General features: G+C 42.1%; 3 protein-coding genes across 3 annotated transcripts; 1 reads left to right on the top strand and 2 right to left on the bottom strand.

Moving 5' to 3' along the window:
* The first annotated feature begins 21,411 nt into the window (after nt 1–21,411).
* On the top strand, nt 21,412–26,508 carry rpe (ribulose-5-phosphate-3-epimerase). Its single transcript, XM_022203748.2, has 6 exons — nt 21,412–21,606; nt 21,942–22,021; nt 22,121–22,260; nt 23,132–23,266; nt 25,577–25,663; nt 25,759–26,508. The coding sequence occupies exons 1-6, from the start codon at nt 21,419–21,421 to the stop codon at nt 25,879–25,881; spliced, it is 753 nt and encodes a 250-aa protein (XP_022059440.1). The 5' UTR covers nt 21,412–21,418; the 3' UTR covers nt 25,882–26,508.
* Nucleotides 26,509–40,382: 13,874 nt separating this feature from the next.
* Nucleotides 40,383–113,299, bottom strand: igsf3 (immunoglobulin superfamily, member 3). Its single transcript, XM_022203750.2, has 9 exons — nt 112,261–113,299; nt 93,719–94,099; nt 70,637–71,056; nt 66,147–66,533; nt 60,682–61,089; nt 57,629–58,054; nt 46,603–47,013; nt 44,229–44,675; nt 40,383–42,983 (listed from the first exon to the last, which is right to left on the bottom strand). The coding sequence occupies exons 1-9, from the start codon at nt 112,298–112,300 to the stop codon at nt 42,733–42,735; spliced, it is 3,171 nt and encodes a 1,056-aa protein (XP_022059442.2). The 5' UTR covers nt 112,301–113,299; the 3' UTR covers nt 40,383–42,732.
* A 20,427-nt stretch (nt 113,300–133,726) lies between these two features.
* LOC110957628 (immunoglobulin superfamily member 3-like) lies at nt 133,727–142,820 on the bottom strand. The gene is made up of 10 exons (XM_022203749.2): nt 142,540–142,820; nt 141,475–141,849; nt 140,928–141,344; nt 140,356–140,760; nt 139,782–140,153; nt 138,228–138,602; nt 137,740–138,132; nt 137,142–137,552; nt 135,430–135,822; nt 133,727–135,335 (listed from the first exon to the last, which is right to left on the bottom strand). The coding sequence occupies exons 1-10, from the start codon at nt 142,607–142,609 to the stop codon at nt 135,133–135,135; spliced, it is 3,414 nt and encodes a 1,137-aa protein (XP_022059441.2). The 5' UTR covers nt 142,610–142,820; the 3' UTR covers nt 133,727–135,132.
* Nucleotides 142,821–144,179: the final 1,359 nt, after the last annotated feature.

The following is a 144,179-nucleotide window of genomic DNA, read 5'->3' as shown; positions in this document are numbered from 1 at the left end:
CATGAAATGGAACAGTAGTCTAGATTCTGCTCAAACACTTTAAAACTACTCTCACAATGGCGAGTTTTAAAACTTGAGTAATTCAGTCAAACAAATTCAAACTGGAAGCTGATGCTAAATAATAATAATGATTTGGAAAGTCTCCCCTTTCAAGCTGACAGGATCGGTTTCACAGATTTCTTACATGTGAAACTCCAAAAGTCTGAATCCATGTTTTTGAGGCTGTCTTTGGTACACTGCAGCTTCAAGCAGCCATTGCAATGACTGCTTATTTAGCATCAGATGCGTTTTCTAACATATAAGAACAAAACACCCTTTGGACATAGAAACCGTGATTTTCTCCGGAAGGGTCGCATTCAATTCTCCAAATACATCGGACTGCCACAAAGTAACTGTCACACAATGAGTCTCGAGTGTTTTGGCCTCCAGAATCAGGGGCCCTTTGGGCAGCTGCCCACTTTGCCTTTTTGGTAGTCCAGACTCGGACAAAGCTCATTAATCTGATTATTTACTCTATCGGTGTGTATTATGCCCAATGATATTGATCTATCAAGCTGAACCTCGGCTTAAAGGCAAGCGACAGTGTTAGCTCAACATGACAAGAACATACAGACTGAAGACATACAGTCACATAGTGTAAGTAAGTATAAGTAAGATAAGGTACCATAATGATTTTCAGACTAACTGCTCCAGTCCAGTTGAAAACATAATTGTTTGGCTAACTTCCAATTTTTAACAATAATGTAGTGCTACATTTATGCTTTAAATTGGTAAGTAGGAGGCTGTGTGATGTATGGAAGGAGGCTGGGCTTCACGTGCACACCATTTTGTGTGTGGTTAGGCAACAACAGCAGGTTGGTTGTAGTAAAACATTGTGGTTATGGTTCAGTATAGACGAATACATCTCAAACCAGTGCAAACTTTTCATGCACTAAACGAGACCACAATCTTCCTACAACCGTAATGAGTGGTGTGTACATTTAAACAAAACCACAATAAAGTTTAGTAGCACGTTTGGATATTTTGGTTGAGGAAAATGCTGACATTTCACTGATTTGTTACCCTCATGTTTTTAAATTACCAAGCACTCATTTCCTCATTATATTAACAGAAAATGTAATCCATCCCAATAAAGTTTCCTTCAATCATATTTGCTATTTCATATTAGTTGGATGAATGTAATTTCTGGGAGATGGGGGTTGCTTAGGGTGAACGGATTGTAACACACACTTCTGCTGTTCCACAACTGAGCGGCCTGTATTTTCCTTGGAATGAGCTTACGCTGTGAACTGCTGCGCTGCCTCGTACAGTTTGTCAGTTAGGATTTGCTTCTGATTCTTGTCTGATACTATTACAAGTTGCTTTTTCAGGATGTGTCAAACAGTCGTGCTCCGCAGAAACCCAAACACTCTGCGGGAGTAAAAAGCAGCTACACTGAAGGATTCCCTTCACTTCTAAGATACAGTGTCACTGTTTGCAGATTTCTGTTGTCACTATGAGGAACACTCAGAAAAGCGTAGTTTCCAAAACGAAGGAAAGATTTTACAGCAACAGTTTTGAGGTGCAAAGAGGTCAGTACAATGCAAGCTATTCAGACTGGTACCATCTGATATCCAGCTCAGCCTTTGTTTTACTTACAGCAGGTTGAGTTACAGCACACTCTAAATGGAGGCTATAAGCTTTTGTTTGATTTAATAAGCACAGGTAATGGACCTAAGATGAAGTCTATTAATGGGGAGGATTTTTTTTGTACAGCGCAATGATAGTCTCTAGAAGAGATAACTTAAATGAATTAGGAAACAGAGAGGAGGTGCAGAGGTGGAGAGTAATTTAGAGCAACTGGATCTTCTCCTGCTGTCTGCAGTAGGAGCAGTTGCAAATGTGCTGCGAATTTTGCATATTATTTTCACACAAACACTAAAGGCGTACTGTGAAACTGTAAAATTATTGCTGGAACGTTTCCAGGCATTTAGAATATTTCAAAACAAGTCTCGGCTTGCTCGGTTCAGTGTGGCAGGAATTTCACATGAGGACTTATGGTGAATAAAGGGTCTTGAATTATTAATGAAGCAGAAGAGGAGAGCAGCAGCTGCTGGCGCTCAGAGGGGTTTTTTGGTGCCGATATAAAGAAAGTCGAAGCGCAGGGTTAGTTTAGTATTTAATGACTCCTCTACCGTCAGGAGAGGAGGACAAGCGCTGTGCCCAGATGTTGGGCAGATGTTCAGTTAAAAGGGAAAGAAGGAAATAAAGTTTAAAGACCACTGAACTTGATTGTGGATCAAGCAACACCAATGGTTCGAGTAAATTTACAAAGTCGTGGCTGATTTAACCTTCCCTGATAACACTAACTGGAGGGCAGTTTCTGTGTGTGAGCTGGAATGCATCAAAAGAAACTGAGGACCAACCAAAGCTGGAGTTTATGCTGCTCTGTTGAAGATTAATGATGTTATTATGATACTGTAAGGGTCTTTAAGAGCCAGTGGTTGGTGGTCCAACATTTTCTGCTTCAGACAAGAAGAGATTGATTAAGAAGTCCTCCAGCTCCTGCAATGTGTTTTAGTCAGCTCAGTCAACATGACAAAACCACTGACCTTTATTGGTATCTACCCATGCAATGTTTGGGGTTTATTTGTCCAGAGTTTGAGATATCCAACACAAAGTTTTCTGCCTCCACCCAAACACAATGAAAGTGAATCATATTTCATTGTGGATACAAAGAGCTCTAGGGCTTATCATAGCTAACTGGGACACTGTCTTTGGAAAGGGCAGCCATTGTATTATATGTTTTAGATGTCATTTCCATTTCAGACCCTCAAACCTAAAAAAAAACCCCTCTTTTTAAAGCATATCTCAATGGGCAGGAGACCGTTTTTTTGTAATCTGGGTGAATAACTTTCCATAATATTGAAGAGAGCGTCTTTTAGCAGCTGTACAAAATGATGGAAAAACATTTCTTTTAGCTCTGTTTTAGTCTCCTTCAGGCCCTGAGGGAAGTATGTGGCTGCTGCACAGCTAAACGTTACACTGTGTTTGTTCTTCAGCTAGTCGTCTGTCTGTCTGCTGTTTGATGGTGGGCTGCTAGCGTACAGTGGGTTTTTAGAAGTCTTTTTTGTTGTTGAAAACAGCTGCATGCTACTGTTTATACCAGCACTGAGACTGAATAAAACCAGTGAAGCTGGAAAACCAAATCAATGAACTGAAAGATGCAGCAAACCTAAAGGCAGCTGTTGCGTTTCTTTATAATTCTCTAAAATGTTGAGTAGTGTAGCTTTAAGAGTGTTATGGCTGTTAAACTGTGATTTCAAAAGGAAGTTTTGGTACATTCTTATCTTATAAAGTATAGACAGAAGGTAAGCCAAGCAAAGAAACGCTAGCTCCTGATCGCTATAAACCCAGGTTGCTTGGCTTAAACCCTGACTCTAATTTATGGCCCAAAACACAGAGTGTTCCAAAATAAGCTTCACACGCACCCTAAATAATGGGATGTGATGTTCTCTCCTGTTGCCTACCACTCTGTGCCTGATGCTGATAAACCATAAACCATCCTGTGGCTTATTGTTAGTGTGAAAGCTCTAATCTCTTCCAGATCCACAAATGTAACTGTATAGGCAGGACACATATGGCCGATATTTGGGGGGAGACTGATTTATGCCACACTCCGTGCCCAAACTATGGATCCGGTGTTTAGACATCACCTCATTCATCCGCCACCCTGTCGCTTTTAAGAGCTCAGCCTGATGTGCAACTTAAAGTTCACCCTCCACCCCATCATCTGAGCCGCATGCTCGTGTCAGAGCCGATAATGAAACTTCAGAGACCTGCCAGAGAAGAGAAGTCAGCTGCTTTATGGCTTAAAGAGGCACACAGACCATTTGGCTGCATTAGTATACACAAATCTGTCATGTTTTATAAGAACCCAGTAATGTGCTTGGACAATTAGAACTTCATTTGAAACTATCATGTTACTTATACTGTTACACTGTTTATTGGACTAATCTGTCCTCCTACCATTTAAAGACTAAATGTTTTAGGTCTCTGGTGTGTAGATAACGACAATGGATTAGAACATTAAGAATTCATGCTACACCCAATATTACTAAGCTCAAATTCCAAGCTTTAGAACACAGTTTGGTCATGTTTATCGTAGCGTGTCACTCTGTCAAATCACCCCTTTTTCCTCGATGGATAATGAATGACTTACCTACAGCACTTTGAGTCTGACTGCAGATAATGAAGGCTTATTTTGGTTCCAGGGTGAGAATGACAGAATGAAGGTGCCGACGTACCTTTTTTCTCGACTGACAGGGTGTGTCAACGGTGACAGCCCAAATCAAAAGTAGGATTTATGTGCCTCTCTGAAGCGACAGAAACGCTGCAGACTTCAGGCTGCGTGTGATGTTTTGTCTGTGGTGATGTTTGAGCAGGCAAATGTCCTCCTTTGGTTCCTGTCTGGGGTCAGACTCTGGCATTCCACTAAATAAACACGCCTGTTTTTTCAGACAAAAGCAGGGCGTCCCAGTCGAGTCAACATAACATCACTGCACCAGAACCCAGTTTAATAAGCTTCATAAACTCAGAGTTTCCTCTTCTTTCTTTCTGCTTTACAAAACACGCCACATTCATCAGAATTTCCCTCGAAAACAGGATTTGTGAGGCCGTAAAACTCTGCATCACACCCCAAATTGTTATCATTTCTCAAGGATAATAGTTCATTTTGGCTTTGAAAAGCATATAAATCGAAGATCTGTGTCATTCGTCTGCATGAGATTGGTGCGTGACATTTTACAGCCAAGGCGCAAATATGGAAATCCCCTGAAAGTATAGCTTCCAGCCTTTGCCCTTCCAAATTAATGCAGCTCACACAATAGCAATTCTGTTTTTCTGAATTCTCATGTTCTCATTACAGCATTCTAACCTGGGATGAAATGTATTACTTGAGCGTGCGCCAATACCCACCCTTTCACCGCAGAACTCAAACCTACTCGGAGTGCGCTGTGTGTGTTGCCAAAGATGTGATTCGACTTATTTCAGGTTTGCCTGGGAATTATTAAATGTCATTAGAACACCTGAATTCTGAAACATTCCCCATGTAAAACAATATTCCCAAATCGGTGGAGGATGAGGATGATGGCAGGAATTAGTAATTGCGATTTAACTGTATAGACTCAATCGCTAAACCTGCTTATTCCATTAAAGGGTCATGCGGTGAACATGCTCGTTCTTGGAAAATGCTGTGTGAAAGGAACTGACAATGTTTCACTTGAGACAAAGAGAATAAATATCTAGAATCAAACTTCCCGCTGAGAGTCTCCTAGAAACTATGCTACTTCTATATTCTATTCATTTGTTTTCTCAGTTAAGAATCATAGTAGCTCCCTGGATTATATTCCCTGCATATGTTTTTGCTATAGCAGTAGTTGCGGTTAAATTATTTCTCCGTCTTTCCTGATTCACATGCTTCGTGCCATTGTATATAAGGAATGTTAGCTCAACAATTATTCTCACTGATGATGTGTTTATTTCTGTCTGTCACCAAAAAGGAAAGAAAAATATTCCTGTCTCTTTCCCTATCTGCTCCCTTTTTCTTCATGTCTGGATAGCAGGACTGATAGGCTCGCCGCGGTGTCGACTTACAGGGATTTTCTCCCACCAGCGTCGACTCACACACAAAATTTACACCCCGAGGTGGAAACGAATGTCTGTGTCATTCAGCAACCACCTCTGAGCGTCTTGGCTGAAGTGAGAGGTACTCGTCATCCTCCATAACACCCCAGTTACTGCCCCCGCAGGAGGGAAACTTTCTCCGCTGTCCTGGAACTCACTCAACTCTTCCTTTATCATGTTGTTTTGGTTGCAGGTTTCTTGTAACTCAGGCGAACCTGTGATTTATTTCATGCGGCCTGCTGCGATAAGAAGGAATTCATAATGAGCATACATGTACACACCCACACAAACAAGATGAACTACATTTGGCTGCTTTCAATGCGGAGCTACACTGATTCAGAAACTGACATTTCAGTATTGTGGCTGAGGCTTGCGGCTGGTGGTCTCAGTACAATAACCTGGATACCCAGCTGATTGCTGTTTCTGTAATTCTTCTCTTTGAATAAAGCGGAGGGTTTCCTCGCCACTGTTTTCCTAAGCTTGACTTCACAGGGCTCAATAAACTTTTATGTGGCTTGACAAATGACTTTGTAAAACAGCTCCTGAGAAATAAAACAAAATCAGAGTGAGATGAATGGGGGAGGAAGTTGTAGTTTCCGGGTGGAGTTGAGGGTGGGGAAGCTGAGAGCTGACACGCCCAGTGTGACACCAAATCTCAGCATTCAGCCACACAATTGACCAAGTGAAAACATGCAATGGATTGTATTTCGCTTTTGGCATTCAGTTATGAATAGGAGATTTTGAGAAGCTGAACTCAGGGCTTGTCCTCTTTTGGCCCCTTTTTTAACCCCTGCGGTGGTTTTGATGTATCAATTGCTAGTTTTATTTGCCTCAGGTTGTGACTTGTACTCACAGCTGCTGCTAATTTGTTACTCAAAAACAAAGATTTTTGCAAAGGATGGCTGCAGGAGAAACATATAAGGGCTAATGCAGCAAATTAGCACCACCGAGCATCAAGGCCAAGAAGCTGCAGCAACTATGAGGTAAATCTTTTTATTTTACAATGTTGTTCCTGAGCTGATGCACTAAATCAACAATTTATTATAGCTGAGAGATAAGATCCCATGTTGGCATCCATACAGAGAATAGAGATTAATTCAGCATGACCTTGCTGCTTTCTTTTTGCAGCATTTCATCTCACTGATTCAAAACTTATGATCTTGGTAATTCGGAACGTTGTCCAATTAAGTAACTATAGCAACACAAGGCATCAGAGGATCACAGTCTACGGCTCAGAGCCAAAAATGTCAGATAGATGACAGGAAAGATAGAGGAAACGAGCAAGATTTTAGTAGAAAGCCATGAGGACCCTTTTTAGAAAATAGAGAAAAATGTGAAGGACAGAAAATTACTGCAATTGATTTGAGTGAAGTTTCATCTTGAGGTTCTTTGATTTAATTCTCTTTCTCCTTGCTTTATGTCTTTCACCTTGTCGAAATGCCGATTTGCCCAATACTTGGATTTATGACCACTACCTCCAAAGCTAATGACATTTTCTTCAGTTCAATTCAATTGAACAGCCACGAGAGGTTTCCTATGAGACACCTCTCTCCATTGTCGTCATTAAAGCACCAAATGAGGTGATATCTTCTGGAGAAATGGTGCTCCATCCCTCCAGTAGAGCTCCAGAGATGTGCAGAATCGATGCCGAGGCACACTGAAGTGTTTGTAGCAGCACATGTTGGCCCAACACCTTACAGAGACACTTTGTTGTTTTTTTTCCTTTAATTCATCACCTTTCTTTGGCTCAAAGCATCACTGTGCTATAATTTAAAACAGGTTTACAGAGCTGCACGGCTGTAGATGTGTTCAAGTCTTGTTTTAACACTGATCTCATGAAGGTTTACAGCTGAACGTTAAGAATATTCTTCATTAGGAACCAAATACCTAATGCAGGGGGCTATGTAAGGAAGTGAATGTAAGTAAAAAATGATGTCAAGATTTGCACTTCACAATTTTATGCAGGTTTTGGTTGGTTTTGTCAAGATTCACATTGCTGCATTACACATTTCATCCCATATATACAAGCTGTGAGGAGTTTTTTGGCCAAGTCTGTAAACTTATCCCTGTCTGTGTTGCAGATTGATGGATGAACATTTTCATCTAGGTCGAAATGTCACCACTAAAGACTGCAACCCAAACTGGGCTTTCCATCGCGCCCTTGCACTTGGTATATGGTTTGTAATTCTATAGGAGAAGTGGGGGGTTTGAACAAACACAAGCTATAGGGAGGAGGCTGTGTAGGTGTGTGTTTCCCCAACCGCTCTCTGCTACAGTATTAAATAGCTTTCCTTCACATGCCTGTCACCTTGTAATCAATAATGTTAGAAAAACACCTGAACACAGCAGCCATCAGTAACCTGTCACTGGTTTGCACCCAGACTTACCCACACATGCATACAAACTCCAAAGCATCCATCACCCAAAACTGTCTGGTAGCAGCTCAGACGGCACTCAGATGCACACACGGAGCTTCCAGGCGTCATCCATCACCTCGGCCCACCAGAGGGGTTCTGTGGACGGGACACACAAGCCGCTAACCAGACCCACAAGAGGCCACAGACTGGACACACACAGACTTACCTCTGGGGGCTGGACAAATACAAACACATGTAAAACACAGGTCACCCACAGCCACACACAGGTGCCCTTATGTCTTGCTCCAAAGCTTCAAAACTAGGTCACCGCCCTCTCCGTCCTCATACAGTGTAATTATTTCACTCTTTAATCCACATTTTTAATTAAATGTTCGCACATTCTTCCGTTACTTTCCACCCATTCTCTCCAGACTCTTTCCCTCCCTCCTGCTTCTCCCGCTATGCGGATTATGTTTGCAGTACAGTCAGTGTATAAATAGTGCTGAGTAGGTGGCCTTGTAATGGAAACACAGATATACAAATATCAAAGCCTCAGCCCCCTTTTTTTCAAACTCTACACGCATTAATCAGGACCTGTGTGTTGCACAGATGTGTCTGAGCACATGTGTGTTTGCGTATTTGAGGCTGTAAATGTGCGACGGGCACCCGTGCGTGACTTTCTGGAAATGTGCGTGTGTGTCGTGCGGCAGGTGAGAACACATGGGAGCACAGTCTACATTCTCCCACAGGCTCGGTAAAGGTTTTTAAGCTGGGATTCGGGAAGTTTCAACGAATGGCTGAACTCACAGATGTGTGCAACAGGTTCGCCCGTTTCATTCACAAGGTGAGGGAGTTATAATGACAGAAAGAAATGAGAATGAAATACAATACTGAGGTAAAGGTGTATGTGACAGAAAGTTGGACGAAACATTATCAACTCTGCTTTTCCATTAGCATCACTCATAAGACAGTGTACTTCAGTGTACATTTGGTCCCTCTTCTCCCATCCCATTCCCATGACCTGTTTCTTCTCAAACAGCAGAGTGCATAATCTTATCTTAATGAGAGAACAATCTATATGCTCTCAATATCGTCATTAAAATGGATTTTTTGGAAGGAGAAACACAGTCCGCTTTTATTGCTTTGTTGGAAGAAATCCAAATGAGTTTGAAAGATAACTCAGTCCTCATTACACATCTCGGAAGGAATAGGTCTGGTGAGAAGAGCTGATCTATTTTCATTTGAATTTTAAACATAATTTCATATTTGCTTTCTAAATTTTATAGAAAGAACAACAGCTGGGCTCAAAGAAAACTATATGAAGTGCATTTCAGCCCAAAGCAAGAGTAAAACCTGACAGAAAATCACATTCAGCTCTCACGTCGCCCCCCCAACATCACTGTGCTGTAGGGATCTTACCTCCAGGCCTTGGGAAAGACTCTTAACATTCGGTGTAAAATGACTGATGCCTCTGCTGCACTGTCAGCCCGATGAAGGGGAGATAAATTTGACAGTTCAGGTTCGAAAATGAGGCACCGCTGTGGCAGCATTACCTCATTTCTTTCGGTGTCAGCCAGACAGTCGAGTCCTGACAGAGCTGCCGTGTGCTGCCTGAAGAAAAGTCGGTTCCCTGAGTAAAGAAAGTAGCAGGAGTGCTGACTGTCATGATTCAACAAAGAAGAACTAATCACATAAATGTCACCGTTTGTGACGTGTGAACTTTCAACTGGTTACATCATAGTTTGTGATTTGTTAATGTCTCGTTTTCCTGCATGAGCCCGGAGTTAAATCAGGGAGTGGCAACTGCAGCGATAAATGTCTCGAATGTTGTGGTGATGAAAGTGGTGTCATGGTGCGGCGGCTCTGCTGGGACGCACAAGTGACTTATAAACCAGAGGCAGAAGTGTGCAAATACCCCAAATAAGCCTCTGGAGCAGGATAAAGTCAAAATTTAAGAAGTGAAGGAGACCAATGCAGTCCAAGGAGACTCATAACATTGCTCACACACATGCAGGCCTCACAGAGGACTTTATATGTGATTTTTTTTTTTTTTTTTTTTAGCCACCTGGGGGCAGCGATAGTGACGATGCGGTGAGCGTATTAGCAAACACTTGGCTATACACATCCAGCTCTATGTTGGTTTCCATCAACCCCTGAGATAAATATTTGGATCTTTAGCAGCTGAATGCTCAGCTTTATTCACCAGGCAGTCATTAACTTTGTGCTGTCAGTCTTTCTGTGCTTGACGTTCAGTTTTGAAGAGCGTTTCTTCTGAAAACAGTTTCCTCCTGTGGCCAAGAACAACACTATGAAAGGGTGAGAGTGAATAAAAGCAGTAATAGTAGCTGTTAAACTGTAATTTCTATGACTGTGTTTAATATTTCTGATTGTTGTGTTGCTATCCCCCAGACTAAAAGTTCTTCTTTGACTTCAGCGGTGCAAGGCGATGAGCAACACAGTGTGCAGATGAAGAACACCACTTGGACTTGTCAGAAAGACATACCATGCTGTAATTATCTGTGTAAGTGTAGCCTGGGTTGCCATGGATATGTAAAGAAACAGTATTTAGTTCTGTAAGATCCCTTCATTTTTTTCATATCAGCAGAGTTTCATGCATTGCTTAACATGCCTAAATATTTACCTTCACTTTTTGGTCTTGAAAGTCAAGTCTAGTCAAGAAAAGCAGACTATACTTTTCATGCCTTTGTACCTCTTTTATGATCCCACCTAACAACAAAAATACTGACATCCAGCAGACAGAGAACTATATTCATTTGAAGTTGTGTCTCTGGCCACCTAATTAAGACCAGTGTTCTGTTAACTCGCCATCTATGGAATATAAACTCTTTACATTAGACTCTAAATCTGCTAAAAGCTCCACTATGTCCACTAGTTTGATGTTAACTTTGCTTCTCTGTCATTTGGCGCTGAGCAGTTATTGTTCATGGAGTTTATTTTCTTAGTTTTATTGTGGAATTTGCATGGTGCAGCCGAAAACAAACCTAAGTTTCGGGGTGAAAATAAACTGAGAGAAACTGCTTGAGTGTTAGTCATCATGAGCAACACCTTTCGTATAACACACAGTAATTTGAATCTTTGACTGTTCCTTTCATAGAGTAGATTTTCCATAAAGTGAAGACTCATGTCAGTTTTTTTTTCTTTGTCTAGCACTTCACACAAAAATAGAGTGTGACACTAAGTTCTTCATGGAACAGGTTTTCAGTTTCCTTTTCTGCTGCCATTAGTCTTTTCAAAGTATCCTGTGCAGCACATACAGCAGGAAAGATGTGAGGGAAGATATCACAGTGTCCACTCTAACCCTCTAAAACATCTGGACGTGATATCTACCACTGCTTCTCGGGAATGACGCAGAAGGAAATGATACCTAGTTCCACCCTCACAACCCAGTGTCTCCACTGTACTGATCTTTGCCATCAGTGAAACTGTAAAACCCTTATGGAAGATTTCACACAACCTCACTGAGTCAAGGTGATATCGATTATAGTCTACTTTTGCTCATAAATCACTCGGGGAACACGGCTTAGAGACAGCTCTGGACAGAACGATGAAAACTGGCCCCTGATGGTGACGAGATGTTCTTCTCTTATAAAAAAAAAACTTCCACTAAAGGAACGTAGAGATGCTGCCAAGGATGTGACATGAATCACTTCTTGTTTTTCTAGTATTTTATGAATACGTTATTCACAGGTTTCTCTTATCCTTTGTCTGTATCCGTAAACTGATACTCCCACTGGTCACTACCATGGCACAGTTGTCCTATTCTTTTATGTATTCATGGGTTTATCGTGCACTGTGTTGTGAAACACCTTACACATATGCCAGTTTTTGTTAGAAATTCATAAAGATGCCTTAAATTTGCAAAATCCGTGAGTAAAAAGTCTTTCTTGCCCAGTTTGAAAATCCTTGAGAAAGATGTAGGGAAAAAAATGACTGTAACAAATATTCCCCTTTAGATTCCAGATTTTGTGTGGCTGAACTTTCCCTCACCTCCACAGGCAGGGCAGGGACACTGCAGAAAAAACAAAAGAGAAGGCCAGGGGAAATTCCTGCCAGGGATCCATGAGTGTCTTAATACCACAGGAATGCACAAACTGAAATTTACTCGACTGTCATGACAACTACAGATATGGAGCCAGATAAAACCGGGTTCTCCTTAGTGGCGTTGCGGTCGTTGCTGCTGCTGTTTGTGCTTGTTCTGATTTGTTGGCGAACAGCGGATGGTATCGTCTTTATCACGCTGTTACACAAAGAGTTACATTTGTGAAAGCATGTTGTTTGTTTACAGCGATCAAGAATGCACCACAGAATGCGTGTGGTCTCGTAACAAGGCTCGCATTATGCTGATAGATGATGAAAAAACTAAAAACAAATTCAAATACTATCAATCTCCTAATCATCTAATCACCTGAAAGATAATAAACAAGTATTTTTCCAAAAACAAAAGACTGTTTCTTTAGACAACAAATTTAATTCTATGAAAAAGTTCCAGTTCAAATAAAGATTCGATGTGTTGTATTTTGTATATTCACAATTTTGGCATGGCTGTTATTATTTTATATTAGATTGGAGAAATTCAACACTTTGGGAAACAAGATTACTTGCTTTCGTGCTGAAATTTAGATAAGATGACAGACAGGCTACCACAGTCATGTGTGTGGCAAATATGTGGTTAGCTTAGCATAAAAACTGTCACTGTGCTTGCTCATATATCATACCTGGAATGATTAATCTGCGTAAAAACAACAACTTGCTGTTAGAGTCTTATGTGTCAGACTGTTTCCTGACATGCCATCTGCAGATTGTCCAGGAATTTATTGACATTTTTATATGTGGATTTTTGAAAAGATTAAAATATTAAAACAAGACATACAGTGTTGATATTGACTTTTCCAGGTGCTGCGTGGCAGATTTTCCATCTAATTAAGCTAAGCTATTTGCCTGCTGGCTGCAGGATTCCCATTTAGCATAGAGACATGTAGGTCTGATTGGTATCAATCTTCTCACTGCTCAGTAAAATGCATGATTTCCAAAATGCAAATGGCAATTGCATTCACATTTACGTGATGTATTCAACAAAATGATGCACTGCAGTGTTGTTTGTGGTTCACAGTTTAAAATATTGCACTGGAAATTAGCTGTAATGACTCAAGCAGTTGAGGTATAATTAAAAGAGCAACTTTCCTAATTAATTGGTTACAACCAGAACTGGTTATTTTACTCAAGGGAAATCCACCCTAACAAACCTAGTTTTCACTCTCCGGGGCCAGGCCTTATATAACCCAGTAAGGGAACACCCTGTCACAGCCTGAAAAACAACAGTGATTTGTTAGGTTACTAAACTTTACGGCTGGGTGGATCTTCTCCAAAACTGCCAATGTTTCTATTTTGTCTCTAAGATTGTTTGTGCATTAGCTAGAAGAAGAAGAAAAAAGATCTGTCAAGGCTCGTGTGGATTTGTGGAGCTCCCTTTCATGGCTCCATTTCTGTTGATGGAGTAGCTCATGAAATCTGCTGGCATGGCGCCCATTGATCCTTGCTCCTCAATTGTGATCCATATTTTTTCCCCCCTCCTTTCTTCTCCCTCTGTGCCATGGGGTGTTTCCTGGCAAACAAAAAAAGATGTGAAGCCGGTCTCCAGTGTTTCTTTGCTCAGGGCAGACCTCAGGAAACCAAGCAGAAACCAGGTTAAACGCCCCATTAATCTGTGAAATGTGCAAAATGATTTTATTTGCCTTTCGCAGACAGCTCAGTGTATAGAGCTGCTCTTTAAATGCAGTGCTGTACATATACACAAATCCAAATTACAGTTACTCATCCTGTACCAACATAGCCGCTTCTTTCTCCTCCGTCTGCTCTCATCTGATGAGCAGAGCACTATAGCAGAGTCCATCATTAGCTACTATACATGTTGGCTCTCTTCCAGGCCCCTCTGGTAACCCACTCAAAGAGGCCAGCACCAGCCAAAGCCTCAAGCGTTCCCATGCCAAACAAAAACACATCAGCAAAGTCAATATTGGCCCCTTACACTGCCAACCAGCAGCAGGAAAAAGAGAATAAAAGAGGAAAATACCTAGAAAGGATATCTAAAGGCTGAATGAAAACACTTAGATTGTAGGAAGGTTGAAGATATGTGCTCTCGGACGTCCGAGCGTCTCCGGGGGGCTGTAACCCATCACACTGCTGCTCCTTCTTCCGTCCGTTCTCTGTGTGAGGTTAATTGGACAGTGGGACAACGCTGTGTCAGGATGTGTGCGAGTCTTTAGAGTCACCCACACACCCCCCACCTTTGACGTTTTTAGTGGAACAAACTATTTCCCCTGATAACGGTGCGCTCACTGCCAGGGCTGGATTCAAAAAGGAGTTCAACAGAAATCCAAGGTGTGGCGACACTCTCCCAGTGACGAGCATCATGAATATGTTGTTGAGTGCATTTCAAGGGATGTTCTCCTAAATTTTCCTCTGCGTGCTAAATGTAAAGAGAGACTTCATGGCTTGGGATTAAAGTCTCATTTTTTTTCCTGGTTAAAAGCATACCTTGTTGTGTCATGTCACATGGTTCAGTTGCCACGTGAAATATTAAGACTGGAGGATTTGAGGAAGGGTTGGCCTGTTCTTTGCTAAAAACCAGGACTTCTCCTTCAAAAGAGAGCCTGATCTCGATGAGATTACCTGCCTAAGTAAAGGTTTAAATGGGGAATCTGGAGAGAAAGCCGCCACCCATCTATAGTGAAAACCTGATGACTGAAGTGGCTGAGCATCACGAGTACCCTCCCATTAAGTAACATTTTTCTGTCCATCTAGGAAAAATACACCAAGATTAGAAGCCGTAAAGCATATTATCGTTAGTGTATTAGTGACAAGGCGATTTACTGGCACCCGGCGAGGGCTTTCCCTGTAGTTCCCTCATTGTTTTTCCTTTCATTTGTAACACCAAAACAAGTTAGAGTATGAGTTCATATTGGCAGTAATGGAAAGCCCAAAAAATTACTCAGCCAATGCACTCAAGGGAAATTTTGAGGTTCTTGTACTTAACTTGGGCTTTTTACGCTCATCTGACTTCTACTCTACAACAACTCTGGAGGATATGTTGTTGTCACTTTTCCTCTACATTGGTTTTGGATCTACAGTTTCTAGCTATTTTATAAATTATTGTTTTTATACCAGCTTTTCAATTGACAATCACAGTAAAATGATTCCTAAAACTCAATCACTAACTGCTTTTCTTCCAGTGCGTATGTCTACTTTTGATTTTTAGCACATTTTCTACTTGTAAAGATGCTTCACTCACATGATTTGAAAACTTTTTTCACCTTTAAACTCATGCAACTTACAAATTATTGTTTTAGGCAGTCTGACAAGGTTCACTTGCTGCTCTGCTCCCCAGAGAGTCATCCTCGTCAAATCCTGTCAGGGGACCGTTTGACCTCAGAGACAGGAAGAGAGAATGTCATGCAGAGTTAATGTTTGCGTCTGTTCAAGATGTGAACAAGTGCATATCTTTCAGCCTGTATTTACGTAGCTGCATCTGTGTTGGTTTCTTATCTTTCACTGCGCCAGAGATGAAATCCCTGAATGGCTCCTCACTGAGTACAAGGATTTTCGAGAATTTGTTGAAACTGCTTGAGTCCTTAGCGCTCTCCACAGTGGGTCCGGCAGCTGCTGGAAAGACCAGATGGGGTCAGGATCAGTACTCCCACTTAGAGCATGTGATAGTGAAAGTTCTCGCCATTTTTCACAACAAATTTATTTTCTCCAAAGGAGATAGATGCTCAGTGCCAAAGAATTTCCAACATGATGTTTTGTTTTTTTATTTGCTCCAGCTGAGTAATGCTCAGCAGCTGATGTTCCTGTAGTATTCTTAGCTATACAAGCATTTAATACTCTTCCCAGCAGAGGAGAGGCTTGTCATGATTCATAGTTCAGGCTGAATATGGATACTGACCAGGCTGTTCTATGAAGAATTGGCAAAAACACCTTCCTCACTCCCAGATTGTTGGCAGATTTGGTCTAACTTTGAAAGTGAAAGCATGTGCTGGAATATATCAGTGCAAAACAAGGTTTGGTTCGATTTAAAACCAGCATCACAAGATTCCAAGTACAGGATAAAACACCCTATTAAAGAAAAAAGGAAAACATGTATAAGATATGTAAAAAAAATCTTTCAATCTGATCTTAGAAAGCAGCTTTATTAAAAGTGGATTTCCAGCTTTAATAAACCAAACCCCGACACTCTGGAAGCACATGTTGTGAGAACATATTAAAGTAGGCAGTGTTTTTCAGCAGCATCTACAATCTTCAAATATTAAAGATTAAATCGGGGGATTAGATGTTTTATGAAGTTGGGAGGTAATCTTTGCTCACACCAAACACTCGGTGGGCCACTGGTATTAAATCGCAAAGAAACATGCTCCTTAAACCTGCGTTTTTATTCATTCAGAACTCATTGCTATCATTTTGAAATGTCACCAGTGGCCCTCTGCTCCCATTTCTGGCCTTTTGAAGTGATGTGCTGTCCTCCACAAAGGGCTAAATTATGACTAGCGGAAGAGTCCGTTTCTCCCTAGAGGGGGTTTTCACAGGCGATTAGTGTTACGTGTTGACCACTGGTGCTCAGAAGTGTGCTGTAGTCAGGGTGCATAAGCTGAGGTCATGTCAAGGAATACAGACCCTAACATAAAGTGATCGATGCCGTTTAAATAACCAAGAGGAAGCCAGTTAACCTGATGACATCAGCATCTAAACGCATTGATCTGTGAAGATTAAAGGACCATATCATTGATTTCATGTATTTTTTAAGTACTTGTAATGATGTGACAACCTGTGTGATATACAGAATGTGCAAGCATCACAAATGAAGACTCCCACTTAAGCTTTACTGGTTGCAAAGTCTTGAGTTTTATATGGTTAATGATTGCTTTTCTAGGGACCACAATGACTCCTTATGGCTACTGTTCTACCTCTGAGAGCCTCTCTTCAATGTTCAGCAAACAAAGACAAGTGTAATGTGCAAGGGTGAACACTTTCCAAAAAGGAAACATCAGAGTTGAATGTTAAATTGATTAGATCTAAAGTGATTTCTTACATTTCCTCCTTTACATACCTACCTGACTGGATCATTACTTTGTAGCAGGTTACAGGATGTAGACACAATCCTGCTGCGCTCGCTCCTAATCCTACTCTAACATCTTCACGGATTTCCCACATCACACACCTAATGAAAGTTTCCTCGTAGAGCGTCACTACTAAAGATACACAAAACACAAAGAAGCTCCTCCTGACCCCCACCGGCAGGAAAACAGACTTGATCAGTAGCGTTAAGGTAGCACCCACCCCACCCTTCCCTTTCCACTTACCACAATGACATAAAGCCTTGGAAGGGAGAGGCTAGAAGGACCTTCTGACCATCACAAGGTCTGGCTTATCGTTGTTTGTTTGCTCAGGCATCAGGCAGAAGAAGGAGGAAGGTTTCAATCAAGATAATACATGAAAGTTTTGGAGCTGCACCAAGTTCTTAGTTATCAACCACTGCACAGAAGAAACAAAAAGAGCAGGACCGTCACCATTTGAGTTCCTGCCTTTTATTGTTGAGGTGAAGGGTGACATAAACCCAGTTTATCCAAGGTTACAGCTCACATACTGCAAATGTACACATCTTGAAGAGCACTTAAAGCGCACAGGAATTCCTCCTTATATGGATTCAACATACAGTTTCCTCTTGCAGATTGGCAGCTGTTGTGTGAAAGGTTGATTTGAGTATGTTGCGTTTCCAGGATGTTCTTTATTGGTGTTAAGCTCGCCACTGATTTACTAGATAATTAATTCATAACAGATAAATGCACTTCATAAAACTGCTGTTGACAAACCTTAAAAATGGCAACAACTAGTAATGCAATGGACACACTAATTTAGCAGACCAGCAAATGGAATTGATTAGTCTTCAGCTTTTCTCCACATCAGCGCATAATTGTCCTTGATGTGCTGAAGAAAAGACATTTTTAACTGTGTTCACAGACGACTGAGATGCAGGAACGCGTGTAACGAGAAAACTTTCATCCACAAGCTCATTAGGATCACAGAGTATGTTTCACACGGCGTGAAAAAGCAGAAAATGTAAAGTACATTAGCACATTCTAAAACCTTTTAAAACTGCGAAACGCCCACCTTTGTCACCACAGCGTGTAAGTAAGATGGCACAGCTCTAGAGAGTGGGAAAATTTAGGATATGATCAGTGATGAAAGGTTGCTAAATCAGCTTTACACTACAAATGACTTTGTTTGTGCTTTCGTTTAAATCGGAAAATCTATAAAAGCATATTTTTCGGGGGTTTTTATTGCCCATTTTATATCCCATAGTGATTTTTGAGGGATGTTTGGGATCATTTCAATTGGAAACTTAGTGAACACATGTGACAGTACATCACTGGTACAGTACCGGTTGTTGAAGTGGTTTTAAATTTACAAAATGTCAACAATGAGCAATAGAGAACAGCTTGACAGCCTCCAAAAAGTGGGTCCAAGTCACATTCCTGAGCTGCTCCTCCTCCGCTAAACCAAAAAAGGTGTCTTTAATGGGGACCTCCAGTAAGCAGAAGCCTGTGACTGCCTGAACTGACGTGCATGTGTGCCATAGCTGTTTACAGTGAAGGTGAGGAATGTGTCTTAGTGTCAGCTGCAGAGAAAGAATGACCCCTCTTAAAGCAGAAACACAAATGCATCAGCCAGCACAGGCAATGCGTCAACCTTGAGCGTGACCCAAGTGAAAACACGTGATTTAAGCACTCAGAATCACTTAATTATCTGCACTGAATCATCCTCCATCAGCCCTGCTCTTAACCCTCCTGTTGTCCTCATTTACGGGCACCAAAAGATATTGTGTCTTTGTCTGAAAAAAATCCAAACGTTCAGCAAAAAAAATCCCCAAAATTTCAGAAAATTTGCAAAACTTTCAGGAAGAAAATTCCAATAAATCCTTATTATTTTTAAATCCCCCAAATTTGGCAAGAAAATTCTTGTAAATATTTTCAAAAAATGAGTAAAAATCTCTCAAAAAATCCTAAAAAATATTTAAAGTGATTACATATATATTAGTAAAACTTCTAATATCTTCTTGAAGAACATTCACAAAAAAATCAGCCAAAATCCAGCGTTTTTTTTGTGAATGTTTTTAAGAAACATTTTTAACATTTCTTTTTTTCCACCAAAAAATGTTCAAAAATTTGCCAAAAATGTTGAAAACGTGAACATTAGATGCTTTATTGTGAAAATGTATTTTTTTTCCCCCACATTTTCAAACTTTAAAGCAGGTCAGTTTTGGCCTGCATGCAGGACAACACGAGGGTTAAGCATCACAGAGACACTTTCTTCATAGAGTTTACTATGAAGGACTTTTGTATGGACAGACCAATAAAACAGCCCTTGCAGCTATGGCACCGGTCCACAATATGGGTGTCAAAGCTTTTTCTTTCTTTTTTTTCTTTTACTACCTTCCTCAGAGTCCCTTGAGGCCCCAACTCTTTGTGGCGCCAACTTACTCTGCTCAAAAATGACATATATCATGTCTACCAGGGTGCGCCATGCCACCAGTGTTTCCATCTTTGCTGCGGTAATACAAGACGTGGGCAAAACTCATAAATGTCAGATTCTGTTTAAGCAATCTGGTTATATGAGTGTTGCTCTTTGTGGGCTGAGCCCCAGCAGAGAGCTCCAACGAGGCTTTTTAAAACCCAGCAGCTTTCTGCTGCTTATAAATCACAGCGACTTTACACAATCATGTGGAAAATCATCCAAACTATTTCAGTGGATTTTGTCCAAGATGGTGAACAAACTAATCAAACAACAACAAAAAGAGCTACAAGGACACTAAACTATAGTAGATAAAATACCATAATATAGGAGTGGAAGAGCACTGGGACTAATTAAAACTCACATATTTTCCAAACTGACAGCTGTCCATACAAACATGTGCCAAATGAACAGAAGTTTGCCATCACAGTCGTGTCATTGAATAGAGTGAAGCAGGGAGACAATGATAAATGTAATAAGCACCTGTGTTTATCAGGAAATAAGTAAATAACAACTTTACCATTGTTCTTTTTCAGGAAAGTCATCAGAACCGTAATATTTCGCACCTAATTCTTGCACGCAGAGGACATAAAGGCCTCATATTATGAACGTTTCTTAAGTCTGCGTAGTGAGATTTGGACTTTACAGCTCAAAAATGCTACAAAAATGATTCATTTTGCCAAGACTAAGTATAACAAACTATTCTGGTCGTGGTGTTTTATTGTCTTCAGCTCTGAGAACCACTGAACTGCTGCTGTTCTGGGAATGAGGAATGACAGAAGTGCACGCTGTCATATCTTTAAAGCTTTTATTTCATGCCTCTAAGTTAGCAAAAAGAACAAAACTCAATAAAAAGCGTCTTTTCATTACATCTACATCTTTGAAGTTGGATCCAATGTGACAGAGTGAGATGAAAGCTCATTAACATATGATTTATGCGCCATCTAGTGTAAAAATGCAAGGATTGTCTCATTATAAAGGCGGAAGTGTGAGCCTCGAACATGGACCAGAGGAAAGTTGTCAAGCTACAGTCGACGCACAGAGTAAAATCAAAGATTTGGAATTTTACTGTAAAAATAAAACTACTAAAGACCGTAGACTACGGGGGAAAGGGTACTTGGCAAATAGAACACACGTTAGGCCAGAATAATGGTAAATAAAATGAGATGCAAAATATTAAATTTGTCAGTGTAGGTTCTTCTATAATCACAATAATCACAAATGTAAGGACATCATACAAAGACAGTCACATATATGTTTTCATTCCTACAGAAGTTATAGCTAGCTAGCTAGCTAGCTAGCTAGCTAGATAGATAGATAGATAGATAGATAGATAGATAGATAGATAGATAGATAGATAGATAGATAGATACTTTCCCCTTGGCTGCTGTAATTTTGCCAGTTCCCCCACTGATATTAACCCTGCAACCCCCAAATATCTTAAAAAAGCAAAATAACATATATATAATTAAAAACTAGTAATAAAAAATATTAAAATTATTTTATACACACATACACATATCTATTTATTTAGATATAAATTGTAAAATAATTACATATGTGTGTTTGTGTTTGTGTGTGATAGAAATAAAATAGAAAAAGTAATATATATTTTCAAATAAAAATAATAAAAACTAACAATAATAGAAAATAAAGCTGATGTTGTATTTTTTGCAACAGTGGGTTTTACATTGTTAATAAAGGTTCGTCTTATCATTCCGGAACCCGTTCCTCTGAAAGTGGCTGCAAAGTTTGATGTCGCTCTTGTCTTTATGACAACTTATTTTGAAGGCTACCAGCGGAAGTCACGTCTCATGATGCGGCTAACTTTACGTGTTTTAGCTGCCAGGCTGCATGCTCACAGCACCAGCAGTACCAGCATGGCTTACAGCGCGAAGATCGGTCCGTCCATCCTGAGCAGCGACCTGTCCTGTCTGGGCAGCGAGTGTGTCCGGATGATGGAGTGCGGGGCGGATTATCTGCACCTGGACGTCATGGACGGGTCAGTGTGTCAGCAGCTACATTAGCTAGCATGCTAACGCCTAGCAAGCCAATTATGAGCTCAGTGCTGGAGAGCCAAAGTTGGCTAACATCAACAAGCTAAGCTAGCCGGCCAAAAGTTAAGCTGTGGAGCTCATATTTATATAACTGGAGTTTATGCTTTAATTATTGGAGGCTTTTAAAATCTCCGAGCGTCAAACACTAGACTTTATTTCAAGACTTAATGCCTCTTCAGTCTGTCGAGGTGTTTAGACATAGCTTAAGCAAGACGTTACTTACAGCTGTTTATGCAAGATGGGGGATTTTCACAACAGGCTGCTTTGCTTCCCTTTAAAGGCACTTTGTCCCCAATCTCACATTTGGTCATCCCATGGTGGAGTGTTTGAGGAAGTCAGTAGGCCAGGACCCTTTCTTTGGTGAGGAAATAACACACTTCCTTTACTTCATAAACCATAAGTATGTTGAATCATGCCCTGCTGTGTTGGAGTCCAGCTTTCTGAATGTAAATGTTGCAGACATGCACATGATGGTGTCTCGGCCGGAGCAGTGGGTGAAGCCAATGGCAGCAGCAGGAGCTAACCAGTACACCTTCCACCTAGAGGCCACCACCAACCCCGGAAACCTCATCAAGGAGATTAGAGAGAGCGGCATGAAGGTGAGGTGGAGCCGCAATCACATCTGAGCTCTTATACAAACATAATGCCACAAGCTAGAAGAATAAATGTGTGATGGATCTTGAGATGCAGTTACAAAACTATGTAATGCTGAGGCTTTTCTGGCAAAAAAAATCCTTACTAAGATGCAGATTTGTACCAGATGACATTGATAGAAATATATGAAGTATAAGCATCACCTTGTGGGACTTTTTCTAACATATTTGACAGGTATCATCGTTGACATTTTTGCTGTTTTCAGGCCTAAAATTAACATAGCTGCCTATAAACAAACACCATTTTTAGAGAAAGATTTTTCTGAATATTACATGTCCAACTGACTCACACACTACTTTATATTAAATAACTCAGAAAGCCTTGAAGTCTTTCCAGTCTTTTCTTCAGGAGGAAATGACATCATGTGGAGCAGGTCATGTGATCTGGAATTAACACACTTCCTTGAGAGGTGTTTTTGTAATGGGTAACTTAATTGGAAGTGATACAATTTTTTATTTTCCATATAATATTTGATATATTGCCAAAAAAGAAATATCTGTGATTATTATCTCAACTTAATAAAAAGAGCACAATCAAAATAATTTTTGAATAAGCTCATTTTATTACTATTTAGCTAATTTTGGAAGGTTATTTAGTAGACATTTTAGTGATATCCAGTCATTTTTTATTAATAAGTGATTGTTTCCATCATAAATAATATTAGCATTTGTAGAGACATGATCAGAATGAACATAAAAACATATATGTTTTTTACTTTTAAATAAATCCCATGGACTTCAAAGTCCCTCAATTACATATTGACCCACCTACAAACAGGAGTGCTAAGGTGACTGAATGATGTGACTCCCCCTGTAGGTGGGTTTGGCCATAAAGCCGGGCACCACAGTTGAAGAGCTCGCCCCCTGGGCAAACCAGATCGACATGGCTCTGGTCATGACTGTTGAACCTGGCTTTGGAGGACAGAAGTTCATGGAGGACATGATGCCAAAGGTAAAGACAAACTGCAGGCTAACTGCAATGCACACAACAACACACACTAAGCTTTAAAGCTTGCCCCACAGCAAATCCACAAGAAGAAATACCAGCAAATATTGAACACAGCTAGTTATGCAGTACAGTTGGTGTGTGTTCTGGGTCCAAGCTACCCCATGTTTGTAGAGAACATGCAGCCTACTGATTGACATCATGCTGCGGGAGGAGAGAAGAGAAAAAGCTGGAGAAGCATACATTATTAAAATCACCAGTGTAGAAATATTTCTGTTTCTGTAAAATGTACAATACTCCAAAATTTGAGAGAGCACATCCTAAATGTGCAGCACCTTGGAAACTGTTTGTACATTTTCTTGCGCATTTGTACCGTGGTAACATCACAAGGACTGCATCACAGTTCTGGAGAAAACATGAACAAGTTGACCTTTGTGACAAAAAGAAACAAACTCCACACCCATTGTACACAGAGTTTAGACACCAGAGGGTTGTGCCACGAAGCAGGTTTGACATAGCCGGGCTTTCTTTGTGTAAGTCGATTCAACAAAAACTGAGAGATAACAGGTTTAACAAAGGTGGTTATCAACTTTATTTGTTAACTGAAGTTTTCTTCTTCAGAATCTGTGCACATAAAGGGGGATTTAATGGGTTGTGTGACTCTTTTTCTGCACAAAATGAACAATGGTGTGCTGCAGCTTCAGTCAACAGGTTGTTTTAACAGAGCACAATAAGAAAAATCCAAAATTCTGATGGTAAAAAAGTCTTGCAGGACAGGAATGCTGGTAGAAAACGGTTACAAATGCACACTATATTTCTTTTACCGATCAATTCAGCTGCTTTTTTTTTTTTAATAACTGACAGCTGCACATTGAAGCTGTTAAACTTCATATATTTGAACATATAGTATTGAAGTGCATTTAGTTCTGAGCTGTCCCATAATGCAGGATATCACTTTGATTTATTGCCAAATCAAAGTGAAACAAATTTGCGTTATTCATTGAATAATACCAATAGAATGATCAATTTTCTAAACTGTTCAATCAGCAGGACCTGATATCAAATCAGGATTAACATGAAAACATATTTCTGTGTCACCAGCTGAATACTTGACAGGTTCCTATGGCAACGTGTTGTTTTTATTGTCTGATACTGCACCTGCTCTGCTTCATTCAGTGTTTTTTTTTTTTTTTTAATATAGACACTACTGTTCAAAAGTTTGGGGTCACTTAGAAATGTCCTTATTTTTGAAATAAAAGATTTTTTTTTCCATGAGGATAACATTAAATTAATCAGAAATACAGTCTAGACATTGTTAGTGTGGTAAATGACTATTCTAGCTGGAAATGGCTGATTTTTTTTCTTTTTTTATGGAATATCTACATAGGGGTACAGAGGAACATTTCCAGCAACCATCACTCCTGTGTTCTAATGCTACATTGTGTTAGCTAATGGTGTTGAAACGCTCATTGATGATTAGAAAACCCTTGTGCAGTTATGTTAGCGCATGAATAAAAGTGTGAGTTTTCATGGAGATCATGAAATTGCCTGAGTGACCCCAAACTTTTGAACGGTAGTGTATATATTATAAAACATTTTCCCCCAGCTGAGAATCTGTATCGCTCATAAAAAATCGTCAGGAAGTGATTTGGCTAAAGGGAGATGCAAAATCACAAAAAAAATTAGACAAATGACACAAAAAGGAGACAAAAAAACTTGACAAAAGAGTTACAAGGCAACAAAAAAGTGGACAAACGAGACTAATAATGACAAAACATGAAACAAAACAATGAATAAAGTAAATCACAAAATGACAAAAATGATACAAAAAACACAAGCAAGACAAAAAGGACACACAAAATGATAGAAACAAGAAACAAAACGACAAAAACAGACAAACGATAAGTCAGATTAAAAAAACAAACAAACAACAAAAACAAGACACAAAACGACAAAAGAACAATGAGCAATCTACTATTTTACTTGATGATCAAAACAACTTGTCATGGTCTAGAAAGTGTTTTCAATTCATAGTTTTACAAATTTTAAATTTCCAGTTAATGTCTTCTCTGTAATTTTTACTCTTTACAAAGTCGTCCTGCGGGCCGCATGTGTGACAGCCCTGCTCTAAAGATTGTGAAGTTGGTTCGATGTTATTTAGATGTTCACAACCTTGACCGAAGCACCTGTTTGTAGTAGTTTTGTCTGGTTGAGCCTTCATGTGATTACTTCCCCATGGTTGTGTCTACTAATTTAACAAAATTAAGATTGTGTCATGCAGGTTTTGAGCTGAGTTTGTTTGATTTCTGAGCATAGGTGAGCTGGTTGCGGAGTCAGTTCCCGTCGTTAGACATTGAGGTAGACGGAGGAGTCGGTCCGGACACCATTCATAAGTGTGCAGAGGTGAGAGATATAAATAAAAGCAGTTTACTCAAGTAAACTCCTATACAGCCATGGAGTTTTTCCTTACATTGTGTGTCTGCCCACACTTCCTCCAGGCCGGGGCCAACATGATTGTGTCGGGCAGCGCTGTGATAGGCAGCGACGACCCTCGCTCTGTCATCGCCCTCTTGCGCACCGTGGTGGCCGAAGCGATCCAGAAACGCTCGCTGGACCGCTGACGTGTCCCATCGATGGAAGACCCGACAGCGACGCTCTACCTGCCCGTCCCAGCAACGCACCACAGCAGCAGCAGCAGCCGGAGGAAACGACTCAGTACAGACATTTCTGGGGTTAGAGGTCGAGGGTCACCGTCAGAGTTGGGACAGCTTCGGTGGAGGTGTGAGCTGACGGCCAAATTCAAATCACTTTGACGCGAGTGAAGCTGCGTTGTGCCTCTACGACACTGAACTTCATCCTCTGCTGCCACTGTCTCCTTTCTGAACAGTTTACTTCTAATGAGTCTCATCTCAGCATGGGAACGGTAATTCCCATCAGGACCGGGGCTACGGTCACCCTGATGAACTCTGTAAACATTCCTAAATATTACTTTGACTGTACGTGTGGATCTATAAATCATTTCTGAAAATACAGTGACCCAAGAAGCAGTTCGATCAGCATATCTTCAGTTTTGCAAGTTATTTTTGGACTTCTGTGTGAAATCATGTTTCATAGATCAAGAAACTATTTTGGTTCAGTTGCTGTTTTGTTGAATCCCCAAGCTAATCACCGTACTACTGAGTAAAGATACTGTACACTACTAAATTCCACAAGATTTGGTTTGGCAGATTAAAAAATCTCAAATGAAATGAAGTGTGTGTTCTTTGCAGTTTGACCTTGAATGTGGTCCGTATCGGTAAACAAAAAAAACCCTTTGTAAGCATGTGAAAATAGCTGCATGGCTTGAACAGACAAAATACTGTTCGAGGTGAAGATGTTGATATGTGAACTTCACAGCTAAACATGCTGCTTACTTCAGAGGCTTCATGCATCGCCATGGTAACATCGCTAACAGTTTGGCTTGCTGACCAAAAGAGAAATGTTCCAGCCTTAAAACCGTGGAAGTGGATGTGTCTTTCTCATAGCTGAAGTAAAACAAATGTCCACACATCAGCATCCAGAGATCAACAGTTAAAACGCAGCAAGAGTTAGTTGTGTGGATTGTTTTTACTGGCCGGAAAAAAACAGAATTGCTTGCAGACTCCATCATTTCCCCTGTTATTGCTGGAGCCAGCACCCGTGGTGACCTGCTGTTGTGGTTGAATCTCAGTCTGTGACCATGAGCGAAGAAACGAAGCCCCATGGTGTCCAAACTATCCGGAGCCCAGAAACTGCTATTCGGGCCAGCCCTAATAGTTAGACCATTCAGAAAGTTCCCCTCCTTGAGTTTATCTAAGTCAGTCTCTGAGCTGTATCATTTTTAATAAAACCTTTTAAATCTGTCATTTATCTGGCAATTATTCATTTGGCGATGACCATTCTCATCCTGTACAACTGAGATAAAAGATTTAGTGGGGGCTTTGCTTGCTAGACGTGCCAGTAACTTATTTGGTTTATTGCCAAATTCAAAAAGTCTTTGTTTAGCAAATAAGATATCTTTTTCAGCTTTCCTTGTTATTAAATCGTTTAGCACTGCTCTGGAAGATTTCAGTTCCGTTAAGACGTCCTCTGATTTAACTGCATAATACTCTTCTAATTTTTTTAATTTTCTTTTCCATTTCAGATTGTTCAGCTGCTCGTTCTTTTTTCTTCTGACTTGCATATGAGATGATAATGCCTCATATAGGCTTCATAGGCCTCCCATACAATCCTTGAAGGAATTGTATTTTTAAAATTTGCATTCTGGATTTGAAATGAAATCTTGAAATCAAATGCTTTGAATTGTCTGCCATAGGAACACATTTGACAGATGCAGAAGCAACAACACAGACAGCAGTCAGAGTGTGGAATTCAGAGGCTTCACCACAAACGTGAGTCAACAGGAACTGAACAGATGGAGAACAGGTGCAGGAGTCATGTGTCAGTTCAAACTCCTGGTTTCAGTTTATTTAATATATTTTTCTTGTAGTTTCCATCTTTAGCATGTTTCTGTCTTGAAATTATTGTAGGAGTGGCTGTTGGACTCACCGAGCTGTCCTCACAACCAATGACAAAATACTGCCAACTCTGGTCTTTTGAAAGGAATAAAAAATGAAAATAAACCAAAAGTATTTGTTCCAGGATGGCTTTGTACTTGGCTTTCCACTGTTCTTTGCAGTCCCTCGTTTTGAGTTAGCCTGTCTCTTATTCACTGCGGCAGTGGTTGGTTGTCTGGAGCTTTGTGAATTCTTTGATGTAGAGCTGCCTTGGCCTTGGGTCACTCGGGCGGGAGTTTGAAGAGCAGTTTCCATGGTGTGTCTTTCCCTCGCCTTTGCTTCGTCCAGTGGGGGTTATGTCAAGCCTATAGTCAGACCAAAAAGTAACTTTCTACTTTCTTTTTCGCCGTGTTATGCTCTGAGTGGTATGCCCCTGTCAAATTTGTATTGTTGGTCGAGACCACAATGGGCTCCACTCCAGCCATCTCCATTCGCTGACGTGCTCTCGCCAAATACGCACGGTCAGAGGTGTCACCAGACAAATGCGTCATTGTTGTGAACAGATGGCTCAGAGCTGTGTCTGGGGTGATCATGTTTTCTGGACCAATGTGCAGCATCAACATGACTAGATGATTCAATATCCATTTTCTCTGTGGGGTTGTCGGATTTTTCGTGCTTTCCAGATTCAACGGTGCGTTTGCCACCAAACAAATCTACCAAGACTTTACCAAGATCCAGCATGTCTGGATGAACCGATACTTTGTCACTAGCACAGCCAAAATCAATTAATTTTACTCTAAAGGGCTGGGATTTGTGATTGACAAGCATTATATTTGAAAGACCGATGTCGTTATGAAACACACCAATGCTATATAGCGCTTTGAGAGCAACCAACATTTGATAAGCGATGGGTCTGATCTCAGCTCAGTTGAGGCTTGGGTGGTGGGTGGGTCCTCTTGCCTCAGCTGCCTGGGTCGGTTCTGGCGTGTTGGGGTTGTCGGTAGCTGCTCCCTCTTGTCCTCGGGGTCCGTGTGGTTCACGGTGGCCCCGGTTGCTCTCTGGGGGTGCCGCCCCGTGGCTCCTTCGGCCCATGGGGCGGGGGTGGGGCACCCTGTCGGCTTGGCCCTGCATTGCCGTGACAGCTGTTCTGGTCTTCGGGGTCCTTCACACTTGCATGTTGCATGTTTGATCAGGTCTCACCAGCTCCTGTCGAGTTCCACTGTTGAGCGATGATGGGACCCACCAGAATGTGCTGAGACTCTCTCCAGAGTCTAAACTCACACTAAACCCACTCTCCTTTTCTCTAGTATCTTCTTCTGGCCTATTCCACTCTATACTGTCATGACACCCACAACTATGGCGTTTACGACGTCCTCTACGTCATTGCGTCAGAATTGGTTACGTGGAGCTAGTTGACGAGCGGAGATGTCTTTGTTTACATTCTAGGAGAGACAAAACCTGTCAACCGACTGATAATAACACTGCAACATGGCTTAAGGAGCATGTGTAGGTGCTGACAACTCCCTCACACTGAATTGCCTCCCTTTCTTTTTGAGGCGGCAGTCACACTGGCATACAAAACGCCTGTCATCATCTATTAGAACAAAAATTGGTCACAGGAGTATGAATGCATGTATCGAACACAAACATGTCTTGTCAGATGCGTCCACCCTTCACGAGCCTCTGCATGCACATAAACAATGATCCAGGGAGAAAAGGTGATGGCATTATCTGCTATCATATATGACGGTGTAATGAAAATACAGATTTTAGGCATCAATATTTCAGCGGGCCTGCGAATTGCCTCTAAGACATGTGCTGCATTATTGAGAGCGAACTGCTTGCAGTTGAAGTATGTCATGGGTGATTCTCATTGACAGCAGGGATTCTTTCAGCAACAGAGAGATAAGAGATACAGCAGACGTGTCTTTGGTCTTTCTGGGTGTCCCCCAGAAAAAGGGCTCTGCATTCAAGTCTGATTCAACAAATGCAATATTTCATTGTAATTCTTGAAAACGCATCCCACTCTCAGCCTCCTTATTCCGAGTAAATGGTCAGCGGTACTGCTACTGCATGCAATATACTGGACGAGCAACAACACAGCTCCATGAATGTATTGATTTAAACTGACATAGTGGTGAGAAGTTTCTAAGAGAAGGAGTCAGAGGTTAACGTAAGGCACACAGAGGTGTCGAGTAGTTTTGGCCAACATGTTTTCTCTGCTGAACTCTTAGTGTTCACATGCTGAATGCATTACAGATTACAGGTCTGTGTTTTCTAATTCAGATCCATGCAAAATATTTGTTCATATTTACAAATTAATAATATGCTCTAAAAAATTTAATCATGATTTTCTTCTATTGACCAACTGTTATTGTTTTTCTTGTCCAAACTCGCCACCTAGTGAGCGAAGAATGAAACAGCAGTGAAAGTCAGTCACGCTGCTTAGCTCAAGTACTGTATATTTGATCAGTGGAAGAGCATTATTCTCTTTTACTTTAGTAAAAGTAGCAAAAAAAAACAACAAAACAAAACACTGTGATGAAGTCTAACTTCCAAAATCTGAGCACAGATTAGCAAACCAGAGTTAGTATTACAAGTAAAAGTAGTCCTCATGCAGAGAACTGTTATTACAGGAGAGAATATTATTACTGCAAAATCGATGTTTAAGCCAAGACACTCCAGGCTAAAAATAGTTTTTAATGCACTGGCCAATTTTGAGATTTCAGATTTGTGGAAAGAAAACATCCAATTTATTTTACAACACTTTAACTATTTGCAACTGTGGTTTCCAGTTACAATATATATGTAAAAGAGCTGTTTTCTCTAGTTGGGTTTCTTCTTCTACACTGATTTAGAAATGTCACATATACAGCAACCTTTCCAGTTGTATTTCTATGTCCTCAAGGTTTTTTACTGAGAGGTTTGTTCATACTTCACTCACAGCCTGACTTATAGAACATTTTCTTCTTCGTAATTTTTTTTTTCTGTCTGGCAGCATTTTCTCATTTCTGGAGTAACTAAAAACTACTAATTTTCCAGAAAATCCAGCGAAATTTGCTGGATTTTGGTTGATTTTGTTGTGAATGTTCTTCAGAAACATTTATTTTTTCCACCAAAAAATGTTCAAAGATTTCCCAAAAATGTTGAAAATGTGGACATCAGAAGTTTCACTGTGAATATATACGTATTTATTCCACATTTTCATGCTTTAAAATGGGTCAATTTTGACCCGCAGGATTACACGAGGGTTAAGTAATGGGCACATTGCAGGCCTTGTGTTTACATGTGTCGTAGCTCATTTACCACACACAGCTGTTAAGTTAATTACTAAGGATCATGTTTGTGTGAAGTCGTCTTTGTAACTAATTGTAAAGCGGTAAGTGTGTTAGCTTGTGGATTTATTTGGATTGTTAGGTTAGACTACAGAGCAGTTTCAGCAAGAGTATGACATATCATGTCACTGCCTGTTCTGACCAGCAGAGGGCAGTATCGATTCCATTATGGTAAAGCGTCCACATTTAAAGCAGTGAGAAGGTTTCATGTTTTTGAAGTTATCCTAACATGGGTGCAGTTGTTATTTCACAGATGTTGTTATATGCAGATAAATGAAGATTATTACTGTGGTTTATAATCTGGTATGTTTCTTCTTGGAGAACCACACATTACAAATTCAACTAAAGGTGTTATTTGTGAGGCAGTGCTTAATGAAGACGGCAAACTGCAGTGACATCGCCTCGTGTTTCTGACTGAACATAATGCAGTGAAACATCTCAACTTTGGATAGTGATAAGATCCTAAAATCACTCTAACAATACTGCTTGCATTATTGTAAGTGGCTGTGTTTAACCATCCATCCATCTATTATCTATACACTGCTTCAGTCTCATTAGGGTCATGAGGGGCTGGAGTCTATCCCAGCTGACATAGGGTGAAGGCAGGGGACACCCGGACAGGTAGCAGTCTATCAAATGGCTACATATATTTACATTCACACCTACAGACAATTTAGAATCACCATTTAACCTCAGTATGTTTTTGGACTGTGGGAGGAAGCTGGAGAACCTGAAGAAAACCCACACATGCACAGGGAGAGCATGCAAACTCCACGCAGAAAGGCCAGGACGCGAACCGGGGATCTTCTAGCTGCAAGGTGAAAGTGCTAACCACCAAACCACCGTGCAGCCCCAACCGAATTTATGTGTACATTAAATAATCCTGTGAAAACTGCAACCCACCGGAGACCCACATAAGGCAACAAAGCCGGAAGTGCATGCCCTCTCTTCGTCTGCACTAGAAACCAAGGTCACACTGAGCTAAGCAGAAATAATGCTAGTCTAACAGAAATAAAATAGAGGTGGTTAAACTTTTTATACGATTACATCATATACATCCAGATTGGGTCTTAAGACGATGGGTTGTAGCTTTCCTGAACAGATGAGGAATGTTTACGAGAAGTTTGCATAGGTATATGTAGATGATGCAACTCTTTGTGTAGTCAGTTAAAATCTTGAGATTTTGCTCATGTTTGTTCTGACAGCCTCTGTGTTGAATAAACATTATTCACATCGCTTCAAAAACACTAGTAAATATGTACACACCAAGTAATATAAGTTGGAAGGACTCCGGGGGTGAATTTAACTATTTTTCTGATTAGAAATGGACATTTACAGAGCAGAAGGTGCACTGGTAAAAGCACAATGTAAAAAATATCAGAAAACTCACCTCCTCTGTGTTTCTGGTGTCAGTTGCTGTGGAGCATCAGAGTGGTAGGATAATTTCTGTGGTCCACTTCTGTGCTTCACCGGATCACTGTGCTGGACTCCTTCCAGACTGCCCTGCTCTGTTTACGCACTGTTGGATGATCTGTTATGAAATTAGAAATGTGACCAGCAGCCTCGCTGACACTGTGATGGAGTTAGAGCACAGAGGAGGCTCATAAATTAACACACACATGCTTAACTCACATGCTGGCCTCTAACTTATACATCAAAGTCCCTCATGAGAGGCTTTTCTGCTCTGATTCCATGACAACTACATCCGCAGGTGCTGTCATTTGTGCTTAAGAGCAGTAATAGAGGGGGGATGACTGGCTGTTCTTTCTTGTCACGTGTGAGTCGCCTATGTCTTTCACAGCACGCCACCCAGCGAATAAACCACACACACACTGAAAGTTGGAAAGAGAGAGCGAGAGAAAGAGAGCAGACACTGAAAGTCTATAAAAGATTTTACACCAAAAATGAGTCAGACAGCCATCATGTAGCGCCTTTGATCTTTCACAGAAGTGCCGCGAGGGAACGTCTGAGTCCCTGGCAAAGGTGCGTGCCAACTTCAATACCACGGGGTGAACAACCACACAGTGAAGGTGGTCAGATCACCAAGCTGCAGGTCCCCTCCAAAGCCTGCCTTTGACGGCCTGCAGGGGCCACCCTTCTCTCCATAGAAGCACTTCACTGCTGCAGGGAGCTAGCCTAGCCGCGCTAGACAACCCACGGCAACGAATTTAATTCTCTGCCAGGGTGGGTCTAGTTACCCTCCATAAGGCTCGAGGTTGGATGCTCCTAAAACTGGCCGGACGAATCACCATGAAGTGTAGAGTCAGAAGGCGGGCGTAACGAAGTGACGACAGAGGCGCAACGATTCTGACAGAAACAACCGGAAACAACTAGCCTAGCCGTGCTAGACAACCCACGGCAACGAATTTAATTCTCTGCCAGGGTCGACAACAAAAACGACAACAGTCGTTGAGCTCCATTAGCATCGACTCCGAATAATCTTTCTGTTAACATGTCTGTAATATACTTGAGCTTCACCCATTGACTGTATAAATAAGGCTTCACCAAACTCCCGCATCCTCTGATTTCCGGCGCTCTAGGAGCCTATTCATTGCGCTGATTGGTTGTATACCTACCCAATTGCTGCAGAGTGATTTGATAGACAACCTTTTAGCCCGCCTCCCTCCCTGTCGAGCGTGCCTAGACCCTTGCGTTTTCAGAGCATGGGTCTAGCACGGCTAGGCTAGCAGGGAGCTGCTTTACGCCTGGTTTGTGCACGAGTAAAAATCCACATCTGGAAATTTCCCCCCAGGGTGTCGCATTCTGATACCAGTATCTCCAGCCATATTCATGAAGACAAATGAAAACCTGGATAGGAAACCTTTCTCTATTACATTCTGTCAAATATTCAACTGGCTCATCCAGAGATACTGTTTGAAGTAGTTGCTTGTCATGGGGGAATATGTTTTTTTACATTTCCTTTCCTCCCCCCCCTCTTCTCCTGCACTTTCTGCTGCCATTTATTTTGTTCCATCTATTCCCTGCTGCATTCTCTTTGCCTCTGTGACTCACCCTTCCCCCTTTCTGAGATCATTATATAGTAGAATTATATCTTTCTGCTTCTCTCCTCATCTTCAGCACTAAAGGCACATTAGTGAACTCGCTTTGCCGGCTCCTGCTCATTCATAATTACTTGGCGTCCCACAGGAGGACAAGATGCACACCGCTGATTAGCTCGCTGTTGTTACCAACTTTACTTATGCAAAAAGGCCTCAGTCTGATTGAATGTGCACGGTCTTATTAACAATTAAAAACAGCTTGCTTAAGATAACATTACAAAAAAGATCTCATTGCTTTGCCCTACAGCAAGGCGTGCTTCTGTATAGTGCATAGCTACTGTATATATGATGGATAGCTGAGCATCTGACTCATTGGAGGGGGTGAAGCATGCCTAAAGGCATACCACTGTGCTGGCTATATTATGAGCTCATCTTTTTTTGAACATGGTAAATTGCTTGCATAGAACTCTTTATAAAGGCTCAGCATTCTCCGTCTGGCCAGTCTGGGATGGATTAACACAAATGAAAGTCAGAACTCCATCTTTTTAATATATCAAAGCCAGGTTTTTAACCATCCTAGTATTATTGCTGTAGGGATGGTAATGTGATTTAGTTGGTCCAACACCTTGGGCCTGAAATATGTTGACTTTAAAGATCCCCATCAAATGCCTTGACAACTACTGGATTGAGTGGTATGATTTTTTTGTCATTATATCCACTGAAAAGCTCAGAAAATGAGCCCTAAAGACCTACGTGAGTGATACCCTGACTTTTCCTCCTGCACCACCATAAGGTGGAAAATCAAGGTTTTTTTCTTACCTTGTTAACATGTCCATATGGTGTTTTTATATGCTAGAAGACATAGCATGAACAGAATAGGCAGTCAGTGCCATGGTTGAGCAGTTCCATCTCGAAATTGAAGCGTACCAATGTCTCAGAAACATGGATTCAGACTTGTAGGGTTGTAACGAATCTGAAGAACTAACCCTGTCTACATGCTGGATAAGGCTCATTGTTTGTATTCAGAATTGGTTTCCAGTTGGTGAAGTGGAGAGGGGTGTAGAAAGAAGGCCGGTTTTCATGGATCTGAACATGCTAAAGGTGCAATGGAGAGTTTAATGTAAGTCATTTTAAATAAAGAAGAGATTATTTTCATGGTTCAATAGACATGTAACTTTGAAGCACAGATGCAACTATCAGCATTTTGCTGATGTAAATGGTGACATTCTAAACCAATGTGATACATATAGTAAAGTTTTTACCTGCTAACTATCAGCATATTGATAAATTTGTTGCATGATTCATAGAATTGCTAACATGAGTGTAAGCTGGTCTCAGGACTGGTCTCTTCCCTCCACTCTGTCCATGTTCACCAAAGCTATAAGTTAAAAAGTTAAACTGCTTCTGGTAAACACCCACAGATAGTCAAACGCTCTACATACTTTGTAGAGCTCAAGAGATTTAGGGGGGCTCAAGACGACTTGACCTTTGCTATATTTACCCTAAAACTTATGTTTTGCCCGATCATTCCATCCATTCCATCCAAGGTATTAAATGTTCATCTAAATTCTCACTAAAATGAATAAATGAATGAGCAGAACAATCAAATAGCTCTACATCTGAGTCTCCAGGCGATGAATTGAGAAACAGAATGCAGAGCCCCCAGGGGAACTTGGCACCAATCTCAGCATCAGTGTACTCCGTCTTAGGTAGAGCCAAAAGAAGTATACAAGATTTTAGCGCTCATCCATTATGAATGAGATGAGAAATATTTCAGTGTGTATGTTTGTAAAGTTGAGCATGTTTTTAATCCATAATGAATGATGTGGGACCACAAGTGTTTTTATTGTTGGTGTGTCAGTAGATGTCTTATGTGTATTGTGCAGTTCGCCTGGAGTGTCCATGATAAGCATCAGCAAACTCTTGACATTTTTTCCAATGAACAACCTTTAACTAACAAGCCCTTAATACAACTATTGATTCTTGTTTCCAGCAGAATTTACACAGATCCCACAGCCCGGGAGATTACTGACTGCTGCTGATACATCAGTAGCAAATTGTAGTGCCATTTTCAGCAAGTGCAGGTGGTGCATCTGCTCTCCTGCTTTTATTACTCACTCGCATTTCTCCTCTACTTTAAATCATCTGGAGAGACACCAAGGTATCACTTAAAACATGAAAGTTACTGCTGGTGTATTACCAGTGTTTCTTTTTGTTCGTTTTGACTCACCCCTGCTTCAGTGAATGAGTCACACCGCACAAAGCAATGTGGTATCACACAACAGTGAATGCAACAAGCTGTGCTCAGGCTACCAGTGACACTCTACAAGATGTTAAATTTGTAGCTCTGCTTCCCTTATGCCTCGTCTCTAAGAACAGAACAACCTGTCAGTCCTCATTTTATATATATATAGCAGATACTGAGCATTGTAAGTCAACATGTTCTTCTATACAAGGAAATATTCCCTGCTGAAATCCACATTTGATCTCTACCCATCTTTATGGATTTTTTTGGTTTCTGTCCTTGTTGTGATGCATCGAAAGTCTCCGCAGTGTAAGCAGGAGAGGACACGTCCTGTCTTTACACTGTCATCAGCTCTTTCTTTCTCATTGGCAATAAATCATAATCTATTTGCCCGCCGCTCTAGATCGTTAAGTACTGTCTGCCCAAGTGTGCCCTCTGGTGAGTCTCCTCCACAAGAACTATGGATTTCTGAGCGTTGCTTACTTTTATGCAAAAGGCATCTTTCCTCATAGGGGTGCGCTCGAAAAAAATGGAGACGGGAGAACAAAAATGAGGGAGAAAGTGGGACAGGGAGATAGTGCTCAAAGGGGGAGGATTTGGTGTTTTTCTGTCCTGTGAAGTTGTGACAGAGCTTGCTGACAAAAACATCAGCAATATGTTAGCTGTGTGCTCTGCTATTGGCGCTAGCAGCATCAACAGATCTTTGAGTGTGGGGATTCTTTTCTGTCACGACAGTGTGTTGAGTCGACCAAAAGCACTTGCAGGGGAACCTGCGTGGCATCACAGAACCCAGAAAAAGATCCACTAGCTCCATGATGCAAAAACTAAGCTCTGATTTTCCTGCGGTGAATGCTGCTTTCCCTTTGTGTCACCGTGATTTATGGAACGGGTGGCAGCATTTGTTCTTGGCCTCATTGGGTATGTGTGCATCAATATGAGCTAATATGAATTCATGGGAGAAGGAGCCAGAAAGAAAGTACAAATGGCACAAACCAGTGGAGGACTGCAGTTTACTGTTTAGGAGTTGTGTGCATGTGTGTGTGAGAAGGGTTAGCAAGTCCATCTGCACTGGATTGTGAAATGCACTGTGTTGTGAATGGTGAGATGTGATTGCTGAGGCTGTCTAAAAAAAATCCTTTTTAATGTGCAGGAGGCCCCTCTAAACATCATTTATCCTTTGGCATGCTGACCCAAACCTCTCCCCAACTCAGAAACACACACATCCACACACAGACCCAACTGAACATGCGGGGTAAATAAACCTTCGCATTGTTTGGGGTCAAAATCCCAGACCGACCAAACAAGACCCCACTGCCTGCAGAGCATTAACCTTCATTTTACGCTTAAACCAGAACTGCATGGTTGGGAAAGGTGCTGGAAGTACCTTTGTAAATCACAGCCATTGTGACAAAACTGGATCTATATGCTGTTTTAATAACCTATTTCCAGATACTGCACAATAGATGCGGTTAGAAGGGAAACAGGAAAGTGCACTGAGTTTATTTTATTGCAATAAACTGACAATCGCTACGTGCCCTTTTTAATGGTCACGATGGTAACTATTCAACTGAACAATAAAATAAATAAATCATGATCATATAAAAATACATTAGTGAAAATAAAACATCACTGGCTCCACACACTATTTTACACTTAAATCTGGAGCCAACACATGCAGCTTCAACACTGTCAGAATGCGTGGAGGAATCTTAGGAGCTATGGATGGTATCAATATTATTACTACAAAAACCGCAGACTTTGACTGTGCAGCGCCAGTGACGGTGGTAGCGCTGTGACATTACACACCACAACCACGTCCTCCACTTCCTGGCTCAAGTCTGGAAAGATAAAATGAATTTTGCATGAATTAAGTCTAGGATTATGTGATTTACACACTGAAGCCAAAAGCAGCCGTTCCGTGGCACCATTTACCCAACCTGCATCTCGAGGAATGTTTAAGATTTATAAAAGGGAATCATTCAACCAGAAATTAAGGTCGTGCAGTTCTTTTTGCTTGTGAAAACTGACATTAAGATTTATAGTATTTACTCTCTATGCAAATGCAAGTCAGTAAGACTTGTAACCGTTTGTCAAACCACTTTTGGAACAGTTCCATCAATTATTCCTGCTGATGTTTTTTCAGTCTCACACAAAAACACACTGAATATTGCATTTTAACCCTCATCCTACAGACCCAAGATTGATGCATATTGTCATATTTCAAACATAAAGATTGTCCAGTTTTTGCTGCAATTTTGAGATATTTAAATACAACTAAATTAATGTTTACTTGAAATGAATGAAAATGAAATAAGAAAATGATTTTTAAAAAAGGCTTTCAAGTACTAATTTGGATTGTACTCGGGGTTTCTTAAAATCCTAAAATAACAATATATTTATTTAGAAAGGCATTAATTATATCACAAATTATATTTCGAGAGAAAATTACTAAGTATTTTTCTATGATTTTTGTTTCTCTTAGTAATTTTAGTATTTTATTTTTGGGGTTTCCTGTGGGCACCTCAAACATGGCAACAGGATGAGGGCTAATAAGGTGATAATTTTTAAATGTTTAGGGGAAACATCATGTGAGAGAAAGAACATATGCTGTTTAAACAGAAATATAGGACAACCAGAAGATCACACAACACCAAAAACTATTCAAAGACCATTCTCAAATGATTTTTTTCCCTGCAAAATTCAAATTTTTCATAGATTTCTTATATATATATATATATGAATGTATGCAATACTATGTAAATGGAGCTTGCCATATTTAATTAAATTTCATTCCTTCTAACTCAGGGGAATAAATATTTGTTGATCGAACACACGGCAGCTCTACAACAGAATGGACGTCATGCACTATAATGAAAATGATAATGGGCAGATGGAGAGTGGGATCATGGACCAGAAATTACAAGTCAATAACAAATCACACATCTGCGATGCATGGACTTAATGAGATTGCAAATGCTGGCTCGTGAAAGGTTGTCCCACTCTTCCTGAAGGGCCTGGCAAAGTTGGTAGACATTTTGTGGGGCAAAAATCACATAACATTACATCCATACACGCCTCCATCTAGAGCATCGTGTGGCAGATTCTCATACCGTGCTGTTCGAAACGATCTCTTAGGCGACAAACGGTGGAGTTATGGACGTTTGAGTGCCTGGCTACGGCGCTAACTGACATACCAGCAACCAGCATACCAACAACCCACTCTTGTCATCTGTGGCACCGTGTCATTTGAATAAAGCTGCATTTCAGGGTGATATTTTATACTCAGTGGACAAAGACGTAGCTGTGTAATGGGTGTGGATCCACTCTGTGGTCGAGAATTAGTCACCAGTTAAAAAGCTCTAAAACATTTGGTGCACAGTTGGCTAACTAGAACAACAGAAATGACATTTTCTAACTTTTTCTCAAAGTCAGCAAAGACTTTGAGTCATGTGGCAAACAATATAGGGCATTAACAACTTTTTCATATGCAGTGCATGATGTTTTGGCTTCTACAAGTTTTTGTTATCTAATGTTTTCCTCATTGTAGATTGATTTGTTAGTGTTTTTTGTTTTTCTTCTCTGTGTCTGCCTGACAAAGACTTTGAAAAATGAAAATGTTGCCTCATCAAATTGTTACAACCTTGCAACATTTAATGTGTGAACTGCCTCTCTTTTTCCATTGTAAGCTGCTTGTATCCAACTGAGGCAGAATGTGTGCTGCACACCAACTACATTCTCAGCTAAAAAAAAAAGATTTATCCACGTCAATATTTCTTTTGCAAAAAACGCTTGTAAACACCTAGTTAATAATGAGTCTACGGCAGTTAGATGGGCTTTTTCCTTTGATGGTTCTGATCAATTTAGCTGTGTTCGCTCCACATGCATCACATTTCTAATTCCTATGACTAAACAGCACCACTCCTAATCAGCCTGGAATGGTGCAGTCTATCTGAAATGGATAACTTAAAAAGGGAGGCTGAAATCGCACAACTTAGTGGCTTATGCGAGTATCAGCAAAATACTTTTAGCTCTTTTTTTTGACATAAATCTGTTTAATGAAGTGCTGCATAAAAGCAAAGCATTAAAAAGACAAATATGAGCAATAATATCAAACACAATCTCCACAACACCCATTCTTGAAATTAACTACTTCACAGGTTCATAGGGCATCGGGAGCTGGCAGTCAGATATTGGAAATGAGGAGGAACGGGGGAGCTTTGTGTTGACTCTTGGCTCAGCAGGTCGGGGGTGGGGGTGTGAGAGTGGTTTGGGGGGGGGGGGATCTCTGCTCCATCACACGAACACAATGCTCAAAGAGTTCAAAGTTTACAAAACATCAAAATTCCTCCCGCAATATTGTCATGCAATATACATGTCGACACGACTGAGACAACACCGTCGAAGTTTTTTCAAGAGTTCTCATGTCCAGTCTGGCAGTGAAAGGGTTAGGCCCACGTCAAACAGATGATTTCACACCTCCGCTGGCTGTTGCATTCCAGAGAAGGTGACACGGGTTTTCAACCCTTCTGCCTTGCATCAGGGGAGCTGAGGAGGACGCCTTCAGCCAGAATCCGTGATTTGAAGACATTTGAACAGTTCAGTTTCAGTCGTCTTTGATCATACATCCTACCTAGGTGTTACATCACATTTCACTAAATAAACGCGACTCAAGCAAAAAGCATTAAGTGAATCAATTTTTGTGACTTGTCTGTTCAACTATTGTACATTTAAAGCCACAGGAGATTTCATTATAAGTATAGATATACAGTGTTTTGACACTGACCAAACCTGACAACCTGGTATGAAATGCTACAGACTGCAGTGCGCAGGACAAATCTAGCATTTCTACTTCTACCACACTGTCAACACACAGGCTATTGACATAATGTGCTTGGTGCAGTTGCCTGGCAACACAAGCAGCACAGTTTTTAGAGAATTTCAAAGCAAAAACAAAATCTTACAAAGCTATGCAAAATAGTATAAAACAATAAATAGAAAACCTTTTAAAATAAACACAAAAGTCACACGTCGGTCCTCATCAGTTGGTTGTCTTATAATGTGCAGATAACATTATTAGTGTTTATGATATACATCTACACATGAATAATGTTCAGTGTCGCTCCTACATCAAAAGCCTTTTTTTTAAAAACTAGTATGCATCTGATATCTTTTAAAGACAGGACGGAGTGATCATACTGGGCAACATAAAGAAATGTGCAAGGATTTGTTTTCAGTCAGTAACTCGGGGTGAGTAATTTAACCAGGACAATTCCACTGATTTAACGTAAGTGTAGAAACTGCCCTTTTTTTGCCAACAAAGCCCATAAATCCACAGCAGGAGGTAAGAAGACATATTTACAAAGTGCCTTCGAACCAATCTGCTCCCCCCCTCCCTTTAAAACTTCAACATTAGCTGGAAATAAGGAGGACTTGGCACTGGAAGGAACCACTTGTGTTAAAGTACATATATCCTCAGCAGGAGAGAGCTGTTCATTTATTCTCCATAATTTCAGGCCTCCCTCTCTTTCTCCCGCAGTCTCTCTCAGAGAGGAGGAGGATAGAAGAGAAGAGCAGGACAGTCTCTCACTAAGGCCAGAGTGTCTGGCAGTGTTTAAGTGGCACACCAGGACCTGTTTCTGTCTGCCAAGGCAAATTCATTGTGAAGGCAGGTGGGCCAACACACATACACACATCCTCACTTAGGACACAGACTTGTGTGTCCTAGCCTTTGTCTCCATGCAGCCTGGCAACCAAGTCAGCAGCTACAAAGTCCGTGGGCACAGAGCATCACTATGGCAACCAACATAGTGGGCAAGGCTGTGGCTGCTCTTGGATCAGTGCGGAGACTTTTTTTTTTTTGGCATCCACTTAGTGCCAGAGTTGATTATAGAGTTCCTTCTCTTAAATGTTCTTCCCAGGTTGGCCAGTGATCTCATGTGTACAGGTTTGTTTTCCTCTTTTGAAAAATAGACAAATATTTAGAGTAATAAAAATCAGAATGCAGCTATGAGATAAAGTTTCACAGAAAACAAACACAAGAGAGACTCGTGATGCTCTCTTGCCCTTCCGTTCGCACTCGGACAAATAACCGCGCCAACATAGTACACCCATTCTCGTCCAAACACCCACCCACACATACACACACATACACACACATACATACACACACACACACACACACACACACACACACACACACAGTTGCTAACATAAAACAGACAGCCACCAGGGTAGGAATTATTAAACTGATCAACTGATTGACTAATTCAACACAGCAGTGAATGACAGTAAGGTCTGAAGGTGGAGTCCAGATCTGCTCCCTGGCATTGTGTTGGCTGAATCCATGAAGTGCGCGAGGCAGGAGGTGAGCACCCCTCGCTTAGTCAACAGAGCCGGGGTGCAGGCTGAGCGCTGGCGGGTCCAGACAGGTGGGCGAGTAGCTGAGGTGAGGCTCTTTAATCCACAGGAGGGGGGCGCCATTCTTGCCTTCTTGGCTCTTGCTGTTGTTGCGGCTCTTGTAGCGCACCAGCAGCACGGCGATGAGGAGGATGCCGAAGATGGGGAAGGGGTAAAAGAAGACAAAGTAGAAGAGGGAGTCATTGGAGCACACCACCGACTGGAGCGTAGACACTGTTGACAGAGAAGAAGGGAAAAAAAACAACCAAAGTTACATCAAAGTTTTTCAAAATGTCAGTCTTTGTATGGTCCTAATGAAGAAAAATGGAGCTGTCTAAAGAAATTTTAGCCTGGTTTTTACATCTCTTACAGCAGGCACAATGCACTTCTTACATCTTCATCTTTCTGTTGACACTTGAAAATGAATCAATTTGACTATTTTAGATCCCAGCACAGCTTTTGACACTATTAATAGGCTTGTTCGAGATGAACCGCGTCTCCCCTGTAAAGCAGACGATAGCAGGCGGCAGCAGCAGGGGGCGGATAAAAAAAGATGCAGTACAGTCGGACAGTTTCCAGCAGCCTCAGTCTGCGCAGGAAGTCACAGGATCATTCATATCATGTAAGATCTGATTCTGAATTCATAAAATGTTATCAGAGTCACATCAGTTCGTATGCAGTCTCCAATTGCTTTAACTATGATTTGATAGCCTGTTAAAACTCTACAGGAGATGGTCGATGTGATCCCTGTTCATGGTTTTAATCTCCATTTACATAAACTCTCATGTAGTCAAATCAATTTATGGCTGTATATAAATCAGCCGACCTGACCAGCTTGTCTCAAACTACAGAAATAAATGGAAAACATTGATTAATAGCCAAATACAATCCAAAGAACTACAAGACAATAGCTATGTCAAATATTTACACTTCAGGGCTTCACACTACAGATGATATTTTAAGGGAGACTTATTATGCTAATTTCCAGCTCACTGTTTTTATTCTGGGACTCCACTAGAGTAATGATTCACAGTTAAAAAAAAATCCATTTTTATCTTATACAGTCAATTTATGCAGCCTCTCAATTCATCCTCTGTCTGAAACAGGGTGTTTTAGAAGTCCCTCTTTAAAAAAAAAAGGAAAAAAAAGCCAAATTTCTTCTGATTGGTCAAATTCTGGAAGCCAATGGAGGTGTTGCACATGCTGCTTCTGAGCTGTGCTGGCTGTGCATTGTAGAGAAGATGACTATATAAAGAAACCCTTGATAAGCTAAAGTCAACCAAGGAAATACAGCACATATCAGGAGGTGAGATTTCCACATAAGAAGCAGTTTATTCCATCCTGTGAAGAACCTTGGTGGTTTCAAATTGCCGGTATACAATTAGAAGGCCGCCATTAATTCAAATGTAGTTTTGTCACTGTGCTTAATGGTATCTACAATCATAGAAGGTTCAAGGTTTTAGTCTATTCAGGATTTACCTTGTTGCAGTACGTTGACAATAGTGAACCCAGAATTGTTTGTGGCCAGGCGATACCATGCGTTGCGGGGGTTGAGCAGCCACTCCTCCACATGGCAGTAGTACCGGCCTGCGTCTGTTGGCCGGGCTCCCTGGATCGTCAGACTGTACTGGTCAGAGGTCATCCTCTCAAACTGTAAACGGGAATTAGGCCCCGCTTCTTCTCTGGGGCTGCAGTTTCCGTTTCCAAAAACTGCATCATGGCCGATGGAGAAGACACACTCCCGCTCTCTCTCCTCGTCCCCGGGCTGCTCCTCATTGTCCTCGTCTTCAGAGCGCTCCACGTACCAGGACACGGAGAAGCGAGAGTCTCGGGAAGACTGTGAAGGGATGCTGCAGCCCAGTCGGATTGAACTGGATTCTTCCACAGTCACATTCGACTCCAGTTCTTCTACTTGCAGTCGAACTTCTGCAGAGGTTCAGGAAGATAAGAGAAAGAAAAAGATTGAGGCAAAGAAAGTCAATATGTATTAAAATATACAATATTTCTTGAGGCTTTTCAATGGAAAAGATGTCACAACATTCATTCCAATTTACATTAACAGTGTTTTTTTTTCAAGAACACCAATCATTTCAGCTTTAATTCAAAAGCACACAGATTAGTCATTTCGTATATTAATCTGCAGCTATTTTTCACATTGATTTGGCCTTTGTTATTCTATAAACAAACATGGACAATAAAACTTCTCAAATGAGGGTTTGCTTTTTTTCATTGTCTTATATGAGAATAAAGTCATTATTTTTATTTATTATCATCTTGGCATTTGGACTGTTGGTCCCTAATAGTAAAAATTAAAATAATAAACTTTCCATTTGCAAAGTTGGGGGAGAAATATTTCATTATATCCAGGTATTTTACCCTCAAAATAGTTGAGAAAATAATCAGCAGATTATTAGATAATCAAAATAAAAGGAATAGAACAAATTAACACCTAATAAACAGGAAATGGCTCTGCAAATGGGACACCAAACTTTCAAAATGTACAAACCAAAGACAAAAATAAATAAATCCCACAGTGGAGCCTCACGGCTATTGCCACTCTTTCAGCTTCCCAGCAGGGTTAGATCCTACCTCAAGGCGACTGTGTCTGTCTGTATGGGTGCGCTACAACCCTTCAGGGGTGGTACAATGACCCACTTCCACTGCAGCAAAAAAATAAAAAAATAAAAGTGGCACCAAAGACTTGGCTTGCTTGGGCTCCTCTCCCTCACAGTTTGGAACGGTGTTCTTGTTAAAGCAAAAATGAGAAGCAGAAAGCACAGCAGGAGAGCCAGAAAAAAAAAGGTGAGTTTTGGCACATATCCCCCCTCATCTTTCCTCTCGACAGGCAGATTCCTGGATGACTTCCTAGGTGAGTGTTTTAACACCTTTATGAAAATCTATGTTTATACAGCATTATATATTTATCTAATTAAGACATTTACACGTCTTCAGAAGGAAAAAAATCTATGGTTATGAGTCATAAATGTTATGTCTGTGTTTTATAATCCAGCCCCAGAATGAGCTTCCATATAAAATATGCTAATTATTTGAAGGTGAAACTGAATCAAAGCATTAAAGAGCCTGTGCAGTCCCAAAGAAAAGTCAAAAGCAAGGTGCCCATATTCTCAGATCTCTTCACATTAATTAAGACATCAATCATATTTCTACATAAGTGGGTTTTTTTTTTTTTTTTTTTGCCCAACGGGCTTCTGATCACATGATTTTATCCTCACTTTCTAGTTGGACAGATGCCATATCAAAGATTTCACTCTCAATAGTAAACAGGACACTTGGCAAAGGAGCACTGCTCTCAGAGATGTCTAGAAAGTCACCTTCAGCAGGATTGGTGAGTTATTATTTATTTACATTTTGAGGCATGGAGTTTCATTGTCAAAGAAAAATAGCGGCACTAAAAAAGAGCGAGAGAATTCAGTCATGGAGAAAAAGAGATACGAGTTGGAGCGTACTTAAAATAACTGTCATGAGGTGGGATGTCAGGGTGTGGGTGTCAGCAGGTACATCACGGCTCTAAGCGGAAGTTTTTTGCATAGTGGACAAGAGGATTAGGCTCTCTGTTAGCTGGCATGACTTCAATCCATTTTCTTCCACCTGAGCTCTCCCTGTGGCAGCTGTAAGGTCATCAGAGTGAGACGGCCTTGAAGCGGTGAGCAGAGCATGTGGTGGTAGGAGGCGAGATGGGGCAAAGCAATTTGGAGGAAAGTTTGGGTTCACAATGTTCAGCTGGACTAAAGCGTGACAACATGTGGGGGTAAAGTGGCAGCTGATGCACCTGAGCAGTGGGAATAAACACGCATTTTGTTAAAGGGAGAAGTCTTTTTGACTGCTTGCTTACCTGGCTGTCGGACCAGAACCTGCGTGAATCCTGAAGACTCCCGGGAGATTCGATACCAGGCCCCATCCGGGTCACTCAGCCACTCCTCCACCAAGCAGTAGTAGGTTCCAGAATCGCTGCTCTCTGCCCTGTTCAGCGTCAGCACGTAGAGACGGGGTGACAACCTCTCGGCCTGCACACGCCGTCTCAGTCTCTCTTCGTCTGCATAGGCACCGTACTCAAAGGCCCCCGAGCGTTCGATCCTCAGCAGAAGCTCATCAGCTTCTGACCCCGTTGCATGTCTCACGTACCAAAGCACTGCATGCTGGGAGTCCACGCTGGTCTGGGAGGCGATGGAGCAATTGATCCTGACACGGCTGTCCTCCAGGTACACATGAGATTGGTTGTTCTTTTGCATTTTGAGCTTACTCTCTGCAGAGAATTAAAGGAGAGGGGGTTCGGGAAAGAAAAGGAGAAAGCAGACAGTTATTCCTATGGGTGTAGGAAAATGCGAGCGTTGGTGACAGATACACAATGCAATTTCTGTTTTGTGACAGACGACTTGTAGCTGGGTTTATTTCTGGTGGCAGCAGGGCAGGAAAAGATAGTGGTGTGTGGGTGGGTACAGCGGTTGACAAAGAGAAATAAAGAAAGAAAGAAGAGGGAATGGGAAAGGAGGAGGAAATGTCAAACAAATCAAAGCTGAAGGAATGGGAGGTCTGTTGATATCAAGGTAGAAATGCAAGATAAGATGTAGAAGAGGAAAAGAGACGGGGGTGAACGTAAACGGGGTGAATTGCAAAGCAGGGCTTCGGATATTATTAGGTGAGATTTAAGACAAAAGCGGGGCAGGGGGTCTTGTCAGTCTGCCAGAAAGAAAGCTAGAAAGGAATGCATTTATAAAGTCAAGCAAGGAAGGAAGAGGGCAGACGGGAGAGGAAGGAGACGGCAGAGAGGTGTGACTGAGATGTCAGGAAGGAGCTGAGGCTGCCCTGAGTGCTGTGACAGGATTGGTTACAGTGACATCGGTTGTGGGATAGGATTAGCTGCAGGTACATCAGGTGTGACCGCAACCAGAGCCCTACTGTCAAACGCTTGGGGGGAGGATTAGTTCAGCACAAAGCATGTAGAAAACACACAAACGCGCACACACAGACATCCTTGACACAAGACGTACAAAAAACACAGGGACACACAGCAAATAAAGAGTTTTCACCTCGCAATTTTCAACCAAAATGCACGAGAACAACAGATTTTCTCTTAACATAAGACCTGCTGTAATTTCCATTTGACATTAATTATAAAACCTATTCAGCAGATCTTCAGCATATTGAGAATTTCACAAAGTCATGAAGATTAGTCTCCAAAAATTAGAATCACAAAGGTATTCAATTGCACTCAAACAAATATCTCACAGCCTGAATGAAGTCAAATAGGTCTGCATTATTCTGAATTTCTAAAATGTATCTTCTGACCTTTTTCATTAGAACTGACAGACCCAACAAAGACCACCTCTACCACCAGGAATTAGCTTCTTTAATTGTGTGATTGGTAGCACCAGTGTTCTAGTGTTGGCACACAAACAGCATACAAAGAGTTGCTTTTGGCTGAGCCCAATTTGGGGAAACAAACTCACTCACTTGATCTCAGCTGCAGACAACTTCAGGATATGTCATCTTTTCACCTCTTCCCACCCGGATGAGTGTGTAACACTTATTTTTGGATCAGAGAACTGATTTTTCTGGCAGAATAACTCAAATAACAAAAGCGATTTGTGTTTGCACAAGTAGCAACAGGTGAACAGCTAAACAAATGTTGCTTTTATGTAAAGTTCTACAATAAACAGCAGAAATTGTACACACACACACACACACACACACACACACACACACACACACACACACACACACACACACACACACACACACACACACACACACACACACACACACACACACACACACACACACACACACACACACACACACACACACACACACACACACACACACACACACACACACACACGATTGATGCTTCTTTAAGTAAGGCATTTTATACACGTGATCACAATTGCTTTGAGTACCAAATCTGCTTTTTGGCACTGGCTGCAATGCGTCTGTTTCACTGAATATCAAAAACTGTTGAGCACTTAAAGCTCACACCACATGCTGGCTCAGATTCAGGCTCTTTTTTGACTATGATCAGACTCTTTCTGGTCGATTCTTTTGGTCATTTGTCATTTTTTAGGTACGCTTCTTATATCGTTTCTGTTGAGACAACATTTGACATTGGCTTTGTTTTGGTTTTGTAGAAAAATACAATATTATGCAAAGTAGGGCATTAAAAAATAAGTAATTTTGGTGCTGGTATCAAAAGTCACATATTGTACAGGCACAAAATATCAAACAATAACCAGACTATCAGTAATATACATTACATTTTTAATAATTAGTGTTTTTCAATAGGTTGTATAAAGAAATCCTGTCTGATCCCATAGAAAACTCTTCATTTCCTTGACCTCTCCCTGTTTGTCCTTAGTTAAACAGCTCATCTTCAGTTTCATGCACTCTCGTCGCTCCTGCTAGGCTTCGCTATGACTGAGTGAGTGACTGACTGCCTAGGGTCACGGCCATCTGCCCAGAAAACCTCATCCTTAGCCACAGATTGGCGAGCATGCTCAAATGATCGCTGGTTATGATTCGCCATACTTGCATCGTACATTCAGAATGCGTGCATTTGGATGCATTTAAAAGATGCATCACCAGACCACCCTGTTGTGCAGGAGTACTTCAAGCCAGCATCTCAAATTAGTCTTCATCATTGCCTCTGTACCAACTAGACTTGGGAGGAAGCTTGACAATGTCCCTATTCGGAATTACTGCAGAGCCCTGTGGAATCCTGGCAATCTCTCTCTCCCTTTTTTTTTTTTTTTGCAGGAGAATTACCTCCGAACCTCCTGAAGTGGAACCATGCAGAATTGGATTGGCAGAGGACAAAGCAATTCTCTGCCGTTCCCATTTGAAGTTTGTATCGGCAGCCAGGAGAAAAAACTGGGGGCTGAAAGCCTGTTGCCGTACATCGGTGTTTACAGAGATGCCTTTTCAAATCTAAAATAGGCTAATTATTCAAGCCTTATTAGGTAGCATCATAAGCTATTACAAGTTATTATTAGTAAAGACGCACTTGAGACCGAAGGGACAAATGAAATGGGGGAACAATGGGCAAAAAGCAGACGAAAAAGAAAAGGGAGAGAAATACTGTCATTTTATGTCCCAAAAAACTTTAAAGTCTCCACTCCCTGCAGAATCCTCTTGCTGTGAAAGCGACTTCACAGAGCAGCCTGTCACATCTTCTGACATGTGTCCATTCCCACAGAGAGCAAGGTTTCATCTGTCAGCTACAGTATGGCCATGCTACCAGATACATCAATGTGTCTGCTGACGCAAGCAGTAAACTAGCAAAAAAAATTCAATAAGATGTACATACAGTATGCAGTGTTTTTGTATATGTGGCATTGATGAAGGAACATTCATTACGTTGTGCAGAGAAAAGCAGCGGAAGGAGCTAGTTCAATCATACATTGTTAACAAGGCTGCTCATCATGTGTGTGCATTCCCTAAACAGCAAGAGCAGTTCTGTGTTCTTCTGTGTCAGCAAGGCTGTCAATACCTATTCTCAACATTGCCACATGCTCTTTGTTTCAGCCTTTCTTTAATAAGCCTCAAGGGTTTGTCCACAAAGTAAGAAAAATCCGTAATTGGAAACACTTGTTCTCACTGCTCTGCATTAGTTCATGTGCCAGTCCAGCTGCCCGTCAACTGTGAAAACAATTTATGCCATTTCACATACATCAGCCCTTAACTCCTCATCTCTCAACTCACAAAAAAAAAAAAATTCTTATTTAACCTTGTGCATAAATGTTGACAGCCTATCAAACTGTTCACCTGACTGTGTGGTTTCCAGGGCAACCCTGTCTCCATGATCAACGTGGTGTCGCTAAGATGTTGCCACGTCACGGATATTAACTCCAGTAAAAAAACAAAAAAAAAACAACACACAGACATCTCAGTTAAACAAGGCCAGAGCCTTTTGTTTACATCAACAGTGAGGATTAGATAACATTTGATCAAAAGGCCTGAAAAATATTTCAGTGGATGGAATACATATGGACGTGAAAATATCCAGACAGAGTCCATCTTACCCCACAACTGTCTCAGCTCCACTGGAAGTGTTTGTGTTTCAGCAGTTTGCTGGGCATGTACCGCAGTTTGAGCACACGCAAACAAGCACAAATCCACACGGTACTGTCACTAATTGGCTCATTGAACCCTTGTCTCACCCCTTTTGCATGTGTGCCTAATTTGTCTGGTTTAATAGCTACAGGAAACTGCAGAGTTGAGACAAAGCTGTCTTTATTCCTTTTATTTATCAGCGGAGCTAAGTATACAAAGGCTACAAACAACAGCCCAGTTTTGATACAAGAGAAAGATAGCAAAGTGTGTCCCAAACCCCAAAAGCAGCACCACACAATTGTTGTTTATGAAGCATAGCAGATGAAAACAAGTTTGAGTCCAGGGGGAGGAGAAGTATACAGCTAAGGATGCTACTGTGGCACATCAGAGCACACTAACCACAGCTCTCACTCACACACACACACACACACACACACACACACACACACACACACACACGTAACAAAATTTTAGGATAACTTCAAAGGAGCTACAAAACTGCCTGGCCGAGTGTTCAGAAGAAGAGAATAAAGCTGGAGATGGTGAATCAAAGAATGTTATCCTTTATTCTTTGTCTAGGGAGGAAATTCAATTCATTTTCCATTTCTGTTTTGTGCTGCAGCTCCAGGTGAATTCTTTTAATACAGGACAGACTGTAGGGTTGAACTGTCTGACTCAACCCTTCCATCCTATCCTTTAATCACAGTCTTCATTCTGACCAATCATCACCACTCTCTTCCGTTCTCCTTTATCTGTGTCACTCCTGTCTCATCACCTGATGCTCGCATGAATATTCAGTACACTGACCTGTGGGTTTATGAATAATAATGAGGCCTAAATGAAGAGCGAACACCAAAGGTGCTTGTGGGGTCTCAGCCTAACATTGCAGCTTATTTTAAAGCTATCCACTAGGCCACCAATGTAATGCCTCCACTAAAAAGGAGGGAAAAATGGGAAAGGCACAAGGAGAAAGAGATACAGACAAGAGAGGAATGAACAAAAGCAAAAAGCAAAAAAAGCCAATGCAGAGAGAGAGAGACGGGATTTTTTTGAAGGAAGACAGGAGGAGTAAAAAGTAGGAAAGTTAAGGGATGTATCATCAAACTGAACTGATATTCATAAGACGAGTGAGTGTGCAGAGGGAGGGAGAGAGCCTGCAAAAGATGAGAGAGATGTAAAAGACAGAAAGTGAGAACATGCTCCTGGGGGGATTTCGGAAAGCAGCAGGCAGCCTCTCCAGCTGCACTCCAGAGGACTTATAGTCTTAATGGCTGCCTGCTCCGCCTTTAGCATTAGCCTTAGCACAGCCCCGGGCTTATCCGCAGCCAGGACACCAGGCATGTCAGGACTGAAGGGCTTTAGACACACCCTGATCCCCTGCAGGACAGCTCACTTTGGACTGCTGCTACTTGCCAATCCCTGACACAAGACACAACAAGAGATGCTGGAAGCTTCATCCTGCCTGGACTTCTTACACAAGGGGCATGGATCAGAGCGGGCAGCCGCTCTGAGAGATGGGGTTCCCCTGATGGAAAACCGACTCTTCTGCTGAACTGGGAGCCTAATTTCTATGCCAATGCCTGTGATGTATCTATGATCCCATTGTGTCAGAGGGATATTACCACTTCTCATCTCCCCCTTGGAACTACCCCCACAAGATCATTAAGACTCTCTTGATTGTAGGGATCTGTGCACATAATGGCAGGCCTTGAACACACCCATATGGAGGCCACACACCCAACAACGTCCACCCATATTATTTCTACTTCCTCCAAACGGTGCAAACACACAGATGAACTGAATGCCCTTTCCCTCTTCCTGTCTGAATGACTCGGAATGAGGCTAGACATCCGGAGCACGGATGCACAAGAGGTGGGTGAGACGGGAGGTCAAGGGAAGGGGAACTCTGGGAGATTAATGACCCCAAAAGAAGCTGGCACACAGGGGAGCGCATAAAGACGTATCAGTCTGAGCCATGTGCCTGCGTGCGTGCCTGTGCCTGTTTGAAAGGGGTCTGCCAATAAGCATAAAACACATTATGCTCATTAAACCACAGAGAACAGTGGTCATTCAGTAAGTGCAGGCTGGAGAATGGGGAGTGTGTGTATGTGTGTGCGTTCAGGAGGCAGCACTGCCGAGTCTCTTCGGCTGGCTCCCACTATTAGCCGCTGATTTACATGGGGAGCAGCAGCACTGTATCTAGCCTTGAGTTACGACTTCAATTACAGCAGCAGCAGGACACACAAGCGCTGTTGTGCACATGTGCCGGCACGCACACACACAAAGATACACACAGAGACACAGATACACAGACACACACACACACACGCACACACACACAGGTGCTTAAGAGAGATGGAGAGACACAATACACAGAATCTCATTGTGTCTGCAGATTGGGCCGAATAAGGAAATGAGCCCGAGATTGTATTGGGTTTGACAGAAAAATGTGCCTGTGTAAGAGTATAAGAGAAAGTGTCAGGGTTTGTTCTTCTGAGGAAGAAGACATGCAGGGGAGGAACCTGACCTTGAATGTCTGAAACAGATGTGATTAATCAAAAACCTTTTATGAAATTATTTTCTGTTTCAGTGCACCCCTCAAAGTCTCTTTATTTATCACACATTATGACCCTGTGTGTTGAAGCGAGTGTGCAACAGACGGATAGACTGCGAGTGCACTCTGATTATTTGCATATGCAGTATATAAATTGAACATAAAGGAGGAAGGTGGTGTGGGGCAGATACGCATGTAGTCCCATCGGCTCCAAACATTTAGCCCTGTCTCAGGTGAGCTTGGGGCAATCCCAAACTATTCCCACTGCTGCCAAAGATTTACAACCCTGTCACCAACAATAACACCGTGCTGAAGCCGCGACTGCGCACAATTAAGTACGGCTGCCATATCGCTATTTTTCATGAAATACTGACAATGGCGAAGAAGCTATTTGAACAAAAATGTAAACATAATGGAGAGAATTATGAAGAGGACGAGGAGGGAAGCAGGGAATTATAAAATATTGAAAAATCACAAGAGTGAGAAAGAAGCTGGGGGCGCGTGTGGAGGGAAACATGCAGCTAAGTGAGAGTGAAGGGGAAAGAAGACATTAGTGACTTATGGGTAGAGTGAGAACAAAATATAGAAAGACAGAGATGGAGAGCCAGCAAGAAAGGAGGACATGAGGGTGATAGGCCGGGCCTTAATGAAGATAGACAGCTCCTAACCATGCCCCGATAAGCAGGAATCTCCAATCACTGCAGCAATGCCAACACTATCAATAAATGCTGGGTGGCAACTACTTCAGTGGCATGAAAGGAGAGCATATGCAGCATCTGTTAGTGTCAGCCCATATTAAATGGGAAGACACCCTGAGCAGCATACATGGCAGGACAAGATAGTAGGAGGAATACATCTTCTAACTCAAAGTGCAACCACAAGAGAGCAAAACAAGAAAGGAGAAAAACAATGAGCAAAAAACAGGAGTCCATTCCTGCGTCGTGATGTTTGATGAAGTGAGCGAAAGCTCGCCAGGCAAGCGTAGGTGTGCGAGGAGAGCTGAGGAGAAACTCTAACTGGGACACCCCCCACCCCCTCATCATCACTATCATCATTCTAACTCATCCAATAACCAGGCGGTCTTAATATCCCCCTCCTCATGCCAGATACGCATGCACAACTGTGCACATGCACACACTCAAATGATGAGAAAAACGTATTGATCTCCCCAAATCATCATTAATCTAAACTCCGGTTCCATTAGGGAAGATTCGGCATAATTAGTTTTGCGCGTTTTCTGTGTGTGTGTGTGTGTGTGTGTGTGTGTGTGTGTGTGTGTGTGTGTGTGTGTGTGTGTGTGTGTGTGTGTGTGTGTGTTCTTTGAGTTATGAGTAGCTGATATTAGATTGTGTTGTAGACACTGAGGCTTCCCCGGCGATCTGCCATGCTGAACATGTGTTTGCCATTATTGCATTTTGGAGAGAGACAAAAAGAAAACTCAATCAGGTGAAATCTAATATTACTGCTATTGTATGTGAAGCTGCATACCATGTGTTTATGTTCTTTTTGTGTGTTTGCGGGGGATTTTTTTTTTTCTCCAGCGAGGACCAATATTGAATCATGCTCCATCATGAGATAATTACACTTTGGAGCTGGGAGGTAACCCCCTGGTGTGTATACACATAGTGCATGTTTGTGTAGGATGATGATATTTGTGCTCCCGTGTATGCAATGGTTTTTCTCAATGTAGCCTTTGGTGGATAATTCAAGGCAAAGTAGTGCACAGGGTTGCCCTCACACTGAACATAAAACACCGCATGTGTGTGTAGATACGGTGGTGAACTCCTCTGATATGACCCCTGGGACTTGGGCGCAGGCGGCACGCTGCTAATGCAATCTGGAACGAGAAGTAGGCCTGGGCTGGGCCACAGGCGCAACGCTAGTTTGATGAAACATTACGCTGACCAGCTGACTGCTTCCGAGTGGGTTTGGTGCAGCTTTTATCTACATCCAACTTTTCTCCTTTGCTGATCTAAGATGCATGGATGTTGAATCAAGGATGCCATTTCCAATGCTTGTTTTCACCCTCTGCTTTGAATTTCTACAATAATTTGATGAGGAGCCTCATTCCGCATTTGAAGACCTTGTTATGTTCGGAACACGCGTGTCTTTCTTCTGAATACAAGATGGTGGTGCACTGGACCATCAGAGAGCCGAGAGAAGCAGTTCGGCTGTTGTGTTTCTGGGTGTCAGGGTGAGGTGGGCTTCTGTATGTATGCATAGTAAGCATATGTAAGCTCTCAGAGACGCATCACAAGGGGCAGGAGCATTCATGCAATATGTTTGACATGCACACAAGTACGTATGTGCACACACAATGCTGGTGAGGCAGCTCATTCATATTGAGAAAGTACCTAAGCATGACTTAGAGTCTCAATTACGTATCTGGTCAGATGCTGTGTTTGTTCACACCTCATTACACACACTCCCCTTTATCCCACTTCTTTGAGAAAGGAACAGAAAATGCCAACCGCTGATTTCGCCAGGAGTGGTTAACATTTAGGAAAACAGTAAGGAAAAAGCAGATGGGAAGGAGAGGCGTGAGGCAGAGAGAGATGTCCTACATTCTGACAAATGAATCATCAGTCTAAATGAAGGTCTGACTGCACAACCAAAAAAAGAAGAAGCGGAAGGAGAAAAAAAAAAAAAAGAAACATAGGAGGCAGAGCAGATGAACACGGCATGACCAGGACTGAGTCGGGCCTCAGCAACCACTGAGATAAAGGAATTACTCACTCGTCCTCCCCTATGAGATAGTGCCCTTACACACAGAATGATCGCACTGTTACGGTTACTGATTGGATTTCAGTCGGCAACTGATCACATCGTCACGGTTACTGATGGCATTACCAAGGTAACTGATCACTTTGTCCTGGAGACAGACACTGCTGGAAAGGAGAGTGGGAGGAGAACCCAGTCCCTTACAAAAAAAAAAAAATCTGTCTGTGTCCTTAAGATATTTCTGGTTAAGCATAAACTGCACATGGGGGGTGGGGGGTGGGGTGGGGTGCGGGAGGCAAATGAGCATTCAGGTTGATAAGTTGTTTTCCAAATAAGTCCTGAAGGACCCGGGGATGCCGTGTGCTGTGCATCAACGGTTAAGGTCAGAGCACAGCCAATCAAGCCTTCTCTGTGCTGTGGTGCTTCTGTATGCGTGCATGCAAGTCTGTTTACATCCCTTTGCATACATGTGTGCATTTAAATCAATACCGGCACAGAATTAGAGTTTATCTCCACTGTACCTGTGACTACATGCCACTGGCTCACTCTGAAAGGGCTATTGATCATCGAAGTCTTCCTATAAACTCAATACAGCATTTTATTTATCCTCACCTGGACATGGACGAAGCCTGCAGGCACACATTGCTCATGGTTACAAATATAACATTGCAGGGCAACACTGGGTATTTCAGGAGATATTCCATGATCGCTGGTATTGTTCAAAAGTTCAAAAACCCAGTTCTCATCTCACCCACACACACCTCGAGAATATTTCTCCTGCTAAATCCAACAAATCTGAACCCCACCAGTGCTGCAGGTACCACAGTGTTTTGTTTTAAGAATGGTGGTTTTTTTTTTTTTTTATCAGCAGGCTGAATATTTGTCTGTGGCACATTCACCTAAATAAATGAAGTATCATACTGTTGAGGCAGACCAGACTGGTCTAAATTGGGCCAACGCGAGTTTGTGCTTCTGTGTGTGTTTGTTGTTCGTGTTCTTCCAATAATTGGCCTGTGTCTGAACGGGTTTTTATGTGCGCGTGTGCATGTGTGAAGCACAGAGGGCCAATGAGGACGTTGTAGACAGTTTAATGCCTCCGCCGAGGAAAAAGGTTCAAGGACAGATCGCTCACTCTCTTTAAAAGACTTTCTCACTCTCTTTGTCTCCATCCTTTGCTTCCCTCTCTTCTACCTCTTTCACTCAGTTTTCTCTTCCAGTGGGATATTTAGCAATCCATTCACTGCGCTCCATTAGGAGACTCCACCCTGCCCTGCACACACACACACACACACACACACACACACACACACACATATACACACATCCACAGACACTCCAATTAGTGGCTAAACCAGAGACTAAGAGCAATTAGAGCAGGCAGAAATCCTCTAAGCTCTGGTGAATTCGCCCTATGTGTAAGTGTGTAAGTGTGTGTGTGTGACTGTGTCTGAATCTGTGTTTATCCCTGTTTGTGTGCTGGTCTGTGTCCCTTCCAATTAGGTGTGTGTCTGTCTGGCAAGAGGCCATGAAGCTTTACCTGGCTGCAGGACGCTGATGCCGAGCAGGTTGGAAGTGCGATTGGCCACTCTGCTCCAGCTGTTGTCATAGTTCCTCCTCCACAGGACAGCGGTGCACTGGTACTTGCCCGCCTCACGCCGCCCTGCCCGGGTCACCGACAGACGGAAGTTTGTGTTGGAGTGTGAGCGGTCCACTGTGGTGCGGGTTCCCAGCCCCAACAACTGCTCCCCCCACTGCAGCGTTCCTTCTCGGGTGAAGGTCACCAGGTCTCTGAACTCTCCTTGATCCTCGTCGCCGACCTCTTTGCCAGCCGGCATGAAGCGCCAAGTGACAGAAGTGGGAACACGAGGGTTGTGACGAGGCTTGACCAGGCACAGGAGGTCGAAGGAGTCTCCGAAGGTTATTGACGGTGTCCGCGATGAGGCCGACACCATGAAGGAGGATTCTGGACGATGGAAGAAGATGGGAGAGGAGGTTAAGATGAAGCTATTTCAAACACCCTTTTTATTTGACTGGTGATTTATATTAGACTATTCTAAGATCAAACTTTTCATTCACACAATACCGCTGATTGCCTGTAATCGTACAACACTACATTGAGTGTGTAATTAAGTCTATTCTCTCGAAGTGTAAAGCTCAGCAAATCATGTAGGGGCTTTTCCTGGAAAAAAAAAAAAACTTTCCTTTTAAGCCTGGCTACTAAGAGAAGCAAAGCTTATCGCTGGAACAAACACAGACAGGAATTACTTAAAGTACATTGACCTACAGGTAGAGCTGTCTCCACCAGTATTTTCCTTCATTATTTTGGCCTAAGTGACTATAGATGTCTGTGTGTGTGTGAAAGCACGAGTTTGTGTGGCTAACTGTGAAAGTGTGCCTCAAAATTAATGGTGATGCAGCCATGAAATCCCCGGGGAGAGATTTTCTATAAGCGCCGATGTTCGATCCACGCCCAACTCCTTGCCAAGTCTAAACTATCCTCATTAAGCTAAAAACATTCACCCAACTCCATATGTTATTGCCAAGACACACCTGCACTGGAAAGGAGGGGAGACAAAGAGACAGAGAGGAAGGATGAAGAAAAATCTCTTTTCCCAGGGCCCTTCAGTAATCTGGCCCTCATGCACATCTTTCAAGGCATTTCAATGAATGGGATTTATTCAGCTTGAATATGAGAAAGATAAAGTGGGTACACAGATAAAGAAAAGAAAATGGGAGGTGGAGTGGAGACATGCTGATGAAGTCTGATTTTCCCCATATTGGTCCATTCATTTCCTTGAAACTTTGCACATTCTCCATTATGCTCTTGTCAACAGCTCTGTTGCTCTCTCTCTGTCCCTCACCCTCCGTCGTCCTCTGACAGCCTCCATCCCCAGTGTCCTTCAGAGTGTGTAATCAATGGCTTTCTGTCCAGGCTTGGCTACTGCTGGGACAGCTGCCTGGGGCCATAATTCTCTAACAGACAATAACTCTCTCCTTTCACTCTATCTCTCATCTCCTGGCATCCCTCTTCCGCCCATCCATTTCCCCAACACTGTCCGCCTGCCTCTGTGACAGAAAGAAAGGATTTCGTGTCGATCCATTTTTTCTATACAACTCTGTCTTTTTGTTAGTGACTGTGGAAGACAGTGTCTAGGAGTATCTTCTGAACATCGGCTGGTGTGCGGGGGTGCGTGAGTATATCTGAGCCTCTCACTCCCACCCCTGACACTCTAAGTGCCCCTTAAGCCAATCAGCTGGAAAGAAGACTCTACCAAGGACCTTTGTCTTTGCTGTGGCAACAAATACACAAGACTCCCGGCGGACATCCCTCTCCTGTTCCCTCCGGGTCTTGTCAGCAAGTAAAGGGAGTCCATCAAGGAGGAGGCTACAAGCTAAATTAAGGTACAGTGGCCACATATAATATACTGAACTACAGCCTCTCGATTGGTTCACTCAGAGGACAGGCCAATGTGAAAGGAAACTGGAGCACAAGTTTTGCTTCTTTTTTATGAAAACCACAAGGACTAAAGAAACAATGCAAGAATTTGAAAAAAAAAAAAAAGGGAAGAAAGCGGCAACAAAAAGCTAGAAAAAAATTGCTTTCATTGTATGGCAAGTTTAGGCCCAATAAAAACTGCAGCTGGAAGCTAAAGTGAGAAAAATGAGGGTCAGAATAAATCTTGGAGAAAGTAAAACACACACACACTGACCGTCACACAACAGTAAACATTTAGAAAATCCTTTGATATACAAGTATGAAGGAGAGGAATAGGCAATGTCGAGGAGTGTAACCGAAGAAAGATGAGTAGCTTTGGACTTCTTGTCCCTGATTTGCATAATGTGTCCCTTGTTCCTCAAACTAATGTTTCTGTTGTTGCCCGAACTTAACAAATGGCCACTTAAAAACTGACATCTCTTCTCTGCAGCACCACTGTGTGCTGCTGCAGGGAGCTAATCCGTTAGTTGTGTGTGTGTGTGTGTGTGTGTGTGTGTGTGTGTGTGTGTGTGTGTGCATTTGCACCCAGCGCTCTTGGCCTGCCAGCTCCTCGTTGCTCCGCTCCAGTGGCTTCCTCAGCCTGTACCAAGGATGTTCAGCTTAACTCAGCAATGACAGAGGAGACCCACAGACTGTGAAACACATTGCTGCTGCATTTCCATTCTAATAATTCTGCTTAATCCATATGGGTGTGTGAGTGTGTGTGTGGGTCTATCATGGGTGTCATGGAAGCACTGCTCCTGACATGAGGCAGGTGGTGTTACTGTGTGTGTGTGTGTGTGTGTGTGTGTGTGTGTGTGTGTGTGTGTGTGTGTGTGTGTGTGTGTGTGTGTGTGTGTGTGTGTGTGTGTGTGTGTGCCGTAATAGCTCTTTCCCTTGAGCGATGCATGAATAAACCATGGTATATTCTGTTTTGTGGACTGCATGTTTTGCCTGAGCCATTCATCAGTCTTTAGCAAATCACAAGCCGTACGCATGTCTTTGATTTGGTGTGCAAGTGCGCAAACCCGCTGTCAGAACATTTACACGCTCGACTGACTTGAAGATGTTAGAATACAGATTTTACTGGGTTACATTAGGATGAAATAACTTACCAACAGTCTTGACGGTGACTGTCTTGGTGGCTGACTTCTCTCCTATCTTCTCCCAGTTTAGCTCCGGTTCAGTGCCAGTCTGAAGCCACTCAGTGGCGATGCAGCGGTACTGGCCCTCATCCCCGGGTAAAGCATTGTACACGGACAGAGAAAACGCGTCGGCTCGCAGCTTCTCCACACGGATCTCCCCATAACTGGCGCGCTCTCTGTAGGTGGGGCTGTGCCACACAGTGCCGTCCCGATCCACAGAAGCCACTTCCTGGATTGTTACGGCTGCTTCCTTGTCTACCCACTGCCAGACAACAGACAGGGGGCCTGTGACGGAGTGGACCGAGCAGGTCAACTGGATCACGTCACCCTCCAGGACCTCTGAGGAGTTACTGGTCAGTGACACTGTAATGTTGCTCTCTGAGTCAGAAGAGAAAACAAAAAAAGGGCAGAAGTCAGTCATTAGAACTGTAGGCACACTGAATTTGGAAAAAATTCAGATCCCGTTCACTTTTTTGCAATTTGTTTTTTTTATTATTTATTGTGCAGTATATTTGATTTTCAGTTAATTTTAAGTAAAGATGTGCTCTCAGGAATATTTACAAATTCATTAAAAGAAAAACTAAAATCTCTCATCTCCAAAAGTGATTATTCAATACTTTGTGGAGGATTATTTAGAAGCACTTGCAGTTTAAAGTCTTCTTTGATAAGCTTCTAGGTCAGATTGGATGGGAAGCATCTGTGAGCTGCCATCTTTAGGTCTCTTCACAGACTGTTTTTTTTTGTTTTTTTTAACAGAGTTTAAGTCCAGGCTTTGGCTGAGCAAGTCAAGGACAGTCAGAGTCTTGTATCTAAGCCACTCTAGTGCTGTCTTAGCTGGAAATTTGCACTGAAAGGTGAACCATCGCTCCAGGTCTCACACACTTTGGAGCAGATTTTCCTCAAGGACCTGTCTGCATTTGGCTGCATTCATCCTTCCCTCCGTTCTGACATTTTTGGCTCCATTTGCCTATGGCTCTCAAGAGTCCACTAAATACTGTTTAGCTAAGTGTAAGCAGGCTTTCATGTGACTTTTACTCAAGAGTGACGTCTCTCTAGCCACTCAGGCATAGAGGTTGATTGATGAGGTGCTGAGACAGTAGTCCTTCCTGCATGTTCTTCCATTTCTACAAATAATTTCTGAATCTCAGCTACAGTGACAATTGGTTCCTTGTTCTCCTCAGTGACCTAGATCTCTCTTTTTCCTTTGGCTGGGTGACCAATACTAGAGTCCTGATAGTATTTCTTCCACTAACACTAAACAATTATTGAGTCCACTGTGCTCTTGGGAACTCTCACAGCTTTGCAGTTGGTTTTATACCCTTGCCACAGTTTTACAGTGAAGGTCTTCAGAGAGTTTTTTTTTTTTACTTTATTGGTTGGTTTTTGCTCTGACATGCATTAAGAGTTGTGGGACCTTACACACACAAACACACACTGTTCCTGTGTGGGTTTCTAAACTATATCGAATCAATTCAATTTACCACAGGTGAATCCAATCAGGTTTGAGACACGTTTCAAGGATAATTAAAGCAAACAGGATGCATCAGACCACAATCTGGAACACCACAGTGTAAGGTCTCAATAAACCCTTTCCTATGGAAGACATTTGACTTGTCACAGAAGAAAATTAATCAAAATTCATTAAGTCTCTCAACAAGTGAGCCAGACTGCACACAAAAAGAATCCTGGTGTGTTTTCAGTACCGGTACTTAAGGCTACTTTGAGATTAGCTGTGCTTCATCTTTAAAGGCAGCAGCAGGGGTTTGGTGTGAAAAGTCAGCAGTCAAGGCGGACAGTTTCCAGCAGCATTCGGTATGTACAGGAACCTTGACAAACACACTAATTTAATAAAATGTAATCAGATGTATCGGCTTGTAAACAGTCTCCCTTAGCTTTAAATAAGACAGGGTAGCCTATCAAAAGTGTTATACAGGCATCTGTGATCTCTGTTCATGGTTCAACTTTAATTTTCCCATTAATTCTCATGTAAATCAGCATCAGATCAGTTTGCTTCTGTTTACCACTCAGTTGAGCAGACCTGCCCCTGTCAAACTGCATGAATAATTTAAAACAATGATAAATAATCAAATGCAGCAGAAAAAAATACAAGACTGAGACTTTCATTACTGATCTGTCAAATATTCAGACTGTCAGGGCTGAAACCTCTGATGAAATGTTATTTTAAGAATCCTCACATCTCTGATTAGAAGTTTTTTGTTGTTAAATATTTAAAGATTAAATCAGTTCACTGCTAATACACAACCCACTTGAACTGTGATGTACATTATGTAGGTTATGTTCAATAATCTGAATCTATTTAGCCTCTTTGATTCAAAAGCATCACCACTAACCACACAGCATGTCTTCCGTTACCAAAATAAACCTTGGAAATCAGACAAAAAAAAAAATCTCTTCAATGCACAAAAAAAGATGGCTTTCTATTAAATGTCACAGTGTTGACAGAACATCTAAACCAATCGGCTGTCAGATCAGGTGAGATGCCAGGTGTTTCCCATCATGCCCTGAGGCTGTGCAGTCACTAGACAACAGCTGGGGTGCCTGGCTTCAAAAGCCGTTCCCGCCTTGATCTCATGATGTCATCGTGACGTCAGAACATGTCGAGATCAAGTCAGACAGCAATGTGATCACCCTGAGTCGAGTCTATGCAGGTCTGGCTCACCTCAAATGACTGTTTTGTCTGCCTGTCAGCAGGATTATGTAAAAATATCCTGTTGAATTTCATGAAACTTGGACAGTTGGAACATGTGCAAGGGAAGAACCTCATAAATTTTAGAGCAAATCTGGATCACTTTATTTAAAATTTCAAGATAGGGCATCAGCTTTGGTGGAGAACTGTGCTCTCCAAGTGCATTTCCAGTTTTTAAAGTTATGAGTGGCACTTGAAATGTCTGCGGTCAAAAAGGTTTTTCACTTTTGAAAAAGAGATTTCAAAACATGTTTTCTCTTTGGCATTATGAGTTATTGAGTGTAGAGAGAAAAAAGGTGCAAATTGGCAGCTATATCCATTTAAATTTAAACCTACAACAGTACAAAAAATATATATAAAAGGATCTAGATGCTTTTTTGTTGTCGTTTTTTAAATCCTCTGTATATTTGAGATACAACACGAGAAGACAGGTGGGGAAGGAGTCACAAAAAGTTCCCAAAAACCTCAGCTCCTTCTCATGCTAAATCCAAGAGACAACAAGGATTACACTTTCTGTGTCAAAACATTCAGAGAGTAGAGGAGGCCAGGGGCAATAAAACAAATCGCTGAGCCTTCTCCCGGGAGTATAACACAGTCCTGTACAAAGGCTGTGCATGTGTGTTTGCATGCTTGCAGTTGTGCAGAGAAGAATGTGAGTGAAAAGTAGTGCAGTTTTGTAACTGGCCTTGGGCACATCAGAGTGACAGCCAGAGAAGAGACACTGGTGAGTTTGTGTGTGTTGGAAGAAGACTGTCTTTCTGAACCCCGTGAAGCTTGTTCACAGTCCACATACGCACAGAAAAGAAGGCTCAAATCACAGGGCTCCGCGGCACTTCAGAAGGGAAGGATAAAAGTCTTTACCGACTCTTTGGTTCTGTTTTTCTGCTTTATCTAGACTCACATCACTTCAGTGCCCATCACACATCATGAAGCTTTGGTTGACCCTTAAGCTCTCTTCCCCTTGTGGGGTCAGTGCTGCTGTTCTCTTGGGGGGTGTGGCTTAAGATTTCTCACTTTTTTTTTGTTAAACTCCCCTCAGGCCAAGCTCTGCTGCTTCTCTCTCAGCTCACCGGCCCTCATAATAAGCATGAGCTCTCTGTGAATATGGAATAAGCTCGCTTCTTTCCTTACATCACACTCAAACGAACAAAGGGGAAAATCCTTCATTCTTTTCCCTTCCTTTGTCTTTAATGGCAACAGTTCCGTGGCTTTTCCACAGCTAGGAAAATATCATATTCTGTCACTTTTCACACTAAGACTTCAAGAGAGGATTGTTAGACAGTTATACATGTACATACATCCATCTTCTCTTGAAATTGCACAGCTTCTGACCAACTTTTCCTTGAACTTTTTAAAAAATTGCCTCTATATTTTTCACACACCCTCTTCTTTCCTCCCTACCTTTGCTCTGTCCTTTCTGTCTGTATGATAAAGACTCAGTTTGGCAAGTAAGGTCTCTCTCTTTCTCATTGCAAAGGTAAACTCATCCATCAACACTTATTTGTCAGAAGTGTTTACCCCCGTTTTTCATTCGCTGTCACCTCTGTCTGCCTCTGACTCAACAACTCCAACCCCTGTCGCAACCTATTACTAATTCTTACCCAATTCCACCAATTAGATGAAGCACACCTCCAAATCTTGTGTGTGTGTGTGTGTAGGATAGAGAAAGCAGGGATTAGAGGACAGTTTGTGCATGAAACATATGCTGCGTGACCACTACTGCTGTGTTTCGCGGAAGTTCTCCCCCAATAACCATGGCTATTATCTTGTGTAAACCCTATAAACATCCTTTATAGGGCATTAAGGTCTTTTGTTGGAAAAACAAAACCTCCCATACAGAGTTATTCCCTTGAGACTGCTGCAGGCTCTGGGCCATTGTTTGAGCTGATTTAGCAGGGGGGTGCAGAGCGGTCAGAATAAGGTAGCATTGGCTGCTTGAGAGGAGATACTGCTCAGTGGTTATTATGCTTTATTATGCTGGGAGCAGCTGGCTCCATACACTGTTTCAGTCTAGAGAGACCTGGAAGTACAGAGCAGAGAGACGAGGGAGAGCAGCATGTGACCCAAATGCTATGACTGAGAGGAAGAAAAGTCTCAGTGACAGATTAAGGAATTGTGAACAAGGTTTTGAAGGTTTCACTGTATATTTCTATCAGTCTGTGGAAAGCCTGACACAGCCCCTACTGGCCAGCCCTGCTGAACCCAGATGAAGAGGTCGGCCCCAGCAGAGCACATTAATTTAGCCTGGGGAACCACTTAGAGGGCCCAGGAGAGCTGGACGCCATTCTCTGCTCCTTTTCTTTCTCCACACTTTCATTTCATGGCTGTTAGCTCAGCCTCCTTCAGTTTGGACTCCTCTGCTCTCCATTATCCTACTATAGTGTTACCCCCCCCTCCAAACCAAGGAAACGGGAAGGGCCATAATGCTGCATTACCAATCCTTAGCAATCCACTCAAACAGAAAATACATCAGGAATACGAGCTGCATTATACGCTCCCCTCTTACTCACAGCTAACAATAGAGGCTGTGCTGCTATCTGTTATAGGCCACTCTGGGAGAGATAGAGGGGAGGGAGACAGAAAGGCTGGAGAGGAACACAGCATGACATTCCACATGGCCTTATGAAGATAAAACTGCCATTATGAAAAGCTCATCATTCTTAGTGTAATTGACAACTAAGGACAGGACAACTATGGCTAGCGGCCTCGTGAACAGATTATTACTCACTGAGTGACTGGACTGTGATTTGGACATTGCGCGACCTCTTGCTGCGGTCTATGAAGTCTCCCGTGGGTGTCTTCTCCCGCTCCGTGACGCGACAGATATACTTCCCGGCATCTTCGGCGCGCAAGTGCTGCAGTTTGAGCAGGTGCACGTTGGCGCTCTCCTTGCGCACGGTCATGTGGCCAGCCGCTTCACGGGCAATATAATCGGGGCCCAGGACAGGCACGGCACTGGGGCCCACCACGGCCACCGGTGAGCTGCTGAAGACCCACGACACCGAGAAGAAACGCTCGGGGACATTCTGCGCCTCAATGGTGCAGCGAAGCTCCAGCGGCTCACCGGCCGTGAAGGACCGTCGCTCCGTGCTCACCTGGATGCTGAAGTCCCGGTCTGAACAAAAGGAAAACAAAGGGAACATCAGGGTTAAAGACAAGTATTCTATCACAGCAGAGAACACACAAAACCACTGTATACTTCATGAGATTTTTAAATAAAGCAGCACAGTAGATAAGTGTGTAGGTGTTTGAGGTGAAGGTGATGTTTTTAACATTCCTAAACAACGTCCCTCTGATGTCTAAAACAAGACAAATGTCTAAATGTGGGCTACAACTGAAATGCAAAACACTGCTGCATTTTCTTAATACAGTTTGGTATGCTGAGCCTGCATGCTGAGAGGGAGGAAGAGCGTGAGGGGGGTGGTAGATGTGGGGTCTGAGATGGCAAGAGATGGGTGGGGGCAATAAAATAGCATCAACTGAGGCTTAGGAGAGAGCAGAAACTAGAAAAGGTCGAGGTCACACGGTGCACCACTCCAGTAAAACGGTGATCTTTCAGACAGCCTTGCTCTCTCTCCCCCCTTGGTTTCACCTCTGCAATAAAAAAAAAAAACACATCTAATTAAAATTCTCTTCAGCTGTCTCAGATGGAGTCAGGCGCTCTCTCCTTCTACCGCACAGTCTGAGACAACAGAAAGAGTAAACACTGCAAGCGCTGGTGCTTTTTGGCCAAATTACGCTTGTCGTGTGCACGTGTTGTCGTGCTTGAATGCGCGTGTGTGTCCGGTTTTTATTTGTTATATTAACTTGCAGATGATGAGCGGGGATATGTGTCGGAGACAGCTGCTTTGTAGCTCTGTGAGGTAGTAGCCCCCAGCTGTAATTACAAAGACTTTAAACGGGATTCCTGAGAAACACACTCATGTGGAAAGTTCAAAGCCTGCCTCTGGTGTGGGGCTCATTATGCAGGGGAGCATTATGACGGGAGGGCAGGGAATCATTGGTTACACATACACAAACGCTTAAATGCACCCCACATACAGTAGCATACCGATATGTGAAATGGAATTCTAAATGCCTTTATTAAAAAACTGGAGCCTTTCCCAGCTAACCTCAGGTTAACACACACATACAGGAAGTTATTCACACTCACATTTACACCTGCAGCCAAATAATATCCACCAATTAACTGAACAATGCCTGTCTTTGGACTGTAGGTGGAAGATTGAGCATCCAGAGAAACACTACACAAGCACAGGGAGAGCATGCAAACCCGACAGTAAAGACCCCAACCAGCCAGCAGGTTTGAATCCAGAGGTGTACCACCCTGCATAATTTAAATGATTGTACATATGTTGTATATATTGTGTTTTTCTCTAAAAGTGAAACATCCTTAAATAAAAAATACAATTTTTTTTCACATTTATTGCCATGCAGCATAAACAAGATAAAACAGTCAAGCTCAGACAATGTTTTATGTGGTACATCTAATACTACACCTGCTGCACCAAAATACACAAAAGTAACAAAAGACAAGACTAAAGGCTGCAGTTAAGATCCTGTAGTGTTATTTAGAATAGAATAGAATATGCTTTATTGCCATTATACAGTGTATACCAACATTTAAGGTGTGATTATACAGGAATAATTTACATATCATGGATTACACCCTACAAAAATTACATACAATCCTAATTCACTTGACTATAAAACATATTAAAGCTGAGACTCTACTGTGGTTCAAACCTTTTGGTGTTTTGAAGTTTAACTGGACTAATTTAGAGCTATGTTTTACTGTATCTAATGCATTTCATTGTTGTATTTTAAGTGCAACAGTGGAGAGGAGCGACCTCAAGCAGAACCAGGCACAGGGAGGGCGGCCATCTGCCCCGACTGGTTGGGGTCAGGGAGAAACAGCAGAAACAAACAGACAACAAACAAGAGAACATCAACACGACAAATACACTGCAGATCAGATCCGTCATGATTCCTTGCAGAAGTAAACACATGCACATGACAGCGCAATCGTGAAAAGAATAGCCTACAGGTGCCAAAATGAATGACATATTGCTTGCCGTGAGTACAACATCACAGCAGGACCGCGAGGCATTGTGCTGTGACATTTGAATGTGATCAGCTGTGGAGGGAAAAAAGTGGCATGAGCCGATTAGATGAGCTTTGGTCACCAGTCAGCACAGTGCTCTATTATTAAGAGCATTTTTACAGGCATATAATTCAACATAGGGGTATACCAGTTTGAATGGAGTTGCTTATCCAACATGTGTTAATGGATAGGTGTAATTAGAAGGAAAATGCAATTAGCACGAGTAGGAAAAGAGGTAGCAGAAAGAAAGAATGCAGTGATGAGACGTGGTTGGTGAAAATGAGAGGTGATGTGAGAGCAGGAAACAAGGGAGCAGGTGAGAGAAAGGAGAAATAAAGAGAAATATGGTACAAAACAGAGTGAGAGGTACATTAGGATTCTGTCTGTTGCTCCTCTCTCTCTGATGCCGGCTGTGGGTAATTAGCTAGTGATGGGGCTGTCTTGAGATCCACTCCATCTTTTATAATAGGAGTCTAATGGAGAGGATTCGCCCTCTCCCTTCTAAATTCTTCCTCTGCGCTCTCTGTCAAATATGCACTTGGACAGGTAGAATGTCAGATACAGCAGCTCAGCCTAAAGGCATGCATGGTGAGCTCTCATTATGTAACAAGTACACAAAAAACAAATCAAAATGAATTTGCACACATACTGGAGTATGAGCATTCACACCCACAGATGCACTGTGCAGCACAACTGCTTTTTATTCTCTTTGTCACGCAACAATACCTCCATCCATTATAGATTACAGCGAAGACAGAGAGTGACAAAGGGTGTTGAGAGGGGAGCTCTTGGTGTCTTTTGTCTCCTCCCTGAAGTCGCAGGAACTCATCTGACAAACCTGCTTCAGATCTGAGTTCCCACTCTCCTCCTCATCCATGCAACGCTATCTGGAGAACCATCAAGTCGCTTTGGTCCAGAGCGGATCTGATGCTTAATGGAGAAAGGCAAAACGATTTCACTTTGAAGTGATTTACTGGCATGAGACACTCGCCACTGTGTGCTTCCTTGGTAATTGAGCTAATGTCAAAGCAGTTTATCACCCATCTCCGAGGCCCTTTCTTGGAAGCATACAAAGAGATTCTTTATGCATGTGGAACACAGCACAGTGGACGTGGATGTGATGGGGTCGAGTCGGGTGGGAAGCTATAAGTACATGTGAGGAATCGTAAAGCTGCCTTTGTTTCTGGTCCATCTGGTCTGTAGGTTGACGGCTTATTAGATCATTATCATATGAGACACAGTCCTTTGCCCCGACGCACTCTTGTTTTCTCCCACACACTTCCATCATGCAGCTCTTGTTACTCACTCTCATCCCGAAGCCACCCCCCACTTCCCTTTACTCACCGTCCCTCAGGTGGTAGCTCCCTTCCTCCCTTCCATTAGGGAATCTTTTCCTTCAGACTTGGCATTTAACCAGCATGAATTCTCTTGCTAATGCACTCTAGCGCAATGTACGCCGGCGTGACTGTGGGTGAGAAGAGACTGAAAAACCCATTTCTGGCTTCTGAACCCTGGGCCACTTGTTGCCTGGGGAAGTTGTTTATGCAGAAGCCATAGGTCTCTCTTGTCGAGCACCCATGCTATTTTGTTGCTGGTTAAATGTATTCTTGGATGTGCTTGTAATGTTGCCCATCAAACAGACACAAATACAAAAGTAGGGAGTCTGTGGAGATTTAGTTAAGCCCTTTTTAGTAAGCTAATGAGCTTAGCGTGTGATACTGATCAGCAATCAGAGGAACCCGGCCCACATGCAGGCGTGTGTGCCTGTCAAAAGGACAGCAGGGATCCAGACCAACGTCTTTACCCTCCCTATCCCTCCCTCTTCTTCTTTCCCACAGACTCTCTTCCTTTCACTCTGTGGCTGTGGCTCAGAAGGCCACACTAATTATAGGGTTGGGGTCCAACTCTTTGCATCCACGTGTCTAGGTTTCCTTGTGCAAGGCCATGAACCCCAAGTTGCTCCCTAAGTGCAGCGCCTTGCATAGTAGGTCCATTCATGCACATGCACTCACAAAGCGCTGAATGAATGCCAAATGAGAGGCTAATTGTAAAGCGCTTTGTCTGTTACGGTAAAAAAGCGCTACATAAGTGCAGTCCATTTACCATTCACTCACCAGTAGGCTGAATACGGAGCTGAGTCTTGTCGCTCTGCTTGCGGGTCATGGCGAACCAGCTTCCGTCTGGGTCCTGAATCCACTCAGCAGCCTGGCAGTAGAGCAGTCCCTGGTCGACTGGCTGCAGCTTGTGAATGGTTAGCCTGTAGGCTGTAGCGCTGGTTTTGTCCAGCCTGAGGTCCCCCGCTGCCATCCTCTGCCGATATGGTCCCCCAGAGCGCAAAACAAAGTCCCTTGACAAAGTGACCAACTCCTGAGGTGCAGCGGTCGCATCCTCTGGGGACCGCAGGTACCAACCGACCGACAGGTGAGTGTGGTGAATCGTGGTCCGAGACACCTCGCAGGTAAGCTGTAACGTGTCGCCCTCCACTTTGGACAGAGTCTGAGCTGGAGCTGTCACCGTCAACGAGTCAGCGATGACTGCGGAAATAAACAGAAGAAGAAGAACAAGGAAGATTATTATTCAGAGTCTGGATATGTGCAGATTTATATGTTAGAATGACTCATTCCAGAAAAGTGATATCGTGTTCCTAAAATAGCAAATGAATTTTCTACTGCTCTAAAAAAACTTCAATATCATGTAATGTGAAATATGAAGCGACAGTCACAGCTAAACAGACTTTTGCATCATGTTCCTCTTCTGGACGTGAAAATAAACAAGCTTTTTGCTGTAAAGGGTTAATAATCTGATTTGCTCCCAGGAAATAGCGTGAGGAAAAAGTGTTAATGAAACCAAGCTTTTGTCGTGAGGTCACTGCCCTCTATTTCCTCTTCCATACATGACATTCACATGTCACTATGTGTTGATGGCATTTCATCTATCTCGTGCAGCCAGATGCCTCCAGAGACCCCTCTGGCACTTCTGTCAGACTCATTATATCCCATATGGTTTGCTATAGCAAACACAACACAATGTCGTCTAATGGCAACACTCCATCTCACTAAACTTTTCAACCATTTTTTGATCACGCATACTAAATATACAGACAGCAAGATAAAATTACTGTAATAAATTCAGCCCAATCCTTCTATCTACAATACAGCTGAGAATAAAGGACTTAATTTAAGCCAGATGGTTGAAAACAACAGAGATGAGAGAGGGGGACAGCCAAGTGCAAGGAAGCAAAACAGACATCAAGTTGTGATTATTTCAGACAGCAGACTAGAAACAGTAAACACAATGACAGAAATAAACATGTATAGCTTTTATTAGGAACCTGTATTTGCCACAGGAGTATTTTTGGATGTGCATCAGGACATCACTCTATATGCATGTGTGTGTGGGAGAGAGAGAGAAAAAGTGAGGAGTGGATTTAAAATCCAAAGAGTTAATGCATTTCTGATAACCAAATGGAAGAAAAGTCATGAGGTCGGGATGCCACACAGGGCTGCACTACTGTAAAGGTTAAGAGCCACTGATTTAAGCTAGGCTGGGATAAAATTAATTTAGCAAATAACGCAGATAGAAGCTTTCTTGAATTGCAATGTGTTGACTGCGAGCGTTCTTTAAAGCCAGAAAATTACAGCGCATTGTGTGAGTTTATGCTGGTGGAGTGCTTTGTCAAGAAGTTTGGCTATTGAGACTCATAACGGGGACGTATTACGCTCATTTCCCGCTCTATATTTTTATTTCGGGACTCCCCTACAGTAGATTCACTGTTTAAAAAAACCCTTTATTTGTCTCATTCTGCCCATTGTGCAGCCTCTCGGTTGAGCCTCTGCGTGAAAACAGGCAATATTAGCTGCCTTTTGCTGTGAAGCCCTCCTTCCTAAAAAATTGACTCTCCTCTGATTAGCCAATTTCCGGAAGCCGGCTGAGGACAATTTCTAGTGTTTATAACCAACGCTCATGCTGATGTGGAGGTTCCTAAGAAAATTATAAACCAACAAATCCATTCGTGATTGAAAAAGGCAATTTCTAAAATCCTCCCGTACATGTTTGAGCGAACACAGAAACAGAGATTACATCAGAACAGGTCTATCAGATAAATATTCCCTTTTCTGTCTATTGAGTCACATAATGGTGGGTCAACTATTTCAATTGTAAGTTGAATATGGATAAAAATTCTACACACACCTCTGTTAATGGGTGCATGTGTGGAAACAGTAACATGTAAGGAAACGGGTCACACAGGAAACAACCGGACTGTTTCTTTATTTGGAAGAACATGAAATGCCAAAAATAACACTCCTGGATTATTTTGAAGGTATGCAAGTACCTGCTTACATGCATGAACAGACACCAAACTTGTGTCTTTCTTGTGTGCGCCCATGTGCCCGTACGAAAACATGAGCAAAATTTCAATATGGATGGGAAAAGAGAAACAGACATCACTAATGAAACAAACGGGGGAACAAAGACGGAGAGATCAGAGAAAAAATATTGAGGAGGCGGAGAGAAGAGGCTTGACATCTGGTTATGGGAGTTTAACAAGGCACTCAAAGGGAGAAACAACGATAAAACAAAAGTGGCAGGAAAAGACGGCAACTAATCAGGTGGGTCAGACTCAGTGGCACTTTAATAAGAAGCTACATTTTTGGAGGTATATGAACTAAATTCAGGCAGAAATAAACAGCTTTCTGCAATAGTTTGCAGCTTTCTTGAAAACAAAACTGACAAGGTCTGATTGAATATGACCTCTAATGCACTTCTCAATTACCTTGAGTGCTTGAAAAACTGTCTAGTGGCAAGAGATGCAAATGGTAGTCATGGGCAGCAATAAAACCATCCTGCTGATATATTTGTTTGTGGGTTGCATGATAAAACGACTAACATGGGAATCTTACTGAGCCTGGTGTTTATTATCAAATGCTTTATTTATAACAGATTTAGGCCGAGCGCTTGGCTGTACCGGTTGAAAGTGCTGGACTGTAATTTCTCAACGTTAACATTTACTAACTTTCAGATTCGCTCGAAGACTGTTCTAAGATTTGGGTTATATGAATGAATAATTCTGAATGATTAAATAAAGAAACTAAATTCTTAACTGAATTTATGTTTTACAGATATGAGGAGTATTTTTTATGTTAAGTTCACTGCTTTGAAAATCAGTGTGAGATTTCGGATACACATCCCATGCTGATATATCCTCACTAGTCACTGATTTTACCTATATTACCAAGCCCTTTGTGGCAAATGCAACTTACTCTCAGCCTAATGTCTTGTACAATTAGGTGTTCCCCCTAAAAAAACCCCAAAAAACACTCATTATTTTCAGTACATGTGCCAAAGTCCAATTCTGCCCTTCGTGAACCTGTTGTTACCAAGTCCTCTCCCTCTCACACTCAACAATGACTGAACAGCAGCCCCGCATAGGCATGCTGTTACCACAACAACACACCTACGCTACAACCTGCCGTTGCCACAGCAACCCTCCCACATGATGCTGAGGGCCCTTTGAGAACAGTCAGGAGTTACTATAACAACCGCACCCACCAACACCAACCCGATTCTGAAACTGACTCACGTTCCCTCTGTAGACACACCTATCGAGGGGGAACACAGCGAGCTGCTTCTCCGTGTCAACTTCGCCTGCTTCTTACAGAGATATTTAACACTTTGACTCCATCTCGAGTCCCCCGGCCCAATCGGATCCCTGCACAAACATACTGTACGTCGGGAGGACATAACCAATCAGATAACACCAGCCAATCTCAGCCTTTCCAAGGGTTCGGGCGGAGGTTGTAAACACACTGAGATCCTCCAATAGCCCCAGTGACCTCAATCTGGGAAGGATTAAGAACAGCATGAGATGGCATTCTCTGGCACACACACAAACACACACTCATGTTCATCACTTGTGAGGACACTGTACTGAATCATTTCTTCTGCTGCGGGCCTAATTACAACCACTACAGTCTATTTGCTTTGTTTTTTCTTGCAGTCAACAAAAATCACAGAAAAAGACCAAAGCCAACAATGGACTTATCCTCCGACTAAGTGTAGCCAAAGTGTGGTCAGGCTTGAGCAAGTATCTTATGTTGTAAACAGAAGCATATTTACTTCTTTTCACTTCAAACTGAGATAAGAGCCTCAGCTGTTGTCCAGAGACTATTAAAAACACATCAGTGTACTTGACGGCACGTTTCTTAATGACAATGAACACAGGCACTGTAATTTATTTTAATTGACTCTGAGACCTGCAAAGATAACAAGAAAAACACTCAGAGAGTGCGGTACTCCACCAAGGCTGCTCAGTCGTACAATTTATGACGGATAAGTCTCGATAAGTCCGCAGTGGTCAACTTGTAGTAGGATCGCAATCATATCATCATCAGCAGGCAGATGATGTAGCATTCACTTGTTGTCATAGCTACAGTGACACTATCGCACAATGACATAGAAATCTTTAACAAATCCATGGATCCAGACTATAAGACACATCACTGCCAAAATCTAGTCAGTTGGTCCTTGTGTCATTTCTGATCTTCCCTGAAAATTTCAACCAAATCCGTTATTCCATTTTTGAGTAATGTTGCACACAAACACACAAACGTATGCTGATCATCACACAACTGATAACTTAGAAACTCACAGAGGGAAGATTTCACAAAGAAACACCAATTATAGCTTAGACCTAAATAATACTCAGACTTCAGACAGATGTTTATGTGTAACTGGTTCTTGACTATCTAGAGCCACTATACTGTGAATTATGGGCAAAACAGAACTCCTTATGGATCAGGTATAAAGGATAATAAAATTTCAAATTGAGCAAAAAATGGCATATTGATAAAAACCTATTAAAGACCTGATTTGGAAAGCAGTGTTATTACCACTGTCTAATGTAAAGACATAGTATTAGTTAGAATAAAAGCAGTTTTTAAAAAAATGATAAAAGAAGGACTATATTAAAAGCTTGGAGACACCATGGAAATGACCCTGATGATAAAAAGGGACATAATCGACCATTCAGAATGTCTCATTGTGAATCTGTTTCAAATTATGTATCAATGCACTGCTGAAAGTAGTGCCTCATACAAATACTACTTACACAGATTTGAATAATATTTAGAAAGTACCTACAGTACCAAGATGTTTTTTTAAAAGTACATTTTACATTTGTGTTACGATTTCTGTCTTCATTAAGAATGAATGGACTTATAGCTGGGTGACAGAATAAGAGGGCAGTGAAGGACAGAAAAAGACACTTCATGGGATTTTTCGACAAGAAAAAGGATAAAGTCTTGACTTTTAACCCTTACCTAATCTAAAAACTATGGTTTAACTGTAACAGAAGTTGTAAAAATAACATTAGTGCCACAAATTAACAGAATGTTGTTCCTATATTATGATTAATACAAACAAATACACAAGCAAACAAGCACATTAAAATAAGCTAATGGCAAATGTCAGTATCTCCGGAGATTTTAATGAACTTATTTAGCTTCCTTCACTAATCCTGGCAAAGCTTCCAGAGCGCTGAAGTTGAAAATATCTCCTCTCATTGCATTTTTTGTCTAGAAAATATCTTTAAAACATGTAACATCATAGCTACCGGTAGTGATTTTACTTTACTGCAAAAAACTCTGCATGTTTTCACTGCAACTCAGTCTTCATTATCATAAAAAATCAACTACTGAAGATCTTTATGAAAGATTTCAGATGATTCTCCTCATTTTGTATAACATTTACAGAGACTGCAATCTCAAAATGCTAGCGATTAAAGCATTTTTCTCCAGTGAATAAGGTAATCTTTCACATTTCCAGATCGGGCTTCTCATGTGTGGATGTGAAGAAAAGCATTCCTGTGTTATTCTGCTTTTTTTTTTGACTGACACAGGAGCCGTCAATCCTCTATAAATCTTTAAAACTACTCTCTTCCTGCTCTACCTCATCTGCAATTTTTGCTTTCATCTCCCTCCATTCCTGATCTTCCCCTACTCTTTCAGCCCTGTGAAGTGAGTGACGGTTGTCATCCCTCAAGCTGGCCTTTTAAGTCCAGTCGCACAGGGATAGAAGTGTGGGGGACACAAGGACACGACAACGGAGGAAAAGGGATTTTTGGAAAGATGACACGAGGAGAAGATGATAATTTATTAAGTCTGATCTGTACACTTTGCATGAATCCAAACTTTTCATTTTTTATTTTTTTTTTACATCCATCTCTGGTGTGTGAGATAGATGTTAGAGGTACAGAAGCAGCACAGATTCCTTTCAGGGAAAAAGAAGCAACAGAACATCAAATAGTGCTGTTTGTTTGTAGCTTCAGCAGTTTCACGTATGAGTGATTTTGGATTTGTTTTTTTTTTTTAAAAGATGGAACAAATACAGCAGATAGTAAAGATCCAACACTCCAACACTTTCTGCTCTCTGAAGTTTGTTTTTTTCATGGGAGAGGATGACTACTGGACAAATTGCAGTGATTCACATTGCCCTCTGGATGTTACCACTGCTACAAACGTTCAGGCTAACAAAAGCATCCTCTCTCTGTCAGCATGAATGTACACACACAGACGTCAGTCGCTGGACATCTCACTCTAAACCACAGGCATTAATAAGCAACTGTGACATCTTCAGCTTTTTCCGGGAAAGCTGTCCACATGAGGCTAAGATTAGAGAATTGACATTTTGACCGGAAGGTGGCCAGTTAAGGCCCTGAACCCGCAGGATAAAAATCACACTGGGGTTGTACTGGGAAGCTCCCATTCAACATTGAATTAGTGATGCTGGGTGATAAGGCCTGGCTCACTGTTGTCATTACAGTTCATGTTGGACGGGGTTGAATCAGGGCTGCATGCCAGTCACGTTGTCCCACATCAGACCTGTAAATCCTTACTTCTGGGCCCCACTTTCTATGCGAGAGCATTGCCACGAATAACCCCCATAACACCAATTCCAAAACTTGGAAGCACATTATTGTTGAAAATGTCACCGCATGCTGCAAGATAATTGAAGCCAGCGGCCTAAGCCCCGAGCAAGAAGACAAGTAAAGCAAACAAAGTAAGGACAAGCATGTCCACAAACTTTTGGCCTCATACTGTATGCCATTCGCAGTACTACTGCCAAGCACTGCAGATGTTGAGCCACAGCTGAAGTGGTTACCATTTTTCAGCGGCTAATGGCCTTAAGTGTCTGTTTGTGTGTGTGTGTTGCTGCAAAGCAAATGGACATTTGGCAGAGCCAGCAGGGTAATTATTGTTAATTACTCTGTGAAACTAAGAATACTGCTGAGAGGAAAACAGAGTGAGTGGGCGATCTTCAGCTCCACTTCATGCGAGTCCAGTCTCATCACTGAGCAGACGTCACTTGCTGACCCAGGATGCCTCCAACACATGCAGGCATACTGGGTGAGGAAGCAACACAAAGATAAATACAGAAACTGTGCCTACACCTGTCTTTCGCACTCTTATTATCCAATATCGTGCCGATTCACATCCTCCACTCCTTTGTTCTTCTCTGCGTGAGCTGTTGATGAGTCAGAATGAGGGATGAAGTGGTTCAACTGGGAAACTGGGAGAGAGGAGAGAGGAGGGGAAAGCGGGAGGAAGAGGAAAGATGGTGAGGATGAAGAGGAAATAGAAGAAAGGACCAAAGATGAACAAAGGGGCAGTGCTCTTTCGTAGCAGCCACACGTACCCAAAAGTACACCAACTCCTTCTGATTCCAAGCCAGGATGTAAAAAAACAAAAAAAAAACGCCCTCTTTCAGATAGATTATTATTATTCCGTTTGTAGCCTATATATAGATAGTGTACTTGTCAGTCTTTATTCAGCACCCTAAATTCATGCACACACTAACACAAATCTGCCAGACAACACACAGAGCGAACACTTTCTCAAGAGACCGGGAAATCAAGCGGGTTTACAAACCACTGTGAGCAACTAGTAAAGCAAACTGTGATGACTCAGGTTTACACACTATTCCCAAGAGGCAGCGCCGATAACAAGGACACGATACGGAGTAAAACGGGGGGAAAAAAAAGGGCAAACCAAGGACTGTGACTTAGAGCCAGAGAAGAGAGACATGTGGGAGCTAACAGACACGAACGAGGTGAGTGGGGGAAAAAAAGAAGGCGGCAAGAGATGAAGGCTGCCGTTTGGGGATCTGGATCCACAGCAGGGGGTACATCCATAATACAACACACGCAGATGATCAGATAAGCCCTGCACCTAATTGAATCTAAGCTACAGAACACAACGCCTTCTGCCCAATCTGTTTTCTGAGTTTCGCCGTTTTTTTGCATATGTTATGCAATAAAGGCGTAAAAATCATCTCAGAACATTTGTTAATATAGCATTTATGTGCTAAGATGGTTTTAATAGGAGGACCTGCTGGGTCTTTTTGTTGTTTTTTTCCCCTAAACCCACGACATACAGAATGCAGAGATCGTGTGTTTCTATTTACTGAAATGAAATGCTGCTGTGCTCACTGTCAGAGGAGGCATTGGTGCATCAGTATTGCTAGCAGTAATTCACCATAAATTAGGTCCCGTGTTGACCACAGCCTTGAAAAAGTTAAAGGAACAGAAAGTATGGAGAAGAAACGGGCGGAAAACAGCAAAAATATAAAATGATTATGAGCTCTGCACAGCTGCTACAACGGCAGAATTCTTATCAAGAATTAACCCCACAAAAATAATCCTGAAACCAATGAGTCCTTGATTTCAGAACAAGGATGACAAACTCATACATGAACATTTCCAGCCAGCAACTGTCAACCTGCCTGATAAAATGGCAACTGATGCCTGCAGATCTTATCAGCGGCAGTCAAGCAGCAACGACCACAGCTTCAGGCTTGCTCTTTATGTGCAAAGCTCGATGCTGGCTCAAAAAAAAAAAAAAAAAAAAAAAAGCACCCGTTTGATGATTACCTAGCTATAGTTCGTCAATCCAGCATTTATCCAATGCTCAAAATAAACACCAACTAATTGAGTGACATTTTTAAAAGACACAATTGAATTAACACAATAATCCAAAACTAATTACTAAAGGTTCTGACTGTAGCCTTTTTGGTGATAGTAGGGGTGCTGTTGATGCCGTAGGACACATGGAGAAAACCAACGAGAAACAAAAACGCCATGTTCAATAGTCTGCAGTTGGATGGTTCTGTGGATTCAGAGCTATTTGTAACCAGCCAACAACTCTCGCTTTGGAAACCACTCAAATATTTGACAAAATTAATTTCCTGGTCAGAGGCATGGATGGTTTTCACTTCATCAAATAAGCACATAATGAGTAAATATTTCATTAACAAAGCATTCATGCAAGGCAGCAAAGAAACAGAACTCATGACTTTATTTTACTAACACATAATTTCTGTATCGAATTCTCAGCACAGAATTTCTTTGAATAATCAAATAATAGTCATAAAAATATGCCAATCTCTTTTCTAAAATATTAGTTTCCCTTTGCAGATGAATGCAACCATGCAGAGTCAAAACCCTATTAGTCTTGATTTTACTGTATCTCTGCGTTGAATGCTAGCCTCTGCCGTCACGTTTCTTGTGTGTGTTCACCATCAGCTGTCTGTCAAATAAAAGCAAAAATGCAAAAAAGGTACCAGAGAGGATTAAAGTCATGCCAGAGGTGTCACTCTCTTTTACAGTAAAAACTAAGAACTCAGTCCCCAAGGACCATTGTGAAGTCATCGCCATGCAAATAAGGAAAACCAAACTTTAATTTTTTTTTTGCATTAACTGAAATCTGTAAGTAAACAGAATTAAGTGAGAACAGGCTTAATGTAAAGTTTTCCTGTCATAGCCGAGTATGTGCAGAGCAAACACAATTAGCGCAAACAAACCAGTACTGTAAACTGGCAAATTTCATAAAAGCAAGCTAAAGCAAATTAGTCAATAATTAGGTATTTTAAATGAGGCACTGCGAGCTGAATGTCTCGCTCTATCTCGACCGATCAAAGACTTCCACACTGTCTTATTATATCACACCACATCCAATCTTCTAAAAATGTGAAGCGAGATGAAACAGATATGGGTTTGGGGGGGAGAGAAGAGGCTGAAAAGGGTGAGAGGATATGAGAGATCTTACAGATGCTGTTATGAGATTTTCAGTGAGGAGCTGTGAGGTCTCCTGCCAACGGAACATCACTTTCGGTGGGTGTGCGAGAGTAGGTGTGTGCTGTAGCAGAGGTCGCAATGACTGAAAGGAAAAGGTCTCTTCATTTAATAAAGAGGTCTCTCAAGCATTCTTTTCTATCTCCTTACACTGTCGTTCGTACTCAGGCTCTGTCCCATTTTTCTCCTCAGGAGTCTCTCCTCACTCGAGTCTTTTTTCCATCTATGCAGCGCCGCCTCCCATCCATGTCCTCTCTCTCTCACACTATCTGGCGAGTTTCATTTTTGTCAGACGAGCTGCTTGTCAGCTCCTAATTATCACTTATTCTGTTGTTATCAGCATCTCTTCTCTCCCAGCTTGTCCTTTTTATGATTAGAATACAGGAAGGCACAGTTTTTAGAATACCGATCCCTCTTTAACTCTACATATCAGTCAGACAGTGACCTTGTTGCAACTTTTTTTGGTATACTAGAGTTCTAGTAGTGACTTAAGGAGCAGTATGTTCTTAGTGTGAATATAAGTGTGTGTCAGAGGCCCAGAGAGAAACAGAGACAGACCCCTGTGGCCATTATGACTCATTATACCTGAAGGTAGAAGGAGTTGGGCAGTCTCTCTTTCTCTCCTCTCCAAACCCACTGATAGTCAAGCTTGAGGGAGCAGCTGCTCTCTGACACACAGAGATGAGTATAAGTGACTGAGGTATTCCCCTCTGCTCACCCAAACATCTCCTCCAGAGCTGTGACTCAGCTGCACTGGGTCACTGAATCACACAGAGTCCGGAGGGGTGAGCTGCTTATTAACACAAAATTTCAGAAAAAAAACATACAGTAGCTTAATAACAGAGTTTAGTGGCACAGGATATCATTTAACTCCCATGTGCCGGATTGCAAAACACACGAATGTAGCTAACTGTGTCGCAGTATCTGACTTTAATGCATGTTTTGAAACCGTTTCATCCTAATGAACCCTTATTTTTGAGCTTCCACTGAGGGTGGCAAAAGAAGTTCAAGAAGAAAAACAAGACGTCAGAGTCCTTTTCATCTATAAATTCAATAAGGAGTAAACGGAACATTGAGCCTGTGCGTGATAACATCTAATCGCTGAAGTTTAGCAAATTATTTTCCTAAAACAGGCCTAAAGATCTTCAAATTAACAATTGATTGCATCACAATATACAATCCCAATAAGTGTCCCCGAAAAAAAAATTGCACTCCCATCATCTCTAAAGGACATTCTAGCTTTATTTTTATATACCGGTATATATTCACAGCTATAGTCTTTTAGACGTTCACTCTCTGCAGTGGACCATTTTTCTATTCTTTTTTCAGTTCCTTGCTTTCCACAGCTTCCTTTGCAGCAGCAGTATGCAGCCACTTTCTGCTAAAAGCTCAGCTACTACATTACCTACCAAGCACTAGCCAGCAGAAAAAAAACATAATTGGTGACAAGCTGGGGAATACAAGTGAACAAGGGTTTGAAGGACGGTAAAATAGAGCTAAAAGGAGAATGAAAACTGGGAGGAACGCCTACCAATTTGACACTTTATGTTGTTGCTTTCTTCACAAATTACATAGTTTTTGTCATTAATGCCAACTCTTTCCCAGAAAATCACATTTCCAACAAGAAAACTAAGGGATAGAGAAAATACAGCAATGAAAATAATGATGACAAATATATTTAAAAATGTGTATTCACCACTGTGTTTCACCACTTTGTTTGTATGGGTTTTTTAAGCGTGCGTCCACACATTTCTCAGTGAGAAGGAGCGCTATAACAAAAGCAAAAAAGTGGGAGAAGAAAAGAAAAGAAAGATGGGCAGTGAGTGAAGGAGTGGGCTTTGTTATTGTAGCAGGAGAATGGTGACGTGGAGTTAAAAGGCTGAATGTTGCGATAAGAGAGGGATCCGCGGTGAGAAGAAGCTTTCAAATATGAGACGCTGTTTACACAAAGGCAGAAGAGAGGGATTTAACACTAACTAAGAGGTGCAAACATACATGGGCACGCGAGCACGTACGTATACACACTGTGACACTACCTCTCACTGAGGTGCAGCCAGGAAATGAGCCTGAGTGAGTGTGTTGGGAAGATGGAGAGTAAGCGAGAGATTAAAAGGCAAGGCGTGAGAGGAGGGGTAGTCTGAAGAGAGGTGGGAGTATGAAAGACAAATCTTCCTAAGAGCATTTTGAGAAGAGCTGTGTGCAAAGCTATCGTTGACTGAAATCCGTTAGAGCATCAAAGATTTGCTCATCATGCCTAAACACATGAAATATTCCTTCCACTGCCCCCTCCCACCCACCCACCCAATCCACTATCACCATCCCCATTCTTTCTCTTTCTAATATTTCTCTTCATCTTTCCACATCTAAACTATCCATCTTTCCATCTGCCACATGCTTCCTTTGGTATCTTCCATCTGCTCGTGTATCTAAATAACACGAATTAAAGCAAACGCTCTGTGTGAAGACAGAAACACATACAGACTTCGCTCCTGTGTGGGTTTGTTTGTCTTCTCCGTTGGTACTGTCCTGGAGGTTGTTAGCACATGTGCAGGGTTTCGCTCCGACTGCCAACATCAGCACAAAAACACATCCCAGACTCATTACTGCTTCTACACACACACACAAACACACACACACACACACACACACAAACACGCAGACGCTGCCATGCAATATCCCCATCTACCTACAGGCACACATGATTGCACGCAAGCACAGGGACACACCGAGTGCAATCACTCACACACACCTTCCCACTTGTGCACTATAAACAGCATTTATCAAGTATATTATGATTGTAATATTACTGGAGGTGCAAGTATTAAAACTAATAAGCTCTATCCCTGTGCTGCACTTACTGTCTCTCCAGCACTTTTTCCCCCCTCTCTCTATAACCCTTACAGGAGCTCCCACCATCTCCATTCATCTCTCCCTCCATCGTCGTTCCAGCCCCAGATGGTAAAGCACTGTGACCAATTAAAGACTTCCCTGAGGATAGAACCAGTTATAGCCCCAGCCATCTGACCATTTCTGCGGGCTAGCGAGTGTGTGCGTGCGTGCGTATAAACCTTACAGAACATATCAATGTGTTTTAATCAGAGTACAAAGGCTCGCTTTCTGGCCCTAAAAAAAAAAAGAAAAAAAGGTGCATTGGCATTCAAACCCGGGAATAGTTATCTGAAAAAAAACACACACAAACAGTGACCAGATCTGGAGTATCACTTCATCAAAGCGAGCAGAAAGCAGAGGTTGAGTGTGAGGCGGACCAGAGGTGTGGAGCCTTAGCAACTGTACATGTGTTGTGCTGGTGTATGACAAACAAGAGTGTCTGAGGGGGAGGAGAGCAGAGTGTGGCTGAGGGAGGTGGACAGTGCTCAATCACCAGGCATCCATCCAGCAGGGCAGCAGATGAGGGAGCAACTGTCTGTCTGAGCTGCCAACACTGAAGGGAATTAGGCATATGCCAACCCCACCCCAGCCCCCTCGCTTTCTCTCTCCCTCCCTCACACACACACTCGTACAAACACACTTCTCTCTACCCACATCCCAAGGTGGACGCCCTGGCACCCGGGCACAGGTGGCAGCATATGTCGGACGTCTGCCTCCCAGTCAACTGAGAGGGGAGAAACCGGTCATGGCTCTGTCCGTTTGTCTGTGTACAACATTACACAAAGGGAGTCCTTACCAAAGCTTTTAGATATTTGCCAGTGTGTGTGTTTGTGTGTGTGTGTAGTGTTGGAATCTCGACAGTAGATTTTAGATAGTGGCGAGTCCCTGAGATGGATCTTGAGGGCCATCAGCTTGCTTGTCTTGAGTTTAGCCTCCCAGGCGTCTCCACTTATACTTTCCAATTCTACACCAGCACTCAAAAACAGCCTGCAGCTGGCTCTACAGCTCTGCAGCCCACACTCAAATCCATTACATCAGACGTTTTAACTAAATCTCAGTTTCCCATTGCAAATAATGAAGCTGTGATTAGCATGCTAATGAGGTGGGTGTGATGCTAATCTTTAAACTGGTATCGGAGAAAGACACCTACTTGTTACATGCGTTGCACAAGATGTCAATAAGGACGGACTGGAGCAACTCTCCCGTCTTGAAATGAGGGAAAGTATTGCTGCACCTAACAACTGTACTCTGTGGAATAGTGCCTCAGGCCACACCAGTGATTACAGTTGGGGGTGGTCTGTGGAGACACTCCAAAACACTACCTGTATGATGTTAGTTCGTTTCCACTACATTCCAGTTTGGACACAGAACTTGTGCAAGCAAATAAAACACCATACAGCACTGTAAACTATACTTACAGTATTACTGTACTATCCCTGCTGACTTGAAGAAGCTGTAAGGAGATCATATTGACGTTTACTACAACATGTTCATGACGCACTGCCATTTGATTAACTTGACAGATATCAAACATCATCTGCTGCCTCGTATGCCGCCTGCTCGTCCTTCCCCGCTCTTGATGCTACGTAACAATCATCATGCTGGCACGGCCAAATGGAGTGCAGCTTATGTGCTTGAGTCCATAGCCAGCTGTGTTGCACAAACGAATGCATCACTGCCAACCACCAGTTGGCACTGCGTGAAGAATCATTTGAATGGATGCATTTACTCCCCAACAATGCCAGTACTCCACCTCTCCAAGTGCAGGATGTATATCTCTGAAAAGGGCGCATGTCTCAGCATCGCTAATGTGTCTGTAAATACCTTAATAACCTGCTATGAGTGAGGACATGAGTGCTGGTGTCCTCATACATATGAATGGGTGCAAATGGATTCGGATGGCTGTCTGTGTCCGTGTCAGAAAAGGTTATCAGATGTCGAGCTTAAACCAGGGGAAAAAAAACCCCAAAAAACTCCTGCCCCCCTTGTGCTCAGATAAGGCTTCAAAGCAACCACAAACATCAAACAATGCGGCAGTCGACCAAGTGTCCTGGACCACACTCACAACCATATGACCGCTCGAGGCTATTACACTGCAAGTTCCAGTCTTTACCAACACACATTTTAACATTTTGAATACAAACACTCTTTAGCACATCCATTCACATCCATATTCATGCCGAATTCATATTCAAACTGTGGCTGTGCTCTGTTAATCTCGCAGAGACGAGGCAGCAGGCCCCCGAGGGTTAGCACGCAGCTAAGCTAATCAAATCACCCAGAGGAGCAGTGGCACATCTTTAGTCCATTATATAAACAATAATAAACATATACGCTCAACACACAGCGGCATATGCGCACACACGTCGATGTGCATTTTGTTATTTGTAGTTTGTTAACACATTAAATCCTTTCTCATTAGCCTAACTCTGTAGCGTGGGTGATGAGCTAAATGCAGAGCATCTCTGATACCATTTATATTTTCATAAGGGTAACAGACAAAATTTGCAAGGCAGTATGTATGCTTGAAAGTCTGTCTTTAAGCTACGAGAGCATTTAGGTTTATGTTTAACACTAATAGCTTCATAATTGGCTCATTACACTCTTTAGCAGTAGTAGCAGGCAGGGAATAAATGTTGTCCAGAGGTCATAACAGGTAGGGTGGGTCCCCCGTATCCAAGACTTGATCCAGGGCCTTAGTTAGACCAGGTAGATACCAGTGATTATAATCACTGCAGGACAAAAATGTGGTTTTGAATTTGAATTGAGAGCGCGAGAAAATGATGCACAAGAGGACTCTTGATTGAGGCTGCTCGTCCACCAAATGGATTTCATGCTGCTGCCAACATCAGTGTTTATTCTTTGAAAAAATAACTTTGGATTAGGTTTGAAAGTGTATCTATGGCTGAGAGGTATCTACAGGTTACTTTTTAACTTTGGTCTAAACATTTGGACCTGTGAAGATCTGTTGTCTTACGAATTTGGCCCTCTGACTCCCAATTTGTCCAAACTGACTGTCTGTTCAGTGTCTCAGAGTCACTGTAAGTTTCAGTCCATAACATCCACACTGATACATCTTACTCTTGTGTTACAGTAATTCCCAGCATTCACACTACTCTAGCATTTTGGGACATCTAAAATGAGACTTTTGAAACTGCTGCTGACCCCGTTTTAATTAGAAAACTCCAGGATTACATTTTTACCAGCCTGGGCATAAACGATGATGCAGACACGGACATTCATTTCCTGTCTTATCAGTCAGTACATATCTTTGTCTGATTTGTCACATCCCTATCACATGACCTTTTTCTGGAGAAAAACAAAGCTATCAGATTGACTATAAGTGGTAATTTCAACATGGATAAAAAATTACAGGCATTACTTTAACATTTCATCGCGCTACTACTATCTACATGCACAGGGACAAGCTATTATTTGAGCAATTCATGTTATCAGCCCTGCATGGAGCCGCGGTTTTGAATAAAGCTGGGAAAAACCACTGCCTTGTGGGTCAATTTTATCAACGAAGCTGTGATTTCTAAGAAACGGCTAGAAAATATTCAAATATCCCAATTGGCCCTGATACGTGTCCTCAGGTGGACAAAGAATAATTCTGACACAGTGCTTAAACACCTGCCTAGAGAGAGATCATTTTCATTTTTAAGAGCATTTAAATATATCAGGGAGCCAGGTGTGATTTTTTGATGAGACTTCACATCTCCAAATCTAAGTTGAGTGTTGACCATGAGATTGATGTAAGAGTATCACATTTGGAATAGATTTTATTCTACCCAGCTACTGACTACACTTAATTTACACATGTGTATAGAGTACAGTGCAGCTTGTCCTTGAGGACTACAGAGCACCAAGGTGTCTGTTCTGCCCTGTTCAGTGCCATTTTATTCACAGTGCTACATGTTCTAATCAGCAGTTGTATTGTCTAACACAGTGATCTGCAGGGTTGTTAAAGTCCTCTAAGTGATGTTCAGTAGAAAACGTGTGCTCCAATGGGAACACTACAGCACCGTCCCTCTCAGACTCAATTATGGGTGCGACATCTGTCCTGACTGACAGCTCACTACAGTGTGTGACTGTGACTGTGTTTGTGTTTCCAGAGTGTGTACATGCACGCCTCTGTGTATGGTGGCTCAGAGTGGTAGTAATGTTATTGAGCAGGAATCCCTGTCTGCTAAAGTAGATGAGATGTGCAAGGAAATGGCAAGCCAGACACAGCGATAAAATCTCTTTCCATTTGGAGTCCTGCCTGGTCCGCAGCTTAGAGCGCGTTTGTGTATACGCACACACACACACACATCTTTCTCTATTTGTGAGGACACTCATAAACATAATGTACTGCCTAGTCCCTTCCTCTAAGTTACCAACTAAATGCCTGACACAACCTTTTTGCTCTCCTCAACTTTATCATAACCTTACCCTAGAACCATGTTCGACCCTTAGAAGCCCTCTGACGCTATGACGACTTGATGCTGTTTAACTCAAATTTGCCCAACCAAAGATAGGAAGATGCCTATACATCCACACACACAAACTGCAGAAAAGAAAATTAAATTATAACAGACACAGAGGTGATTGTAAGGCCAGACAGAGCGAAGGCAGAAAAATATAAGTGTTGCTGCATCGAAAGACGTAAGAGAAAAAAAATGCTCCAGCCACAATCAGTCCTGTGCTTCCAATCAATACCAAGAGACACCAAGATACAACTTTGCTTGTCTATTCATCTACACTTTCTCTACTTTTCTCACGATACATTTCTTTGTCAACACAAAGCTTCATCCTTAAATTTTCGTTTAAAAAGATCCCTATCTTTTACATTTTGCTTCCCATTCCTCCTTCCCTGTCTTCATTCAGTCACTGGTTTCCTCCACAATCTTGCGCTTCAATCGCTCTCGTGCATTTCTCCTGTGATAAAGTTCAATGAACAGCTGTATTGACAAAACCATATACCTGCAAGACCGACATCGGGCCGAGGAGGGGGAAGAGGAATCGAATCTGGAGTGAGCAGGATTCAGATGGAGAGACAGCATGAAGAAGAGGAAAATGGAGGGGCGGGGTCTCCGTGTCACCCAGTGTAAGAGATAGAATGTGAGATGACATCTCTCCATTCGGTCTATCTCATTAAGTGAAGTAGAGGAGTGCAGCTTGGCAGCGTCAACTCCCTCATGAAAAGAAAGGCAGGGGAGACACACAAATCAGACACAATCGCGATGCTGAGCTCAGCAGAAGCGTGATTCAGCTGCTCTGACTGGGTATGTATGTTTAGCAGTGCACCGTCTGAGCCGTGCAAAGAAAAACCAACACCACTGTTCCCTGCCCCTTTTCATGAACACTTACACATGAAGGTTGCACGTGTGCAGAAAGACACAGATAGAAAAGATAACTGCATTTTGACCTTGCTAGGCATTGTGTTGCTGCGTAAACAGATTCTAGCTTACAGTTGGGCCAAATTTTCATCTGGTGAATGCAGAAAGAATAGAAAATATAGGCTATAAATATCATGCAAATCAATAGTGTGACTGGAGAAATGTGGTATTTTGCCGTGGCTTGTTCTAAAAACGACTTGCCCAACAGTTTCCTTTTTCCTTAATTGAAATTCCTGGGTCTCATCTCTAGCCTTTTTCCTCTTCCTTTCTTTCTCAGTCTCCTCAATTTGTGCTGGCTAATTGCATTTAGAACTTGTATGGCGGTTAGTAACTGTATTAACCTTAGGAGTCACATCAGGCAGGGACTATTTAAAATGCACCCCTATAGCGCCAGTTGTATTGTGGGTAATGCCTCGGGGAGGTGTAACCAATCACATTGGAGTGAGAGGAAGAGCTCATCATTTATTGGTCACACACTCTATTCAGCATCGCTCCACTACCCATTTCCAATACTGCCGCTTCTGTCCCCATTCCTCTCTTTTCCAATTTCCTCATCTCTGCCTGTTCACACCATCCATCTCACTTTCTTTTATTCAACACCACTTGCTACCAAACTTCTTTTTTTCCCCTAGTGTCACACATCTGAAGACGGACATTTTCGTCCTCTCATCCAGGGGCAGCAAATAACAGAGAGGAGGGAGAATGTATTTGTTTCAAAATTTAACAAGGCTTTGGCTCTCCAGCTTTATTACTGTATTACTACAGGACAGGGAATAGAGGACTGCTGCCAAATGCGGAGGCTAGATTCTGTGTTTCTGCCAGAAGAATGACTCCTATGGTGTTTTCTGTGACAGTGAGGGTATATGGGGGCTTCATAAGTAAGAGCAGTGTGTCTCAGTGAGGGCTTGTTGTTCCGCTAGCTGTTGGCCACGCTCGCACACAGGCTGGTGCGTAGGATACGGACGGCCATGATGGCCATGTTGGGCTGTTGTCCTTTTCTTCTGCAATCTGATGTGTAGGAGGAAGTCAAACACGCACATGCACACACACACGGGCTGAGCAGAGCCCCGTGGAGCGCAACAGACTGAGCTTAGTCAATCTCTAACTCAAGAGAATGGAGGTGTGCACAGAGGAACTACAAATGATCTATGACTTCAGAGTGCGTCACAACACCCAAGTAAAATTTATGACTTGTGTAACAGTAAACCACAAACAGTGCCGCGTACCACAGTAACTATTCCAAAGAAGAAGAAACATTGCCATATATTAACACAATGACAGTTTTTCATATTAGTATTCATTTGCTGTTGGTTTTGGCATTTTAAGGGCCAGTTTATGCTAAAAGTACAAAATAAACTGCAATTCCCTCCTGGCTGTGATTTTCTTCCACCAAACAGACTTGACCTTTGATTTCACTTCATCATTTTATCCTATTTGTTTGAAAATTTGTCATAATCAGCCCTGAATTCTTGAGTTATGACCAGAACGGTGTTGTCTGAGGTGTCAAAATTGAAGAAATTGCTTTCAGTTACATAATAAATAATGTATTGATAAGAACTGAATGGATGTACACATGGATGCACAACCCAAAAACCCTATATTATTGATTTTTTTTTCCATTTGGGGGAAACAAATTGTAAACACAACGATACCTTATGGCAAATGTTCTAGAAAACGGTTTTCTCGTTTGCACGTTCAGCTAACATTAACATTCATATGAAGCCGTATTTCTGGTTACCTGATAAATGAAAGTGTAACAATCACCCTGCTTCCCGGCTCCCTTTTTCGTCTCTACATCTCCTGTGGGAAATGAGTAGCGCTTGAACAGCTAAATGCTCCCCCCATGTTCACTAACTAGTTACTAAATTTGCCTCTTTGCTGTTTACTCACGAAGCGTAAAGTGTGATTTTAGAGCTTTTTTCACCGAAAACAACAGCCTGCTGCAGCTGGAAACAAGCCAGTTATTAGGCTTTTGTGCCTTCCCATTGAAAATCCTGAGAGGAAAATAACAAAAATTCACATCTAACCTTTCTCTGCATTGCATAATAATGATGTTCCTGCGTCTTGGTGCGACTCCATGATTCAGTGGACAAAATCCAGAATTTGTGCTGTGATGGCCAATTATTCTTTTCACATGTGAAGTATTACAGCATTGCCTAAGGCTTTATTGGCGCTCAGGGGCTGAGCAGAGCTACAGTTTCATTTGATTTAGCTTCACAGAATAGAGGGTATAAAAGACACATGCTTTCTGACTGTGCAGTCCCTTTAAAAAGGCATCTTGGACATACAAGGGGAAGCAGGTAGCAGCCCAAGTGTCCAATTCTATGTGACAGAAAATGCGAGACATGAAAACAGAGTCATAGTATCGGCCAGAACGGTGGCCAGGTGCATCCCTGAAACTGTTCCCCTCCTCAGGCAGCGGGTATTAAGTTCCAAGTTAAAGCCCTCCCCTGCTCTGTGTGCAGAAAGGTGACAGTGGACGAAACGCATCACTGTGAGCAAGACTTAATGCAGTGCTCAGGGCACAGATTACTGCAAAGCCTTCTACCCCTTACAATTAACCCAACCACCCCACAGCCACACACTCAGACATATCCTTTCTATCTCACATCCTTATTCCCCACATTTCCTTCATAATACTCCCTGCTTATGGCTGTCCTTTGACATTACCCTTGAAACATGTATCCTCAAAGGCAGCATCAGCAAAGGGCCTTTTTTTAATACATCAGAGTGAGAGCAAATTAGAGAAAGAGGTCAGAGCTGATGAATAGAGACAGACACATGACAGTATGAAAGACGGGGGAATGGGGAGAAGATGGGAAATGGACGGAGGGAGGAGGGAGGACAAGGTATTGTTTGCTCACAGCAGTCCAGAGAGGCGAGCAGCTGCCAGAAGATCACAGAGTGACTCAAGAGCAAAGCAGGGGGAAAAAATGAGAGAGACCCTAATGTGTACCTCTGACCTTTGAAACTGGGTTAAGAGGTTAGAGACACAGAAAGAGGCTCAGATAACAGTCCCTCAACACCTCTGCCCATATACTCTGTCTCGCTCCCTCTCTCACACACAGATCTATAAATACTGCGTGCTATCAGCAGTACTGTTTCACAGTGCCCTGCAACTGAGCCCTGCCCCACATTCACAGCGCACCACTCATGCTAGAAAATACAGCCACCGAGGTCCTAATAACAACACTTATTCAAGGAAAAACCAACCTTATTGATCCACCAGGCACACAATTTATTTTGCTCCTGGGAAACTAGTCCAGCAGCTGGTGCCTGATGTGATGCTGACCCAAAAGAAAGCGAACAAATATTTGTGTTTCTCAGCTCCCGCGGCCACACACTGTGGCTCGAATACCCTGGGACACAAATAAGTGCAACTCTAAATTTCAGTCAGGAAGAATTCGGTTTGAGCTGTGACCTTAAAGGAAGGTCAGCCATGTGAGGGATAAAGGCACGAAGCTATGGAGGGAATGGAATCCCCCAACTATGACAGCTGTGTCTTCAGCGCTGCCTTTTGGGGAGATCTGTATATAACTCAGAAAAAGAAGCAAACTTGTGCTACCGTTTGAAACAGTCACACATCCTGCCTACAGAGCGGGATTGTTGTTGAAACAGCTCAAGGCAAAGAATGAATAGGTAGGGAAGGGAGCACATTTGTTTATGTGAGTGGGTGTGTGTGAGATTATGAGCTTGGTTTTTTCCGCGGTCAGAACAGGAGGGATAGTGTGACACTTCCTCTGACACTCTTCTCAGATAATGTTTTAGGCAGTTTCTAGTTCATTATTTAGTTCATATTTGTGATCATCCTGACTCTCACTGATCTGCCTGTTATTCAAATGACACCTTGGAGTTACTTGAGCCCCTGCAATTAGAGGTTTCATTCCAGTTCACAGAACAAATAAGCAGGGAAACTCCCCAATGCCTCAGTCATGAAGAACCCTGAAGTCCCCAGCTCAAAAAAGGCACTGTAAATTTGTTTGAAAATACGCATACTGTCACTTATACACAAGATAAAAGGAACAATATGTACTGAAATTACAGGTCCTGTATTGTTATGTCATCAGAAGTCTTTTATACCCTTTTAATTTTACAAAAATTATGCTTATATGGCAGATACAGCAAAATTAATGAACCTACTACAAATGAACACACACAATAAAAATATGGGGCAGGGCAGTGGTGCATTCTGGGGGGCTTCTGACAAAATATAACGAAGTTGCCATATGTCTACGAGCAAAATAATGTAAACACCACAAGCAATCCGGCTTAAGTCTATGAACTGGTACAATAACAACCCCGCAACAAATGTAACATTACTGCTTCCACTTTTAATTACCCCTGTGTTTGAAGGATGCTTCAGTATGCAAATTAATGTGCTTATGCCTTGGCTGGGTGCCAATCTAATATATAGAATTCCAATTATAAGTGTCTATGTGGGTCACATATTAGCAGCATGCTCATGTGAAACGTGTAGGCCAGTAGTAATAACACATACAAGTACAAACAAAACAAGAGCCCGGTTATCAAAATTGGTTCTCCAGCACGGCAATCGTAAGGAAACTCCAACTTCCATTGAGCGACGTTTTGTGTAGTTATTACCATAGACCACTTAAGAATAATGTATTTATGAATGTATTTAGGTATCTGGAGAGGTAATTAACAGGCAATCATCTGTTCAGAGTGTTTCTGGGCTGATTATGACTGTTGTATTTGCATCTGTGGCAACAACATGCGGTTTGTATGACATTATATGCGTGTGTGTGTGTGTGCGTGCGTGGGCACACGTAGAGACTCACCAGTGAGGTTGGTGCGTGCACTGTAGGATCCCAGGTACCGTCCATCAGTGTTTGGCGTGTAACACTCAAACAGACCCTGGTCCTTGGCCTGCACTTTGGTGATGTGGAGCACAGCTGAGTCACGGCTCAGCCTCTCCACAAAGATCTCTTTACTATTCACTCTCTGGGCATAGACAGCGTAGGCATAGTTTGACTCAGCCGTGCTCACAATGCGGATCTCCCGATCCGGTGCTGATGGCAGGTACATGGACCACTCAAAGTCCTGCTCCACGCCTTCCTTGTAGCCCGTCACGTTGCACCAGATGGTCACATGGGAGCCCTCAGTCCGAATCAGCGGTCCACTCTGCACCATTACCACTCTCTGAGCCACAGCCACACCGGCTACAGATGGAGATGGGGAGAGAGAAGAAAGAGCGTGGACGGGGTGAAGGCAGGGAGAGAGGAAAGAGAGAGCATGGGTTACAAAACTGCACTTTAAATATTTAGCATCGGCAGAGCTTATGCACCTCACATCTCCCAGGAAATACAGAAACAGCATGACATGTGCAACTAACCGTTCAGGGGAGTGCTTACTGGGGTTGAGGTGTGCGCACACACACACTCACACAGGCATGCAGGCTTTGAACACTGCTAACCACTTGAAAAATTCACGGTAACTCTTTTTAACAGCTGCGATCTAATCACGTTCACTGCTATTACACCCACTCACATGTTAACCCTTCACCACAAGGACAACACTGCAGGTACACTACACTGAGGTGAGAGGCAGCCATCTGGGAGATAGGAGAAAGGTCAGCATGAGCTGGTAAAACACAAGCCTGTGGGGCATATTAAGTGTGTCAAGCTGAACAGAGTACAGGTGCTTTTGAAATGGAGAATAAATACTGTTTTGCCTGCTGCGTCACTAATCTTTAGTCCTCATCAGGATTCCCGGGGAAAGGATGTGCACAGACTGCTGATTAGAGTCAAATGGGCAAATCAGCTGGACTGATATAATTGAGTAATATTTGTTTATCATTATAATATTGGTATGAGTGTATATGATGGCTGAAATGCAGCACAGAAAAGCCAAACATACTAAATGTTTGTGCCCATTGAGAGGGGTTCAAAGGGCACTGACAAGTTCATTTATCAACTGGATTTTTGGCATTTTCCTGTCGGAGTATTTGTTTAAGTTATAGGTTTATGTACAAAATGATTATAAATTAACAACTAGTATGCTACCAAGCTCATTAGCTGAAAAATCTCTGCCGTCATTCATTATAAAATCTTAGATTTGTGTACTAAATGGACACCCATTATTGTCAGTTACATAAATTAAATCCCAGACGGTGCAGTTTAATTACACACATTAACACTGTACTGTGGTCAAAACTGCTACCAGTTCAGCATGCACACTAATTTATCCAGTAACGGCACTCTATAGCATGCTGTTCATCATCCGGCAGTGTGGAATTCGCATTTTGAAAATAAAACCGAAGACTATAAGAATCTAAGATGGGTGAAATTGTATTTTCACGTTAAACTTTGTTTTTAAGAGGAATAAAAAAGAAATCATCTACGGCCATATGCTAGTGTCATGAAAACAAAACAATAAGCAGACAGAGCCATGAACTCTGTGTTGCAACTAACAGCAGTGTAAAAGCCAGAGCGAAGAAAGATTATTACCTCTCTTTGTTGCCTATATTTAGGCATACAGTATGCGTGACTCTTGTCTCAGCACACACCAAACACACACACCAAACACACACAGTACATCCACCATTCAGGGAACAACTACAAACATCCCTCTCATTGGGACCGGAGACAACAGAGCATTTACACATACCCCAAATCCAGACAGAGTGACAAGCACACTGTTTCCTGTCTGCACAAGCAACTGGGGATTGCAGCTGTGTTTGTGTGTGTGTGCGTGTGAGTGTGTGTGTGAGAGAGAAAGTCTGTAAGAGACCGTGTCTGTGGGCACAATGCTTGGCATTAATAATTCACCAGAACAGCTTTTTAACTTTAACATCCTCGCTGCTCTCATAGTAACTTTCGCTCACACTTTCCTCACACCCCTCTTCTTTCATTCATTGTTATCACGGTGGGTCCATTTACACTCATGCGTGCATGTCTGTGCGAGAACATGCGCAAGTCTTGTGCGTGTGTGATGGGATAAAAGGTTATCTTGTTGAATTCCGAAGACGTTTTTGCAGATTGTATTCACTGAGGCTGTAACACAGACGGATATGGCAGGAAGAGACACAATTATGTCATTGTATGTGCATACAATTAGGAGTGTGGGTGTTGCGTTAAACACGTATAGATCATAGGTCATCTTGTTTCCTTCCTGCACTTACTGAACTTCAGGTCTTTTGTGTATTGATTTCCTGTTTTCTCTCATGAACAAATAAAATATATACAAATCTACAGTATCCTTCAGAGCCCCACGCCTGAACACGATTTAAATTCAGTCAGAATGGTATATCAAAGTGAAAACTGATTAAAGCAATCATTCCTTATGGCTGGATTCCTCCTAAAGATACTCCGCAGGACAAATCAGACTGTGAATTACGCAGTGATGAATGCAGCAACTCTAGATGAAACCTCGTCCTTAAAGAAAAGAAAAAGATGAAATGTCGTATTTGGTTAAATTGCACAATTATCTGCATATCAGCCTTCTAAGTTCCTGTAGGGATTCCATAAAATACCTTTGTGATAATATTATGTTATGATAGAAAAACATGAACGAATATATACTACACTGCGCTCACTGCAATGCTACCAAACCCTACCAGACATATCCCTATAGGACTATTATAGGAATACTATATGAGGCTTGAAATGATAAATGAGTCAACTTGTGCTTTCAATGTATTTTTAATAATTCTGTACTTGGTAATATAATCGCCCACACGCACATTGCTTATATATTTCATGAAGCCTTGAGCTATGTTTAATGCTCAATACCATAAAACAACTCCTAATGTTTTCTTTATACAAATAGAATCAATAACACACCATCAGTTTAGTCAAGTTGTTTTTCGTTTGCACATAAAGACGGAAACGGCACAAAATATATCGCCATGGATGGCTAATTAGCCCCTTGGGAATTATGTGGTAGCAGAAAAATATTTGGTTGATGATCTGTAGGAACAAATTAATAAACTGTGCACACCACACATTTTGGCATTTCAACACTTTCATTTATTATTTAATATTTTGAGGATAAATTTGCATGCGTGTCGGTTTATCAATCTTATCACTAATCCACCGACTTCGTGCAAAGTGCTGCTGTAAAACTAGAAGACAGAACCAGCTAAACATTTGGTCACTGACATTCAAAAAGTCAGGTAACAAAGGAAATCCTTTCACACACTTCACACTTTAAAAAAAAACAACTGACACAAAGTCAGTGGTGAAGGGTGCTAACAAAATCCAACTGTCCATGTTATGGGATACGGAAGCTAAGAAAAGCAACCATCAATACTGACTCAGACCTTGGTTCTTCATTTTTCTTCACGGTGATGTCAGTGTGCTAATCTGGCGGCGCCCAGTCTACCCACATCCAACTCAAATCAGCTCAAAGCCATACCGCTGCATCACTGCTTCTCGTGTTGCAACTTCTCATCTAGAACTGCTGGAAACGCATTACTCATACATCCAAAAAAGCCTGCACTACTCAAACTGTGCTGGTGCACTAAGAGCTTTCCTCCACTTGCCTGTCTCCTGTCATCCTCCTGAAACAAGCCTCCTTACTCCTGATTACTTTCACTCCCTTCCTCCACGTTTCACCCATCATCAATCCTTCCTGTCGTCCTGCCCCTCCAGTCTCCCTTTCTCTCGCTGTGTATTCCTGTCTCTTCTCTGTGCCTCGCGGCTCCCTGCATCTTTTCAGGCAGGATTTAAGCAGCTCTGTGAAACTTCAAAGTGCCCATCGCTCTGCAGGCTGTTTAGAAAGGATGACAATGACATACCAAACCCTGCAGACCTTCAACTGATCGCTCAATTCCGCCATCCTTCCACAATAATCCTGCGCCCGCAACCTCTCCCCCCCTACTTTTTCACCTCTGGATGCGTTGCCTCGATCTCCAAGCGCCCATATTTGCTCAACAAGGCCTCATATTTTCTATTATTAACGCTCATCTCCATCTCGGCATGCCGCAGATGTCTTGCTTTGCTACCCCTCTCTCCCTCCCGCCCTCACTCTCTCTGATTTTTCCACTCCTGTGTCTCATCTCTCATCTTAGCTGCCAGTTGCTTCCCACACAACTTCACTGGATACAGGAAACATGTGCCCCACGTCAGACGGTGGCGAATGACCACGAGCAAGCTGACCTCTCCATCAGATGGAGCATATAGGGCAACGGGAGGAAATGATTCCAAAGTAACACACACATTACAGTACAGTACATACATACAAACAAACACACACATACACACACACGTGCGCACACAAAGCTGCAAAGAGGATTAAGCTAAGTGGAAGGGGGGGTTAAACACTAATCCAATCATTTGTGGCCAGTGTCTTATTCTCAGTGGAAACAGCAGCGAGGCCACTCGCATTCATGCCTACCCCTCACATCATCACTCTTCTGTGACACATGATAATTATACACCTAGAAAGGTGTATAATAAAAAACACTGCAGGGTGTAAGTATTATAGAGGACATTCACTGCAGTGCGGAGATGTGCTAATGTGGCAAATCAAGCTGTCCATCAACTCTTTTCACACCCCTTTCTAATTACATACACACAATATATATACAGAAACCCACACATAACAGAGACAGCCTAGGAATGTTCAACACCTTTATGCAAGCAGATTCCTTATCTTATTAAAAAAAAAAAAAAAAGGTATCTCAAGACTGACAAACCGTGAGACTGAATAACTAAAGAAAAGCTTCATGTTTAGCACTTTGTTTTGTGGTAATGACCTCACACCAAAGGGAACAAATAATTGTGAATTTATATCATAAATCATGATACAGAGCTCTCCAACACACAGTGGGAGACATGCCACTTTTTACAGACTAATAACTTATTTTCTCAGTCATCTTAGTGTGAGCAATTGGGTTCTATGGAAGTGACGGCCGGTTTCAATGTTTCATGTGAGATATTCTAATCTCTTTTTGTCTGGGTTCACCTCACTGGTTTGAACTGACCAATAAGGATTTAGCAGCACAATCGAATGGCCGCTGATGGACGATGCTTGCTTTAGTTATTCATTGACAAAAACAACAAAGCTGCTTTTCAAATGATGAACTACTTATCAGCTATCGGCATTTAACAGTTTAGTTAGTATACTTAAATTTAATTTGTTTGTGTATCATATTTGAGTTCTGATGGACTTCAATCCAAATACAGTCTACACCTCACTATATGTGCATTCATACTTTGAATAAAAACAGATTGAGGTATTTCCAACTCTGCATGGTATGAATGAACCTTTCAACCTAAAGCTTCTCAGTAGAAACTATCCGAGAGAGTTGAAGAAAGAGGGCACTGATATAGCGCCGGTCAGAGAAATATTATTCAAAATTTAAATGTGCTCAAAGCTAGACACAAAACAGTGGACCTGATCAATGTCCTATCTCCCCAAGGGAGGTTTAATCTCATCCCACATGTGAAATCTTGTGGGGATTCTCAGACAGCAAGGTAGCAATGAGGATGGCGAAGGATCATGCGCTTGGAGAAGAAGAAAAAGCGGAAAGGGTAAGAAGCTAAAGAGAAAACGACAGCTGCCTCCGGGGTGCTGAAAACCACAGAAATGTACCAAACTAAGTGAATATATAAGCATGCCACTGACTTATGTGCTGCACATATGCGCTACAGACAGAAATAAACACTGGAGGGGGATGAAGAGCATTTTCCTTTCCACACTTCTCAGCACTGGTTAACCGTTCTCCAAAATCACTTTGCGTCTTTCTCCCTGTAGGCCCCCGAAAGCATTTGACCCCGTTAACATCATTACCAGAGAGAGCAAGAGTGCGAAAGAGACAGAGAGATTCCAAGATGAAGGAAAACTGGAGGGAACAAGATGAAAGCGGTAGAAAGCAGAGAGATTTTCATGCAAGCGGAACGTTAACATCTAGAAAGGACAGATCCACGCTACAATACAACTTGTGCCAATTCCCTAATATTGTCCAACAAAATAAGCCCATATGCGTTTCATTATGTGGCAAAATCAGCGATTGTAATTCCTCTCCCGTGGTTTGTCTCTTTTGACAGTGAATTTGTGATGGGGAAATGCTGTGGCTGGAGAGACTAGCGATTGTGACATTCTACTTGAGCAAGAAAGTGGATAATGGGCATCTCATCCTTTCTATGTGGCACTGAATAATCATGTAATCCTAATGTAAAGCATGTAATGGATTGATGAGTATCCCCACATTTTCTTGCCCAGAGCTTTCTCACAATCACTGGCTCTGTGAGGGGCTCTTGAAGGCATCAACTATTGCAATTCAGGCCTCATCCTCTTCCTCCTTTTTTTCCAGTCCTCGTCCTTCCCGCAGTGATAATCACCATCTGTGTCAGATTGTAGAAATCACTGTAGCAGGGATGTCATTAACAACCTCTGACCCGTTCTCTAGCTTCAGAATCTTTAACAAATCCCATACTGACTGCTTAATTTATTAAATGGAATCTTTTAAGGGCAAATAAGGGAGACTAGTTTCTCCTGTATTGATGAGAAAGTCAAATGACGTTTCGAGGTAAAACGTTTGAGTTGCTCCATCAGCTGTGTGTGACTGTCCGAGATGGAGAAATACAGCTAGAAAGAGAGACCAAGCATTGTATACTCCATTAGAGGCCGGTTAGACAGGCCGGCTGGTCACTGTAACAGCTGACAAACAGTTACAACAACTGCCTATTACACCCACGCACTCCCAATCAGCGCAAGAACAACAGAGTACAAGACGTTCAGAGACGGGGTATGAGAGCGGTTATGCTGCATGTCGCCGTTAAATCTGACTGTGTCTCGGCGAGGAGAAAGGTGATGTGGGTGATGCATATGAAAGATGAGGACAGTTACATGCAGAGGCAGGGAGTTTTTGTAAGGCAGCAGTGTCAAAGAGGATCCGCCATCATTTTAAAGCCTTCAACAGCAGGAAGCATAGCCAGAGGGCAATGTGGTAAACAGAAGACTACAGCCAGCAGCCGGTTTGCTTAGCTTAGTGCAGTCTGACTCCGTGCAACTGTAACAAAATCCACCTACAAGCACCTCTAAAGCTCACTAATTAGTACTTTATATCTTCCATACCAACATGCGATATGAAAACAAGTTGCAGTGTTACAGAGGATTACGTGTGGGGACCATTTTTTGGCTGCAAGCAGAAACTTTTCCCAAGTCTCTGGCTGGCAACCTCACAGTAATGACAAGACTCAAGGGAATTACTGCTGTTCCACCCTTTTTCCAGTTAATATTTGATTGTGCTGAAGTAACCAGCTACCAGTTGTGGCCTTACAATGCATCCACACTCCGATGATAAAGGCAGTGGTTTTAAAAGGATTTAAAAACAATTCAAGTGTAACAGCAATCAAGTCCATGTAAGGTCAAACGTTTCCAAGTGTCAAATTTCTGTCTGAACTGGGACTCCTGTTTTAAGTCACACCTGGGTCATGCTGTCCTCTGCTTTCTCTATGCTAACAAGTACTAATTTATTGGCCCCGAGGGCTACAACAGTCATAACCCCACCTGCGCTGTTGCTCATAACAGCTGGTGAGACCAGGATGGAAGCAGTGGCGTGTTCCGAGGCTAATTCATGCTTTTGTGTCAATGTGTTTCTGAATACTGTTGGTGTGAGAGGAAACTACACGGCACATGTAACTAAGCATAGGCGTTATGTATGCTTAGCAGAAATGTGATTTTACAATGTGGGCTGACTCATATTTTCTCCTATCCATTTCCGGTGCTGGCAGTATTTGTCGATAGTGTCAACAGCATAGAGCAGATCGCAATCTATCCTTTTCTGTAGAACAGCTGCCTCTTCATCCTCCTCCTCCTACACCCTCAGCTGCTTCGCCTTCCTGTTGGACCACGATGGAAAAGGGCTTTTGAGTTTTATTGTTTCATCCAGAGAGAGATCATTTGAAATGGATAATCAGCACGCAGTGATTCGTCTGATCCTTAGATAATGGCAACATAACAATTTCAGTCAAATTTCTAATCAGCGACAGCAGACAAACTGTCTTCCTCCTCCTCATCTTGCAAAGCTACTATTTATCAAATGCTGCATGTTGTCTTACCACTTTGTCCCTCAACATGAAGGCGATAAACAAGATAACTTTGGAACTTTGGGAATAAATGACTCCGCTACCAAGCTTTGCAGCAAAAGTCAACAGGGAGAGCTTGTGCAGAGCTGAAAGTAGTTACTGCACCACAGTCACATATGACAGCTAGAGCAACATCTTGACATATAAATTTAATTAAAACCTAAAAAGTGTGAGAGAAGACAGTTCCTTACCAAGCGTAATATGAATAAATAATTCAAAACAGCAGGAGGGAGACCATGGGAAACCGCAGCTGGGTAGTAATGCCTCTGTTGCCACTTTCTAGCCTCCGTCTAAAAGGCTCCAGTAAAATATTAAATGTTTGAAAGTACCTCACTGGACTGTCTAACTGTGGTGTTAAACAGACTGGGTTACTGGTAAACATCCACAGCGTGACAGACGGCTACAATAAGTGTCGACTGTAATGAATACAACTCGAAGCGGAACTGTCTGTGGAAGTGTTTACATTGGAAATGACAATCATTTTCTTATGAAAAAAATATGTGCATTATTCCATCTGGTGTTGACGGAAACAAAAGGAGCCGGGACAGAGGAAGTCAATCTGCTCCGTCCATATCACCCCATGCATACATACACAAGCACCTCCAGTACATTAAGCGCCTCCATCCACACCCCTCCCCAAATCCATTAGCTCAGTGTGGACACCTGCTACCCCACTAACCTCCTCTGCCCAACCCCCAGTCATAACCAACCTGACCCCCTCCTCCCAAACACACACATCCCCCACCCAGTCTGAATGACAAAGCACAGTGGTCTCAAATCCACTCCCAAACAATACTTTCACCCACAAACGATTCATAAAGAAAAGAAGCCCATAACGCTCAGCACGCTATACCCCGTCACGACCAACTGTTACAACAGAGTCGAACGTCTGCGTTAATTGTTGTAAAAGAAAGCGAGGCTATAAAAACACTCAGCTATCTTCGGTCATTATCCATTTTGCGCTTGTGTACAATTACGCCTGACAGCTGTATCTACTTTATGTACAGTGGTTAGTTGTTTTGTATGACTGGCAACTTGCTATCAGTTCCTACGTTTGCGCATTAAGCTGCAGATTGGAAAAGAAACTAATTAACTATTAATTAGTCTACTTCAAACAGACTTTTCCTGCGATTGTCAGTCATTTTGCCTCTCAGGCAGTCAAAGACGTGCACTTGTAAATTCATGCATTTATGCATAAGCAATTAGACACACAAACACACCTCTTTGGTTTTATGTGTAAATCAGAAAAGAAGCACATTAACAGAACATAATGGCGAAATGAGAGGAGCTCACTCCATTATTAGGCAAGGATATCTTTGGAAAGAATAAATCCAACATGCATGTGGACATCTATGTATGTGCACCTTTGAACGTGCGGAGCGCGTGCCGCCGAACGTGCATTGGCAGAGTGCAAACAGGGAACGGTCGCCATAGTTACAGCGCCCAGTGTGCATCCCACCAGTGTGGGATCTGCTCGGGTGGAGGATCAAGCAGGGAGCAGGGGAGTGTAGCAGCACGGAAGGACAGCAGCTCAGAGTGCTGTGGGTGACTGTGTGAGTGTGTGTGTGTGTGTGTGCGTGTGTGTGGAGGAGTGAAGTGGAATCCTCTCACCAGCCAGTCATCATGACTCCCAGCACAGAATGGTAAAAAGGGGAGGAGCAGACAAAAAAATCCCAGAGGGGACGGGTGGGTGTGTGTTGGTCTTTCAAACAGGCAAAGATGTCGCTTTTAAAGAAAAAGTCTGAGATAAATGTGAGTGTTAAAGACGGATCCTTCGCCCTCACACTGTAAGAAAGATGAAAATATCTGGTTTGGATCACACTTGAGGGCAGTTTTTAATTAGTCCTCTTTGAAGAGGAGGTGGGCTGGGCATCGCATTGTTTGGAAAAAAGTGGGGGAGGGAGGTCAGGGGCTATTCACTGGAGGAGGAGGAGGAGGCAGCTGGAGTACCTTTTAAGGGTGTGAGTGAAGAGAAGCAGAGATACATGCAAATTAGCCTGAAAGAACATTTAAAAGGCATCACAAAGCGTACGACTAACAGCATTGTTACCGCGAAACATGATACAATCTGAGGCGTGAAGAGAGGCTTCGGGACGGTGGCGAAAGAGTTGTGATGTGAGAGAGGCCTGACAGTTAACCAGAGGTGCTGCAGTCGAGTCAAAATCTGACACAAAGCAGACGCTGCCTCTGTTCTGTCTCCAGCTCCAGCCACGTTCCTGATTCATTGTGGCAGGCAGGAAGTCTCCCTCAAGAACTTTGCTTCTCTTCAGTCACTCATCACCCCATGTGAACCGGAGAGAAGCACAGATCTGGGTCACAGGGGAGGATCATCATTTATATTTATATTAAAAAAAAAAAAAAAAAACACATGAGAAGACTAACTGTTATTACCCATAACTAACTTTTCCATTTATTGCTGCGCGTGCAATAAAGTTCAGTCAGTTCTGTCTCAAAGTTTCCTTCATCTCCTCTGAAATCTCCACTGGAGGAAAAGTTTCCTCACTTCCTACCTTTGAGAGGACGCAGAGAGAAGCTGATAACAGATGGCAGTGTAGCTGGAGTAAAACTGCAGTGGTTGTTGGGTGTGAGTTTCTGTAGCAGTCTGAAGTCTGAATTACAGGGATAGTACTTGCCCCGTGGACAGCAGAAACCAACCAGTATTTTCAGTTGCCCCTGGGTGCACCTGACGCAAGAAATTCCACCGGCGTGGATGGACATTTCTATCGATCCACGGCTAATGAGACATCTCAGTTGTGACGCTGACCTACGAGCAGTCTGTGTTTCCATTATGCATCCCCACCTTTCATGAATATTTACTGGAAACTCACCACACAGCTGGTGAATGATAGCCACGCTGACAAGTCTTGTTTCTGATTTTTCCATTGTTTGCTTTTTTGTCAGTTGAGTCAACGATGTTGTGATATGAAAATAAAACAATAGCACAAAAGGCATCTTGTCATGGGTATACACAGAGACATGGGTCTTGTGTTTATGATGCAAACAAGCATGCGTGCAACTACATGCGCAGCAAATAACAAGGGGAGCAAACGGCACTGCAATCAGACAGCTGCACAAGCCTGCATTTCCCCCAACACAGGGAAGTCAGTCCTCTGATTCTCTTGACACCAACTGGAAAAAATAATGAGTAACAAATTGCGGGATGGTGACATACAAGTACATTTCCACGGTATATACATAGAGCAGCTACACAAACAGCTAGACGGTGAGTTACTGCATTCAGCCTGACTGTCTAGACTGCACACGCTCGTGTCAGCAGAGGCTTGAAAAGCATCCCCACTGCTTTAACAGCTGACTCAAGGTGCTCGGCTTGACCACACACAAGCTAAAATCTGTGTAATTTTCGGGTGGGGGGGGCTTCCAGCTGTCATTCTTATTTGGGATAAAGGAGAGGCTGGGTGGGCATCAGGGAGTGGCACTGCAAACTTTGAATCCTGATGAGGTTTTAAATGCCTGAGACAACAGCGACCGCACCATGATGACCATTAATGGTAGAAATACTGAAGACACTGATGTGTACGTAACCGTTTAACCCCACCCTATTCAGCTTCTGTGTAGTTGGAAAAGATACATTCCGCATCCAACTTCTTCCTAAATCTGCATTATATTATTGCTCACACTCATTCTATGCAGTTGTCTGAATCAATCATTTCCACGTTGCGGATTTCTAATTTCCTTCCCTATTGTAATTATAAACTTGTTTCACAGTTAGAAATGCAGACATTTTAATGAGTTTCTCTGAAATGAAAAATGAGACTGTTCAAACTATAACCACTTTCAAGCCTTCATGGCAATTGTCACAGCACCACACGGACAATCTAATCTGTACTTGAGTGGCTTTAAGTGCCACTCTACTTACACTGTAAAAAACCATAAAATACACAGCATTTATTCCAAAGCTCAAAATAAGCTTTTAAGTACCTTCATGTTCTTTGATTGGGCCAATTACGGAGGGCCGGCTTTATACTTTGTCCGCTGATAAGCACAAAGTTTGATGGTGTTACAACAACTACTTAAAACTTTCCTCTTTCTCAGTCAATAGCTCCGTAATGAGCCGGGATAACAGGCCATTGTTTCACTGTCTCTTCTGACTTGAAACAAATGATCAAAAATGGCATCAAAAATCTCACTGAAAGAAGAGGATGACTGAAAGGAATAAAGCAAAACAGTTGCAGCACATCCGGATCATATCAGGGCTTCTGCAAGTTTTACTTCTTTAACTAAAAAGAATGCATACTTTATATTACTGCTGACCTTCTCCCAAGGCATACTGTTTCAGCTTTTTGGATGTATCTTCCTTACAATCCAGACAGTTGAGCTGAGTACTCCATCACAGTGCTCACTGAAGCTCCATAGTTACAGGGAAGTTGAGCCGCAGAATGATTTGGAAAGTTTGGGCTAACTTACTTCACAATAAAAGTATGTAAAAGGGAAAAAAATAAATTAATTAATGCAGATGTGGCACGCTTCTGCCTGCTAGCGTATTATTATACCTTACAAAAAATTGCGAGAAAGATCGGAAAAGTAAAGAAACTGTAACGCCACAACTGTTGGTGGTTTGCAGAAAGGGAGTAAAAATGAATGAAATCATCGCTACAGTCCCACCAGTGCCTGGTTCGCTCAAAAGCAACATCGAAAAACTGTGTTGTGTCACCTTGATTCTGTGCTATGTACAGTTGTGCTGATAAGTATACATACCCTGGCAGAATTTGGACAATGTGTACCATTCTTTATTGAAAACAGGAATGATCTGAGCACCGATCAGCCACAACATTATGACCACTGACAGGTGAAGTGAATAACATTGATCATATTGGTACTATGGAGTGTTCTGCTGGAAAATCTTGGATTTTGGTGCCCATGTTGAAGAGACTTAGACACCCAAATAAACATTAGAACAAGCACACTCCCTCATGCAAATGGAAATCCCAAATGTCACTGGCCTACCCCTGCAGGAAAACACACCCCACCACATTGCAAAAACATCAAACAATCAGGAACATCTTGAGGAACAGGAACATGACAATCGCCCAAAATGTTGATTTGACGTCCAAACTTCCTAGAACTCATTCTGATCAAGCACCAACAGCATTGGAACAAGTTTGATTCCCAGAGGCCTCACTGCACAATCCAGAGCACCTAAAGGACACCCTGAGAGGTCATCTTGTCCAGGAGCAATGGTTCAAAGTGTTTTGACGACATAAGGGGAGCCAATGCAGTATTAAGCAGATGGTCATAATGCTATGCCTGATCAGTATACAATTCCATCCATCCATTATCTAAACACCGCTTAATCCTCATTGGGGTCGCCAGCTGACTTAGGGCAAAGGCATTGGACACCCTGGACAGGTCACCAATCTACCACAGGACTACATATACAGACAAACAAACACACTCACACCTACGGACAATCGAGAATCACCAATTAACCTCAGCATGATTTTGGACTGTGGGAGGAAGCCAGAGTACCCGTAGAAAACCCAAACATGCACAGGGAGAATGCAAACTATGCAGAACGATCCTGGGAAGGCTGGGACATGAACCAGGGACCTTTTAGCTGCAAGGCAAAAGTGCTAACCACCAACAACTTTGCAGCCCTGCCAGTGTACAATTGCACGACAAATAACTTTGTCTGACGACTAACCCTAAACGAAATAAAAGTTTCTCAAGATCAAATATATTTTCTAAATAAAATGGACAAGATTTCACACATTTTGCCAGGGTATGGAACCTTATGAGCAAAACTGTAGCTACACTGGTTATACAGTTTACCTTCAAAATAAAAGGCCACACCAGCTGCTCCGTACCACACACAAAAATACATACCTCTCACACAGGTTTGCGCAAATTCACTCATAACATGTTCAGATACTGTGTGGACAAGATGAAAAACAGGCCTCCTCCTGCAACCTGGCAGAGATAATCAAGATATACGCAAGACATAAACATCAAGATTTCTAACATCCTGCAGTGTGTGGATGCTCTCAGACCAGCGGATAAGCAGGACCAATGGCTGCTCGTCAGAACCACGGTGACCGCTGGCTGCTCTCCTGTCAGCCCAGTAAATGGAAACCACTGAGGCATTTTACAGTTTGACTATCCAACCCCGCACATATTACACTTCCAATTTAGTTACATAAACTGGGATGTCTTGGATACTTCAGGTTGGCTCTCCATTTCAAACTCACAGAAACAGCAGTACACCTCCAAAAAAAAAAAAGAAAAAAAAATCACAAGCAAAAGGGTGACATCTTCCTCTGTCTCTATGGCAGGGCAGGAAGGCATCCTGTTTGTAAAGCTAATAAACATTCATCCCTTCAGGCAAACTCTTTTATATGCTTCATCTCATATAACCCGGTGCCACAAGTAAACACGCGCTCGCACCTGGTTGCAAACTCAGCAGCATAAATAACCCTGATATAAGATTTTCCTGCCAAAAAACGGTGTAAGTGGCACCTCTGGGCTTCGCAATGACTGATACAGTCTCCGTCTAACGCAGCTGTCACCCACCTTTATTTTAGTCTTTTTTTTTTTAATACGCAAATTCAAGTGCAAACATGTGCAGAGGCTGACACATTGCAAATAAATCAGACAGCTGATCACACACAGGCAGACAGCTTCACGTATCACAGATGCTTGTGCATGCACACGAGGTGATGAATAAATAAATGATGCTACGCTATAGATATATATAAGATGCGGCGATACATTTCTGAATTATCAATACTGCAGCACCAAAATGGCTACAGTCACACACAGCCATATTCTGCCATAACCCTCCTGTTGTCTTTATTTACAGGCACCAAAAAATGTTGTTTCCTTTTCCGGAAAAAAAAAAAATCCAGAAATTCAGCAAAAAAAAAAAAAATCTCCAAATTTCTGAAAATTTGCAAAACCTTCAGGAAGAAAATTCCAATAATTCCTTAAAAGTTTGCCCTGAATGCTTTATTTAAAAAACAGATTTTTTTGTATTTTTTTAAAAAAAAAGATTAAAAATCTTTCAAAAAAAATCTTAAATACATCTAAAGTAATGACAAATATATCAGTAAAATTTCTATTTTCTTTATGAACATTCAGTACAAAAAAAAATTTAAAATTCTGAATGTTCTTAAAGAAACATTTTTTTAACATTTCTTTTTTTCCCCACCAAAAAATGTTCAAAAGTTTTCCAAAAAAGTTAAAAATGTGGAATTTTTCACTGTGAACATGTCATCAAAAAAAAGTTTCCCTTAAAAGAATTATTATTTTTTTTAAATCCCCCAAATTTGGCAAGGAAATATTTTCAAAAATGAGTAAAATCTTCCAAAAAATCCTAAAAATATTTAAAGTCATTACATCTATATCAGTAAAACTTCTAATATTTTCTTTAAGAACATTCAGGGGGAAAGAAAAAAAAACAAGGTTTTGTTGATTTTTTTTTCCTGAATGTTCTTAAAGAAACATTTTTTTTTTAACATTTCTTTTATCCCCACCAAAAAATGTTCAAAAAAATTTCCCAAAAATGTCGAAAATGTGGACATCAGAAGCTTCCCTGTGAAAATATTTTTTTCCCCAGATTTTCAAATTCTAAAACGGGTCAATTTGACCCACAGGATAACACGAGGGTTAAGAAAAGTTATTTTAGAGATTTATTTTCCTCATGATATTATAATACAACACAGATTTGCTGTTAATCTGAGTTTAAACTGTGGTTTGGGTTCATAGAACCAATACAGGAGGGAGGAGAAGCAAAATAAATTTGAATTTATGCAGTAAAACATACAAGCGTTGTTGGTTCCATCATGCTGACTTGAAACATTTTCTCCACTTCAGTCAAATTCGACTTGGCCACTTGTTTATTTTGTTGCTTCTCCAATATTTTTAATGACTGACGGGGAAGGAAAAAAAAAGCAGTTTTCTTGTGGTTGGTGGTGCACAGACTTTTTTCTTTTTTGGATTGGATTGCAAAGAGAGACTGGTTTGTGCAATGTCAGCAGAATAGTGAAAAACACTCATCACAAATTCCCAAAGCCTAATGCCATGTTTTGTTCTGTGTGACAAACAGTCCAATCCCACAGACATTGTTTACCACAACAGACCACTCATAATTGTCGGAACCATTTGCACTTGAGAAGCCACAGCCGGAGAAATCGCTGCTTTTTGCTTTAAAAAACAACTTTTTAAACGGTTTTCCCAAAATTGTTGCCAATTAATCTCCTGTCAATCAACCATTTTCTCTCTCTCTCTCTTTCCCCTCTCTCTGGAGATTTTGTAACACATCCCAAGCTATTATCACAAATAAGATTGAGAATCATGAGAAAAAAAATCTGATTTCTACCACCATCCACACATTAACCCTCGTGTTGCTCTGCGGGTCAAAACTGACCCGTTTTTTTCCCTTTTTCAGCTTTATTAGATAGTGACAGTGAAGGTAGACAGGAAATAGGGGAGAAGAAGAGTGGGGGGGAAGACATGCAACAAAGGGCCGCGAGCAGGAATCAAACCCGGGCCGCTGCGTTGGAGACCAGCCCCTGTACATGGGTCGCCCGCTTAACTAGATGAGCTATACAGGCACCCAAAACTGACCCGTTTTAAAGTTTGAAAATGTGGATAAAAATATATAGATTTTCACAGTGAAACTTCTTATGACCACATTTTTATCATTTTGGGGAAATCTTTGAACATTGTTGGTGAAAAAAGAAATGTTAAAAAATGTTTCTTTAAGAACATTTAGAGAAAAAAAAAAATCAACCAAAATCCAGTGAAATTCACTAGATTTTGGTTGATTTTTTTTGTGAATGTTCTTAAAGAAAATATTAGAAGTTTTGCTGATATATATGTAATCACTTTAAATATTTTTAGGATTCTTTTGGAAGATTTTTATTCATTTTTGAAAATGTTTCCTTGCCAAATTTGGAGGACTTTTTAAAAATACTTTTAAGGAAAACGTTTTTGATGACATATGTTCACAGTGAAAACTTCCACATTTTTAACATTTTTGGAAAATTTTGGAACATTTTTTGGTGTAAAAAAGTCTTTAAAAATGTTCAGAAGTTTTACTGATACATATCTAATTATTTCAGATATTTTTAGGATTTTTTTTGGAAGATTTTTACTCATTTTTTGTTAATATTTACAATTTTTAGTTGTTTTTTTTTACATTTTTTATTACTTGTCCAATTTGGGGGATGTATTGATTTTTTTTAAAAATAAAATTTTTAAGTGAAACTTTTAAGGAATTATTGGAATTTTCTTCCTGAAGGATTTGCAAATTTTCAGAAATTTGGAGAATTTTGTTGCTGAATTATTGGATTTTTTTTCAGACAAGGAAATATTTTTTTGGAGTCCGTAAATGAAGACAACAGGAGGGTAAAGCACAACCTCCTCTTTCCTCACACCTTAAATCTTCCTCACCAACATCTACATTATGTAACATCTCTCCCATCCTGCGACTGCGTTACAGAGCCACAAGGAACAATACCATCTCCAGTCACAATTGACGGGGAAAACGTGCGTAAAAGCCCCCCTACATCCCAGTGAAAGTGACTTCTGGTGTGCTTAAAAAAAGAGGGGGATGTGAGGCAAGGCAGACTGGTAATCCTCTTGGCCAAGTGGGGGCCGACTTCCACTCCCTCTCCCTCTCCCTCCATCCCCCCCCCATCCCCCCCGGCAGCGCTGACAGGCCACCCCGTCCAGGAACAGAAAAAAGCCATCTGGTGTTTGTTTGGGACAGTTTCACAGGCAGGATGTACTGTGTGTAAGTGTGTGTCAGCAATCACGCCCGCATGAGTGTGTCTGTGTGTGCCACCGTGCGTCATGGGGGTTTCTGTGCGTGCCGAAACTCGCATTTGCCTGTGAAAATGTGAGAAATTACAGGTGCATATGGGTAAGCAATCAGGTGTTGCCGCTTGGATCCAGGTGTGCCTATCATCCATAGTGGGTTGATAACAACAGGACACTGGAGGTCAGACTGGACAGGGTTAATCTGTGGCTAAAGTCTAAATATCACATTAACCTACTTCACCGCACACACAGACACACAAACAGCTGTTCATGGGCATCTGTTATTATTGCAGTGATCATCGATGGAGTCTACTTCCACCTGACTCATGATGACTGGTAGTTGGTGTCCCAGCTAAGCCGTTTATGTCTCATACAGGTGTGCCGTGACAGAAGCAGCAGATGCCGATTTACCTCGTTTCATCTCCAACAAAGAAAAAAAAAATCAGAGAAGAAATGCAGCCTGAAATCTTCTCCCTCTCGCTCTCTTTATTTTCCAGATGACTTACCAAGCAGCGCACAGACGAGCAGGAGCGCACCGGTTGCCATTGTGTGTGTTGCTCCGCAGATCCACTTCCCCAATATCCTCTTTTTTATATATAGACGAGGAGGTGTCCAACTGTGTGATCAACCGCTGGCCCCGAATCAGAAGATCTCCGAATCCCCGGCGCCACAGAAATAAAATGTTTAAAAAAATCTAATAAAAAAAACGCAGCCGGAGGTCGTCTTGAGAGTCAAATCCACCACAGCCGGTGAGCCCCGGTAGGCTTTCTCCGGGGGAAGCGGCTTCACCCCTCCGATATGCTCTCCCGTTTGGAATGAAAAGCCTCGGGGTGTCGCTTCCTCTCCTCTCGGCTTCACCTATTTTTGCTTTTATCGCTGGCGACGTGTGCGTACGGCAGCGCCTCGGCGACCCAACCCACTCCCCGTTTACTACGCATCCGAGACTGCGGAGGCGATCCACACTCCTCCTCGGTAGAAAAAAAAAAATGAGCAAAAGAAGTCCAGGCGTGACTTGCGCCTATTTGGATACCTGATCAAAGGACAGGAGGCTAAAACGTGTGCAGGAGAGCAGGAGAGAGAGGTGGGTATCCGAAAGTGCAGGCGGTGTGGAGTCAGACTGGAATAAGTCCTTGCTAATTTCCCATTCACTGATGGGAGAGCAAATCACAGTCCGACAGCGGAGCAGGCTCTGGCTTTTTCCACGGTAAATCCCGGAGACTCTAATCAATCTCCCTCTCTATCGCTCCGCAGAAAGCCCAATGGGCGGTGCGTTCTAGATGGAGCAGACAAGGCTTTTGTGCTCTGACACAAAAAGATCGGCTTAATCAATTAAATACTTTAACACTTTGGTTCGGCAATTGCCCCCGCCAGTGCACCTGAGCGGTTCTAATTCGGACCGTGGAAAAAAAAAAACGGCTCAGCTCCAACAGAACTGTCTAATTGCAGCCTCGTCCCACAAACGCTCCGCAGAGACGCAACCCCCTTTCCCTCCATCCAAAGGTTATTTCCTTGTTTTCCTGCGTGGCAGAGCACTTTGGCAGTTTGCAAACTTTAAACAGCGTGCTCGTCTGCGCCCACCCCTTTCCCGCTGGAGACCACGCCCTGGTCCGTGTGGGGCCAAAGCCACTGTGGGAGAGGCCATATTTGCATTTTCTACATTAAAATTCTGGGTCAGTCGTTGGTGGAGTGAATAGGTTAACCCAAGTGGAGGGTAATTAAGCCTCCAAAGCCACCAATTTTCTCAGATTTTGATTCTCAGGGGTGAGGTTTAAGCACCTTTCCGAGGCCGATGTGCATTTAGTTAGAACAGAATCACTTTACACTGAGAATTAAGTGCATAATGATGGGGTCTTTTCTGGGTAAATATTAGACTTTCATTAATGGTGTTTACTTGTCTTGTGCTGATCACCAAAAAAAAAGTCACCCTCTCATGCATAATTTCCCAGCAGCCTGTGTGTTACAGGCAGAAATTTTATATCCCTCCCTCCCCTCCTGTTTCTTCCTACTCCACACTGCCTCACACACCACTGGCAATCAACATAATGAGGTGCCACTCTGTTTGGGAACTGTAGGAAAATATCAGAACAAGCGCATATTTTTTTTCTTCTCTCCTCTCCAACATGTTACGGTTCACCTTTCAGAGGTTGCAAGTTGGAAATTCCATCCCTCTTTGATTGTGATTATTTGTAGCTAAGCCAAGCATCACTTTGACATAAGCGCAGATTTATTGATTTCCGCGACTCTGCTGCATTATTAGCAGGATCTCAGAATAGACAGGGTGAATGGGAGTTTGCAGGGAAACAGAAAATAGCACAATGAGATAATACTGCTTTGGTGGAAAGCTGCTTTCGGGAAAAATAAGGATAGAAGTATAGAATCCAAAAAAAAAGGCTTGGTGGAACTCAAAGCTCTCTCCTGTTATACATAAATAAATGAGGATGCCTTTGCATGTGCATACAAAAAGTAATTGCAACGGACCCATCTGTTATGCTCTTTATCATCTGGGAATTGAAAGTTTCGAATACTGCCTGAATGCAACATGAATACCGTTTTTTGGAAGCAGTAAAGATGATTCCCGCCCCCCCCCCCCCCTCGCTGTTCTCATGGATTTGAGCTCAGATAAAACTTCCTGAACAAGAGTTGGGTGTGGGCCCTGAGGCGCTGAAAGAGATATTTACAGAATACAGTAAGTTAATAAACCGTAACCTCACATCCGCAAAACAGTTAACCAGAAACTTTAATGAGGAGAAAAAGATCCGTTTGCACCTCCGTTCTGTTTGAAACTGTGTCATGGTATTAACAGAAAAGGGAGACAGCTTTTAGCATGTTTATATAGGGAAAACAAAGGCTTTAGCAGACACTGCTGGCAACTAAAAGTAAGGCACAATGGGATTAGACACTGCTAAAGCATGTGGGCTATTGGTCCAGCTTCTTCAAAGGTCTATCCAGCTCCAGTGCTGCTGAACTAATACGCAGCTAAGCTGAGGTGGCTAGGTAGGCCATGTGCGTTACACCTGGTCTACATATTGCTGCTTCTAAAATTAGCTTGGTTCTCCACAGACTCCTTATTGCACGGCCAAGTGATGGCACAGTTTGCACAGGGAGGCAATCTAAAAGGCTGCTGCAATGTTGTTTAAGCCTGGCATCATGTTAGCAATGAAGACAAGAACACCTTTGACCCCTCACACCACTTTTGGCAACTATCCACATGTGTATTTGCTTAGAGGAGAAAAAAAAAAGGAATCAGACGAATGTTCAGTATAGTGGATGCTGGGGATCACAATAGGTCTCCATGGAAACTGAGAAGACTGCTTTATGTTCACTTCATAACATGGTCCATCACCTAGATAAAGTCCTGATAGCCACGGCTCCCTTATTAGCATCCATCAATTGTTGAGCACTGTTTGAAAACTTGCACACACTGCCTTATTATTACAATTATTTTCACTGTAAACGTAACATTTCAAAACCCTGAGGACTAACTGTTGAGCTGGTGTCAGCAAGGTTACCACCGGATAGCTGGGAGAAGCACAGAGTGGAGACAGAGAGAGTTTTGTTCACTTATTTCATCATGCACACATTTTCATAGTATATCCCAAAAGCATATGAATGATTTATTGGGTTTCTTTGTGCATTTTCCTCCATTCTCACTTGACTGTGTTGGTATCACACAGAGGACCGCGAAGAGGCAGTGCACACACAAAGACGTGCACGTACAGATGCTCACGTTTAACAGAAACATACGCGTACAGATACAGAAATCCCATTTCAAATTGCAGAGAAAAGTTTGTCATCTTAACAACACAGCTTGGATTTGAAAACATGAGTCACACGCGAACATGGAGTCATGTGCGCCCACTTTGCTGATGAATCCTGACTGTAATCTGGGGGTACACAGAGGATACATTAAGTCCTGTTACACAGAGCATCTCTGAAACAAATGAGAAAATTATAAATAAGTAAACCAAAGCTTTTTGTGCTGGTGGAGTCAAAAATCATGTGCAAAAAACTTTTGAAACTACTCCTCTCCATATTATTTCCAAAAGGCTTCCCTAAGAAGAGTGAGACGGAGACACAGAGAGCATGACAGAGAGGGAATGGAGAAAATAATCCAGACGGGTAAAAATGGAGGCAAAAAAAAAAAAAAAACCAGAGGAAATGCTCTCTGACATTTCATTGTCAAACAAAAGTCATGTTGCAAAATCTAACTCCTCAGAATTAAATATGAGTACAAGCAGGGTTGTGAGGTAAAAAAGGAACAGGAATTGTTTTGGGTTTTTTTTGCAGAGAGTTCAGCGCTCCAGTTAGACCTAGTCAGATAGATTCAAGTCTGCCACTCTTTTTAATGCGATCTGAGTCACTACACAGTCCAAGTAATGCTGCCCAATTTTTCACGCCACACTTGACATCGGCTTGGAAGATTACATACTGCTTCGTCAGATAACCTGTCATTACATACAGCAATAGACCGGCGCAGTTAAACGTAATTTAAGCTGCAAGATGTCATTTTGTCTTTATGTTATCAACCCACTGTCATCCACAATCTATTTTTTAAAAGATAAAAATAGGGCTCAGTTCCCCAAATGTACTCCAAACACCGCATACGTTCATATGCGCATTCACAGAGCTTTATTTTACATTGCATTAGTCTGCCAAGAGCTCAAATCACTACTTTTTTCAGCAGATTAATTATTCATCACAGGGGCTCTTAATGTGGAGTATTAATATGAAATGACTGTCAAATTACCAATTTTTTGGCCTTCTGTCTGTCCGTGTCGCCTTTTCCATCCTTCCGCTCTCACAGCCTTCGTTTCTCCCTCTTTTTTCTTCTCAAGATACTCGTGACGCTTCATGTCTTTGTCTCTTCACACTTGACAGCAGCAGATTACCCCGATTGTTTGATAATCATATGTGCTGGTACTAATGTGTGTGTCTGCACGCATGTTCGGTTTTTTCATGTTCAAGCAGGCGTGAACACAGGCTTCTAGCGACATGTAGTTTTAGCGGTAATTGCTAGATTGAAATAGTGCACTTTTAACACTTTTGCAGGTGGCTTTAAAGACATCAGTGTTTATTTAAATCCCCTTTGTTTTCAGATTAAAGCAGAGCTAACGCTGTAACAGGGACTAAACACCACATATAATTGTCATAATTATTAACTCACAGGTGGTTGCAAAAATATCCTATATTTATTTCATTGCAAATAATTACACCAAGTGAATGTGGCAATTAAAGGCTTTTGAATGAAGCGAACAAATACTTGAACAGCAGAGTAACAATGGCTGCTTTCACCCTGCCCGGCTAAGCTCACTATAGGCATTATTACACTGCTCCACCAGGTGTTCACAGACACATTGTCAGCAGCAGAACAAGTCAGACACAATTATGGCAGTTTCTGGCAGCAGTGTGGATAAAAAATCCTCCTGTGTCATGACGAAGGACAGCTGTGTACACTTGTTTCTCCCTGCAGGCAGCAGAACTAATTTTCTGGGATCTTCGCTCAAAATAATTTCAGCAGAGGTTCACGCGTTTGTGTTGCAGCCATTTCTCCTCGTCTCCCTGGTCTTTGTGTTTCTTTCTTCTCTTGATTATGTGGGTGTTGCCCAACATGCAAACACAGCTGAATGTCATGCATTATTCATCCGTGGCGTACATGTCACGCTCACACTCATGCACACAGATGCGGGGAATAGCTCGTAACAGCAAGGGCACCGAGGTGAGTTCAGACAGACTGCGAAGATTGTTCGACTGTACGCCCCAAAACAACAGCCCCATTACACAACACATTTCACCATCATCCCTCTCAGGTACAGACTTGTCCTTTTTGCTGTTGGGCAATAGAAACAAAGCAGATGCTATCTATCAACGCAGGGCTCTACAACATTTTTTGCTCTTTCATGGTCACACTTGCTGGAGCTTTCGCCCGAGTACGTAAAAGAAGGTAACTCATTCGCACCACCCAGCCGTATGACATGACTCATGGCTGGAAGAGGAAGCATGTGGGCATTAAAGGGTTTTTTGAGGCACAGTTAATGCAGCGCCGGATTACTGAATCACATCGTTATCGAAGTTGGTAACAAAAAAAGAGGCACGGCATGGAAAATTTAATTAATTCTAATAGACACAAGGCAGTATGCATCATGCTGGGAGTGTTGGTATTTACTTGTGTTCATCTACATCCTTTAGTTTTATGTTCTGTGCTTTATGACATAATTTCATTGATGCAGCTAATAAACTAGCATTACTCTGGTGTGTTTTTTTGGTCTGTTCCTGCATCTTCATTACAACAAGCCACAATCACATACTGTTTTTATGTGACGTAACCTGACAGCTCATCTCCTGACCTTCGGACACATTTGACACTGTTTGACTTTGTACAGCATGGTGATAACAACTTGCTTCAACAATATGCTTCCATAATCAGATTACTTTGACCTCAGAGGCTGCAGTACTCCCAGTCCTATTACTTTTGCTTAGAACATTAATAAAAGATTGTTGGCTTAGCTTTTCACAACGTGAATAACACAAAATCATTGCCAAGAAAAGTCAAAAAGGAATAAGTAAATGAAAATCCAATCATATTAGGCAACTATATTCATACCGTCAGTTGTTGAATAACAAGTGCAAAAATTGCTGGAAACAGTATTAATTAACTGAAAGTCTCCTGCTCTTTCTTGCAAACGTGGTATAATTCTGTGATTTAGCAGTTATCTGTGAGGAGCAACCGTGAGCATTACACTAATGTCATTAACCCCTGACAGCACTCTAATTGGTAAATAGGTCAGAGTCATTTCATATTATTCTGTCATATATGGGTCTGCGTGTGAAAGTTGTTTACAGTCAGAAAAGCTGAATTTAATTTGACAGCAGGGACATTAAGTAGTAATTATTTCAAAACAAGCTGCTACATAATTGGTTGCTGTGAAATGAAGATTATTTTTGTCCTGCTTTCAGGTGATTTTTTTTCCCCCTCCACTTTCTCAACATTTGTCAGTGTCACAAGGGGGATGCTGCATATCCCAGAATTCACTGGAGTTTTTATCTGCTTTGCATACGCAGTCAAATCTCCAGTCCGGCACAGGAACAGGAACAACATACAGGCAACCATCTTTGCATTCGTTAACAAGTCTGGGAATCAAACGTCTTCTCAGCTTAAAGAAACAGTTTGAAGTTTTGGGGAAATAGACTTTGTTCTTGACGAGGCTTCAAATGAAGCTAGAGCCAGTAGGCAGTGAACTTAACTTATAAACACTAGAATCAGTGAGAAACAGCTTTGCTCTGTCCAAAAGCTAATAAAAAGCAACCTACTAGCACTTCTAAATAACAATTTAATCCTATAAACAAACAAGATAAAGTGTGCTAATTAGTGAACTTTGCTGTGCTATTTGTTTCTCCCTGCTTGTAGCTACTATGCTAAGCTAAGCAAACCGCCTGCTGGCTCTAGCATCATATTTCACATACAGATAGAAGCACAGTATCAGTCTTATTATTGCATGAAAGAAAAAAGGAATTTATCTTAAAATGTCATATTATTATCACTGTTAAGGTGACAGTGTTTATCCTTGAGGGTTGCAGCATTTATCAACCCATCAAGCTGATTCCAGTTGACATCGGGCGAGAGGCAGGACAGGTCACCAGTCAATCATTGGGTTGATGCATGGAGACAGACAAACATTCACACCTGCGGGCCATTCTGAGTAAACAGTCTATCTATAACATGAACGCTTCACCCAGCCGGTCAATCTGAGAACCCACCTGCTGTGACCGCTACACGACTGCGTCATTCAGTTCAGAGAAATGATCTTCAGTCATAAAGAAACTAAATGTATTGAACTAGAAACCCATGTTCATTATCAATACATGTCAGCCACCAATAAAGTACACGTGGATAGGCAACAGATTAGTGTCTTAGTGAGGAGTTGGGTCCCTGTGTGTTGCCAGAACAGCCTCAGTGCATCTTTGAAATGATTCTGCAAGTCTCTGGGACTCTGCTAGAGGGATGGAACGTAATTTTTTCCCCACATTTTGGTGATGGTGGTAGCAAGTGGTATCGAACACATCAGCCCAAGATCTTGCATAGGTCTTCTAGTGAGTTTCAAACTGGTGACTTTTCAAGTGTTTGAGCATATCATCCACATACCTATCAAATCCTTAGTGGCCCCTTGTGCACTCTGGAAGGCACCACTCTCATCAGGGTGAAAATGGTGATCACCTAGAATAACTTTGTATTGTGTGCAGTGACTTTTCCCTCTAGGGGGAAAGTGAACCCACACCATGCCAGCAATATGCCCTCCAAAACATTACAGATCCAGCAGAGCCCTTTCACTGTAGGGGTTAATAAAGGTACAGCCTTTCCTTTAATTTGTCATCCAGCTGTACAATCTGGAGGTTGGAAATTGTAACTTTAGCTACTAGCAAGGAGAAATGGATAACGCAATCAGCCATAACTTACATCCAAGTGTCCTAGAGCCTGATAACCAGGAAAGGTACAAAAATTGTGAGGCCATGAACTTGACTAGTTGTGTCTCTGTACCGGCCCTTTAGATAAACAAAGTGACATCATTACTGAGGGTGAAATCTGAGATGGGACAACTAAGTGTGGCACAGTCATCCGAGCATGAGTATTAAATCCTGTTAACAGTCACAATGAAGTATTGATGACACTGACAGACAGTAAGTCACACAATTAATGTAATGAATCATCTATCCATCTCCCATGCTAAGCTCTTGCAACAATGACATCAACAACAGAATTTCCTCTTATTTTGACTGATATCAACCAATCTGTTCGCTGATACTTAATCAAACTAGTCACATGGGAGTAGAGAGTTCGCAGATAAAGATTTTGGAGTCGTTTGTGTTTGTTGTTTGGCAGAGGTAAAGCCCGGGGCTTCTTAAATGGTCGGGTCAGTTCGATCTAATCTGTACTGCCTGCCAAGCAGAAGAAACATGAGCTGCCTGCCTACCTCGGGCTGAGTCATGCACTTCACTCTCTTAAACAAACACACTTGCATATTCATCTGTGTGGACACTCGCACCCAAAGAGATACATGCGCACACAGTTTAGGATCTGCATGCAGCTGCTACGCAAAACCACTGCCTCTGATGCAAACACAGTCTCATGCTATCACTCCCATGCAAAATGCTTTCATGCCTTCTAGCCTGCTCTCCCTTTTCATCTCCCCACCATTGATTAGTCACGTTCGTATGTGCTTTTCATGTCTTCCAACAACCGTAAACAGAAGTGCACAGTGTTACATCTTTGCTCCAGGTGACTGGCTGCCTCGCTGGATAAATATTGTTCTGTAGAGGGAGGAAAAAGTGCAAAAGATCAACATGTAACCATCACGTGTAGACTTGCAGACAGCCATGCAGTCCCACATACTGTACACGCTCCTGCGAGAATGTGTTGACTGCGCTCAAAATCCAATCCTGCCTAAGCAAACTTTGACACACCTTCTGGAACAGAGTACCCTTCATCCAATGAATCATAACTCTGAGTGTTTTGCAAGTCTTGACATTCTCATTTTACAGCACCAAGCCAGAAATAAGGTCCTTATTGATTTGTTAGTTAAACATTCGGTACTGAAGTCTTTCCAAGAAAGTAAATACAGTCTGTAAAGTTGTTCAGATGTAATCAGAGTGAGGGTCTTATTGGTAAGAATATGTATATTATTACTTTAAATCAATGAGAAGTTTGAAATCAACAGCACCAAAGCATGTGATATTAGTTAACGCATATTATATGTTCCAGCGGATAGTAGTTCAAGGACTCATAAATGCTGCAGGAAGTTCAGAGAATTAATCAGATTATCACTGAAAGATCTGGCTTGAATTGCACAACTGATAAACATTAGCTGCAACATGATTCAAAGCAATCAAAAGTGGATTAAGAGTTTATAAGATCTCCTTTCTCTTTTGTTTATTTATTGTCAGAGGTAATAACCGTAGATTGACTTATCCCTGCTGCTTCAGCAAACTGTACATACAATCAGTTCCGAACAGAGAAAATACACTTCAATAGATTAAATACTTACACTCAACAAAAATATAAATGCAACATTTTTGTTTTTGCTCCCATTTTTTATGAGATGAACTCAAAGATCTAAAACTTTTTCCACATACACAATATCACCATTTCTCTCAAATATTGTTCACAAATCTGTCTAAATCTGTGATAGTGAGCACTTCTCCTTTGCTGAGATAATCATCTCACCTCACAGGTGTGCCATATCAAGATGCTGATTAGAAACCATGATTAGTGCACAGGTGTGCCTTAGACTGCCCACAATAAAAGGTCACTCTGAAAGGTGCAGTTTTATCACACAGCACAATGCCACAGATGTGGCAAGATTTGAAGGAGCGTGCAATTGGCATGCTGACAGCAGGAATGTCAACCAGAGCTGTTGCTTGTGTATTGAATGTTCACTTCTCCACCATAAGCCGTCTCCAAAGGCGTTTCAGAGAATTTGGCAGTACATCCAACCAGCCTCACAACCGCAGACCACGTGTAACCACACCAGCCCAGGACCTCCACATCCAGCATGTTCACCTCCAAGATGGTCTGAGACCAGCCACTCGGACAGCTGCTGAAACAATCTGTTTGTATAACCAAAGATTTCTGCACAAACTGTCAGAAACCGTCTCAGGGAAGCTCATCTGCATGCTCGTCGTCCTCATCGGGGTCTTAACCTGACTCCAGTTTGTCGTCGTAACCGACTTGAGTGGGCAAATGCTCACATTTGATGGCGTCTGGCACGTTGGAGAGGTGTTCTCTTCACGGATGAATCCCGGTTTACACTGTTCAGGGCAGATGGCAGACAGCGTGTGTGGCGTCGTGTGGGTGAGCGGTTTTCTGATGTCAATGTTGTGGATGGAGTGGCCCATGGTGGCGGTGGGGTTATGGTATGGGCAGGCGTCTGTTATGGACGAAAAACACAGGTGCATTTTATTGATGGCATTTTGAATGCACAGAGATACCGTGACCAGATCCTGAGGCCCATTGTTGTGTCATACATCCAAGAACATCACCTCATGTTGCAGCAGGATAATGCACGGCCCCATGTTGCAAGGATCTGTACACAATTCTTGGAAGCTGAAAACGTCCCAGTTCTTGCATGGCCATCATACTCACCGGACATGTCACCCATTGAGCATGTTCGGGATGCTCTGGATTGGCGTATACGACAGCATGTACCAGTTTCCGCCAATATCCAGCCACTGAAGAGGAGTGGACTCCCCCCCAATAAAACAAAACTGCACCTTTCAGAGTGTCCTTTTATTGTGGGCAGTCTAAGGCACACCTGTGCACTAATCATGGTGTCTAATCAGCATCTTGATATGGCACACCTGTGAGGTAGGATGGATTATCTCAGCAAAGGAGAAGTGTCACTATCACAGATTTATAAACTATATTTGAGAGAAATGGTGATATTGTGTATGTGGAAAAAGTTTTAGATCTTTGAGTTCATCTCATAAAAAATGGGAGCAAAAACAAAAGTGTTGCGTTTATATTTTTGTTGAGTGTGCTTCTGCAACAAAAAGGAGAATTGCGCGTGCGGTGGTTCAGTCCTGGGCTTCTCCATATGCCAAAGTGTCCTTGGGCAAGACATTGAACCCGAAGTTGCCCTCAATGGCAGTTCAGATGTGTGAGTGTCTGAGTGAAACCACTGAGTACATCTGAGGTAGAAAGGCAACATATAAATGCAGACCATTTACCGTTTAGCATGCAGGGTGCAGCACACATGAAGCAATGATAATGTTACAGCTGAAGCATCTGAATCCAGGACTTATTCTCACTCCCTCGGGACTTCATATCTCCGCTCCCCTTGGTCCACATTCTTCAAATATGTCTGAGAGAGGGTGAAAGAATTAGTTTTCCTCCTTTTGAACCTGGCAGGGCTGTTAGCAAAAGGGTTTTAATTGATTTTGAAGTAGTAGCTGTTGGGAATGCCTCTCACAGTTAAAACGTGCTTGACACACAGAAATCAAAACGGCGTATTACCACATCAAAGCGGGGAACCTCCCTCTTGCCATTTGTGTAAAATGAGCAGCCAATTTTGATGACACAGGGCATTTTAAAAAAATGTTAATTTATGAACTTCCCTTTAGCTGTGTGAGGGTCAATCTTATTGAATATGCAGCAGCAGTTTTCCTTTAGGAGGGATCGTTGTTTCATCATAGCAAGATGTGAAGCAAAAACCAAATCTCTGCCAACAAAATGTGCAGTACAACTGATTTTTTTTGGTAAAGTTGGTGAGGTTCTTTTTTGTTGTTGTTTTTGAATCCTGGGAGTTGTTTATCTGAGAGATGTGTCGCTCACTGTACAGGTTCAGTCATGTATTCTCTGTGGCTCTGATATCAGACAGTCTCCGGCGCAGCATGAGGCTCAGCTCTGGGATAAAGAAGCTGCTTACCAACAGAAATACCAATTACTGCACACTGCATCATGATTCCTAATGGGCCTGCTGTGGCAGAGAGATGCTCAGGATGAAAGGCTTGTAAGTTCTCTTACAGTAAAACCTGCATCTCAGCCCTCGACGGCTTGTTTAAAGAGCAGTACAGTTTTAAGGGATCTAATGCTGACAATAGGTTACGATGCATCTTCATCATCGTGTGCCTTTATGTTCAGCTCAAATACTGCCCTAAATTTAATGTATGGGGTTCATTTAAAGGACAACATCTGCTGCTAAGTGACCATAAACAAGGATTTAAACTCACACGAGCTTTATTGCTGGTGCACTTTCACCCAGAAAAGCGAGGCTAAACGTGACAAACAAGCTATGGGGCTACATCTCTTGCTTGAGGTTTGCTAGGCATAAACCTTTCATGTTACTTGCGTCTGTAGTAGATCTGGATATCTCTGCTGTAAACCGATTATTCAAAGCTAAGAGAATATTTATGATACTGAAGTATTTAAAAAATTAGCAGCAGGCCCAGTAATTTACATGAATGGCTTGTATATATTGCATATTAGGGCCTCATTAAGAAAATGAAGAGAGAATCTAGTCGATGAGCTTTTATTCATGCGAAAGTGAAAACGAACAATTTTACTGAATGATCTCTAAAGAATACAACTTTCTTTTAAAACTAACACGGAATTACAGAGTAGAAGACTGCCGCTGAACTGTTCTCCACGGGTGGAACTGTCAAGCTGCTACACTCCTGCCACACCCCAATCAGCGATGTTTTCAATTAGCTCTAAGAAAATCACATGCATTTCCATCTGTGATTGCAGTGTGTCTCGAGGTGCAAATGGATTCAAAGTTTCACCGCAGTACCAATTTTCTGCCCCGTGTTAATCGATGTGGATTATTCAGACAGACAAAAAAGGGGATAGAATGATTTAAAGCAGCATTCAGCAGAAAGTGTGAAATGAAGCCCATATTAGTACCTTACAATTCAATGCAGCAAAACCAGCAAACAGCCTTTTTTAAAGTAATTTCTAATTCGAGATAGCAGGCTTTAAATGAAATAAACTGAGGTGCTTCTTTAATGACTGCATCTGTGTTGCATGTAATTAAGCAGAAACTATTCAGAGGATAAATCAAAGAAAATGCTGAACACAAATATCATGGGACCTTGCGCTTCATTATTATTTCATTATTACTATTGCTTCTTCTTACTACTAAAGGCCTACAGCGTCTGTCTATAAGACCCTCACGATGTGTGACGGGTGTGTCTGCCTTGGTGCTACATCAACCAGCTGCTCAAGAAAAAAAAAAAAAAAAAAAAAAAAAAGAGAGAAGCTGCTAAAATGAGCGTGAAGGAGATAGGGATAAAAACATATACACTGTGCAGATCTGTGAAGTTCCAGCCTCTCTGTTCCAGTACCTATCTGCCACTTGCTGCAGCTCCAGCACACCAGCTCACCTACGATTCTGCTCAAACGCTGTACTTTAAACTACACAGTGGCAGGTTGTTCTGTGTTGTACTAATTCAGCCATACGTGTCCAAACCAGAAACCAGTGCAGAAGAAGAAAAATGAGAGGCAAGTTGCTGTCCTTGGTGTGTTATGTCTGAATCTGTGCATTTGAACCTGTTTGTGGTAAACCACAGTTTCAAGGTGAGGTTGTTCAGCCGTTGCTTTGACTGCTTATTTCGCTCATGGTGCGCACTCCAGCAGATAAAAAAAAAACAAAAAAAAACCATACAGACATGTTAACAAGGTAAAATATAAGGATAAATAAAAGAAAATGCTGCATACAAATATCATGTAACCCCATGCTTCATTATTACTTCCAGTGTGGCTGTGCTTTATACTAGAAAAAAAAAAAAGATATACCTACATATTGACTTGGACCAGACCATCTATCTGCCCTAAAGGCCTACAGTGTCAGTCTATAAGACCCTCACGATGTGTGACGGGTGTGTCTGCCTCAGTGTTACATCAACCAGCTGCTCAAAAAAAAGCAGAGAAGCTCCAAAAAATGAGACTGAAGGAGACACAGAAAGAAACACATAGACGGAAAAATCCTTCTCTATGCACCATATTATCCTGATTTGACCCCTCGACCATTTTAGAATAAACCCAAATGTTCCATAAACTGTAGCTTTTGAATAAAAATATAATAGAGATTGATGTTAGACATATCCGGTTAATTTACATTATGAAAACATTTTTTTTTTTCCACATTTATTCTTGATATTCGCAAAGAGTTGGTTACCATGGTAGCCACAGGGTGATTTAAAAGGGGGATGGTAATCAGAGTCTCAGCTCAGATGCAGTGATCATATACACGTTAAATATCAATATACTACATGCTACCGTGTGCGTTTGCTGTAAAGAATAATCTTAAACGAGCGTTTCTACAACTATTCTGGTCACAAGTGTTGATTAAGAAATGAAACGGACTTAATGTGTGCTCATTAAGTAAAGAACCAACATGCTGAGGGAAAATGCTGGCATTTATGTAAATGTGTGAACCTTTTATAGCCGTATGAATGCAGCTGTGCAGATGTTTCATGAGGGAGCACGTATTTTACATATTTGTGTGTGGTTGCCGATGTATACAAATATAAGTGTTGTAAATGTGCCAGTCCCCTTAGTGGAACTGTACAGTGCTTGTCAGCTAATTAGCAACATGAGTTACTGCTACAGCATTTGGGAGAGCGCCTCACATGCAGAGAAAGGCTGATGGGAGCTGATGGGCGCAGCAGAGCGTCATTGCTTGTGACTTGGGAGGAGGAGAGGGGGGTACAGCATCTAAACCGCTGCTAATGAAGACATCAGCTCACTGGCAGAGCCATCTTAGTCACAGGCGAGGCAGCCGTCAAAACCAGCATTATGGCGTGAATAAATTGCTCAGACAGCGTAGAAGAATCGTCAGACGTACACATGCCAGTGCAGAGAGAACAAAAATATTTGTGCCTGTGAACACACAATTATCTCACTCCGGTAGGGGTGGCGGTGTCCTGATGGCACTGCACAGCTAGTCAAATGTGCAGAACTAAACTAAAGAAAACAACAAATGCAATCAGATCGGCTCTGTTTGTTTGATGGATCTGTCTGATTTGAGCTTTGAGGCAGCTTTGTGTCATCTTTGTCTTTCCCGCATAATTTGGGGACGCAGGCAAATACAGTAATCCACAAAGACTGGAATAGAGTGGCTTAAAGCAGCAGACGCAAGGGAAAGTTTTTATTTATTTATTTCCTATTTGAGGCTGCTCTCACTGTGCTTTTATTGCTTCTGTTATCATGACAGTGTAAAGGGTTGGGTTATCACTAGAGACGAATCTGCTAAATCACAGTGGGGGGAAAAAAAATGTAAAAGAGTTACTAAAAGAAGGCCAAATAAAAATGAACGCAACTCTGGTAACAAGAAATATTTAAGGTGGAAGAGAGATACATGAAGCTGCATAGAAGATAATTAGATGAAAGCAATATCAGGCAGACAGGCTTCAAATGATGTTTGGTGGAAGCAGCGCCGGCAGATGGGAAATGTTAAAATGTTGTACCAGAAGCTTAAAGTACCTCTGCTGGCTTTGATTAAACTCCTAAAAACTCATCTCTGTGCAGCAAAATTACATATTTAATTTCCTTTTTTTTTCCATGGGAATAATCTCTTCCTGATTTAAAATGCCATTTCCTCTTTTAGAATGTGCAGATCTGTGAAGTTCCAGCCTCTCTGTTCCAGTGCCCATCTGCCATTTGCTGCAGCTCCAGCACACCAGCTCACCTCCGATTCTGCTCAAATGCTGTACTTTAAACTACACAGTGGCAAGTTGTTCTACATTGTCCTAATTCAGCCATTCATCTTCAAACCAGAAACCAATGCAGAAGAAGAATAATGAGAGGTAAAGCCCAGCGCTGCAAGCTGCTGTCCTTGGTGTGTTATGTCTGAATCTGAACCTGTTTATGGTAGACCACAGTTTCAAGGTGAGGTTGCTCAACCATTGCTTTGACTGCTTATTTCTCTCATGACGTGCACTCTAGCATATAAAAAGCACCATACAGACATGTTAACAAGGTAAAAAAAAAAAAAATCATTTTCATCAAAGAGGGGGTCTTTAAACGGATCATATCTTCAGTAAAAGTATTGCATGACTCAAATCTATAAATATGCCATCTGAAAAAGCATGTCTTTATTTAAATAAATGACTTTCTGACACCACCTACATTTCTAGGAAGAATCAACAAATGTTTATCATCATAATGAACAATGCTGGCCTGAAAAACCATCTCTTGAGAGGTGGAGTAAATACAGACATAGAAACCATTATTTTAGCATCCTTAAATGAGCTAGAGTTGATTACAGCCACTAATAAATGTGAAAAAATGATCAAATCATTGTACATTATGATCCATCTATCCATCACACAGAGGACAAAATGACCATACAAACAGGATAATTATCATACCTCTAGTAGTGCTGGTTGCAAGCTGGCAGACAGACCTGGTGTACAGCAATCTCCTTTTCACATCTTATTCCTCTGAGAAAATGTCTAACAAGAAGGTAGTTAAAGTCAAACTGACCGTGACATTTCTCCCCTTGCTGCCTTTCAGGAAAACATTTTGGATGACGAGACCCTGATGAGCATCAGCTGTGAGGAAAGCCTCAATACCAGAGGATGATGTATTGGCTGATTAGCAGCTCGGACGGCCTCTGCTGATAGAGTTCCCCGATAGCTGCATTTGCTGCCCTTCACCGAGATACTAATAAACTAATGTTTTGGTAGCATCTGACATTTTCCTCTGCTCTCATCGCCTCGCTGAGAGGCCTCTTCTCTGCAGCAGCAGCTCTGTCAGTATCAAAATCAGATAACATCAAACTGCACGCAGAACCAGCTTAACTGTTTTCTCACCAAGGAAAGTTCACATCAACAACTTCAGTCAGAATCACAGTTGTGCTAAATTAAAAAAGCGCCGCTCGAGCCGGCATCAGGCTTCATGACACTTCTGTCTCCTTGGTGATGCATGATGGGAACTCCTACTATGTTGGTTGAATGTGTCATCAGCTATTCACACTTGTCACATGTTGTTGGCAGTGGAGTGCCTTTGTAATAAAAGCCCAATCGTTTCTGAATGATCCTAGTATGAGTAATGGCAGTTATGTGAACCATCATGAGGAGCTGCGAGGCACGTACCACAGGAAGGCAATAGTCTCATAGTAAAACCCCAGCACTCCCATAAAGAAGTACTGACGGGGCGAGCGCTATCACTTTATCAGCTCTGGAAAGTATGTTGCGTTTAATCCCAAAACAGCAAATCTATTTCTTGTTTGTCAGTGGGAGAGAAACATCTTTGCTGCCTTATTAAGTGGAGTGGTCTGTGGAGAGTAGGCGAGACGGAATGGCAAAGGAGAAAATATGCTAAAACTGAGCGCCGGTTAAGATCCATTGTTTTATTCATGTGCCAACCAGCACAAAAATAGGAAAAAAATCAACGAAATTTTTAAAAATCGGCCTACACAAAAGCTGTAAAGATGTATTTTGACACATGGATCAATACACGCTTCATGGTACGGTTGTAATGAAATCTGAACATGTCATCATCTGTTTCTCTGGATCTGCTCTCACAGGAGGCACGGCATACTGCAAACATGATTAAAGGTTTCAGCGACACCATATGCACACACGTGTAGACAGCACAGTGACATAAAAGACACATGCATGCAAACTGGTAAGTTACATTATCTTAACAGGAGGTATAAGGTGGCTTTGGGGTATTCATTCATGCAGTTCCAGCATGTAAGAGTACAGCTGTGAAAGAGAGAGAAAAAAAAGTGAGCTCTGAGTTTGTCGAGAGCTCCCTTGACAGAGAGCAGAACAGGCTATTACTTCATATTGCACCATTTAAGCTGTTTTTATTTTGGACTCTCCAGCTCCTTCTACCAGCCGGCGCAGTCTCTGGGGATAATAATCAGGCCTCAACAAGAAAAGGCAGACAGCCCTTAACAGTTTAGAGTGTTGTATATAGTTTATGTGTCCATATATTTGTGCGCTGCTGTGGGGTTGGGTAAATGAGGTAATTCTCTGTGCGTTTGCGTGAACAGACCTGCCACTCATGCACGGTGTGCAGCGGCGTTCTCAAATGCTGCTATTTCAGATGACAATGTTCAGCCTGAGGTGTCATCACACCCCCACACCCTCAGAGACTTCACACTGACTCCCAGCCTCTCCACCTGTATGTCTCCATCCAACTTTGTACACATTTTTTTTTTTACCTCTGCTCTCTCATACATACAAACACCTGCTCACCGAGCTCCCAGCACCGAGAGACCTCACATCAACAAGAGAAGGGAGAGGAAGCACTCGGTGGCTTCAAAGTCTTCGATTTTCAAATTGGGTGCTGCAATGACAAGCAGGGAAGCACTTAAACTCCCTCTTCACTATGGGAACCAACTGACCGCTGTGTGTCTGTCGTTTTGGGTAACTATAGCTCCCTCTGGTGCTGACAAATGGCAAACCTGAGAGAGAGAGAGAGAGAAAAGGTAAAGCCATGTTGCTTTTGGTTCAGAGTGAGAACAGAAGGCAGTTCTGTCAGACTCTGTCCTCTCCTTGTGAGAAAAGGGAGTATCAAAGGCAAGACAGGGCCATGAGGGAGTAGGGAGGAGTTGAGGGTATAAGCAAAGAGATTCGGTGAGTTGAGGTGAGAGGAGGCAGCGCTTCAGACTTTCAGATTCTAGGAGAGACGTTACGTAATTCGTGCAGATGGCAGTTTGAGTGTCTCTCCAGCCCTATGTTATACCCTTATCTCTGCCGGGACACATTATGCTCTCATTCAGGAGGGTGTTTTAGGGCTAACTTTGATCATTTGTGCTATTTGCCAGTTGTGTGTGTGTGTGTGTGTGTGTGTGTGTGTGTGTGTGTGTGTGTGTGTGTGTGTGTGTGTGTGTGTGTGTGTGTGTGTGTGTGTGTGTGTGTGTGTGTGTGTGTGTGTGTGTGAGTGTGTGTGTGAGTGTGTGTGGGTGGGTGGGTGTGTGCGTGCGTGTGTGTGAAATGACATTGATAGGACACAAGCATCATACACAACTGTAGTGAGCTTGTGTTTTAAACGAAGAATTCTGAAGTCAACAGCTAATATGAAATGCTTACATGCTGTTGTTTCAATAGATGTGATTGTTCACCTGTCCACCCTTTCAGTCTCGGTGTGGTACATTTGCTACTCCACACCAGTAGGAATGCATTTTTTGCCAGGATTGTGAACATAAACCAAAATGTTGAACAGTGATGGTCCTAAACTTTAATTCAAAGGGCCTCCAACGTCATAAATGTCTGTGGCATGGTTCATGAAAAATCAGCAAGAAATTAAGACTGTACCATTATTGCCAACTGCATTATGGCAGCACAAGAGAGGTTTAGAGATTTTGAAAGTTGGAATATTACTCTACTGGAAACCATCAGTGTCTGTACATACAACTTTACTTAAAAAATTTTAATAAACTTGGTCCACCAAGATATGACCTTCACAGAAGATGGTCACATCTCAAGCTTCCAGATACTCCTCAATAGCATGCATGAGTTCTTCATTAATCTGAAAATGGTGGTCCTGCATGTGGGATTTCAGCTTGAGAAGCAGATAGAAGTCAGACAGTGCAGGTCAGACGCATTGTCTTCACGTAACAGCACACAAAGTCATGCCCTTAGTCTGCAGGTGAGGCCTCCAATTTTTGGAAGCATCCTTGTATAGTTGTATCTGTCAGTCAAGTTTAAGGTTAATTATTTCACTTAATGTTGTTAGTATTAGATTAATAGTTGAGGGATCCCCATTAATATTCCTCCTCTGGACATCATGGATTTCTGCATCAGATTTTATAAAAAGGGCTGCGCAGTGGTTTGGTGGTTAGCACTTTTGCCTTGCAGCTAGATGGTCCCTGGTTGGCATCCCGGCCTTCCCTGGATCTTTCTGCATGGAGTTTGCATGTTCTCCTTGTGCATATGTGGGTTTTCTCCGGCTACTCCGACTTCTTCCCACAGTCCAAAAACATGCTCAGGTTAGTTGGTAACTCTAAATTGTCCGTTGGTGTGCATGTGAGTGTGATTGTTTGTCTCTCTATGTGTCCCTGCAATAGACTGACGACCTGTCCAGAGTGTCCCCTGTCCTCACTGGGATAGTCTCCAGCTCCCCTGCGACCCTAATGAGAGATTAAGCAGTGCATAGATAATGAATGGATGGATTTTATAACAATCCATCTCATCGTGGAGACATTTTACACATACCAAATATTTCCTCAAGGTGGCACTCAAGGAGAAGTCAGAAGATCACCAAAAACACAAATGAAAATAAGTCTATTAATGCTGGAACTGTGCCACTTAGGTGTGTCAGAAAACCAGACAGACAGCTCACGTACCTAAAAGAAATGCCTTCATTATCAGTGTCTACAGGTATGCATATTTTATTTGCTTTTGTTTTCAGATGAGTAATCCCCTTTCAGTTTCATTGCCAATAAAGAGATGGCTTTTACTTTAATCCCATATATGTATACTGCAGTGGCATTACTCAATTCATTTACATTTGTGTGGTATAGCTTTCACAGCAGTGTTTGCGTGTTTGTGTGTGTGTTTGCAACAAAGCTGTTGCTCCAGTAGTTGAAGATGTTACAGAAGAATGGTTACGCAGTTTTCCCAAAATCTAGTCCCATCATGGCACATTCGGGGCAGAGCATCAAGCTGATGCCAAATCAGATCTGGAACAAGACCACAGCAACAGAGATAACCAGCTCAAAGTACCCAGCAGTCAAGCACCTATGGGTTTAGGAAAGAGAAGGATTATAGATGTGGGCTTGTAAATCCTACTTTTCACTTTGCACTGCATGCAGCAGCACTACTGTCAAAACAAAAATTGATGATGTGACTGTTTAATATGTTAATGTTAGAGACTTCGTTAAGGCAAAGAGCATGAAGAGGGAGCTGTACCACGGCTGCTGCGGTAGACGCTGGTTTGCCCCCGCTACATTTAATCTTTGCTGCATAGACACAAGCATTGATTTGCCTCCCAAATTCAATGTTTCTTTGTTTGCTCTGACAGGCATTGCCATGGAAACACAAGGGAGTGGAATTACAGTAAAGTTAAGAGGGAGCCTGTAAGAGGGAGACAGTCCACCAGACTGTGAAGGGCTGATATAACTCAAGACCAAAGACAGCACTGCATCATCTCTCCTGGGCTGAGAAGACTACAGCCATCTCAAAGTTCTTTAGTGGTACTTTAAGCCTGACACATCCTTCAGAAAAACGCTAAGTTTTACCTGCAGGTGTACATAGCTGGTATAAAGTCATCAGAGAAGAGCCTCTCTCTGTATAGGAGCAATCTGGTGTTTAGCCCTTTTCCCTCAGAAGTAAAAATAAGAACTTGGATTTTGCTCCCACCTCTTCCACAGATGGGGTGTTAAACATTGATATGGCTGATGCAGGGAGAAAAAGCAGAGAGGAGAGGGAGGGAAAGAGAGAGAGAGGCTCTACAGTCATCTTGATTTTGATTTGTTTACTCTCCAGTAAGATTTTTTTTTCTTAATGCAGTAACTCCGTGGCAACTTATGGCAGAGATTCAGACTCTCGTTTGCATTTATTCACAACATTACACAGTACAGTCTGTTTTTCTTTGGACAGAGACACATTTTTATTTTGGCCCACTGTACTGTCAAGTTAAAGTGCTGATCGTAATCTTTATTTTGAAGGTGCTCACAACAACACGAGCCCAACCAATTAGGGATCATAGCTGTGCACATTCCCACGATTTAAAGTGGCCAAAATTATACAGGAATTATAATTACTATCAATAATTAAAACATTTTAAAATGGTTGCACATCTTTCACAAGCAATGACTGATGGATGTATGCCATTCACACATATTAACAGACATTTAATATCTTTACAGATGATTGTTGGTCAAGTTTTTGCCTTTAGTTTTTAAATACTGAAGACCTTCAGTCTGGTTTTCAGGATGTGAAAAGACCAAGACGTGCATTGTTCAGTCACTGTGTATGTGAACAATCATGACACTCAATTTCATACTTATTGCTTCATTTCAGATCAAATATGCTTGAGGCGTGGCAAAGAAAATAATTCCAGAGTTGTATTGCATGTGAACTTTCTGTCCACTAAACACACAAAGTCCCTGAAGCACACTAATACACAAACATCTTCCATGTCTCATGTGAAATTAAAATGAGAAGTGTGGCCGTCTTCAACGAACATTGTATAAGCTTTCGCAAGAAAATTATGTCATGACAGCAAAAAATATATATATCTTTGCATTAACAGATTGTAACAGCCACTACATGACTGCATCCTCTTTTATTTCTGACAAAATGACTCTGTCAGTACAAATGTCAACGGAACAATTCAGCAAATTTGCAGACCACATTGACAGCTGCCCTATGCAGAACCACAGCACACTTCCTGTTTGATTCGCAACTGTCTTATAGAGACAAGGTCGAAATCTTACCACATTTCTGACAAAACTGCTCTCACAGACACGCTACGCTTTGACTTCTTCCTATCAGAGACATAGTATCCAGCTGCTTGGCATGAAAAGGAACCTGTCAGTAATAAGACTATGTTTCTTTGTAGGCGTAAAGCCACAACGCTGATCTGCTGCCGAGCTCAACTGTCCATTGCAGACGGTGAAAAGCTGGCGATTATGCAAAGTAATTTTACCTGCAAAATGAAAAGTGCCTGTTTAATTTCAAAGTTGTAATGAATTTCAGTAATTCATGAGGGAAAAACCATTCCCAGCTTCACAGAGAGTAAGACATCTGAGCTATTATTTTTGTGGAACATTATAAAAAAGAATCATTAATGAAAGAGTTATTGAATTCTGATTAAAAAATAATATACAGCACAACTTTTTAAATTCTAAAACAGGTTTTGATAAATTACATGACGTAAAAAATATGGTAGGAGCGCACGTTTCTCTCCTCTCCTTCAAGACAGACGTTCAGTCTTCTTCAATGGGTTTGGTTTTCAGAGGCTGTTCTGCCCAGAGAGACTCTCCGCTCTTCTTTCCTCCTGAGGCATTACTCCTGTGTATCATCAGCACCAGTATCAGTATGACCAGCAGAGAGATGATGATAATAACTACTACAGTCACTGTCCAGCTAATGGGATTACATTCTGATTCGGACCGGGCTTCACCCTTCCCTGCAAAGAAAAAGACAAAGAAACATATTTAAATATGATTTTCTGGCTCTGATATTGTGTGAAAAATTGCATTGTCACATAAAGATGCGCTTACCTTCTGTATTGATGCTGACGATCAAGTTCCCTGACCTTTCCACTGCAATCCTTCTCCACCCGTGGTCTAGTGATGGGAGCCACTCCTCTACTTCACAGAAATACAGGCCACTATTTTCAGGACCTGTCATCAGGACTGTGAGGCTGAACTGGCCGGGTAAAGGATGGCTAAATCTTAACCGAACGTCCTTCCCAAACCTGTCTTGTAGGGTAGAGTTTCGGTAAGCTGTGAATATGGGGCTTTGTTTAGTTTCTGTTTCTTTCTGCCAAAACCATGTGACCTGGAATCTAGATTCGTTGCTGGATTGTTTGGAGATTTGACAAGGGATGGTGAGGTCCTCAGATTTGCTTAGATTGAACTCCACTTCTTCCTTTACAATGGACAGGCTTTTCTCTGTGAAAAAACACACAGGTAACAAGAAGCATTTTATTAAGCTTTAGTTTAACAAGGCAAAGAAATCAATGAGACTTTAATGAAATTCCTAGGAACACAAAGAGACAAGGGAGAAATCAGGGAGCAAGGCAAAGATGCTATAAGAAGTCTTTGCAAAGGGCACACACAGAAAACACAACGAAATAAATCTGTAATACTAAAAGACATGCTAAAAGACACCAAGCAAGGACAGATCAAGGCATCAAAACTATCGACAGTTTGGGGCCGTCTACATCTGGGGCTGTGGTTGGCTCTCGGTCCGGTGACACCAGCTTGGGATCCACTCTGCCGTTTTGGGAGGTGGGGAGGCTTCTACCTTTCCCTCTACCCCTGCCGTGGTGCACCCTAGGCTGGTGATTGGGCTGTCGGCATCTGCTGCCCCGGTTGCAGACGGCTCTCAAAGATGGTGTTTCCTCGACCTGGTTCCTCTGTGCTCAGCCAACCCATGCTGCTATGTTTGTATTTTATCTAGGCGGGTGGATAGGGGGTGGCAATGGGGTTGGGCTCTTCGAGTAAGCGTGTGTGTGTGTGCGTGTGTATGTGTGTGTTTTATTCTCTGTGCGTTTTATTCTATGTAAAGCACTTTGTGTTGCATGTCTAATGTATGAAAAGTGCTTTATAAATAAAGATTGATTGATTGATTGATTGATTGATTGATTGATTGATTGACAGTACCATGAGAGAAGTGGTGCAGACGGAAATGGTGCAAAGAGTGACCAAGAGAAGTGGTCATTTTTGCTGAGAAATAGTTACATTTATGATTGGATTTAACAAACAAAATGCATGTAGACATACACACCTTCACACAATTTTGTAAATGTTCTGACTACTAAAAAACTTATATGTGCTGCATTTTGGGAAATATCTGTCTGCTAACTTTACCCTCATAATCCTGCTGCAGGTTGCAGAGGGCTGGAGACTATCCCAGCTGACATTGGGCAAGAGGCAGACTACAGATTGGTTCAATGCATGATTAACACAGAACAGACACAGACAGACAATCTTGCGTCTCACATTCCTGAATTTAGAATGACTAAATAACCTGACATTTACATCTTTAGACAGTGGGAGGATGATTAATATGACCTTAGTCACTTGGTAATGCAAAGCTCATCTAGCTGCTAGCTAGCGCAACTTACCACAAACACACTGAGAAACTGATGGCATATCTCTCCAAAAGTTAGAAAATCTGCCTACCAGCACATTCAAACCATACAAAAATGGAGCAAACACAAACCACACTGAGCCACTGCATAGTGCTTTAAAAGATTGGATCATACCTGCAGCATTTACACTCAGTGTGATGGGGCCAGCACTGTCTGAGGCCTTCTGCTGCCAGCGACCTTCATCATCCAGCTGGTATTGCTCCACCTGGCACAAGTAGGCCCCACTGTCCCCTTCATGTGCCTTCTGAATTCTCAGGTAGAAGCTGCTCTGAGTGGGTCTGAAGAGACGAAGCCGCTCCTGCAGGCCTCTGAGCGCTTGGTTTTCTGGGTAACTCAGCAGGCCTGTGTGGTCCAGCTCGACCAGAGAGGCTTTCGTGGCAGAACTGTGTACTGTGTAGAACCAAGTGACTTTGTAGAAAAAGGAGGCGCTGGATGCACCTGAGATGATCTTGCATTTGAGCTCTACTTCATCTCCTTCCTTGGCAACCAGCGGCTGCTCATTCTTCTCCAGGCGAAGGTCGTTGGCTAGAGAATGAGAGTGGGCAGAGAGGAGAAACATATTGAGAGATAATATTTTGCTTAATTATTATAATTATTTTTAATGGCATTGGCTGAATTTTGCTAATTTGACATGTTAGATGAACATTTTCAGCGAGTTAATTAAAAATAAACAAATAAAAGCATACAGATAAATATTTATATATATATTTACCAGGCTCAGTAACTGTTAGTTTTGTAATTATGGACACGTCGGAGATCTGATACCAATCACCATGAGGATCTTGTAGCCACTCCCCCACCTCACATATGTATGAACCTTTGTCTGAGATTCTAGCCTGGCGAATATTCATCTCAAAGCTAGGCCCAATAGAACGCCTCGTGCTGATCCGCTGTCTCTGGCTCAGCTCCACCGTGGGCCCAAACGTTATTAAGCCATCCCTGTTCGAACTCACAATGGTCTTATTTTCTGCTTCTTGCTGGAACAGCCAGGTGACGGAATAGCGAGAAGATGAAGAGGATTCTGTGACAACTGAGCATTTTATTTCTATGTCAGTGTTGATATTTCCAGTCAAGGTGTGGTTTGAGGACAGACGAAGCTTGCTCTCTAGGGAAAGGAGACAGAATTGTCATTGAGAGGAGAGAGGGACAACTAAAATGCACTCAGAAGATGAAATGTATTATTACAAATGTCAGCATTACCTGGGCTCTGCACCATCACAGCAAGAGGATAGGATGTACTCAGCTTCTTGTGCACATTTTCTACGAACTGAGATACCATACACCGGTAGCTCCCAGCCTCCCTATGGCTGGCACCGATGATTTGAAGAAAGTGAATGACCGAGTTTGTTTGTCCGTTATGTACTTTCACTTGGTAGCGGTTCTGGTTTCCAAACCAGCTGATGGTACCATCGGAGTACAGTGTCAGGATGTTGTCAACATTGGAGGCATCACGTTGCAGGCTCCATGTCAGCGTTATTGGCACGCGTGGCCCACTGACTCGGCACATCAATTCCACATTTTCTCCGACAGTCACTTTGTTGTTCCGACTACTCAGATGCACTTTCATCAGTGAGTCTGGGAAAGGAGAAGAAAGGAGAAGTTGGTGGTCATATCATTTTCATGCAACCATGAGTGTTCAAAATAAAAAAGAGATGTGTGTAAAGAACATGTCCAAAGTACAACTTGCTTATCTCTCAGTCATGGTTACCCTTGTTGTTTTGCACATCTTTTGTTCAGATCACTTCTTTCTTTAAAGGAAAGGTTAAATAACTAGAAGCTTCAGCAAGTATTGAATAGGTCTTTTCATTCAGTAAATATCAAACATTGTCTTCATATAAGATTTGTAACTTTAAGCAATAAGAGTTTTAGCACTTTGAGAAAATCTTTTTTCCCTTAATCTTATGCAAATTTATGCAGCAAGTCACTCCAAAGAGTCTACTTTTGTGTCATTTCCACAAATTGACGTTATTAGAATTTCAAGTCTGAAGCCCTGGAAGTGAACCCAGGATATCATAATTGCTCACACCCAACAACACAAGAGTATTAGAAGACAAAGCATCCTGAAGACTTTGGGTTTTTTTTTTTTGTTGCTTTTTTTCCTCTGAGAGTTTTAGTCATGACAGAGCTAAAAATGCAAAGTTTGTGCTGATTAAAATCAATACCAATTTTCTTCTTGGAAGCATGAAAGTGCAATTGTCGTGGCAATCTGTCTACTGATTTTTGAAATGTTTTGTGTGCACACTTAATGCTTTGACTGGAGGTAGCACAAGAAGGGAGCTTATGCAGAGCTGAAAAAGGGATGCCTGCATCCTCTTGAGAGCATGAGTTTGCTTAGTAAATTGCTTCTAATCACGTTTCTTGTGTGCAAATTCAAGGTTTGACCTGATGGTGGGGATACAATTAAGGTCAGCTGCACTGTCAAATCATTGGCCTTGAATATTCACATAATTTTGAATGGCAATCTGGAAACTACTTGCCAAGATATTTTACTATGGACTAAACAATTGGATGTATTTGTTACTGTCAAGATGTCAAGATCAAAAATCATATTCTTTGCCTTTTTTCTTGTTCATTAAAACCTAAACAAAATGCTTCCTGATAGTTATTTCAAAATACATGACAATGACGCAGCATTTTTGTACAGAATAATCAAACCACTTGATAAGAGGAAGCTGTTGCATGATATGTAGGTTTCATCATTTGTCTGGAATGATTTGCACAACACAGATGGACTATCTCAGAGACACATCTTACCTAGAGGGGTCACTGTCACAGAGGCAGTTTGTGACTGGCTATAAGTCTTGCTATTGGTGTTCCACTCAGACACAGCACACTGGTAGACACCTGAATCAGAGGGTGTGACCTCAGCGAGCTCCAAGATGAAGCTGTCGGCTGCTGGACGCGCCGCCATTACTTTGCGACTTGTGAACCCAGCCGCTTTCTCCACAACACCCTCCTGACTTAGACTGATGAGATTGGTGAACGGCGCCGATGGTGTGGATGATGATTTGTGTTGCCACGTGACAGACAGCCGGCCTTTAACCCCGTCCACATTACAGGAGAGCCTCAGCGTGTCCCCTTCGGTTACACTTGCAGCGCCTTGCATTTTGACTGAGAGCCCACTTTCTGTGACGAGACAACACAACACACAGATGGCATGGATTTGTGTGAGAAGTTCAAAATAGAAAATTTGCACTGTTAAAAAAATGAACTTTTTAGTATAACTTTACATGCTGTGTTTGCAGGATATATAATTAAAAGGGTAAAATGAACCCTAAATAACTGCCTATTTGTACGTGTCAGACAGTATGGGTTCACTTTTACAGACCTGTGGCTGAGATGCTGACCAGCAGGGAGGTGGAGTCCTGGGCTGCTCCCTGTGTAAACGCACCACCATGGCCTCTGTTTTGCGGCCATGCTCTGCAAATATACTCCCCCTGGTCTGCGGTTCTGACAGGCTGCAGGATGAGACGGTAATCTCTGTTCCCAGTCCGAGTGGCTCTGAGCTCTCCGTCTTTCTCCCTTCCGCTGTACTCCGAGCCCACAGACAGAACACCCGTAGGGCCGATGCGGGCCAACTCGACACTTCCCCGCAGAAATGCAACAGAGAAGAACCTCTCCTCCAGGTTCTGTGTGTCTATGTTGCAGGACAGCATCAGCTCCTGCCCCTCCTGCAGAGTCGTCTGCTGAGCCGACATTCTCACCACCAGAGATGTCGTGTCTGGCAGCACCTCTAACCAAGGCAACAAATAAAACCACACAGACACAAAAATTGTCATGCACATCCTGTCAAGAAGCCACAGTAACTGTGCAGAGCAAATGCAACGATGAACGTGATGCCACTTAGCAAGACGTGCTGGCTAATATAGTAATACTGAATAAATGATGGCTGCTTCTAACCTCTGGCTTTGACTTTCAGGGTAATTTCCTCTGCCTCCTTCTGTGCGATGGGGTACCAGGAGCGATCAGGGTCTTGGATCCACTCTTGAGCCTGGCAGTAGATCTTACCTTGGTCTGACACCTCAAGCTGAGCCATCTTTAGCCTGTACGTGGTCTCTCCTAATTTATCTAAGCTTATGAGTCCTGCTTGGTAGCGCCCTTCAAACCCCTGCCCTGGCCTCAGTGTGAAGTCTCTGTTCAGAGAAATGATAGGTTGAGCTTTTTCCTCCCCATCTTTGCGGAGGTACCATGAAAAAGACAGATGGGTGTGCTGTATGGTGTTACTGGAGGCTTGGCATGTTAGAATGAGAGCTTCCCCCTCGTTGAAGCTCAGTGAGGTGGAGTCAGGTGAAGAAATGCTCAGAGAGTTGTCAATCACTGTGGCACAACATCAGAGATAAAGACATGAGAAGTCATGCACAGATTGACATTTTTCTTTAACGTTACAACACATGATGACAGACAGAATGAAAGGCAGATTCACAAACTGAGAATGTTGACTGATTACCTTTAACAGTTGTCTTCACACTGTAGACTCCATCATAGACAAACTCTGAGTTGACTACAGAGCAGTCATAGTCTCCTTCATCATCTTTCTGCAGACTTTTTATCTCAAACTGGACTGAGGTTGGAGATACACGTTCCACAGCGATTTCGTTGTTTATCACACGGCTTTGATAACTGGCATAGCCAAAATATGGGTCCCCAGTGCTGATGATGTGTAACTCAAAGTTTGGCTTTGCAGGCTTTGTTACACGAAATTCAAATTGTTGTTCGGCGGATTCACTGGTGAAGCCACTCACCCTGCAGGAGATGGAGAGCGAAGAGCCCACAACACGATACAGAGGCCCAGCCTGTGCCTCAGTGAGCACTCTGGCTTCACCTGAGCAAAGAAGACAGAACACAGATGTTGAAAACTGCAGCTTAAAGAATCAGTCTTGACTCTTGGTTGCTAACTTTGGTCTCAGTATTACGTCTCTAACAAGCTCTAAGTAGTGCGGCACAATGAAATAAACTTAAACCTTCAAGTTTCCACGGTCTGTTACAGGGAACCGATTTCATCCCAAAGAAGTAGTTATTGCAGCTTTGGCATGAAAGTGATTAACGAGGTAATTTGTTTGCCTACATCAATTAAATTGTTATTAAAAACAAGGAAGGAATACCAAAGGAGAATTAGCATTTGTGAATCATTGAGTTTAAGCTCAGAAGTCTCTGATGAGTGCAATTGATATGAATTTATAAAAATAAGTTACCAAAAGCACAGATGGTATTTAAGATTTATTAGACACATGGAGTTTTATTAATGGATGTTGTTCATTTATTTTTACATATTGATTATATGTTCAAGATTGACACACTCTGAGTAGCTTAATTAATGATTCAAACAATCAAATTCCACTTAAATTTCACTCAATAGCATCAATCTTATGATTCTGCTTATTACTCCTCACTTTAAATAGCTCCTTTCTGCTCTTTTTAACAAGATCATGTAGTTTGCAAACTAAGTAGCTTCACTGAGCATAATCACCTACAAGAATGCAGTGCAATTCCAGGAATGAAATCTAGTACTTACCACGATGCACGAGTAGAGCCAGACAGAGGAGCAAATTGGCTCTCCAAAGGGAGTGCAGGGAATGCCTCATCCTGAACCAGCTTCAGATGTACGCTCTCTGCATAGTCTACCAGCTGTGATCAGGGTCTTAGTTAGACTGCCTGTGCGACAATCTGCGGCTGAGCTTTACTTGTTGAAGAGGTTCATGCTTCCTGTTGGTAGCTTAGTTACAGTAAGAGGAAGTCTGAGATATTTCCTGCATAGCCAAAGTTGCAGCACCTAATTATGTTTCTCAAAAATGTTCATGTGCAGGTGGCTTGTGGTGGAATTTTGCAGAAACAGAGACCGATTGCAAATTTGTTCTAGATAAGATTTGGGATAGATACACATCTACGATTTGAAAAAACTCTCATTAAAGGGCTCATGCATACACACATGGATTGACACTGAATGAATTAAATGTGATACAAAATCTGTTGGACAGTAAGATGCTCATTTTTACATCAGCCATGTGGGCTGAAATAATGCGATGCTCTCTGCTCAGGTGTCCCAATCCCTTATGTCTGAAAGTTTTGTTCTCAGTCTTTTTCATTGCCTTGATTACAAAATGTATTTGCATAATGCATTCATTCAGTAACAAGCATTGTTAGATAGTGCCCGTCGCTGAATTGTGTTGCTAGGAAACAGCTTGGGTCCAAGTTTGACATATTTTAGCGAACAGTGAAAATTTGCACCCACTGAGATCACGTTTGAATGGTGCAATAGATTAACGAGGCAATAGTGCCTCTTAGTGGAGAAGAGAGAAACATACAATTCTTATCCTCATTTCTTATCGAAATTTCAAGATCTAGCCTCCAAGCTATTGATGTGATTTTTACTTTTAAAGAAATGAAGAGATAAGACTGTTATCTCTCCATGAAATTTACAAGAAGATAAATAACGGGTTGAACAAAGTCGCAGCGTAGAGCAAAGGAGGTTAAAATAGTAGCCTTCTATCTTCGTATTTTTCATTCTCCCATGTAGTTTTATGTTTCCAGAGATGTTTGAGAGACAGAAAAATGTCAAGATAAGGTTAGATATAACTGCTCTGGCTCCCAGGGGGAAAATGGTATGTTACAGACGCACAGAGGCAGGCAATGAGGAAAAGAGATACAGAACTATTTTGATGAAAGACAAAACCAAAAACAAATCTTGGTGCAGAGGAAACTCAGAAATCCAAAAGTGCACTTCCTTTAGTGTTAATTAATAAAAAGTAACATTAAACAATATAAATTGTTGATATGTTACTATTTTACCTAAAAATGCATAAGTTTGTTTCTTTCTTCACACTTTTCTCTAATCTTTGCTTGGACATTCGCACCTCCTCCACCTTTAAAAATGGTTCAAATGAAATCAGAATTTCACATTTGCAACCAGTGCAAAAGGGGTAATTTTGAAAGCTCACAACCTGAAATGATTGGGAAGGACCTCATTAGGAATTGTGAGCCTTGCTCGAGTGCACCTCAGCGGTAGCAACAAGGAGGATGCAAACACTGCATGTTTCATGTTCCCCAGAGACATTTAACCTGCCAGTTTACAGATAAATCTAATCAAATTTATTTTTACCGCACATTTTGAAACAACCTGGGCTGAGCAAAGCACTGCACATGTCATCAGACAGG

Source organism: Acanthochromis polyacanthus, chromosome 14 (assembly GCF_021347895.1).
Source record: "Acanthochromis polyacanthus isolate Apoly-LR-REF ecotype Palm Island chromosome 14, KAUST_Apoly_ChrSc, whole genome shotgun sequence".
NCBI lineage: Eukaryota > Metazoa > Chordata > Actinopteri > Pomacentridae > Acanthochromis > Acanthochromis polyacanthus.
The sequence above is the reverse complement of the archived record's forward strand: the minus strand, read 5'-3'. Positions and strand labels throughout refer to the sequence as shown.

Excerpts from the sequence above, each read along its gene's own strand:
- rpe (XM_022203748.2), top strand. The coding sequence starts at position 21,419 with ATGATGCGGCTAACTTTACGTGTTTTAGCTGCCAGGCTGCATGCTCAC. Across the intron at positions 21,607-21,941 it reads CACCTGGACGTCATGGACGG|GCACTTTGTCCCCAATCTCA; the intron begins GTCAGTGTGTCA and ends TTCCCTTTAAAG. Across the intron at positions 22,022-22,120 it reads AGGCCAGGACCCTTTCTTTG|ACATGCACATGATGGTGTCT; the intron begins GTGAGGAAATAA and ends TAAATGTTGCAG.
- igsf3 (XM_022203750.2), bottom strand. The coding sequence starts at position 112,300 with ATGGCAACCGGTGCGCTCCTGCTCGTCTGTGCGCTGCTTG. Across the intron at positions 58,055-60,681 it reads AGTCACCGTCAAGACTGTTG|AATCCTCCTTCATGGTGTCG; the intron begins GTAAGTTATTTC and ends TCCATCGTCCAG. Across the intron at positions 42,984-44,228 it reads TGTCAACGTACTGCAACAAG|TGTCTACGCTCCAGTCGGTG; the intron begins GTAAATCCTGAA and ends CTCTGTCAACAG.
- LOC110957628 (XM_022203749.2), bottom strand. The coding sequence starts at position 142,609 with ATGAGGCATTCCCTGCACTCCCTTTGGAGAGCCAATTTGCTCCTCTGT. Across the intron at positions 137,553-137,739 it reads ACTAACAGTTACTGAGCCTG|CCAACGACCTTCGCCTGGAG; the intron begins GTAAATATATAT and ends CTCATTCTCTAG. Across the intron at positions 135,823-137,141 it reads ACTGAGTGTAAATGCTGCAG|AGAAAAGCCTGTCCATTGTA; the intron begins GTATGATCCAAT and ends GTTTTTTCACAG.